Source organism: Meles meles, chromosome 7 (assembly GCF_922984935.1).
Source record: "Meles meles chromosome 7, mMelMel3.1 paternal haplotype, whole genome shotgun sequence".
NCBI classification, from domain to species: Eukaryota; Metazoa; Chordata; class Mammalia; order Carnivora; family Mustelidae; genus Meles; species Meles meles.
This window is the reverse complement of record NC_060072.1, coordinates 105157606-105279501: the sequence shown is the minus strand read 5'-3', so window position 1 is coordinate 105279501 and position 121896 is coordinate 105157606. Positions and strand designations below refer to the sequence as shown.

The following is a 121896-nucleotide window of genomic DNA, read 5'->3' as shown; positions in this document are numbered from 1 at the left end:
GAGAGTTGTAGTTTGCTAAGTCACATTGCCAAGAAGTGACAGAGCTGAAATTAATACCCCCCCAGGTTGGTTCTGAGAGCCTTTGGGTTTCCCCAAGGCCTGTGTGAGAAACTTCGCTTTTTGGTGCTATCTCTTCTGGAGAGGATATAGCATGGTGAGAGCTTCCCAGCCTCCCTCTGTCTCCAGGATCTCCTGAAAGAATGAAGAAGGCAGGTCCGTGGTATGAGGTTTAACCTCCCCTTTCCCGTTTCCTCCACAGGACCCCCAGGTGGCAACCCAGTAGGGATTTCCCTCAAGTTGGTTCAGGGCTAAGAGAGAAGCATCTTGACCCTTTGGGACCCCCTTACCTTGGCCCTGGTTCTCCTGAATTTGTTTTATTTCAAGACCAATGATTGTTACTCTTCTCCAGGCTACTCACTGTGTGGAGGGAACTACAGAGGAGAGACCTCTTCCTACAGAAGAGGCAGACTTTGAGGAGAACCAGGGGAGGTCTTCTCTTCAGCTTAGTTGGTGGACAAGCAGGAGGGCTGCCTTGGAGATGCTGGGTACCATCCCGCCTGGGTGAGCCACCACCTAGCTACTCCCTTCTAAGGCTTTGATGGGGTGTGTTTCAGGGCTCGACACAACTGGAACCGTGAGTGAGCTGCGAGGTGCTCTGTGCCCGAACCTGGGCCCATGGAGGGGGAAGGGGCAGGTGTGTCGGACGGTAAGAGGGTTAGGAGTATGGAGGAAATAGTGGAGCAGAGAGGGTGAGAGAAGTAGTTGGGAGAGGCGGCCTGGGTGAGAAGGAGACAGGAAGCCGGGGAGGGTGGAAGGGACAGAGCCAGGATGAGAAAGTGGGAAGCCCCAGGAAGGGGAGAGACGGTGGAAAGTACTGCAAAGAGTAGGAGATAGGGAGCCAAATAGCTACCTTGCCTCTTCCCGGTTGTGTGACCTTCAGATCGAAGCTTCCCTAGGGTGCTTCATTTGTAAAATAGGGATAATAATTGTCCTTAACTCAGAGGCTTATGATAATCAATCACTAAATAATACATAATCAATAGTGATAAGCACCACATGGAGATCTTAGCATAGGGAGTTATTTCCAAAACTTGTTCACGCTCTTCTCCCGCCATCTAGGATGTTCTCATTTTCCTCATTTGGATTTCCCTAAACTATAAACAGTGTCACCGCAGGACACGGGGTGAGGGCTCTGGATCCCCCCACATCTTGCACCTGTCCTACTGTGCATTCGGTGTTGGAGAATACTATGAAAATGGCAGTGGCTGGCTCCAGATGCTCTTAAACTTTCCTAGCCTGTGGCTTGTCGGGTTCTTCTGTTCATTCCCCCTCTGCCTGCCCCATCTCCTGAATCTATTCCTACATCTTTGTTCTCGTGATAGAAACTCTTTGGATGCACTGAATGCAGGGAAACAGTCCACCAGAGCTTCAACCCCAGAGATTTCACACTGGAGGTGACCCATTTCCATCCACCTCCACACACCATGGTCACACCTCTCCTTGACAATTTTAACAGCAGCCTAACCAGTCTTCCTTTCCCCATTAGACTCCCCTCCCCACTTCCCTACAGATTACCCCACACCGTCTGTCAGAGTGAGCAAAACCTCCCTCAGGAACCTTTAGGGGCTTCCCACTGCCCACGGAATTGACTGCCATTTCTGACACCATCTTCTGTCTGGAATGGTAATTGTTGACTTGTTCTGTGGTCCCCCACGAGACAGTACACTACTCCACACCAAAATTCAACAGTTCATCATTCAACAAATATTTATTAAGCACTTCTTTTGTGCCAGGAGCTGTTCTAGATGCTGAAGATACATCAGAGAACGAAGCGAACAAAAATCCCTGCCCCCAGGGACCTTACGTTCTACCTGGGGGGAAGAGGGGGAGAAACAGAAAACTATAAAAATAATAAAAATAAATAATTATATAGTATGTGAGAAGATACTTGCTCTATGAGTTTTGGAACTCATTCACATATCAGAATATAAAAATATTCAAGCAATTTTTTAAAAAACTGTTTTCAATTCAGTTTAGTTTGGATAGGGCAAAGTTCTGTCACTTTGGACTACCACCACATTTTATGCTCTCAGGACATGGGTCTTGAACCCTAAGGACGAGGGAAGATGGAGCAGGTGCTAACCATTGGGCCTCTTCAAGAACTACAGGAAGGCCTAGCCCAGGGCTCCATCTTCCCAACAGATGGTGGAAGGTTCTACTTGAAAGTGATCAGGAGGAATCTGGGTCAGTTCTCCGCTTTGGCCACCAGGGGTCATTTTACCCCTGTAAATCACCATCTGGAGCAATCCCTTGAAGACACACAAAAGGCTTACTCTAAACTAAAACACACAGAGACACACACAGGAAAACCCTGACACACACACACACACTCTCTCTCTCTCTCTCTCTGTCACACACACACACACACACACACACACACATGCACGCCACTGAGAGCTCTAGTGAGAGAAATGCATACAGGACACACGCATGGCAGCAACTTCCTCACTTACGCAGTCTCAAATCCGCAACCCCTCCCAGCCCTACTCCAGTTAGGAGGGAAGAAGGAAACAGTAGGTGTTTCCATTCACCAGTCTTCCATTTCCTTGCCCCCAGCTTGCTAAGAACAGACACCTTATTCCTGTTCTCCCTTGCACTCTTATGTCCCTGGGAACTTCTTTCCGGGCTGTAGCAACAGTTCCCTTTTCCCTTCCCAGGAAGGGAAGGTGCCCTTCCCACCCCTCCTCTGAGTGTTTGTGTGACTAGTTCACCCCCACCTCAGAGCTGCCCCACCTGCACCAGGAAGCCAAAGTAATGTTGCACTGGGTGTGCAGCTCCAATCTACCCCTGCAAACCCTCAAGCCTTTGGGACTAGAATTAGCAATTGCTTTGTGGAGCATTGCCCTGTCCCCCGCAGTAATAAAAAACAATGTATACATATGCCCTGGGAAGAAGTTACACATGAACTCTAATACTGACTCTTAGATGTCCACAAGGTCAAAGTTATTTTCAGAATACTACTCCCTCCCACCAATGTTGATTGTCCTTTGCAATCTCCTTGTTCACAGGTATACCGTGGAGTTTTCCAGAGGCTTCGTGAAGTGTGATGACATTATTGCTCTCAAAGCTAATGGAATGCGTGCTTGTGTTGTTAGGACTTAACGAGTTTTAATTTCTAATATGGTTATGTATCAAAAGGTAAGGTATAAGCAAAGGCTTTTTGGAATCCTCGATTGTTAACAGTTGTAAAAGGGTCTGAGAGCAAAGTTGGGGAGATGAAGGGCCAGAGGCAGAGAGAGAGAATTTAGGACCTAGAATGGAGGAGGTCTGGAAAGTGGGGCAGGGTGGAAGGAAAAAGGACACCTAGAAAGGCCTACAGAGACCAGCATCTGGGGGGAAAACACCCTCTAACTCACAGTTTTGTCCTGCCCCCAACCACCCCTTGCTGGGTGTCAGGTCTAAATTGTTACAAGTCACTAACCAAGAATGAAACAGATTCTGTCAGTGTCTCATGCCTCCACGCTGGGCAGGGCAAGGCCAAGTGGAAATGAGAGTGGGTAGCATCAGAGGCACTGAGACTGCTGTGGTTGGTCTAAATCCAGGACACTCATTTTCTGCTCCATCTACCGGCCCTCCATAGTGTTTCATGCCCACACACCAAGGGCATGTCATCCAGTCGTCTGCCTATGCACTGAGGAAGCTCACAGCGTCACTCCCTCCGGACTGCCCAGGGATCCGCCCCACGCTCACCATCACCACCAAAGCAAAGAAGGCATTTCCACCAGCACTCTTCTTCCTTTCCTGTGCCCCAGGCTCGCCATGCTTTGTTCTCTTGTGCATTTATGGGCAGAAGCTGCCGCCCAGAAGTCCAAGCGCCCGATCCACTTCCCTCGTGTACAACACCCTGCGAGTGTGCGCGTGTGAGCGGCGCGGGGGCCTGGGAGGTGGGGATGACTGCGCAACCGTACGCAGTGCGTTCAGAGGGCCGAGTCCTCGCGGCGCTGGGTCAAGGGCGTCCCGAAGCTGGAATGCCGGAGCAGCTCTTGGTTGGCGGTAGCCGGACCGGTGATGAGGATGGTCTCGGTGGACCGTTCGGCGTGCGCTCCCTGAGCCCCGTTGGTGGCCAAGGTCCTGGCGCGGAGCGGAGTGCCCAGGCCGCGCAGGGTGTTGCGGAAACCCTCGGCGCTGAAGTAGTACACGAGCGGGTCCAGCACGCAGTTGGAGCCGGCCAACAGCACCATGACCATGAGCGCCTGGCGCACCCGGTCGCGCACCTCGCTGCGGGCCGTCACCACGTTGCCCCGCAGCAGCCCGTAGACCGCCAGCGTGGCGTTGTAGGGCACGAAGCACAGCAGGAAGATGACGAGGTTGGCCAGCAGGAGGCGCACGGTCTTCTGCCCCCGCCGGCTCCGCGTGCTGTCCGGCCGCGCCAGGGTCCAGAAGACCCGGCCCGACGAGTAGAGCATGGCCGCCAGGGGCAGCAGGAAGCCCAGCGCCTCGGCCAGCAGCAGGAGCCACAGTAGCCTGTTCTGCCACATGTCGCCGAAGCTCTCGAAGCACAGGTGCACCTGGCTGCCGTTGTAGCTGCAGGGCGAGGGCCTGTGCACCAGGCCGGCAGGCACGCCGAACACGGCGATGAGCGCCCACACGCCCAGGCACAGCAGCCGCGCCACGCGGGGCCGCCGCAGGTGCCGCAGCCGCAGCGGGTGCACGATGGCCACGTAGCGGTCCACGTTGATGAGAGTCAAGAAGATGCAGCTGCCGTACATGTTCGTCTGGAAGATGGCGCCCGCCGTCTGGCACAGGAGGGCAGAGAAGGGCCAGTAGTGCAGGGCGTAGTAGGAGATGCGCAGGGGCAGGGAGAGGGTGAAGAGCAGGTCGCTGGCCGCCAGGTTGCACATGTATACGCTCACCACAGAGTGCATGCGCAGCACGCGCAGGAAGATCCAGAGGGCCAGCGCGTTGAGGGGAAGCCCTGCGGCCAGCACCAGGCTGTAGACCACCATGTGCAGGTAGTGGGTGTCCCGGTAATCAGGGCACTGGGAAACGAGGCTGGAGTTGTTGGCAGAGTTGTGCTGCATGGTAACACAGTATGAGAGGAGCTAGGCTGGGGACATCATTGGGTACGCTAGGGTCCTGGCCTTGTGTTCGTCCCCAGACTGGGGCCTGGAGGCTGCGCAGGGACCGTCCTGGGGCAGGCAGGACATGGGAATGTGGGCTACGGCTGCGGGGCAGATGGCTGTCTGAGGGGTTGGACACTTTTGGTCACCGCTTCATCAGCAGTGGAGACCTGGAATAGGAAGGCAAGCCAAAGTCAAGATTATGCAAGGACAGCATGCGAAGTCCCAAATGTTTATCTAGCTAACCTGGCTGGCCTCTTGAGTCTTTTCTCAGCCTCGGATCTTTCCCTCACTTTCTGTCAGGCCATAGTAGCTTTCCGCAGTAAGGCTATATAGCACAGTTTTAAAGGCCCAGGCTCTGGGGTCAGACTGCCTGGGTGTAAATCCTGGTTCTGCCAACTTGCCTAGCTGGGTCCTCCGAAAAGTGACTTAATCTCTCTGAACCTCATTTTCCTTACCTGGAGAAAAAGGTGGTGGTGGTGGTGGTGGTGGGCGGCCCCACTTCATGAGGTTATTGGATTAAATGAGATAGGTGTTAAGTACACGGGTTCTACTAATAATCTCTCTCCCTTTCTTCCTTTCTCCTACAGATGTTTACTGAGCTTTAGAAGGTTCCAGGCATGTTCACAGCCCTGAACAAAACAAAGGCCTTGCCCCCAGCTCCTTTACTTCCACCGAAGGGAGACAGATAATAAAGTTCAAGTAAAGAGGTCCTATGTCAGATAGTAAGAAATACGATGGAGCACCACCCCTGGAACTCCCCAGGTCTGCTGGCTCCCTGTTATCTAGAGAATAAAGTTCAAATTCCCCAGGACAGTACAAAATCCAAGCCTCATTCATCACATCCATGATTGCTCCTGTGTGGGCTGGATTTGTGGTCAGAACAACCCGGGTTCGGCTTGATTGTTTGACCGCTCTCTCAGTTTCGTCGTCTATAAAGTGGGAATAATAACATAATGGGCTCTCATGGGCTGATCACACACCAGCACACTCCTGCCGAGGAGGAGAAGGTGGCTGTGGGCTGAACTTTTCCAGGTGCTTCCCTGAGGATCTGACTAGGGAGCTTCCCAGCTGGGATTCTGTGACAGAGGGAGAAGGGGTTTTTTTAGTGAGGGCTCAGAGGGGACCCTAAGTCCAGAGAATGTGGCAATGAGGCAAGGAGGTACCAAGGACACTGCCAAGGCCACTGGAGAGAGAAGCCCATAGCAGCCACAGTGCTCAGGCAAACGCTGGCGGACGAAAGATATGGCTAGGAGGTAGATAAGCCAGAGTACAGGACATGGTCTCAGAATCCCACTCTCCTTAATGCCTTAATGCCACAGAAGCTACTCTTCCATCTCAACCCCCAGTTCCATCTTTTGTGTGTGGTGGGGGGTAACGGGTAATATATACACAACTTAAAATGTACTATTTTAACCATCTTTAAGTATACAATTCAGTGACGTTAAGTACACTCACAATGTTGTATGACCATCACTACTATTTCCAGAACCTTTTCATCATCCCAAACAACTCTATACGCGCTGAACACTAACTGCCCATTCCCTCCCCGCACTCCCTCCAGCTCCGGGAAAACTCTATTCTACTTTTTGTCTCCAGGAATTTGCCTATTCTATTTGAATTAGTGTTTTCATTTTCTTTGGGTAAATACCCAGTAGTGCAATTACTGGATCATATGGTAATTTTATTTTTAATTACTTGAGGAAACTCCATACTGTTTTCCACAGTGGCAACACCAATTTACATTCCCACCAATGGTCCACAAGGGTTCCCTTTTCTCCATGTTCTCACCAGTCCTTGTTATTTGTCTTTTCTTTTAGAGGGGGAGAGGGGGAAAGTGAGAGGGAGAGAGAGAACCTTGGGCAAATTCCACGCCCAGTGTGGATTCCAACATGGGGCTCCATACCACAACTCTGAGATCATGACCTGAGCCGAAATCAAGAGTCAGAGACTCAAGAGACTGAACCACCCAGGCGCCCCTCTCATCCTGGTTTTGATTTGTGTTTCCCTGATGATGAGTGACATTGAGCATCTTTGTCTGCTATCTGTATGTCTTCTTTGGAGAAATGTCTATTCAGGTCCTCTGACCATTTTTTAGATTAGATTACTTGTATTTTTTTGTATTTTTTGTATTTTTTGTAGATTACTTGTATTTTTTTGGTGTTGAGCTGTGCAAGTTGAATTTGCCTATTCCAGACACCTCATCTGAGTGGAACCATATAATATCTGTCCTTTTGTGTCTGACTTCTTTTTTTTTTTAAAGGTTTTATTTATTTATTTGACACAGAGAGAGAGAGAGAGAGATCACAAGTAGAGAGGCAGGCAGAAAGAGAGGGGGATGCAGGCTCCCCGCTGAGCAGAGAACCCAATGTGGGGCTCGATCCCAGGACCCTGAGATCATGACCCGAGCCGAAGGCAGCGGCTTAACCCACTGAGCCACCCAGGTGCCCCTTGTGTCTGACTTCTTTCACTTAGCAAAAAGTTGTCAAGGTCCATCCATGTTTTAGTATGTATCAGAATTGCAATCTTTTTTCTATAGCTGAATAATATATATATATATATATTTAAAGATTTTATTTGACAGGAAGAGAGACAACGAGAGAGAATATACAAGCAGGGGGAGTGGGAGAGGGAGAAGCAGGCGAACAGGAAGCCTGATGTGGGGCTTGATCCCAGGACCCTACCCTGGTATCACAACCTGAGCTGAAGACAGATGCTTAACTACTGAGCCACCCAGGCGACCCTGAATAATATATATATATATATATATATATATTTGTTTATCTATTCAACTGTCAATGGTTACTTGGGTTTTTCCACCTTTTGCCTATTGTGAATAATGCTATGAATATGATGTCCACATGCCATCTGAGGGAGCAAAGTTGTCCAGAGACCCTGAGCAATTATCCCAAGATACTGGATTTATTCCTCTTGAAAGGAATTTTTTAAAAATATATTTGTTTTTTAAGATTGCTTTATTTACGTGAGAGAGAGAGCATGCGTGTGCGAGCATGAGTGGGGAGTGGGGCAGAGGGAGAGGATCCCCAGCAGATTCCCACTGAGCACAGAGCTGGAAGTGGGGCTCATCGCAGGGCTTGATTCCAGGACCTGCGATATCATGACCGGAGCCAAAATCATGAGCCAGAACCAGATGCTTAACCGACTGAGCCACCCAGGGACCCCTTAAGATTTTATTTTTAAGTAATCACTACACTGAACGTGGAGCTTGAACTCATAATTCCGAGATCAAGAGTTGCACACCTCACCGACAGCCCACCAGGTGCCCAGGAACTGCTTAAATTCTTACCAAGCTGTAAACCTGATTCTAAAGTCTTCCTGTGGGTTTTTTGTTGTTGTTGTTGTTCATTTGTTCTTCCTCAAACCATGACTGCTAGCAGTTAAGCCTTGTAAGAGGTTTAGGAGAACAGTTAGAGGAAATAAACATTTCCTCTGCAAAATACCAATTTCACCAATGAAAATCATCCTAAATGGGGCTGAAACCCACTGAAAAGCAAATAAAACCAGACTCTTTCCTTGACACATGCCCCATCTCCCATGCTTCTTTGCTCCAGCCACGCTACACTAACAACAGTTTTGCACAGTCCTTAATGTTTTCAGGACTCTGTTCTTGCACGTGGAGTGCAGGCTCTTTTTTTTCCCCTAAGATTTTATTGATTTATTTGACAGAGATACAGAGAGCACAAGCAGGCACAGTGGCATGCAGAGGGAGAGAAGGGAACAGGTTCCCCACTGAGCAGGGAGTCCTATGAGGGACTTGATCCCAGGACCCCGTGATCATGACCTGAGCCAAAGGCAGCTGCTTAACCGACTGAGCCACCCAGGCGCCCCAGTGCGGGCTCTTCTGCTTGGAATGGCCTGCCTCCCCCTCTCCAACCGGCAAAGTCAATCATTTCTTAGGACTCTGTGAAGCCTCACCTGCCTCCCTCCCTCCCTCCCCGCAAGGCAGATGACATTCCCCTTTGTACACTGTTCTCCAGGGGTGTCCCACCTGTCTTGTAATTAGCTGTGCTTCGCCTGCCCTTCCCCTTAGACTGTGAGCTCCTCGAGGGTTGGTCTGTGGACCGTGACTGAGTCATCTTGGTCTCCCCAGCCACTACGTCCATAAATTTTGAGGGAAAAATATTAGTGATGATTTACTGGCCATTCATCCCATCCCAGGCTATTTTACATGCGTGGTCTTTAACCTTCCAGCAGGCCTTTGAGATAGGTGTTTAGCCTCGTTTTTATGGTAAACAGAAGCTCTAGAGCTCCATCAGCATTTACACTCAGGATTCACACCCAGATCCCAGCTGCCCCAGGGCTGTTTGCAGCAAGAGTGGCTGGTGGGATATGAGGGTGCCTGTGGCCCAGAGCACCTGGTCCCTTATAGCTGCCGGGGAGAAATCTCGGCCCACAGATAAACAGTTACTTCTTTATTTCCCAGTTGAAATAGACACTTTTTTAACAGCCCACCATTTCTCATTGGTAACACAGACTCCTCTTGCTGTCACACACACATACACACACGCACACGTACACACACACACACAGGAGTGTCCCTCCTTACGATGTCTTCTCACCTACTTAAGCACATTAGTGGTTCACAGCTTTGAACTTCTCAGGTTGTTTCCTGTGTGTTTATTTGCTTCCATCCTACCCGCCTAGATGGGAAGGTCGTGGGTTGGGAACCCCTCGTCCATGGCTTTCCTTTCAAGCTCCCACTTGGGACTCACATTTCAGTCTCTGTGCTTAGCAGGCCCATGTGACATTCACTGACTACCTGGACGGAAATCTGTCCCCTCCCCGCCGTGTTCACACATCCTGTAATCTTGCTATAATGTCTCTTGTGTCGGTCCCCCAGCCGCTTCTTATCTCACTCCTACATTGCCCAAGTGTATAACTCACCTGGTAGAAGACTCCACCTCCTAAAGGGCCTGTTTGGAAACAGCCTGCATTATAATTTCAAAAACAGTTTACACTGTCACTACAGTCACACTTGATCATTCTTAACCATTGCCTGGAGAATCAATAGCTTCTTACACACACCAGACAATGAATGAGTGAATGAATAATTGTTTACCAAGAATCCCAAGTATTTCTGACAACAAAGTTACAATGTTCGAGGGACTGAAAAGTATTAGATGAGCTGCTAGTTAAAGGGAAAGGCCTTTTGTAAAGCAGATGGCGATGCTTTCATTACTGGACTCCAAAGTGGAGAAGTCCTTTTTGTGGAAAAGTCATTGCTTTCTGACAGATACACACACAAGGGCCTGAGCCGGGCATCGAGGACTGCCAGGGCCCTGCCCTGGTCCCCGCCCCATCTGCCTGCTTCCCGGGGCTCCTGTCCGTGGAGCTGCGTGGCATGGTGCCAGGCCAGATGGCAAAGATGGGGAAAACTGCCAAAAAGGAGGCAAACAGGAAGTGGAAGGAGGGCTCTAGCGGGGGCGGGGTGGGAGGGCAGCCCAGGATCTCACCCCAATCCTGCCTTGAGAAAGAGGTCAGGTTGTAGAAGAGATGGAGGAACCAAAGAAACAACAACTGTCCCAGAAAGGATCAAACACACCGGGGCTTTGTGTCCCCAGCGAGGAGGAGGGACCTGGAGGCCCACATCATCTTAATAACCTGCAGGCGACAGATGTGGTTACAAGCACAGCACCACACGCAGATGTGCGTGTGAAGACAGATAGATGTGCACACAAGATCCCCGGTATGTGCACTCACCCGCTAACACACAAGTAGGTGCATGCACGGAGGCGCGGACAACTAGGCCAGAGGAGGAAGAGCGGACACAGCCCTTGCCTTAGGGACAGTATTCTTATCCAGAGAGACAGAGCGCATCAGGCAGCCTCCGGAGCCATCTGTTGGCACCAACAGATCCCCGTGCCAAGACGCTGAGGGGCTGAGGAAACTCCCTGGGGACTGCCCAGGGCACACCACCCACCCTCCACACCACTCACACGCCAGAGCCAGGACAGCCGCCTTCCTCCTCCCCTGGTCTCTTTCAGGTCTCTTTCAGCTTCCTAGGTGCACATCAGAGGGCCAGGTTCCTGATGGCCTCAGGCCTCTTGAACCTGTCCCATTGCCCTCTGAGCTGGGCTGGGTGCTGCTCTTTGCTGAGATAAGCCAGAGAGGCAGAGCTATTTTCTGCCAGGCAGGAAGTGAGAATTGAGTAAAAATGTGCAGGAGGCTAGGTCATGATCATCTCTCCCTCTCCTCCACACAACCTGCCTGTGCTATCCACCCTTCTGGTGCCTGAACAGCCATGCAGAGAGGGCTGAAGAGAAAGGATTAGGTGATTCCGGACAATGGGGGAGGCAGGGTGGGGAAAGAAATATCTCTTCTCTGTCCAGCTCCCTCCTGTCTACCACACTCTCCATGTGCACCACCCCCCCGCCCCTCCTTCACACCCACCAAATGCCTTGCTCTGTCTTCTCTCTTTAGTCATTCACGCCCTTCAGGAGTTTGAAAAGAAGGAACCTCAGATCTCATCCTCCTTGCCCCAGAAGATGCGTTCTAGAGTAGCCCCAAACCTCATTTTTTTTAAAGACTTTTATTTATTTGACAGAGAGAGATAGATCACAAGTAGGCGATAGGCAGGCGGCGGGGGGGGGGCGGTGGGAAGCAGGCCCCCCACTAAGCAGAGAGCCCGATGCAGGACTGGATCCCAGGACCCTGAGATCATGACCTGAGCAGAAGGCAGAGGCTCAACCCACTGAGCCACCCAGGTGCCCCCCCAAACCTCATTTTATTTTATTTTTTTATTATTTTTTAAAGATTTTATTTATTTGACAGACAGAGATCACAAGTAGGTAGAGAGGCAGGCAGAGAGAGAGGGGAGAAGCAGGCTCCCTGCTGAGCAGAGAGTCCCATGCGGGGCTCCATCCCAGGACCCTGGGACCATGACCTGAGCCGAAAGCAGAGGCTTTAACCCACTGAGCCACGCAGGCGCCCCCAAACCTCATTTTAGATTCCAGAGGCCACAGCTGAGAGTCACAGTGAGCCAATGTGTCCTACCCCTGTGCGCCCTACCCACCCCCTACCCCCTCATTAGCTAAGCCCACCTCCGCAGCTGTGAGCCGGCAACACTGGCAGGATTGTCCCCTTTACCCACAGACAGGCTTAATTCTAAATCATACTTTTTTTAAAAAAGAGATTTATTTGTGAGAGCAAGAGCGTGAGCCCACATGTATGAGCAGGGGGAGGGGCCGAAGGGGAGGGAGAAGCAGGCTCCCCGCTGAGCAGGGAGCCCCATTTGGTTCCAGGACCCTGAGATCATGACTTGAGCCAAAGGCAGACACTTAAATGAGGCACCCAGGCGCCCCTAAATTATACATCTGATATGTGTGTATGTTCAGACTCCCCAAACAGATCCAAACCAGGCTGAAGCCTCCAGCAGAAGCTTACCAAAGTTTGAAGGCTTTGTGAACAGCTCTGTCTTAGAGCTGTTCTGAGGACACAGATGAACCCCGCTCATCTGAGGGGCCTGTGGCGTGGAGATAGTACAATGACACCACGGTGAGTGGAGTGGATGGCCTCTTCCTTCCCCCGGGGATGGGTGGGAGGCTACAGTCTTCCCAAGGAGAGAAGCCTCTGGCACAGGCCCCCCAGGGCTGTTGTGCCCTTTCTCCATGGCCCCTCTTCCTGTTCTGGGCCTGCTCTGCTGTCTCCAGCCAAAATTCCTGCTCCGGCCCCTCCCCACCTGGCCCCACCTCAGCCTGTCACTTCCTGCATCATCCAGTATCCTCCTCGGCCACGTCTTCTCCCTCTGGATATTCTGACCTCACCTCTCCCATTTTTTCTGGGCCAAAGCAGAAAGCAAAGGTGGCCTACAGCTCAGGAGTTGGTTTCCCAGGTCTGTGGATGTCACCGCACCACCCGCACATCTCCCTCCACCCTGCTTTCAAGAGCTGGAAAAACAGGAAATAAAGTCACCATCCAGAGAAGTCGCTGGGACCGGATCAGCCCGCTGCCACAGCCCTGTGCCCTGAGTTGTCCCTGCGCATCTTACCCTTGTTCTGGGGCCTGACTGGGTCCTGCCCCCGCACAGAAAGCCTGAGCCTTTTGACCTCTTTGACCTTGCCCTGAACTTGGGCGGCACTTTTCCCGAGCTTCTGGCTTCGCCCTCCACCTTTCCACTGCCTCCTTCCCATGGCACATTTTGCTGGGGTGTACTCTGCAGGGAGCAAGCTGGGGAGGGCCAACAACATCAGGCAGAGACACGAGGACCTGGGCTCTAGAGTCTCTGAGTGGCCAGGAGGGGAGGCTCACAGGTGCAGGCAAGTTCTTATTTTTCTCTCAATCCTTGCCTCCATCTCCCCCTGGGGCTACAACTTTCTCACCCTAAAAGGAGCTGGAGATACAACCTGGTGGGAGTGATCCTTCTTGTCATGGGGGCTCCCCTAAATAGAGGTAACAGGTAAGCAGCTGCCCTTAGTAGTGGGATCCAAAGTTATTATAGGGCCTTGCCGACCCTCACCTGTGCTCAGTATCTGAAATTCCATCCCCTTCGTGCCACTCATGAGCCGCATTCTATCAGAGTCATAGGGACATTAGAGAGCATCTTGTCTAATCTCGTACAGAAGATGGACGCACTGGGTTGAAGTGGTGTTTCTCAAAAATCCCATTAAGATACACCTTGGTTGGGGCGCCTGGGTGGCTCAGTGGGTTAAAGCCTCTGCCTTCGGCTCAGATCATGATCCCGGGGTCCTGGGATCGGGCCCTGCATGGGGCTCTCTTCTCAACAGGGAGCCTGCTTCCCTTCCTCTCTCTCTGCCTGCCTCTCTGCCTACTTGTGATCTGTTTGTCAAATAAATAAAAATCTTTAAAAAGAAAAAAAAAGAGTTCCTTTAAGATACACCTTGACTAGCTGGGAAGGATAGCTACAAGAACACATCTGTGCCAGTAATACCATTAGTGGAGTTTAATCAGATGAGTTCGTTGTCATCTAGCAGAGGGTTTGGCCTGGGGGGAGGAGGGAAAGGGTCTGGGAGAGTGGGACAGGGCTAGACACCACCCCCAGAGAGCCCTCCTCAGTAGCTGTGGGAAGCCCAGGATTCAGCATAACAGTGGGGGCCTGGGGGGGGAGGGGAAGACACACATCTCCCCAAGATTCTCCAGTGTGGGGCCTCGGGCTTCAGAGGGGCACTCCTCGATGTGCCTAGTGTGGTGGCTGCCTCCCTGGGCTCGCTCCAGAAAAGACTGCAGGAGGCAGCCCCGTTTAGCTTTTTAGCTTTTTACTCTAATCAGAAATATTTTCCAGGTCCCACGCCCCCCATCATCTCCAGCCCCACCCATGGGCCCCATTCTAAAGGAGGGACTTGTGCCCCCTGCAAAGTTCAACCCCGCCGGTGACAGCCCCATACCTGTGTTCCCTGTGGCTTCCGCTGCCTGCTCTGGGCTGGGCTGGCAGGACCTGCTCCTGAGGTGGGTGGGGACACATTCTCCCGGCAGATCTCAGCGAGTCCCAGCTCCCTGCACTCAGTCAATCCCACACAGGGCAGGGAGAGAGAGAGGAAGCCGTGCCCTCCGTGGCCTTTGCAGCCCATCAGCGAAGAAACCCCAGCAGAGAGTGGCACTTAGTCCAGCCCCAACTCTTGCCTACTAATGGCTCCCCCCACCCATTGCTCACACACTCCCTAGCTTCCGGGAAGCCCGACTGGCACACCCACCCACGGGGATGGATGACTAACCACCCACTCCGAGGTGTACTTACACCAGTTCCCCCTGGTGCCTCTTTCTTTTTTGGGTTCCAGCAGGTGGTTTCGCTCTTGCCATTCATGGTCACCCGGGGCCATTCCTCCCTGCTTCTGTCTGGCTCCCCTAAGGAGCTCCTTCTTCTGGGGAACGGGGGACTCAGATGGCAGTCCCTTGTTCTGCACCCTCTGGCTGAGCCCCTGACCTTCTGTATCAACAAGGCTAGGCATGTTGGCCATGCCCAATACACAAAAACAGCTTAAAAGATTTTGACTGTAGGTGAAAAAGGATATTGTGGTCAAGTCAGTCTGAGAAACTCTAAGCTGAACAGGTTTCTCTATGACAGGGCTTCTCATGGTCTTTACCATGCCACGAGAAGACTGATCATGTGTTCATAACTGAAGCTGGGTGAAGGGTTCATGGGGTGCGTTATTCTATTTTTGTGCATATTTGAACTTTTCCATAAAAAAATAAGTGCTTTTTTTTTTTAAATGCTGTTCAACACCATGCAGCTGTAGGAGAGACTGTATAGTTTCCCAAACACATGTATCCTTGAACACATTTTGGGAGGTCCCAAGTTCTTAAAGGTCAACGCTGGAGTCACACCTCACGGTATGTTGTCACCTCAGCATTCAGATCATCTGGCCCATCACTGGATGTCGAATCAAGGGTTTTCTGAGCTCCAGGTCCCAGCTCTCTCCTCCCTCCTGATGAAGGGCAAGTTCTGCCTTACTTCCCTGGGCTGATTCCCGCACCCCTGGAACAGGACCCCAGGCAGGCTCTGGCCTTTATCCTCCAGAGGGACCATCTTACACTCCTCTGAGGTCATGGGCTTCAGAAATAAAGACACGTGCCCTCATGGCCCACACAATTCCTAAAACCCGGGCCATGGCCTTCAGTCTAACTTCCTGATTCCTTAGGTCTTCTCCTGGCTCCTTCCCTGAGTACCATCGCTGAGGCCCTTTCATCTTCAGAAGGACCCATAAATCTCAGGGGTTGGTGTTGGTTCCCATGGGGCAGGACCGCAGTGCTGAGGATGGGATCGGAACCAAAGTAGGCCACACAGGTTGAAAATAAACACTTTATGTAAAGACATCCTTTAAGGCGGGTGGAGTTCCCATCATGGGCCTCTCTGGGACTGCTGCCCCAACCCAAGGAAAATATGAGTAAGAGACCAGGTAAGAGACCCATAGGGTAAGAGACCCATAAGGGTAAGAGACCTGTAAGGGGCAGCCAGGAAGCAAACTGACAGATGGGGTCTAAAAGCAATGGAATGTGGAAAGGTCGGGCTGGTGTGGAGACAGGACGGACCCCAGCTCATCCGGCTTGGCCTAGAGTCAAGGTGCTAAATTCCTGGCTCCATCGCAGCACAAGGTCCTCACTTTTGGCCTGGCTCAACATACTGTAAGTCTCGTTCTGCAGACATCTCATACGGGACACCTACCCGGGGATCAGGGACACACAGTCTGTGTCACAGAGCCCAGGAGGCAGAGGCGCCGAGGTGGGGAAGTGGCATTGGTCCCACAAGAACCAGAGGCAAGTGGGGATGGGCACAGGGCAGTGGAAGCAGAGAGGAAACAGTTGTGGGTTTTTAAGGCTGCAAGAGACACTGAGTAGCCCAGCCTCTCCTTTAAGAAGCGAGGAGGCTAAGGATGGAAGAGGAAGTAACTTATTCCAGACTCTTGGTAAGAGCCAGAGGCAAGCCAGAGACCTCAATATACAATGCCCAGCCCAGCTAGGGATTTTCGCTGTGGTGCCCTCTCCTTTTATTTGCAGCATCCCTCCTGGACCACCCCCCCTCCCGCCCCCCTTGCGCTGCCACCTCTGCCTGGGAGGGCTTCACTTACTCCAAGACAGGAGGGAGTGGGAGAGAGGGCTCTGGTGGAGGCCTCAGCCCAGGGATGCAAGCAAAGAACTATTCACCTGCTGCTCAGAGCAGAGTGGGGTGTGTGTGTGTGTGTGTGTGTGTGTGTTCATGCGCTTGCGTGCTCAGAATAGACCCCCCCTATGGTGGCCGATGGAGGGACTGAGGGGAGGAGGGGGCGGGGGGAGGGACTCACCTTCCGGTCGCGGCTTCTCATCAGGCACTGTTGGCTTTTGAAGGCACAGTAGTTTGGATATTGTACATAGTCTGTGTCACAAATCTAAGCCAGGAGCCAGGAATGGAGAGGTGGGGAGACATCAGAAGCCTGCTAACACACCAGTCCTCCAGACAGAGCCCATAACGGCTGAACCAGGGCCAGGGGTAGAGCCTTTGAGAACCAGACCTTCCACACCTGGGGTGCCCCTCTCTGAGGACTAGGTCTCTGTCCCCCTTGCCTTTCCTGCCCCACCCTCAAGTCATGGTTCGGTGCTGAAAAGAAGCCAGGAGCTGGAGAATTAAGTGGCTGCCCTGCTGGTCAGCTTTCTGGGGAAGCAGCTGAGGACCAGGGCATGGGGAACGGGGCCCCATCAGGGTCCAGTCTCAGGGAGCCTTCTAGTGATGGCCAAGCGAGGGAGAGGGCGGAAGAACCTCTCATGTGTGAACTTGGGTGAATCACTTCCCTCTGTGGACCTCGCCTCCCCATCTGTAAATCCAGGGGAGGAGGAGGGATGATCTCTGAGACCCTTTCTAGATCCAGAGGCTCCTCCAGGGCCTCTCCTCAGCCCCAGGGATAAGAGCTGTGCAGGGGCCCCTCATCTCAGCTACCAACCCTTCCTTAAGCTGCCCGGCTTTTCCTGGCCTTGATTTTTCCTGCTAAACCACAGGAGAGAGGGACCTGGCTGTCAGTCAACAGTCTCCTGGAGCTACAGGGGAGGACACTCTGGGGAGAGAGGGGAGCAAAGTTGATTCTACTGAGCAGGGAAAGTGCTGGAACCTAGGTCAAGGAGCTTTCATACTGGAGCAGGGCAGCACAGGGTCACAGGTCCTTGACACCTCAGGCGTCCCCTCGTCATTGGTTGTAGAGGTAAGTCTCACTTTGGGCCAGTGTGGGAAGTGGCTTGACCCAAGGCCCTCAGCAGGGACCCTGCAGAGCTGGGATCAGAAGCTCTGTCTCCTGCCTCCCCATCCCGTGCTCTCCCACCCCTCTGATTCCTACACCTTTCACAAACACAAACCTGCTTTTTCTTTTCTTTTCTTTTCTTTTTGAGAGGAGGAAGGGGGGATGGAAGGGTGTCTACTGGAAAGAGGCAGGAGGCTCAGTGAGGACTGGTTTCCCAGAAGCCAGAGGCCTGGCCCCCCCTTGCACATCTTAGGGCTACTCGGAGCAAATCACTGGAAGGAATAGGGACAGTTGGGTAAGGTTGAGCTTTGGGGAAAGGCGCTGACCTTGGTGGGGAAATCCCCATCCTGGAAGCTAAGGAACTCAGTCTGGAGCCAGCCGGACACTCGGATATCTTCACAGCCCTTGGTGGCCAGCCGGGCGCACCAGAAGTCCATGCGGAGCCCGCCATACATATCCAGCCCATAGAAGCGGCCTGATGTTGGGGTCCCTACCTGTGGCACAGGGGACAGGGGAGAGGTGCATGCCCCCAGCTCCCCTGCAGACCTCCCTTCCTGCTGCCCAGTCCTGCCTGGAGCCCGAGGCCTCCCCCACTGCGGGCTGCCCGGCTGGGTACCTGGGTACCGATGGACATGCTCTGGGCTATGAGCAAAGGGCTGATGAAGGGTGTTTTGTGTGAGCTGTCACACAGCTGTCGCTGCAGGACCGCCTCCGAGTGGCACTGTTCCAGCTTCAGGGAGCAGAAGTCACAGAGGGCACAGGTAGCTGTGTGTCGCCGCCCAAGGCTGTCACAGACCTGGGGCAGGAATGTGGTTGACAGACTGAGGCTGAGACACTCTCAGCCCTGCGGAGCTGTCCCTGCAGAATGTCTTCGCATGAAGGCTCTTCAGAAGGCTTCTCTGGCTTTCCTCCCTGCTCCCTCCCCAAAGGTTCCTCTAGGACCTCTTCTCAGCTCTCTAACTCTTCACCCTCTTCCTGGACGATGTGTTTACTCCCAGAGAACCTTCACCTTTCTGCAGGCAACACCCAAATCTTTATCATGTTCCCATTTCTTGCCTGAGCTTCAAATCCTCATTGCCAAGTACCTGACAGATGTCTACCACCAGGTGACCTATAACTACTCTTTTTTTTTTTTTAAAGATTTTATTTATTTGAGGGGCACCTGGGTGGCTCAGTTGTTATGCGCCTGCCTTCAGCTCAGGTCATGATCTCAGGGTCCTGGGATCAAGCCCCATGTCAGACTCCCTGCTCGGCGGGAAGCCTGCTTCTCTCTCTCCCATTCCCGATGCCTGTGTTCCCTTTCTCCCTGTGTCTCTCTCTGTCAAATAAATAAATAAAATCTAAAAAAAATTTATTTATTTGAGAGAGAGAGTGGATGAGTGCGGAAGTGGGGAGGGGCAGAGGCAGAGGGAGAAGCAGACTCCCCGCTGAGCAGGGAGCCTGACAGGGGGCTTGATCCCAGGACCCTGAGATCATGACCTGAGCCAAAGACAGACACTTAACTAACTGAGCCACCCAGGTGCCCCCAATTTTTTTTTTTAATTTTATTTATTTTTTTGACGGAGAGAGAGATCACAAGTAGGCAGAGAGGCAGGCAGAGAGAGAGGAAAGGAAGCAGGCTCCCCGCGGAGCAGAGAGCCCGATGCGGGCCTCGATCCCAGGACCCTGAGATCATGACCCGAGCCGAAGGCAGCGGCTTAATCCACTGAGCCACCCAGGCACCCCGGTGCCCCCAATTTTTAAAAAAAGATTTACAATTACTCCTAACTTAGGTTCTGAAAAGGACTCATGACCTTCTCTTTCTCTCCTCTCTGCTAATGATAATGCTAATATCTAGAGTCCACACAGTGCGAGGCCCCATGGCCATAAATGCTCTCGCCTCCTTTAGCCTTCACCAGAGCCCTATACTAGCCTAGGTAGGAGAAACATCTCCCACCGCCTGATGAGGCAATGGGCTCGGTTGACGCCGAGTAACCTGCTCAGAACCATATGTCTAATAGATGGCGGAACTCTGTCCCAGCTGACTCCCAGACCTACCCTCTACCCAAGAACCTAGGTCCAAAACCTCCCAGTTCTTGGACGACATTCTTCAGAGTGGAGTTACCCATCTCCTAGCTGGGGTCTGCGCCCCTACTGGGCTTCCTCCCCATTCTTGGGCAGGGCTTGCTAACCATCATGTCCAGTCAGTGCTGTCCGCCCCCCGTCACGCATGGGTACCCATGTCACAGTGCACAGAATCTCTCATGTCACCTTGCTTACTCATACCAGCACATAAGGGAGCATCATCATGTCCCTGATTCAAAATCATTACCGAGTTAGCTTTTCCTACTAAGTTCGATACAAATGCCCCAGGACTGCAGTTTGAGATTTTTCCCCTTAGGACCCTTCCTCTCTCTCGGACTCTTGTCTCCTGCCACTCTGCTCCAGGTAAAAATGGGCTCCTGACTGGTTCTGTAATGAAATCCTGATATCTAGGGAACTCTCCTAGAACTTCCTATACTCAAAAAAAGAAAAAAAAAAAGTCTCAGGGCCACCTGGGTAGCTCAGTCGTTCAGTGTCTGCCTTCAGCTCAGGTCATGATCCCAGGGTCCCGGGATCAAGCCCCACATCAGGCTCCCTGACCTGCTTCTCCCCCTCCCACTCTTCCTGCTGTGTTCACTCTCTCTCACTGTGTCTCTCTCTGTCAAATAAACAAATAAAATCTTTAAAAATAAAAAAATAAAAAATAATTTTAAAAGAGTCTCTTTCCAACACTACTGTATACTTCTTTTATAATGCTACGGAATCCCTCATGATTCTTGGACCCCTTAAGGGTGGGAGCAGTATGCCCGTCCTTGGTGCCCTACTACTCCCTCTGGCAGGAACCTCTACCAAAGCCCCTTCTTTTGCCTGTCAAACATCTTTCATTTTCAGGTCTCTGTTTTAAACATCAGTTCCTCTAAGAATTCTCTACTCCTCCCAAACATGGACCGTGGGGACCGCCATCTGCTGCCTCCAGACTGTGCACTAATCCATGGCTGCCTTTATCCATCACACTGTTCTGCCTGTTTCCTCATCTGCCTCTCTCACTAAAGATGACTGGATCTATTTTACTCATCACCGACATCTCAAGTACTTAGTACCGAGTTGGTACTCTGTACTAAAAAATCAATTATCTAACTTGCTCATTGGCCATCCTCTGGGCTTGACACTATGCAATATTAAACAAACGGTTGAAGTAAGCAAAGACAAGTATGCTAACTTGTCTTATTTGAGAACCTACAGAATACCTTCCTGGGAATAGGACTCGCTGGGTGCTGAGGGCACACTGAGCCTGGGATCCCTCTACCGATCCTTGGAATGGGATCTATGACCCCTCTGGAAAGGAGAGCCGCATCCAAGGCGAAGCCAAGTATTGAGGATGGGTGACCTAGCTCAGGAGGGAATTCAAGCCTAACAGCTCAGAGAGATGAAGAATGAACTCTGGACAGATATGGATTCCGGACTAGGTCTTGGGCCTTCATCTTTGAAGGTGAGCTGGAGATGTCCTCCCAAAGAAGGGATTCTCATGCAGACTCTCTCTCTGAGGAGGCCTTATGCTTTCTGCATCCCTGCCTCTCCCCCACACTCTCAAAGCCCAGCATAGTGCCGGGCCCAGAGGATGGCCAATGAGCATGTATCCATCCAGCAACATTGCAGACATACCGGCTTCCCGAAACCAAGGATCTCCTCCTCTATGTACTGCCAGGCCCTGGCTGTGGGGGTTATGGTACAGGTGTTCTCCACAATTGAGTAGCACAGCACGAGCAAGGCCTCCATGTGGGGCATCTGCAGGAGGCTGCAAGAAGACGGTGCAGGCTGGTGGGGATGGTCCGGAGGGCCGAGGTTGAAAGCCACATCCATTCTTTGCCCCTCCCCTTGGTGTCTGGTCTCAGTCACACACATTCAGCATGGCCGTGAGGCTCTGGAGGCCTTCAGACCAACTGCCTCCTTTTACAAAGGAGGAACTGAGGTCCAGGAAGGGGAAGTAATCTTCCCCAAAGCTGCAGTGCTAACCAGAGGCAGAGACAAGACCAGAGCCCAGTCCCAGGCCCAGGGTCCGTAGCACTCCGTCACGTGAGAACGGGTGTCTAGGGCAGTGCTAAACGCGATGATGATGACAGAGCAGGTGAGGCAGACAGTTGCGAGGCACGCCTGAAGCCCAAGCACGTCTGAGTGGGTCTTGGAAGCTGGGAAAGGCAGTTTCTCCTCCCCCCCAAAAAAGGGCAGCAGTGGGGATAGGGCTGGTGGCTGGGGTCCGGAGGTGGGGCGGCGGGGGGGGTGGGGAGAGGCGGTCAGAACTGCCTGTACCTGTCACGGGTTGGTTTTTTCCAGATGGGTTCTTCATCATACAGATCATTCATTTCATCCATTTCCTGGGCTGATCGAATGAGCTCCTGGATGTTCTCCATCATCATGGGAGTGGACTCCACTTCCCGCACCCGGGGAGTGAAGGAGAAAGGGTTGGAAGACACAAATTCAGACTGGAACTTGAGCTCTGGGTCTGTCTGCAGCCCAGCCATTGACTCCAGTCCCTCCTCCGCCCCCTGTCCTTCCTCTTGCTTTCCCTCCTCCTCCAGCTCCTCCTCTTGCTCTTCTTGCTCCTGTCCTTCCTCTTGCTTGTGTTCTTGCCCTTGCTCCTGCTTGCGCTCCTGCCCTTGCTCCTGCTTGCGCTCCTGCCCTTGCTCCTGGCCCCCGAGGGACAGGGAGGACTGTAGCAGCTCCTCCACGTTGTTGTTAAGCCTCTCCGGCCAGGGCTGGAAGGCCTGTCGTTCTGTGGCTGCAGAAGGGTTTGGGAAGGACCAAGAAAGAAAATGGAAAGGAGCAGTCACGCTTCTGGCCCCCGAGGGTCTTTGTTACAGAGGGACACACACAGAAACACAAAGGCACAAGAAAGCAGCCTAAATGACACTTATTCACACAGTCGAGTCGAAAAGACACAGGGAAGAATACGAATATCAAAATAAAAGAAAAATTGCCATAGTGATTATGGCAATCGTGGTTTTCCTTTCCATCTTCCTGACAAGGGCTCCTCTTCCCTAACTCCCACCTCAAATCCCACCTTTTGTCCCTCTCACTTAGGAAACTCCAAAGATGCTGAATAGCTAGCAAGGAACCCTTTCTAGAGTGAAGATGGTGACTTTTAAAAGTCCTAGAGGACTTCCAGATGCAGGAATATTTTGGGGAGCTGAGAAAAGCAAATTTTTCCTAGAATTGTAAGCACTGTCAGAAGATACTCTGGGCTGGGGAGAGCCCCATCTCGTACTCATAAAAAAGCACTCTCCTGCCTTTTGTAACTGTCTGTGTGCTGCCAGCGCCCCCCAACCCCCAGCCCTGCTCAACATTCTTCCCCATTCCCTCCTGACCCCCCAACGCCTAAAGTCCTGGGCTCTAGGATTTCTGGAAGGGCTTGCAGGCAGCCTCACTGGTACTGGGAGGGTCTCACCTGTGATGTGAGATGAAAGGGGGGAAGTCATTGTGGTGGGAGGGACATCAGAGGAAGCGTCAATCTCCTTGATAGTGTTGGGAGAGAGGATCGAGACTGGCTGGGAGCAGCGGACCCTCTGTAAGGAGAAAAAGACAGTGGGCATGCCTTCCCCATAGGACAGATTTCTACTCCAGCTTCCGGCTCAGTCCTTTTCCGGCATGTCTCCTCTCTCACAGTTGCTGGGCAGGGATGAAGGGATATGTTCCCTGGTAGAACCCTCTAGACCAGAGAAAGGGTTCCCCTGTGAGATAAGACTCCATGTCTGGGCCACACCTCTGCCTTCATTCTTGTGGCTGACTTGAATGAGATCACTCAAGTGTTAGAAGCAAGGAGGGGCTTATCCCTTTGCCTCTTCCCTTCCCTCTTCCCTACTTCTCTTGCAGGAATGAGATTGTTCTGACCGTCTGAACGCCCAAGGTGAGGCTGTACTCCTACGGAATCTGAGTAAAGGATTGGCAAAGTGGCAGGGAGGAAGGATCTCAGGATGGCCCTGCTGGAGCCCTTCCTCAACGCCTCACCCCTTCCACCTCCCCATGGTCCTAGGGCGCCAAAGACAACGTTTGTCCCAGCCCTCACCTTGGAGTAGTAGACGTGGTTGGAGCAACGATATTGAGTAAATTGGCAGAAGGACTCAAACCAGGAGGCATAAGGGAGGTCAGAACAGACTGCGCCTGAGAATGGGCAGGGGTGGAGAAGGTGAACACACAGAAGTGGAGGGGAACTCCCTCCCTGAGGGGGAGGGGCGGTGAGCTCCTTGGGTCCACAGAGTGGAGAATATGGCCTCAGGGTAGGGAGCAGGCCATACCCTTCTTGACTCAGGCGAGCACAGCCCCAGCGAGCACAGGGCTGCCCCACTAGTCTGGCCCTCACCGTCGGGCACCAAGCCGTGATTTTCATATTGGTCCAGCTGGACGAGGGTGGGATTCCGGCAGCCGTGCGTTGCACGGAGACGGCAGGTGGTCTCTGCTTTCCAGGTCGGGGTCAGCAGTGCAAAGAAGCGTTCATATTCGGTGGGAGAGAGAGGGCTGCCTGGAGTGGAGGCCGAAACTGAATCCTGGGCTGGGGCAGGTGGCAGAAGCAGGAGCAGCACTGCGGGGCAGGGAAACAGACCGAACTCCAAAACCCGCTTGGGGCCCTGGACAGACTGACTGGCGAGCGGACCCCGTGGACATCAGCAACCGGGGGTGGGGGGGTGGGGAGGCGTCTGGCCAGAGATCCCAGCGGGTCAGGGTGGCGAGATTCCAAGGGCAGAGGCTAAGGTCTGACCCCAGAAGCCAGGGAGCAAAGCCAAGGCGACCACCCTGAGAAGGCGTTTCAAAACCTTAAAGCATGGGATCTTGGGAGGTGGAGGACTGAACTCTGGGAGGGAGAAACTGCTCGGGCAGACGGGAAGCTCTCACCCTCGAGGAGTGAGAGAAGGAAGCCAGCGGCTAGCTTCCTCATGGCCCCAGTCGATCCGCCCGCGTTTCCCGGACCAAAGCGGCCTCTAACGGGCCAAGCCAGAGAGAGCCGGCGGGCGCGGGCTCGCCGACGGGGGAGTAGAAGGTGCGGCGCTGACGTCACAAAGGGCCGGGGGCGGGGCCGCGGGAACTGCCGCGCGCTCGGGGTTCACCGAGCCGGCCTGCGATGTAAGGGTCCTCACGCGAGTCATATCCCGCCCCCGGGGGGAAGTGACGGCAAAAGCTATCACTGACCCAGGACCTTCGACGGAGTAGGCCCCGTGTTGTTCTTTGTTATTACCCTGCTTCATTCCCGAGGTAGTCCCAGCAAGTGGGTACGTTTCCCCTCTCTTACACATGACAAAACCGGGGTCTGGAGAACCAATCGGCCCCACGGGTGGTGAGGCCTCGACGGGAATGTAGGGGGGCTTCTGGGGCAGGCAGGGACGAAGTGTAGGGGAAAGTTAGGGTCCACCTGGGTAGGAACTAGAGGGAGCCTCCAGGTAAGAAGTGAGCCAAAAGGGGAAACAAGGGGGTTCAGGTGAGGAGGTGCTCAGGATTCCACCTGGTGGTTCAGTCTGAGGAAGTGGTTTCCCAGTGGGACACAAGCAAGACAAGCCATGGGCACAAGGGAAAAATGCTTTTCGGTGTGGTGTTTAAAGTAAGAAATCAAGCTAATAGTATAATAGTACGTGCATAAAACACAAATACACATTTATTGGAAATTAAGTGAAAGATGTTTTATGGAGAAAAGATGCATAATTTTAGAAGTCTGGGAAAGCCCGGGTCTGAGGCACCCCCCCACCCAGCTCTGTCCTTCCCAAGGTGAGATGTGGATTCTGGTGCAGAGGTACCGCTTCTGGTTCCATGTCTTGTTCTACTTCCTCCCACGTCTAATCCAACCCCGACGATGCAAACAAAATGGAGAGCACATGTACTAAAATACAGTCTCTACAATAAATACAGCAGGCCAACATGGATAGCTTTTATTCACCTACTCAAGTTCCTTTACACGTGAGTTAAGTGCACTCCGCCATGCCCCCGCTCCCATTCACAAGGCCAGGATGAATCCTCTTGGCACAGAGGAAGGGGTACCCCTTCAACTAAGGCCACAGCCCAGATGCTCTGGGGGAGCCCCCACCGTGGAAAAAGCAGGAAGAGAACAAAGAGAGTTTATCACACCAGAGCCCCCCCCTACAGGGGGAGGGAATCAGGAGGGCTGAGGAGTGCCCCCATGCTACTGCCCCAGTCCTTAAATACAAAGCAAGGGGAGTGAAGAGGACCATCCCTTGGAAATACAGCACCAACCTCAGCACGGAGGCAAAAGGACAGTGGGCAGGACCACTTCCCTCTGAGGGGCGCAGGCTGAATGAAAGCACAGACGTTTAGCGGCTGCGGCACCCCTCCCTACCAGGGTTTGGATGCAGCCTCAGCACCAGGAGTGGGGAGAGGGGAGGAGAAGGGATGACTACACTGTGCCATCCACTCTCCCTGAGCCCCCAGGCCCCAGCACAGGCTTTCCTCTCCCCACTAGCCTGGGTCCAGAGATGTGGAAGAAACCATGGGAATCCATCGCCCCTATCTATTTCTTCTTGCGTTCCTGGGAGCAGCGTGGGCAGAACCTAGAGAGGAACAATGTGACAGAGAGGCGGAGGGAGAAAGTGAGTGAGAAGGGGTGCCCTCCTCCATGCAGCTCAGGGGCAGCCCGGCGCCTGCTGCAATTCACTCACCACTTCCCCCGAGGCTTGGTCGTCAGCCCCACACAGGCAAAGTGGAACCACTCGATGGAACACTGAAAAGGAGGAAGATGGAAGAAGCAGAAGTCAGGGGCCTGGGGCAGGGGGCTGAGGAAAGAAAAGAAGTTTCCTCCACAGATTCCTCAGAAGTGTTCCCGTATTCCGTCCCTTTGGAGAAATCTTGGAGGTCCCAAGGCCAACCAACTCCACCTTCCTCTTATTCTGCAGTCCCACTATTCAACCGTTTCTTCCCCTCTTGTACCCGCTCCCTCGTGGCCCCCAGAACCCCATCTGGAGGCAAAACGGTTGGTTCTCACATCAGGGTTGTCACAGCCAATCATCTCTCCATAGGAGACCTGGTGACAAAGGCAATAGGTGGGTTCGTTGGGATCCACAGGCATATCCAACACATCAGAGGGGTGGACACTGCCAAAGGTCACTGAGGGCATCCCATACTCAGGACTTCTGCATGCCGAGAGGAAGAGAACGTGTCATCTGCAGAAAGGGAAGCTACAGAGGTGGTAGAAAGACATCCTGGTGGGACAAATGACTTGGGGCGTCTCTTCTCTATCCAGCAAATACCACAATGATGAGGAGAAGTTACTGGCACAGAAGATGGAGAGAGTGGCAAGGGGCAGTGTGGGGTGGGAGTGAGGGACAGGAGAGAAAAATATGCCTCATGGCAAAGTGCCCCCCCCGTACACTCACGTGCGCACAAGTTTCAACTTCTTCTGCGCAGCTTTGGGAGCTTCTTCATCTGAGTTTTTTCCTTTGGAACGAGCACGGGCAGCTTTCTTCTCCTTTTGAGTCCGGCCTTCTAGGAAAAAGGGGAAAAGCCAGAAGGCACGGAGACAGAAAGATGGGTTAAGTCTTCTTGCTTCCCCCTCCTTCCAAGCTGGTGCCCCTCTCTGGTAGCTCAAGGGTGGCTGCTTCTCCCTCAGAATCTTCGTCCCCCCCCCTCAGGCCCCGCCCCCCTCCTCACTCTTTTTGCCTTTGCTGGAAGAGCTGTCATAGTCGCTGGACTCAATCTGCTTCTCCTTCAAATCAGCCTCAAAACGGGCCAGGTCTGTGTCCAGTCGCCGAATGTGTTTGTCCACCTACGTGCGAGGAAGGAAAAGAGAGAGCTACAAGGTTGGTTCAGGCCAAAGAAAATAAGGCTAAGGCACAATCTATGTATCTCCCAGACCCAAAACAGATCCCGACACAGCTGAAGGAGGGGTCTAGGACCCCAAGGATTAGATGGGAGGTAGGTGGGGAGCCGTGAACAGGGCCATACCATCTCATAGGTCTGCATGGCAAGCTGCACCTTGTCGTCACCAAATTCCTTGCACTTGCCATAGGCTTCTTGGATCTGTTTGAGGAGGGCCAATTTTTCCTCGGAGCTCAGGCTGCGGGCGCTATTCATATACTCAGTGGCCAACTTGTCAATTTCAGCCTTCAGGTCTACAACAGAGACAGAGGCCTGGTCACAAAGGCCCCTGAGTGGCTACGTGAAATACACTTCTTCCTCTTGTTTCTTGGGCCTTTTCCATTGACCATCATCATAACCTTCGAACTATAATGCCCTGAAAGTTCATAGGTACTGCGCCATTTACTCAAGTAATGCAACATAGTGACAGAATTTGTTTTAAAGGTACCTTCAGGTGCGGAAAACATTGCTACCATCGTTGGAACTGAACTTATTAGTGAAAAATGAGGAGGGAGTCTTTGCACACAGTACTAATATGAAGTGTATTTTTGTTCGTGTCTGCAGATGCTGCTTTGAAAGGCTTGGTGCTTCTCGAACCATGAATCTTGCCTCACAGGCTTCCGGATTTCTTGTCTCAAAAACATTCCAGCTCGGAGTGCTGCGAAGCCGGCTGGGTCATCTGCTGCGGCCGCCTTCCAGGTCTGTACATCTGTGACTCATCGTTTAAAACTAGGCCCTAGTTCATTTATGTAACAGTTCTTCTACCCTACTTTGCTCATCGTCTGCAGCCTGCTCATATTTCCCGTCACTTTTTCTCTGTTCATCTTAGACATTGCTCCGAATGTTTTCATACTGGAAGGCTGGCGATGTCCCCAGACACTGAGACTGTAGATGTCTACTGCCTGCTCTCTGGTAGGACTCATAAAAAATGTCGATGAAAAGAGACAAAAGAGTGACTATAACGTGGTGCAATGACGGATAACGGGAAGGATCTGTGTACACACTATGTTTGTGCCCCATTTCGTGGGAAGCCTTTGGAGGAAGCTGAAAATGCATGTAGTTTGATAGTCTCCCAACTGGTCTTTCTGTGCGTGAACTTAAGAATATGGACTGTGATACAAAGGAAGCAAGCTGGTTCTCAGGATTCGGCAGGCGGTTCTTGAGGTGGGAGAGAGGGGAGCCTACCTCCAGGATTTTACATGATGTTCACCTTTTCATGAGTAAACTTACCCAGAGTAACTGAAATCACAGCTTTAGGTTTTCTAACACCAGCTTGTCACATCCTTGAGCATGGCTACGTAAGAATGGAAGGTAAGACCTATATATCCTTCAGCAGGTATGGGGCATGGCTCCAACAGATGACATCTTTGCCCTTGAAGAGACCAATCTGACCACTGCAGTGTAACCTCAAGCTCCAAGTGAATGCCTCAATACAGCCAGATTTGCTCAACATCCAAGGAAGGCCACAGATGGTATCTAGTGCTTCTGTAAGGTTGAAGAATACAGTGTAGCGATCCTGTTGTTAACTGCCGCTTTTCCTTTTCTTTCTCTCTCTCTTTTTGAGAACTTCTCTACTACCATGACTAACAATCCAGCAGAGTAGAAACATCCTAGTCTTTCTATAGATTTACTGAATACAGAGAATAGCAACGATTCTCGAGTTGACTTCTTTTTCAATTCTTCTTGCAGATATCAAGAACAGAGCACCTTTGAATTCTTTTTTTTTTTTTTTTAAAGATTTTATTTATTTATTTGACAGACAGAGATCACAAGTAGGCGAGAGGCAGGCAGAGAGAGAGGAGGAAGCAGGCTCCCTGCAGAGCAGAGACCATGCGGGGCTCGATCCCAGGACCCTGAGATCATGACCTGAGCCGAAGGCAGCGGCTTAATCCACTGAGCCACCCAGGCGCCCCAACACCTTTGAATTCTTGAGGCCTTACTGCAGTACTCTATTATGGAAATGCTGATCTAGAAATGCAGAACTTCACTGCTCTCCTTTTAAGAATTACAAGAGAGTCAAAGAGAGAGAAGCCACAGTTCTCCAGATCAGACCAGATGATATGGTAACACCACGCAGGAAAAAGAAAAGATCATACACACTCACTTGACATACAAATTCCTTACTCTGTACGTACCCTCTGTTCTTTGGTCCAGGTCCCTCATGAGCTGAAAGTTTCGCTGCAGTTCGAAGGGGAGGTTTTCGATACCTAGCGAGAAGACGAAAAACTGAGAATCACAGCCCTTTATAGGTTTATAGCTACTTTTAAAGCACAGATCCAAAAGGGGACTCAGGAAAAGAATCCCTCCTTGGAATGGCTGGATTTATCCAGAACAGTACTCATCATTCCCTTCTCAGTGGAGGCCGTGTCTGTATCTCTCCACGATCCACTTTGCATCTCTTCACAGCTTTCCCACCATTTGCCCCTTCAGTGACCTTCCTCAATCAATCAGCCCCTCCTTTTCCTTGATTCCCTCCAAATTTCTTGCCCTCAACCCAAATACCCACCTGGTATCCTCCACTCATCACACACACTTTCAATCTGCTCTCTGTATCACAGTCAGAAAAGTCTCTTAACAAATGCAAATCTCATCAAATCATCCTCCTGCTTTATAACCATCTGGTAACTTCCTATCACACAACTCCTATTCCTGCTTTATCCTTTCTGGCCCATGTTCGCCTTACTCCAGCCTTGACTCAGGTCATTCCCCATTTGTGCTCTGCTCTCATCAGACTGGCCTTCTCTGAGTGCCCCCAACTTGCCAGGGCTTGTCCTGCTGCCCAGCTTTCCACGTGCTGCTTTCTGTCCTGAATGACTGCTTATTCTTCGTCCCACCTCCACCATACCTCTTGGGCTACTAAACTCCTGTTCATTCCTCAAGTTTCAGTTCAACTCCGACTTCTCCAGACTCCAAGTGCCCTTGATGATGCCGTCAAGTTTTCTGGCTCTACCCTTTTGGGTACTTATCCAACTGCAATTAAATCATGAATTGTGCAACCAGTTATTTGGTATCTATCTCCCTAGCCCTCCAGAAGGACTGGACACATCTGTCTTGCTTATTTTGCTATGACTTGCGTACAGAGGGTCTTCCATAAATACTTGAATGCATGCATAGATAACTCAAGTCTCTCCATAAAAGAAAAATCCCTTCCCATGACTCCACTTCAAACTTCTAAAATACCTCCACTGTTTTAACCTATAACGTCAGGTCTGCCACTACCAGTTTACTGAGATTACTTTAAGTCACCAGTGACTTACCAAAACACATGATCTGTTATTAGTCCTATCTTATCAAATATGTCTGCAGCAGTTGGCACCATCTTCTTCCCTTCAGTAACTTTCTTCCTCTTAGGATTCCAAAATCTCCTCACATACTTTCTGATAATTCAAACAGTGATGTTTCTTTAGCCTGTCCTTTTAATGTTAATGTTTTCTTGAGATTATACTTTAATCCTCTCATTTTCCCACCTTCTTTAACATTCTCTGAATGATCTCCATCTCACTCACTCTCACAATTACCATGCCTATGCTTAAGTTTAAACTGAATTAGGTATATTGCTGTTACTCCTGATTCCCTATCTTGCTGATGGTATCATATCCACCTCGCTTCCCAAGCAGGAAATCAAGGAGTCACCTTAGATTCTTCCTTCTCTCTCAACCAGTCAATCAATCAATGTGGTCCTTTTAGCTCTTAAAGACTTCTGTCACTCTCTGAGACCTGAACTTATCATACATTAGTTGTTTTCCTTTATTAAAACCTGTTTTTAAAATCTGTTGGTTCTTTATGCTATCTGAAGTGCAAGCCTCTTAGCTTGACTTAGAAGACCTTGCACAATCCAGCCCCAACCTCTCTCCAGCCTCACTTCCCAATGTCCCATCTTAGAGTCCTATATATCAAGCACTCTGACTTCACTTTTCCTTGACCTGCCACAAACCCACCTTAATACCTTTGCTGATGCCTTCCCCAAATCAGAAATTTCCTTTATTTCTCCACCCTCGCAAATAAACACTCAATCTTCAAATCTGTGATAGCCTTACCTACATCCCCAGGCAATTAGCCCCTCTTTCTCCAGTGCTACCAACTGTCCTTCTGATGTATTTCTATTATTTCACTTGTCACAGTTTTATGATTATTTATTAGCAGAATCGGTTTCCTCCTAGACTATGAGCACTTGAGAGCAGGGTCTGTGTCTTATTCATTTTGGTATCTCTGCAGTACCTGCCATTATGTCTGACACAGAGCAGGGCCTCAATAAATGAATGGATGAATGGATGACTCCCAACACTAAGACAAATGTAAGCGCATAAGGGTGACAGGCTTTGTGAAGGGGTGGTTTACACAAATGGCATAAACATAACACCAGATCTCCATATGATAGGAAATGGATCTTTACTCCAAGAAGAGAAGCGTTCCAGTTTACCATCTGACAGTGGTCACTCACAACCCCCGATCCCCATGAGAAACCGCTTCTGAGAAAGAACTGAGCGGAGGAGCTGCGAGCTGGTCTTTGTCGTTGCTCCAAATGGTCGTGGGTGATATACTAAAAGGACCGATCCTGAACGATTGGGGGGGTGGGGGAGGCGGTGAATAGCCTGAGGCTGGAGACCCTGGAGACTTGGGCTCGGCAAGTATCTTCCCAGCTCTGCCCATTAGCCCTTCAAGAGACATCCCCTCAGCCCTACCGCGCAGCCCCTCCCTCGTCTACACCCAAAAGCCAGGCCTCGACCCTGCTGCCCCGCCCCCTCTTTCTTCACACCCTCCAATATTTTCTCTCACGGAACCCCTTCGTAATTCTGACTTTCTGACCACCGGGACTTCGGGGCCGTACAGTTCCTCAGCCCCGATCCCCCCCGCCAGTCTATGACCCCTGACCCCCTCCTCCAGCCTGCTCTTACTGTCCAGATAATGTTCCAAATACATCCCCGCAGCCATCTTGAAGCAAAACAAAGCAACTTCCGATCCGCCCCGGAAGTGACTGAAACGCAACAGGCGCTGAAGCTATTATCCTTGGGTTGGAGCCTTTCCGCCCTTAAAAGGAGAGCTTCCGCCCTCAGTAAATTATTCGCGGAGACACGTCCGCCCGACGTTGAAACTTTCCCTTTTGCGTAGGTAGCCGTGGAGGCCGGTGCCGAGGTACCTGAGGTGGCTTTAGCCCGCTTCCGCCCTTACTGAGAGCCCGGTACGCGACCGAAGCAGGAATGACGTCACTGCGGATCGCCATTTTGCATTCCCTAGCAAACTTTTTTTTCCCTCCAAAACCAGGATGTGCGGTAATGAGGGGCAACCCCCCCTTGTCTCCTTAGGATAGTATTCCATAAATATACCTTTTTAGCGAGTGGGGACCTTTTCTCCTTTTTGTAGAATATTAATCTAGTAACCACAGCAGGTCCTGGCTGAATCCAGACTCTTCAAGGTAGCTACTTTCTTAACGAAGTTAGGGAGGCGTAGCTGGTGTTGCGAGATTTAAACCCTCCGCATTTCTTTTCATCGCCAGGATTATTTTTTAACATGGAAGAAATTCATTATTTATAAACTCTTATAAATACAAAGACTTACACAGTAAAGCTGTAATTCTTCACACTTGTCAGGGTTCCTGTCCTTCCACACTCGAATACATTCTCACATATAGAATGACACAGTACTTACGGCCTTGCCCCTTGTTTTGGTACCCCTCCCCTTTTTGTTTTCCAGTTTTATATGATGTTAACTAGCACCATGATTCTGAAAGGACAGGAGCATGGAGCTCTGTCACAACTGGGCCAGTTGTCATCCTAGTCAGCTACAGCACGATAAGGGCTTTTTTTCAATCAAGTGCATGACAGGCTGCCCCCACACCGGGGAAACAACTCAAAGCCCATACCTTAATAGTGGTGTTAATAAGAACGTTTTAGAGACTGTTGTCTGCCCCCCTCCCCCGCAACTCACACATTTGTGGTAATTATCAACACTACAGGGCAGCGTTTTAAAGAAAGATTTTCAGTCACTTACTTTAGACCAAATATGTGAAGAAGGGTAAGATGAAACCTCAGGTTTACTACTAAGTGGTAAGATACTGCAGTTGGATCTAGAAGACTTCACTCGAAGTGCCCCTGGATAAGTAATTTAATTTCTGAGTTTATGTCCTTCTCTATCAAATGAGACCAGTAGTACCTACCTCATAGAGTTCTTCCTATGATTGAGTGTGAGTGAATCCTTAAAAAGAGTAGATTCTGGTTCTAATACCTGTGGTGAAGATAATGCGGTCAGGGCATTTTCAGCAATTGGTGAGAGCATAGGAAAAAAGTACTCAGGAAGCTAGCAGACATTGACAGACTTCATCATAGATAACACATTCATTAGTGTCACAGCTCAGACTGAGAGGTCTTGGATGCCCACCCAAGAGACTGGCTGAGCCCAAAACTTAAGTGGGCATTACTTCATGGCCTATCGACATTCTTCCAGGTCATGAGCATGGTTGCCCAGCAGTACGCAAATAGCCATGTTATTCAATGTTGGAGATTTGTCACATTTTCAGTGCTTAAAGGTTTTTAATTCTCAAAAAAGGAATCTCAGAGGCAATCTAGTCCCATTCCTTCTAATTAACAGCCGAAGAAGCCTCCCAGTAAACACTGGTTAGCGGTAGAGCCAGAGCTGAAGTCCAGGTTTCCTGACCACGTTCTACTTTTCAAGCACAACTGCCCTGCATTGTTACTCATTTCCGGTTATGGCACCCGCCACTGCCGACCTATGGATATGGATAACAGATAGATGTACACACTCTGCCAACTGGAATTAGCCCTGAGCCTAGTGATGCTCAAGCAGGAGTGCAGGCCATTTCAAGAGACTGTGCTTCCATTTCTTTCACAGGGAGCCTACTGGTTTTACTAACACATGACTGAAATCTTGCTCTCATATACTTAGGCATCGCAGGCCCCATGAGAGGATTTGTATGTAGAAACCCTCATAAACCAGTATCTCACTTTAAGTACTGAAGCTGTGGTCTTCTACGCTTGGGGATACACACACAAGATTCTCATCACACAGCACTCACTCTTCACACATACACACGCTAGTGTAAATTCTTAGTACTGTCCTTGAACGTCTCCCCAGGTAGCTTCTTCCCATGCTCGCTCATATCATCAGCAGCTCCACTGCCTCTGATCCTTTTACACGAATTTATTTCTATACAAGGTTCTAAAAACACCCCTTGGTTTGTACATAAGTTTTTTTTTTTCTTCATTTTAAATTGCTTTATAACAACTGGTTTCCTGATTTTTTTCATTTTCTCTTTTCTCTGAAATCTGCCATGATTTAAAAACAAATAAAAAGGACAAAAGGAAATAAAAATGCTGTTGGCCAGAAGACAGGGTGGGTGGAGAAAAACAAAAAGGACAAAAATAAACAAAACATCAAATATGAAAATTCTCAGAGATAATGCATTTATAAACACAGAAATGGTTACAACAAAAATGGCCGTGATGAGTGGGTATATATATATATATTTATATATATATTTATATATAAATCCGTGTCCGGCAACTGACCGTGGCACCTAGGGAGCTAAGTCCAGTCCTTGTGTTTGCCCTGAACTCTCCCTTCTCTGCAACACCCCTTGTTTTGGGCTTTTGTAAAGAACACAAAGCTCCCACAGCTCCTCTGGCTTTGGGACTGGAGACTGAGTATAGGGCCTTGGCTGGCAGAGAAGGGGAGAGGCTCCAAGGAAAACCATAACCCACACTTCTAAGCCACCCTTGACCATTTTGGGGATCTCTGGCCCCTTGGGGACCACATCTCAGCCCTTGCCCCTTTAGAAATAAAGGGGGTCTGACCCCCACCCAGATCTCCCTCTTCCAGCATTAGGTAGGAAGTGAAGTGAGACCACGAGGGGAAGACGGCTCTTGGGGATCGGGGCATGTGAGAAACCTCTGTTCTTTTGCAGGCAAGAATAGAATGGGAGGCTGGTTGCCTTTAGGGCTCCCTTCTCTCAGAGATCTGGGAGGACCAGCCTCTAGTCTTCCACCAACCCCAACTTTGAGGATTATGAGGGTAACGAGAGGGTAAGTGCCCACACTGGAAAAGTTTCTATGAGGTCATAGCAAATCCCTCCCTTGAGCACCAACCCCCAATTTTGAAAAGCTATGCTTAGAAGGGGAGGCTGCTGGATTATACTACCAGCATATTATTCCTTTGCCAATCAGGAGGGCTGATGTTCCTTTTGAAGAGGAGTTGAGAATAAGCATGGTATCCTGTGTAGGAAGGCCGTGCCTGAGGCCCAAGGAGATGGAGCCAAGGCCTGTCAAGAAGAAGACTTTTCCCACCAAGAGAAGCTGGAGAAAGAAGGGACCAGAACTTCTTTCCCCTCTTCCCAGTGGGTGGCAGCACAGGTCTCTATGAGCTGGCCAGGTGCTCCACCTGGATGGTGCTGGTGGTGACAGTGAGGCAGATGTCCTTATGATGCTCCGCCGTCTTATAAGGGGTCAGGTCAAAGGAACACTGGGGTGGAGGGTTGGGGTTGCTGTCCCCGCCACCCCCACCCTGGGGGGCTGCCCCAGGGGACTGGAAGTGTGGTGGCTGTGGCGGCTGCTGCTGCTGCTGCTGCTGCTGCTGTGATGCCTGGGAGGCCTGGGCCTGGGCTTGAGCCTGGGCTTGGGCTTGGGCCTGGGCCTGGGCCTGGGCCTGGGCCACTGCCGCCGCTGCTGCCGCCGCCTGCACTTGTTGCTGGAGATCAGGAGGGTTGTGTTTCCGCATATGTTTCATAAGGTACGTTTCCTGAAGGAGATGGTGAAAAAGAGTTGAGGGATGAAAGAGAAGGAAAGAGGTTACTTATAACCAGCATCCTGGGCTCTTATTTTACTTTATAAATAGAGCCATACTTCAACAGAGACATTCTGGAGCCGTGAGCAAGTTGTCCCCAGGAGCCTCTGCCAGTGCTCACTCTTGGGCAGGAAGGAGAGGGGGAACCTTCACGGTCACAGTAGGCATTCAACCTGCCTCAGGAAAACTGGTCATTTCCACAAAGATCTTTGAATGGAAGGACTTTGCCACCTTTTCCTGGAGTCTAAAGGAAAACATCTAACTGAAATCTTTCTTCCCAAATTGCAAGTTATTTTGCCTTACGTTTAAGTAAAATTAAGAATCATTGCTTAGCAATCTTCCTCTATAGGCTTAAGGAATCAGGCACCCCCAAAACTCCTTAGCTACAGATCTATTTAATTTCTCCTCTCTTTATTGATTTTGGTGAGCTGGTGCTAGGGAGATTCTGTATAGTCAAGGCAGCACCTCTCCCTCCGGGAAAATGGGGTAAGGCGGACTGTGGTCCTCCTGGCCTGTGGGGAAACTAAGGGCAAGCACGAGCATGAGCACTCACCGATGTGTATGCCCGACTACAGATAGTGCAGGTGTACACCTTGGCGTGTTTCACCGTGTGCGTAGACAGGTGCACCTCGAGGGAGGCTGCGTCCGTGTACGCCCGATGACAATTGTGGCACTTGAAGGGTTTATCTTTGTTGTGCTGCCGTCTGTGGGACTGGAAAAATTAGGAGAAATCAGGATAAGGGCATCAGACTCATCCTTCCTGCCTCTTTGACCCTTAATGCCAGAGTGCTGAGCTGGGTGTCAGCCTGCCAGCTTCTCTATCTGAAGGTAGTAGGAACTGCTTTCAATAAAACTTGAGGAGTTACAGGCTAAGGGAAGAGGCGTAGCTCCTGCGGCATATTCCAGGATCCTGAGAAGTGGGAAGGACACTATGCTGGCCCCACTGGCCCAATAGTTCCCAAGGCAAAGCAGGGGGGTGATGCCAGGGAATACCAAGACTTCTCCACAGAGCCTCCAAAGTCAAAACACTTTTCAAAATAATGGTAAGACCACGTTTGCCTTTTCATTCTCCTCCTCTCATGACTGTACAGAGATTCTGTGATGTTTAACGGAGCAAAGACTGAGCATGGCAGGCAGGAGCATCTAGCCAGCTTCCGGTAGGCTAAACATTCAAAACGTGCAGCCAGGGCGCCAGCGTGGTGCAGTCAGTCAAGCATCCAACTCTTTTTTTTTTTTTTTTTAAAGATTTTATTTATTTGACAGAGAGAGATCATAAGTAGGCAGAGAGGCAGGCAGAGAGAGTGAGAGGGAAGCAGGCTCCCCGCCGAGCAGAGAGCCCGATGTGGGACTCGATCCCAGGACCCTGAGATCATGACCTGAGCCGAAGGCAGCGGCTTAAACCACTGAGCCACCCAGGCGCCCCAAAGCATCCAACTCTTGATTTGGGCTCAGGTCATGATCTTAGGGTCATGAGACTGACCCCACTTTAGGCTCCACACTCAATGTGGATTAGGATTCTCTCTCTGCCCCTCCCCAACTCCGCTTGTGCACATACACGCACTCTCAAAAAAATTTTTGGGGTGTACATGTCTGAAAAGATGTTATATATGTTAACTTGCAATGGGTTTGTTATTTTTAAATGAATTACTAAATATTTTTTCAAGTTTTTCAGTTTCACATTCTCTGTGTTGGCGGGTATTACTCACATCGACAAAAACTCTTTGGGTTTCCCAACAATTATTAAGAGCGTAAAGGGGTCCTGAAAGCGTTTGAGAACCACTGCACTACTCAAATGGCGCCGTGACCCAAGTCTTAGACGCAAGGCCCCGCGTGGAGGGTGGAACATTTACCTGCAGATTGGACAGCTGTGTGAAGGCTTTCTCACAGCCCGGGTGTGCACATTTGTATGGTCTGTCACCGGTGTGGATTCTGCATGGGATGAGAAAAGGAGACAGGAAAAGGATGTCAGCAAGGCCACTCAGGGATTGGTTCCTTAACCGACCTCCTCAAGGCCACTCCTGTCCTCCTCTGGGAGTACAGGCTGGGTTTCCGGGAGGTCCCAGCCTCAGCTCCTCTCTCACACTGATCCTGCCACAGTGCCTGATCTCTGCTCACTGCCTCCGTCACTCAGCTCAAGCTCCTCTGCTGGGGGAGGAGGGACCGGTGGCTTGGCAGCCAAGAGACAGGCAGTTCGTAATTTGGCATACAGGTCAGCTCCTACAGTAGCTGTCCCTAATGAATGTTCAGAAACATAAGGTAAACACACTCGTAGGGAAAAAGAAACATAGAACACTTCTTCCTCAGCCCCCACCGTACAACCAAAACCTATTCCCTCAGCCTTGAACACTGCTCCCAGAAAAAGCTTTGGTATCAAAGAAAAGCAGAGAGTTATGCTAATTATGGAGAATAGCAATGATATTAATACGCATGGCAACTCCTTGGGGCTTTTCCCAGTCTGGCCCCCGAAGGGCAGGAAATGCCTAGTTTAGTATCAATGTGACCTCTTTCCCAAACGTTACTGGCCCCTCCACTGAGATGAGCCAAGGACTTGAGGGTCTGTGGACACCTGCTCCTCATCAGGGACTTCAGAGCCAGCTTTGTAACCAGGTGCTTTTCTGGACCTCCGAATAAAATCTTGGAAACGTCACAGGACAGGTTTCTTTGTGAGGAAAGCCCGACTCCTCCTCTTCGCAATGCCAGATGTCTGAGCACTTGGAGGGGGGTCGCCGCATCCGGAAGCAGCCAGGTGAGAGGGCTCCTGATCAGGAACTCTGGACTCCATTTCAACTTGAGATCTGCCTGAAGGACATCATCAACTCTCCCGGCTGGCAGGTTTGCTTCCTCCAAGTCACTCCAGATTCATGGGACAAACAGTGGGCATCCTTATGAAGTATGAGCTTTTTCATTTTGTTTGCCAGTTCTCTGTGACTCCGTTTCGGACAGGTTTTGTTTTGTTCTCTATTCCTGGCATCCTTGGAGCCTTGCTGGTTGCTGTAGGGCTCACGAGGCTGGTACCCAGCTAAAGTCCGATTATGTCTCCCGTTCATAATTGGTGCCCTAAGGGCTAGTGGTATGGTCTTCTCCAATCACATGCCCTTGCTCTGGCACCAAGGAGAAAATCTTGCAAGATGTGTGTATTGGTGTTTGGAGCAAGAGAAATGAAGGCAGAAGCTGTCTCTGCCCCGGATGAGTCTCTTCCTCCCATGGGTCAGGGAATGTCACAGTCACTGCATCTTCCCCACGCTGCTTGTGCCCCAGAAAGGTTCTGAGCGTCCGCTTGTGCCTCCAGGGTTGTGGCTTCTTTTTCTCCCAGACGCCGGTCGTATTCTCCTCCAGCCAGGTCTCTCCCCCGCCCCCCGCATGCGGGTTGTTGTGTGTGTCCGGGGCGGGGGGTGGGGAGGGCATGCCAGCGGGGCGGGGGCAGTAGCCCGCCACTCTCCCTTACCGTGTGTGCTGCTGGAGGTGGGAGAGCTGGCGGAAGGCCTTCTGGCAGTAGGAACAGTTGTAGGGCTTGGCCCCCGAGTGGATTCGGAGGTGCTGGGCCAGGTAGGAGGTGTTGGCGAAGGTCTTGGAGCAGTGCGGGCACTTGTGGGGCTTGATGGTCTCCGTGTGCATCTTGGAGTGGATCCTGCCGGAGAGGAGAGGAGAGGAGGGAAGGGGGGAGGAGGAAGCAGTTCGACACCATGGGCTCAGCTCTCTGCTGGGTGAAATGATGTTGCTTGACGGATGACAGCACCCCCTCCTCCCTCCTCCCAAACACACTCCGGCCTGGAGAGGCTAATGACGAGGACACCCAGAGCTAGGTTGCTGCTGATCTTACGTCGGTGGCTAGAATGGCAGTGAGATGATGAAGAGCTGCGACCCCTGGCTCCTGGTCACCTTAACGATTTCAGGCTTGTCAACCCTCTGCTTCGTTCTAAGGTTATACACTCACCACAGATACCCTGCTTCCAAATAGTAATTTGAACAAAGGCCAATAGCGCCTGCTCCCCATGGACCTGAAGTTGAATGCACACCTTGGCTCTGAACTGAAGCATATAGTATAAGCAGGGCCTGCTCTGCAGAAGATTTCCAAACACAGACACAGAGAGAAACCACAAAGACCATTCCAGACTTGGGGACTGGAGACCACCATTGCCCAGGCCCCCACAAACTGTTAAAACACAGAGTTTATTTTTCAGAATCGGTAAAGAGAGCGAACGGAGGCTCCCGAAGGGCCAAGTAGAAAGGGAAAAGAGAAACCGTGAGGACAGAAGAGTAGGCTCAGGAAACGTGGCCTCGGGGGCAGGGGTTCACAGCCGAGTGGCAGGGCAAAACCAAGAGCAGCCTTACCGGGTGTGCTGCTGGAGGTGGGAGAGCTGGCGGAAGGATTTCTCACAGAAGTTACAACTGTAGGGCTTGGCCCCTGAGTGTATACGGATGTGCTGGGCCAGGTAGGAGCTGTTGGCGAAGGTCTTGGAGCAGTGCGGGCACTTGTGGGGCTTGGTCTCGGTGTGTGACTTGGAGTGGATCTGCATCTCCGACTTTGAGTAGAATGTCAGTGAGCACATCCGGCACCTGGGCCAAGCGAGGGCAGTGGTTAGAACTGTCCCACCGGCAGCGCACTGCACCCTCCCCCCACTTTCACAGAAGCCAGCCTATCTGCTCTTTTACCGCAACTGCGCTCAAAGGCCCTTGAGAGGAGGATCTGCTCTACTTATCTTGGCAGTCTATGCTTCTAATACAGACCCACACGATACAAATATTCAGTAAATGTTCAAATGATCTGTCTCCCTAAGTATGTAGAGAAACAAAAATTCAACCAGAAAAGACAGTAAAGCTTATTATTGGCTCTAGGCGAATGTGGATTTCACTGGGCCAGGGGTATCAGCTAACTTGTTTTCCTTCTGCCTATAACTTGATTTCAGACTTTGAAAGGGCTCCCTGCCCCAACTTCTCGTGCACAAAGTTCATCCCTTGGGTACTTCTCAAGTTCCCGAGGGGCTGATGAGGACAAACTGACTACACTCCCCAGAAGGACTTCTCTCCTGTCTCCTTACATAATTGCCTTCTCTCAGATTCTCTCCTACCTCCTTTTAGCCAGTGATTCCTAGAAGGATGGGGGTGGAGGGGGATCGGAATTATCTAGAGGGGCTTTTCCAAACCATCTACGTCTGGCCTCCACCCTGGATCTAGTGTTCTACTGGCCACCTCTACCCCTGAGCAATCAAGTGAGAACCACTTTTGCAAAGAGCCAAGGAATGAGCTATCTCCCCCTCAAACATTTAGGAGGAAAAGATTTGTGAAACACTGGGCTTCCATGCTAATTAACCCTTTCCTCTTCCCTAGCGCATAGAGCCGGAGCCAGCACTCTGGGCATACATCAGCGAACAGCTGATACACTTTCACCCATCACCTGAGTGGGTAATCCTTCCTGTTCTGATGCTGCCCAACTGTATCAAATAAGGAGCCTCTGAGCAAGATAAGCCACACTCACTCAGACTTTATTGAGTAAGAGTTATCTAGGAGCTGGAATGCTCTCATTCCTCAACAACCCTGCAGTGCACAGCATGAGCTGGTAGAAGAGGGCAGCACCTGGAAGCCAGGCAAGTGGGGAAAAAGTCCCCTCTGCTCTGGTTCCTCCCCAACTTCTTTCTATCATTTGGCCTCAGGATGGTGTGGGGAGAGGTCTTCTGCTTTCTTCTGATCCCAGGAGAATTTTTAGAGAATAAATGAGATCAAGACTAAAAAGAACTCTGCGCTCCTCAAAGGAAAAAATGCGACATTATTTGGGGGTATTATTATTGTTTCTACTAATTATGATTCTTCATGTTTCTACTAAAATTCCAATCATTAAGTTCAATTTCTGTTTCTCCGGGCACCTGAAAACTCTGAAGGAAATCGGATTCCCAGTTCGCCAATCCCTGGCCGTTGTCTGGCATGGCCAAACGTTATATGGGAGGCGCAGAGGTTCTGTTTATAGTTAGTACAGGCCCAAGGACACAGCCAATGGAAGCCTGGACACTTGGGCTCTAATCAGGGTTCAGTTACAGGCTTTGCTTATCAATCTAGACCTCAATTTTCTGGTCTGTAAAATGGAGAGATAAACAGCTGCCCGTAGTAGGGCCAGCAAACCCCCAGGCCAGTCAAAGGTAAGCCAAGAGTGTTCTCGAATAATAAAACTGCGCTAATGTTAACAGTACCAATGCTGATGGATGAGCTGATGCCACTATGCGTTCCACTGAGGTTGGAAACTGGACACCTTGTCACTGGGGGGGGGGGGGGAGGTACTAATGTTACAACATAATTTCCCTTGGTTGCTACAATTTCTAGGACAGGTGGAACAACACATTCATTTTAACTCAAACAAAAGCTCATAGTTTGTGTGTGAGTGTTGAACACACAGCTGCACCCTTAGTATGAAATTAACTACAAGAGAGAAAATAACTCTCTTTATCCAAGTTTTCAACTAGAGAGGAATCTACAAAACTTAAATCTGTGGATAATGGACTGGAAACAAAATAAGGAGTCTCAAATGACGATCATAATAATGAAAATAATAGTTGCCATTTGTTGTGCCGGATATTACCAGGGCCCCATACCAGTTACAGGCACTTGAGACACATTGTTTCCACTCCTCACAACAACCTGGTAAGTATTATCCCTGTTTTACAGAACGGAACGAGAAGGCTCAGAGAGGTTAAGTAATTTGCCAAAGGGCAAACAGTTATTCACTACACAAAGCTATGATTCTAACCTATTCTGAGATGCCTCACACTAGACGTACTCAAGGACAGGCAGACTATCATCTGTCAGGAATGTTCAGAAGACTTAAACTACAGGGACGGGGGTGGTGTAGGTGACCATTAACGTATTTCCCACTCTGAAATCCTATGAAGCCAGATAAAAGAGCACAAGTCTTTTAATGCAAGGTGTTGGAGGTTGGAAAGAAATCTGATTTAGGAGCTCTGTAGCAGTGGGGAGTCAGCAGGAAACAGCAAAGCCACCACCCTATTTCACTAGGCCAGGGGGCACCAGTCACATCTAACACAAGAATTGGGCCCCTTTGGGGGCACGTAATACAACGACCCTGTTTACAGTAATAACTTTAAATCACCCCAATTTTCCCCCTAAGATATTTAAAGCCAATTTCAGATATTCAAAACATTTCCACATGATAAATGGGGGCCATGACTGCCCATTTTACAAGATGGGAACCAAAAGCGAGAAAGAAGGTGACTTGTCCAGACTAACAGAAGCCAAGTCCAACAATACCCAGTCAAATGCCACTGACCACAGGAATGGATGTGGTTGACCCACACATGCACGGAAACAGGGATTGTGTGTGTGTATGTGCGTGTGTGTGTATGTGATTAAAAAGACTCCTTGGGAACTCCAGAGTTCTGAGTTTTTGAAGAAATTCCATTCACCTAGAATATAATTAGGCACCCTTAATTTCAGAGTTCTCCTTAGTCACCTGGGTGTGGGGCCAGTCAAGAATTTCAAAAACACTGAGGGTGTAGAAAATGCTACCAGGGCTTCTTTCCAATTGTATATTCACATTCCTTCCCATAGTTTGGGAAGTCCAGAGTTAGCTTTAATGAGAGCCCAAAAAATAAACAAGCAAAAGCAAAAGCAAAAACAAAAAAAGAAACCTCTGGCAGAATGATGGGACCCTAATCCATGTGCAAAGCTCCAAAGGGTCAGAGACCTAGCCCATTATTCTCACAACAACACATTTTCTAGAGGTGTATCTCCATGTCACAATGACCTCACTTTGAGCAAATACATAAAAATCCAGATTTCTACAAAATAAAAGGGATTTCCACTATATGAAATGATATATAAAAGATGCTTTTAAATGAATCAAACTTGTCAGGTACCTTTATAAAATGATATGATGTAAACATTTTCCAGGAACACTTTTATTGTATAAAGTGGGATACACCTGTAATAATAAAGCTGCAGTGAACTTTTGGATTAGGAGCTGCAATTCTGCAGTGCTCAGTACTTTCTGCATAGGAACACTCCCCTCACTTTCACTTAAAAGAGGAATTTAAACACTCTGTAGTCGTGGCTACTCTCCATGGTAGAAGCGTACAACACAAACACAAATAAATGCTAAATGACAACTATTGCTTCTTTCTTTTGAAGTTCCCAACATTTCAAATCTTAGATGACATATACTCCCAAGAAACGGGAGGCATAAACAGAACTCTCCCCATTTTACAGATGAGGAAACTGAGGCCCAGAGAGGGGAAAAGGACTTGCCCAGGGTCACACAGCAAGTTCGTGGTGGAGCCGGGAACTGAATCCATGAGCCCAAGGCTCTGTCCATTTCCTGTGCCGCAGTTCCCTTCGCTCCTAAAATGGGAACAACATTGCCCATCTCGGTACACTAAGGACAGACCCAGTCTCCCAGCCATGCACATCTGCCCCTGTCTGCATCAAAGCTGTGACAGTGGTTATCCCACTCTGTAACCTGGGACCAGACTTCCCAAACCCACTAGGGCCCCTGACAGTTTCCAAGGGGATTAAAAGATGTCCAACTTTCAAGGGGCAGGGAGTTTCCTTCTGAAATTCTTTTTGTATATCACCACATGCAAATATAAGACTATTTGGCAATGGACAACTTAAAGGAAGCAGAGAATCCAAATGACTTTCATGAATTAGAAAGTGAGCAAACAGGCATTTTATAAGCATATAGTCCGGGGTGGGGGGGTGGCGGGAGAGAAGGGCGATATCCTGTTCCTCCCATCTTTTTATACAGATCCCTCCCATCATCCCAACCATGCAGGGTCAAGCAGTCTCAGAGCTCAGATATGGCCCAAGAACCAGTGGATGGCACGCAGGTTAAGGTTAGGGGCTTATCAGAACAGTTTCTTAGAAAAATAGAATGGAAAGTATAGAAAGCACAAAGGAGCTGGAGATGGAGTCTGAAACCCAGTCTAAAGCCTTATCATAAGGAAGAAACTCCGTTAGGTCATTCAAAAATTAGTCAATGCTGACAACCCCAAAAAGGAAGGCGTACAGTGGGTTTGCGTCCTGGGGAAGAGTCACTAGAGAAGTGCTAGTTGGAAGCTCTACGTTCCTGCCCCACAACAGAACACCTGACATGCAAGTGGATCTGAGGTGGAAAGCTGTCCGCGTGGAGCCCGATTAGGGGCAAGACACGAAGGGGGGAGGTAAGCTGAGACAGGATCCTCACCCCTTGCTGCCCTGGCTCTGATCCTTACCTATAGGTCTTGCCGTCTTTCTGATGGTCGTCATCATCCTCGGGGGAGAGGACATAAGGGTCATTCATCTCAGGCAGCCCTGATTCCAGCATCCGCTTCTTCTTCCGGCCCCGAGGGGGCTTAGGAGCCACATTGCCACCTCCACCACCACCTCCTCCTCCTTCCTCTGTTAGGGTTGCTGCTACCTTCTTGGAGAGGTCAGGGACCACCTGCAGGGCTTGTGAGCCAGGGGGAAGAGCTGAGACAATCATGGGAGCCGAAATGGGGAAGGTCTGAGCTGATGAGGCTGTGGTCACAAGGGAGCCTGAGGGGGACGTGATTACCAAACCAGGACCTAGGATTGGGAGAAAAAGGAGATGGTGTCATGTTGTCCAGTCCTGATCCTATTTACTTCCCCCAGATCATTGTCTAATCAACCCCTCACCACCACCCCCCAGCCCGGAGTATATAGGAAACCCCAAACCCTGTAGAAAAATAATGGTCTCCTAACCCCTGTCCCCACCCCACCCCCGGTAACAGTGAGATTTACCCCTTGATTGACTCCCTTCTCTTCTCCACCTCTGAGAACAGGAGACTCCTTGATTCAGAGAAGGAAAGAATGTCACCTCCTCAAAGGCAGGGACCGCATCTTCTACTTCTTTGTATCCCCCACAATGCCTAGCGCATTGCTAGGCACACAGTAGGCACTTAATAAAAATGTGATTGAGTAATCAAACACATATCCCACTCCCCATGTCCTTGGAGCCCTCCAGCCTGGGGTACTGATCATGGAAGATCAACACCTCAGATTGGAGAAGAGCAGAGTGGCTCACCAGCAGTCATCAGTCCTGTAGACGGCACAGGGACCACGGTGATATTCTGGGTAACGGATGCCTGGCTATGTGGGGTCAGCTGGTCTGACTTGGACTCTGTGTCCATATTGATGCCTGAGGGCAGGGACACTGAGGCAGGCACTGTCAGCAGGGTGGGGTAGTGGGGTGGAGCCAGCCCACAGCCCTTCTCTGGCAGCAGCTGATCCTTCATCTTGTTGATGAACATCGTGTTCTCAATCTAAAACAAAAGGAAAGGGGAGGCGAGCGGGGAGGCGAGTGGCCACCTCTGAAAGAGCCTGATTTGGTCTGCTCCCTAAGCACTTTGTATGGTCTGTCCTCCTGGGAGAGCAAGAAGTACAGTATCTTTGGGCTTCCAGAGAGAAGCCAGGACAGAAATGCTATGATTCTTGTGGCGGGGACCTGGTGAAACAGCACGTGATTTATCTTGCTTCAGTCTTCACAGTGATAGAACCTATGCTCAGAGTTGAACAAAGAAGGCAAAAGAGAAGGAGCAAAAACCAAACACCACCTACCTGTCCTGAGACTGTGGGGATAGAAGGCCAGAAGTACGGGTTAGAATTGAAGTGAGATTCTTCCATTCTACCTGAAGAGAGAAAGAGACCGCGTCACACTCACGACTAACTCTAAAGAAACGTAGTAACGGAGAAGAGCAGTTGAGGAATTCCTGGCCTCTTCTTTGGCACCTGACCACAGGGCTGCGAATTTACAGTGAGGATCTTAGAATCTACCATATTTGTCCTGGAAAGCCACTCAGCATGAAATCGAACAGAGCCTATCTTACCTACCTCAGATGCCCGTGAAAGAACTTAATACATGTCTCACTTACCCACAGAATGTCTCCCATAAGCCAAAGAAATAGACTTGGCTGTACTTTCCTTTGGTGACATAAAGAGAAACTCAAGTCATGAGCAGGGAAGGGATGTACCCATGGTCACATAAAGTAAATCACTGACCAAGTTAGAAACAGCCAGGGTACCTATTCCTACTCCTCTTTTCCTTTATCCCACAGATCTATCTTCCTTGAAATAAAACATCTTAAGACTTCCAACTGACACATCTGTAGTTCTATGCAGCTTGAAAAGGTTCTAGGCCAGAACACAAAATGCCCGAGGGAACTGAAGAGTGAAACTGGCAGGAATCCCAATCAGTACCTGATGATACCTGGGGACCATGCCCCAACAATCCCACCAAGATCTCCGTAGCCCTGCACTGGGTACCACACATGCTGAACGGAGCAGTGAGAACCTGGAATTACCAGTCTAAAAGAGGTTTCGAGGGGCACCTGGGTGGCACAGAGGGTTAAGCCTCTGCCTTCGGCTCAGGTCATGAGCCCAGGGTTCTGGGATCGAGCCCCGCATCTGGCTCTCTGCTCAACAAGGAGCCTGCTCCTCCCTCTCTCTCTCTGCCTGCTTCTCTGCCTACTTGTGATCTCTCTCTGTGTCAAATAAATAAATAAAATCTTAAAAAAAAAAAAAAAGATTTCGAGCACCAGGAGTAGCAACAGCACCCCAGATTTCTACTTACAGGATTCAGAAAAGGGACCACAGTGGGCCAGAATACATAACACAGTACTAGACACCTGCCTTGTGATTCTCAAACACGATGCTTCTGAGAGTTCAATTTCTTCTCTGTGTGTGGATGATAAATGAGTTTAAAACTTTGGGAGGGAGGAATAAGCAAAAAGAGTAATCCCTCAGAATCATGTTGCGAGTCACAGATGGATACAGAATCTAGGCATCCCACCATTTTCCCACTCCGGTCACTTCTCCTAGCAAGGTAGTATGTTAATGGCAATTATTCAAGAGTAGTTTCCCCAAATCCTGGACCCAGGAAGATCCAGTCCAACAGAAGGTAGGTGAAGAGGGAGTATGAGACTGCTGGAATGGGGAAATGACCAACAGCTGGAAATAAACATTAACATCATGCTGCTAGTCTGAACCAGAAGCAACTAAGATTCAGGTGGGAAGGAAGGACCCGTGACTTCCAGCCACGAGTGGGTCCCACTGAGGATGCGCTGGAGGCAGATACCAGAACCACTAAGTACTAGAGGGTACGGTGGGCATAGAAACCAGGTTTGAGGTAGATTAAGGAAACTAGGAAAATCTGTAACAAAGAAGGAGAAACAGAAGGGACATCACTCTAGATGTAACCCTGTTCCTTCTCCTTCTCCAGAAATCTTACCACTTTTTCTGCTCTATTAAACAGCATTCTCAATTTTCACAAAACCTATAAAGGGAAGCAGAACTGAATTGCAGCCTACTCTTTCCTAAAAAGTAGCAGAGGAGAGGAGAGGACTGCACTAAATCTGTGAATACAACTTTACACAAATAAGGCTCAGTATTAAGTGATCCCAGAATCAACCACAGGCACGTCCTGCTCCCCAACTTATAAAATACATCAGAACAGGGGTGCCTGGATGGCTTAGTGGGTTAAAGCCTCTGCCTTCAGCTCAGGTCATGATCTCAGGGTCCTGGGATCGAGCCCCGAATCGGGCTCTCTGCTCAGCAGGGAGCCTGTTTCCCCTCCCACTGCCTGCCTCTCTACCTACTTGTGATCTCTGTCAGTCAAATAAATAAATAAAATTAAAAAAAAAAAAAAAGTTTAAAAAAAATACATCAGAACAATCTCCAACACAGGTGCCAACCTTTTCCTTTCAGCACTAACTTTACAAAGGGGCCTTGGATCCTTCTTAGGCAACAGAAATCAAGAAATGATCAGATCACAGTTTAAGGAGACCCAATCCTGCCAAGCCCTTGGGCAAGCAGGGATCACATCTTGGATCTCCCCACAGTCTCGAACACAGAACTCCTCACCCAGCATGCAAGTCCACATTTAATGGACTGAATGACAATGGACTCTATACATACAGATTTTGAAAACAATACTAGGGGCTCAAATCATAACCCAGAACCCCATCTGTCTAACCGAGAAATGACACAGACAAGAGTAGTGGCGTATGATGGCAATGAAGTAGAGAATTAAGCTGGACAGTAAAGAAAGGAGGGTCTAATTTATAATCTCCCCCGAAGGAAGTAAACACATTAGGGATGTGAAAATTTAGGAGGGAGGAACTGAAAGCCTGAAAATAAGACTATCTTCAGATAGGGTTCTGAGGCATAAGGCCCCTCCCTGCTAGTAAAGATTAGATCCATTCATACTGTCCTACTAGTGGCTCAGGTGAAACACTTTATGGAAGAAACAGCCCCTGTGGGTTCTTTACCAAGGGGGCACACAAAGTGATGTGGCAGGGGTGGCTGGGTGGCTCAGTGGGTTGGGCCTCTGCCTTCAGCACAGGTCATGGACTCAGGGTCCTGGGATCAAGCCCTGCATCGGGCTCTCTGCTTAGCGGGGAGCCTGCTTCCCCCTCTCTCTACCTGCCTCTCTGCCTACCTGTGATCTCTCTCTTTCAAGTAAACAAATAAAATCTTTAAAAAACAAAACAAAACAAAAAAACCAAAATGATGTGGCAGACAGGACCATGTCACCACCACTATCACCATGAACATCTACTAAGTGCTCGTTGTGTTCAGGAACTGTTCTAAGTCCTTCCAAGTACTTCACAACGATTGCATCATTTAATCCCCACAGCAACTAGATGCAGTAGGCAGTGGGATCCCCACGTTTCAAATGAGGAAACTGGAGTCACAGAGTCAAAGAGTAAATATTAGGGCGGGGATCTGAATGCAGATACCAAAGGGCATGTTAAGAATGGGGGTTCTAGAAGAGACCCAAACCCTACAACTGAAGTACATACTCTCTGACATTGTGACTTGATGCACCAATTAAAATTTACATTTCCAGGGGCGCCTGGGTGGCTCAGTGGGTTAAGCTGCTGCCTTCAGCTCAGGTCATGATCTCAGGGTCCTGGAATTGAGTCCCACAACAGGCTCTCTGCTCAGCAGGGAGCCTGCTTCCCTTCTTCTCTCTCTGCCTGCCTCTCTGCCTACTTGTGATCTCTCTGTGTCAAATAAATAAATAAAATCTTAAAAAAAAAAAAAATTTACATTTCCAGGAAGGGACTATACATTTTTGAGAGAGTTCTCCATAAATGTTTCCAAAAACGAAATTTTGGTAATAGCTAAAAATGCAGTTAAAGAGGATATTCTCTGTCCACAACCTGGGAGACCTCACGTGGCCACCAAGGTCAATGATTTTAGAATGACAGAATCTGAGTAAAAAGGCCAGACCATCCAGAGGGATGAACCTGAATAAAAGCCCTTTCCACTTCCCTGGATATCCAGGCTATCACTCTGCTTTGGATCTTAACAGAACAAAGCGGAAGACAAGAACCACAGCTGGTCCCAGGACACAAGGATAAATGTGACTCATGGGCTGCCGATAAATATGTCTGCCCCAAAGAGGGGGGTACACGGAGGATTCTGCTCACCCAACTAGGAGCAATGTTTGCCTGCAAAATGACACCTCTATGCTACACTACTGTTCTGAAAAGGCTGACTTCTATCCCTGTATCCCTGAAAGGAGATCAAATGGAGAGCCAAGAAGGAAGGCTTTTGGGGCACCTGGGTGGTTCAGTGGGTTAAAGCCTCTGCCTTTGGCTCAGGTCATGATCCCACCGTCCTGGGACCGAGCCCCAATTCCGGCTCTCTGCTCAGCAAGAAGCCTGCTTCTCCCTCTCTCTCTCTGCCTACTTGTGATCTGTCTGTCAAATAAATAAAATATTTTAAAAAAAAAAAGAAGAAGGAAGGCTCTTGCCAGAATACAATGTAAATGGTGCCCCCCTGGAGTTGTGTAACAGGGTGCTCCTGGTGCCAGATCACTCGAGACCTTTTTACTGTCCATTAACCTCTTAACTTTCTATGTTTCATGGAACAATTCTCCTTCCCAAACCATCCCAACATTCAAGCAGGCATATACCAACAGTCTTAAAACCTGGAGAAGCCCAGTGATATTATGGGGAAGCCCCATCTACACAGAGTGCCAGTTCTGATGGTTATGCCAATATATCAATGATAATAAAAAGAACTGGTTTACCCTAGATTGGGAAGGAAGTAGATTTGTTACAGACCCAAAGAGCAGGAAAGAAAGAAAAACAGTAAGTAGAAAGAATGCTGGCAGATTAAAAATCTGGGTTCTCATTTCAACTTTACTACTGCAGCATACCCCAAGCATTCCGTTAATAAAAATGAAGGTTTACTATAGTTAAGCTGAACAGTATTTTTCTTTCAAGAGGGTCAAAGAACTATGTATTTCTTTTCCAATCTGAAAAGAAATCTTGGAAGTACTGAGGAGGTGAAGAAAAAAGACAATTATTAAGTAACACCCACAAAACATTTAGTAAGACCTAACTCTTACACCAGAGCTTTGTCTATCAGTCTGTCCTTCCCCAGTGTGACCAGCCATCCAGGAACAAAGATGCCACCGCCTGCAGCATGTGGTTTTGGTAGACATGGTAAAAGACCATAGTCTCTTTCCCGGCACTTACTGTTTTAAAAAAATTGTTGCTTTTCAAATAAACCCCGATTTTTCTTCAGGAAAGCAATATTCCCTTAACACAACAAGTCTTGAGAAAATCACGGGAAGACTGCGGCAACCAAGTGTAGTAGCTGGAAAATGAACCTAGAAATCAAGACTTCTGGAATCTAATTCTAGGTCCCACATCAGTGGTTGACTCTGAATAATTTACTATTCTACTAAGTTTCTATTTGGGTAGAGGATGGAGGAGAATAAACCCCTTAAAACAAATTCATAAGGCATATGGTGATGGGAGGCAGCTCAAAAAAGAAAAAGAAATAAAATGCTTCAAGTGCTCCCAAAAGGAAGAGAGTTAGGGAAATACTTCCATGTGCCAAGGACTACTAGTGACAATTACTGACAATTACATAAAGACCACATAATTACAAAGGCACTACCCAAGAGTATCAGGTCTATAGCCTCCAGCTCAGTAATCATCAACTAGAAGCACTAACAATAGAGATGCAAAGAACAATCAACTCAACTCACCTACAGAAAGAACTTGAACCCAGGGACCTCAGACGCTCTATGGAGAAAAGCTGCTCCAAAATGCACAATTGCAGAAATGCTGAAATATCAGCTAAAGGACTTGAAATGAAGAAACGCAGGGAGCCATTTTCTTCTCAGTAAGGAAACAAAATCTTTTTCCTCAGGTTCTAAGGGCACTCAGCAAGGGCCATCTTGATAGGATTTGGGGCCTTCCTACCATCTGTGAACTCTTCCAAGTACAAAATAACCCAGAACAGGTTTATCCCAATTCTCCTGGGAAAGACCATCACACCATGCCCAAACACACCAAGAGGACCACTATGACCACAAAGTTGGCAATCCAAGCCAGCAACTTCTACCCTGGGTACCACTGGACCATGGTACTCAGTACCCTGTGGGAAGAAGAGCACAGCCTGTCCTGCCTATTTCACTACAAATGATGATCTGGGAAATATGAGGGGGGAAAAAAAAGTGGGCAGGGAAAAAAGGGGCGGGGCAGTTGAAGAGGAAATATGCACTTACTATTTAATTATCAACTTGGCTCAGAAACCTATGGGGAATAAATTTTATAAACCAGACTGGAATTAGTCCTCAGAAGAGATCGCTAGGATTATAAGCTCTGAATTCAAATTCTTTTGGGTCTCACACTGTCATTTTCAGACTACCTAAAACTCTACCACTATCAAACCTTGTATTCTGAATTCTTCCAGACCAACTTCTGAGGTTCACTCCATACAATTTTATCTACCCACAACCAGGGTTGTTTTTTTTCCCTGAAAACTTAACTCTGACACATCAAACTGAAATAACCCTGTGTCACAGATTCTAATCACTCAACAGGTCCACTTGAAGCACCCCTCTGTGACATTAATATGAACCCCACTCTAAACTCAGCTCTGCTTGTTCCAAATACAGAAAAGCAATTCCACAAGCCATACCACAAAGACTATACTGGCGACTGGGGCTCATTTATCCCTGAAGCAGAATAAATTTCTCTTTTGGACATAATGCAGCTCTACTCGGTGATTTCACTCAGGCATTTCACAGATCATTTCTGAATACTGGTGGGAACAGAAAGTGATGGGGTAAAGTGCTAACTTTTTACACAAAACCTTCCTGGGCATCTTCAAGAGATAATTTTTCTCTCACATCAAACACCAGTATCACAATTGCTATTACTAGAAGACTTCTGTCACACTGTCCCCAAAGAGCCCATTTAATTATGACCCCTTCTCCCCCCAAACCAGAAAATCCATTAACCCAAAATTGTCTTACCCTCTCTCTCTCTTCCTCCTGTCGTCTTATTCCTTCTCCTTTCCAGGGCTCCTGAACTTTCTGTAAACAAATCGCCTGGGTTACTGGGGCCAATAAGGGTGCAGCCACCAGGGGACCTGCAGAGAACCTCAGGAATTCTTTGACACTCAGCAGTCAGTCTTGAAGGCAGGCAGACCCCCCCCCCCAAATCCAAAGATGCAATGGTATAATAAGGAGTGTAGTGCCACCCACTATGCAGATAGGAGGGAAATAAATTCAATTCCCAGGAACTAAGATGAACTCTATCGCCAGTGTTTGGGTTCCACTCATGGGCTCAGACACTGGCTCTTCCTCGTTCCCCAGGGCTACAGGTAAGCAGGGGTCATAGAACAGAGGAGTTGGAGACAGAGATGGGCCCCTGCCCCGAGAGGATTGGCTCAGAAGACAAAACTGAAGACTAGGGGGATGCACAAGCCCTTGTGTCAGGCACAGTGCCAGTTCAGGCCCAGCCACTTCCTCTGGCCTCCCCCCCACTTCTTCGAGGACTTCGCCCCTGCCTACCCAAGGCCTTGCGCCAAGAAGTACCTCCCTCAGCCTGCACAGGGGTCTATCTATTGGACACCTCAGCTGTCCCCAAAAAACCTTCGCTCCCCTGAGACAGCCCCTGGGAGCCTTCTCCTGGTGTCGCCCCCCACCCCTTCCTCAAAGACCCTTCTTTGGGACGTCCCTCCTTCCCCTCCAGGGAGCTGAACTCTGCCACCCACCAGACAGACACCCGCCCCCTAAGCCCCCCCATTCCTCCCCATCGCCCGCTCCTCCACAACCACTTCCGGTTCCGGGACGGACACACATACAGTCACACCGTGGACCCCCCCTTCCACGCCCCCCCAAGGAAAAGGGGAGGGGGGAGGAGCAGAGAGCTTGGCGCGCGCCGGCTGCAGCGGCGCGAGACTCACCCGGCGGCGACGGCTGCGGCGGCGCCAGAGCCTGAGCCAGAGCGCGGGAGGGGCGGCGTTTGCTGGGAAAGGAGGGAGCCGAGTGGGGCGGGAGGACCAGCAGGGGGCGAGGGGGGGGGGGAGAGCGCGAGGCGGAGCGCGCGGGCACGCACTTTCGGCGCGAGACAGACCCACTCACTCACACGCACGGAATGCGCGCGAGACACCCGCAGGGCGGGGGCGCGAGGCAGTGGGTGGCCCCCTACCTCCCTCCCTCCCCTAACACTCACCCGGAAGTGGTGCTGCAGCTCGTGCTCCCGAGAACCCAGATTCCTCCACGCCCCCTCCCTCCCTCCCTCCCCCCGACAGACTCGGAGTAGAGCTGCGGCGGAGAGAAGGCGGGAGCGCCGGAAACGAAAAGGGGGGAGGGAGGGAAATGGCAATGCAGGGGGGGCGGTAATGGGGAAAGGGGGGGAATGCAAAGGTCGAGTCACTTCCGGGAGCGGCAGAGCATTTCCGGCGCTGCCAGCGCTCCGGAATACTCAGGGCAGAAGTTACGACAAGTAGGGGCGGAAGTGGCTTCCGCCCAGGGACGCGCTAGAGCCCTTTGTGGATGTGACGCCACAACGGAAGCGAAGGCGGGTTCCGCTGAGGGCAGAAGCCGATCCTTCAGAATTACGGTCCGGGGCTTCCGGAAGGGACTTCTGGGGAAGTGGGAGGGTGAAAACCGACAGGTTTATGAATTATGCATCAGGTACGGGGCGGGAGTGGGGGGGCGGGGGAAGATAGGGATTCCTAAAAGACTATGGATTCGTTTCCCTTCCTTCAGCGAACAAGACTGATATAGGAGGTTACCATTATTTTTTGCTATACTCTCAAGACTGTCTCAATGCTTTGAATTGTGGGGAAGGATGAGGATGTGTCAGTCGTTTTCTGAGGTCCCCCAGAGTAACTGATAACCTCTCCCGACCACACCTCTGCACTTTTGGCTTAGGGTCTCTATGTTCTTATTGCCCCATCCACATCTTTATCTCCTCACCCTGCTCTACTTTTGAATAGAGCACTCATCACCCCCTGTACTGTATTGTATGCTGTCTACCTCTTCCTGCTGGAATACCGGCTTCAAGAGGGCAAGGGCTTTGAATCGTTCGCTGCCGTATCCTCAGAGCCTGGCATTTGTCGCAGACATGAACACGGCATGAACTCTTTGAGGAAGCCTTACAGAATTGCTCGAACGCATAACGGTTCTGTTCTCTGAATTTCCACAGCATTTAGTCTGTACCTTTTGTTGCTCTTTTTTTTTTTTTAAGATTTTATTTATTTATTTGACAGACAGAGATCACAAGTAGGCAGAGAGGCAGGCAGAGAGAGAGGAAGGAAGCAGGCTCCCTGCTGAGCAGAGAGCTCGATGTGGGGCTCGATCCAAGGACCCTGGAATCATGACCTGAGTCGAAGGCAGAGGCTTTAATCCACTGAGCCACCCAGGCGCCCCTTTTGTTGCTCTTTTAACTACTTCGTTTATCTGACTCTTCAGCAACATTGTACATGGTATTCTAACCACTGCTTTTCTGAGTACATAGTAGATGCTGAATATATGCTGTTTGAGTAATGAATGCTGCCTGCACCCGGATCTGGCAAGAATCCCTTTGGACTGAGCTCTGTTTTGGCTGAAGCAGAATTGAAGTCCTTCTTACTAACAGTATTAGCCCCTTGCTGAGAAAGCAAAATAATGCGAATAAAAATAATTGTAATTTTCTTTTTAGGGATAATGAAAATAAGATTCTGAAGATTTAAGTGATTTTTTTTTCCAAAATCACAAGGAAGTAGCAAAGGATACCTAAAAATAAACATTTAAGTTAAAGGTTTAAATACAAGATATGTATCTTAGGTTTGTAATTATAGTTTGTGTCCTTTTGAAAGTGTCTACTGTCTTGATCACATTTTTTGGGCTGTTCACCAAGTCTATGTTAACTGAGTAGCAACAGTTGGCAGGATAAGATCTTAAGGGCTCGGATGTGACCAGACCTAGTTGCTGCATGGGTTGGAAATTGCTAATTCCAGAAACATCGACTTTGGGGGCTGAGATAGAGAAGTGGGAGCAAATTGTACTAATCACTCTAATTTCCAGTTCTCCTCTTCCTTCCTAGTTCTTTTCCTGTTTTCATTAACTGGTACTCCGTGAGCCTCAGTGTCTCCAACTGTCAGCTCTGCTCCTGCCCTTGCTATAAGAAGCCAGTTTTTTAAGTGCTTTGAACTTCTTACAGAAGAGCTTTAGAGATAAATGTGGGGCGTAGGGGGAGGAGGGCTGTTAATTTTAGCCTGGGGTTTTCCAGCTGGCACACTGTTTCCATCTTGAATCACTTCCACACCCTGAGCTCTGCCTGGGAGATCCCTCCTCCTGGGGGCTTCCCCATTTCCTGGTTTGGTCTGAGCCATAATGGTAAGTATTCCAGAAAAATGCTTAAGAGAAGACTGGCTGAGTCATTTGATGCACAGCTTAGGAGGCAAAGAAAGCATAGTGATGAGAGATGCTGGTCCCAGTGGTGCTTGTGATGTGTGGCCTCCAAGAACCAAAAGGGTAGTATGGCCTTTGTTTGTGTTCTTGGTCTGTCACTAACCAGTGACTCTCTGCTCAACCACTTGCAACCTTCAAGGACCTCCTAAGGCCCCATAGTCTGTTTCATGTTTCATTTCCCCAGGGCCTCTCAACTCTTCATGGTTATCCTGACAATGTGATCTAGTTTGGGACATTTCCTTTAGGACAAATGGGAAGATGAGGATGTCTCCTTTCTCCTCTGTCTCTCCCTGCCATCTGACTTTCCATGAGGAAGAAGGACATTTAGGGAGAAGGAGCAGGTGAGGAGTTCCCAGTGTCTTGCTGGTGTATTTTAATTTATTTAAATTTAGAGAAACAGCAGGCTAATCAGGCAATAATTAATTCCCTCTTCATTAGGGGCCTTCATGCGTGCCTTTTGCATATGGATGAGCCTCGGGGTCACACTGTCCCTCAGAAGAACTACAATTGCAGAGGGTGATAGAGCCCCAGCATGCTCTCCAGGCACTTGAGCTCCTTCCCCTTCTAAGCCAGTGCTCCTCCCCCCACCCCAACCCTACAAAGACTAGATTCCTGGGGGGCGGGGAAGAAGAGAAAGGTTAGTAAGGCTTCTTCTCCCATCCACCTCTGATCCCTACCTCACGCCCTGACCCATGTCCTCAGCACTTCCTGCACCCTCAGGTTCCATCCACCCTTCTCCCTCCACCAGCTGCTACTAGGATCTCTGCAGGCCCCACTGGGTTGACTCTGAGCCCTCCTCAGCAGCTTGTTGGCTTTGCACCTCTGCTTTTAGTTGGCTCATCACTCCTTGCCCCTGCTCTGCCTTTTTCCTCTGTAGCACTCTTTTTCTTATGGGGTCTGAGACTCTAAAGGTACATACTGCTTTGGTCCTGAGAAATGGGCTCCCTTCTCCCCAACTCCCCATTGTGGGCTCTATGGATTCAGCTACTCTTCCTTAAGTGGACAGTAAAGCTCCCCAACACCTAAAACACACGCCTACCCAACCTATACCCTCCTGATGCTAACTGCACAGATAAATACATGGAGGCATTCAGAGTCCGGGGCAGCCCAGACTTGCTCACTACAGTCTCCTCTCCTCCCCGGAGCTCCCCAATTCCAGGGAGCAAGTGGGGCACAGATGGGGGTGGGGGAGAAATGGGACCTGGGTGGTTACCATGGCAACAGAGCCTAGCAACAGCTGAGAGGCTGATGTGTGGGCTTTTGCAGGGCTGTCGCTAGAGCCAAACCCAGAATGGGGGGGCTCAGAGGTGACTGATCCCAGCTGGGCAGCCTCTGTTCCCTCCTCCAAACATACCCCATGATTCCACCCCAGCACCCTAGCAGCACCTCTCTCTCAGAGAGGGCAGAGTGGGGAAAGCTAGTGAGAGTTAACTACAGGGGTTCTAATGCTGCCCAGCTTTTGGGGGGCAGCTGTAGATGGGGGCAAGTTAGGGAGTAAGGCTCAAAATAAACTAAGCAGGGCAGCATCTTTCTTGTTTTTCTCTCCCCCTTTTACTCCTTACTCTCCATCTGTCTTAGCAGCTCTCTCCTTGCTTGCTTCATTGCGTATCCCTTTTCTCTGTCTCCTTTCTCATGGTCTTTCTGGACCTTCACTGGCAAGTAAGAAGCAAGCCACTCTTTTAGGTTTTCTTGCTCTGGCTGCTCCATTCAGTTTCTCCCTTTCATTCTCTCCCAAGTTAAAGCCTGAGGTATGCCTGTGCCTCAGTTGGTTAAGTGCCTGACTCTTGATTTCGGCTCAGGTTGTGATCTCAGGGTCCTGAGATCAAGTCCCATGTTGGGCTCCCTGCAGGCTGTGAGCCTGCTTAAAATTCTCTTTCTCCCTCTCCCTCTGCTTCTACCCCCCTCCCAAGAAAAAGCCCAGGAACCCTAACTCCAGATCAGAGCAGACCAGGTCACACTGAGTCTTAAGGAGTTCCCTCCAACCCCCCATCCTTCTTTTCCTCCTTTCTTGGGTACCCTTACCTCCTCCCTCTCCTCTCTTCAGGGTTCATAAGCAGAACCAGGGGACTCTGGTATCTTGCAAAGGCTTTATTTGAAAATTTTGAAACTTACATCCCACAAGAATTCAAGATTATCACCACAAGAAGAAAGAGATAATACAAAAATATATATCACAGCATAGGAGCCAGGTAAGAGAGGAAGAAGGGAGGAAAGTGGAAAAATGGTGAGACATAGGGACAAATATGAGGGGAAGTGGGGGGACAGGCAAAAGGAAGAAGAAATGGAAAAACCAAGGAGGGCGGGGAGGGAGAAGTGTGAGGGAGCCCAGGAAGGGGAGGGATAGATTGGGAGGCAGAGCTCCCCATGGCCTTGAACCAGCTGGCTCCAGTCCCTGGCAGCCCAGGTGGGGTTAGGGAGGCCCTCAAGCTGGGAAGTGGAGGACTGGCTCAGGGACTCTGAATTCCAGAGAGTGACCCACACACGGACAGCCAGGACAGACAAGACAAAAGGGACTTAGGAGGAAGGGAAGGGCAAATGGGAGCCCCTTTCTCATGTAGTGCAGCAGGTGACTCCCCAAAACCCATCTCCCAGACAACAGAATTCAGCAGTTCAGGGGGGAGAAGTTTGGGGCCTCATTACCCCCATTTCCATGGGGGAGCCCTCAGGGTAATGAGCACGCCCTTGGAGTGGGATGGGGGACACAATGAAACAAATGACGTGGAATGAAATGAGGCCATGACAGATGGGAGCATGAGAAGCCCCCAGCTCACCTCCCACCCACCTCTGGGGCAGCATGCAGGGGCCACAGAAACGAGATCAGTGGGTGTTCATGAGGGATGGCGTGAGCACAACACACAACACCACAACATAGGGCCAGGAAATGCGAGTGAGAGGTAACTGGAGAGTCGCCCACTGACCACTGAGTGACTGAGCTGAGCCTAGAATGTGGGAGGAAGAGAGAGTGAAGAGTGTGAAACAAACGGAGAATGGGAGGGGTCGGCAGGGGTGGGGTGAGTGGAGAGAGGGTGCAGAAGACCGGCTGTACAAGAGCGCAAGTATGTGCGATGGCCCAGGAGAGTGGAGGTGAGTGTGCAAGGCTTTCATGTGAGTGTGCAAGGGAGGGCTGGGGGACCAGAAGCCACAAATATGTGAGGCCCCCCACCTAAAGGAGGGTGAGCAGGTAGGATCGCCTATGGGGCCAGTGAGGGTTCCAGGGTGGTGTGCAAGGGCAGCAGCCAGGAGCCCCTATGGCCCCCTGCTCCCAAAGCTGCCCCACCCTCAGTGGGATGGGGGCTGTGCCGGCCCCTTGGCCTCCTGCTTGGCGGCACCCCAACATTGGGGGGCATCACAGATTCACCAGGGGAATCCTGAGAGGAAGAGGGAAAGGGCACAGTCAGGAACCACTGGGTAGGCCAGAATCGAAGAGAAGTCCAAGGCAAAGAAAGGGACTCAAGGATAAGAGGGCAGAGTTGAGTTAAATGACAGTGTGAGAACAGGACAGAGATCCACAGAGAGTAGGAGAAGGAAGGGTACCCTAGTAAGGACCTGGTCCAGTCCTAGGGAGGGCCAGGGGCTGTGCGGGTGGGTAGGTCTACTTCCTCCCCACCCACCCTGGAGGGAACACCCCCAACCAAGGCTCCGGACCAAAGTTGCCTTACCTCCCAACCCTCCCAGCCTTTTGCCCCTGCCCTCACCGGTTCAACTGGAAGGCTGGAGCCCCCTTGGGCTGGGGCATCCCAGGCCGGGGTCCCCCTCGGGGCTCCTCATGGTCAGGGGTGGGGGTAGGCGAGTCCCCGAAGGCCCCCAGCACAGTGACCCCAGCTGGGGACAGGTCGGTCAGCGGCTGCTGGCTCTCTTCCTGCCTCAGGGCACCTTGCTGCCCAGAGGGCCTGCGTCGCTTCTGGCTTCGGTCCCAGCTGGTACACGGGAAGGAAAGAGGTTCTCTCACACATTTAAGAAGCCCCCATCCGGGGCCTGCAGTGCTGGCCACGCCCAACCTCCCTCAGACACCCCAACATCCTACAGGAGAGAAATTGGCCCTTTAACAGTTCCCTATATTAAATATCTGAGACTGAGAGTCCATAAAGTTACTTTCCCTATCCCCCTTGGGGGCTCAGGGAGGTAAACCATCCTCTGGACCTGGTCCAGACCTGCGGAATCAGTACTCTCCCCACCCACACGGAGTCCCTTGAGATTGCCCCTCCCCATGCATACCTAGAAGAGCCATTTCTCTCCTCAGCAGGCGACTGGAAGATTTAGTTCTAATTCAAAATCAGCTAATGACCTGGACACCTGAGTCTAATGATTCTCGCAGTAAAGTGTGAAGGACTGAGTGACCCACTATTAAACGCGTGCAAAGAAAGCTCCAGACTTAATTCCTCCTCCCCAGACAGCCCCAAGAAGGGCCTCTGCAGAATGGGTCAGTTTTCTCGGTCTTGGAGGAAATGTCCAGGCCCTCAGTGTGCGTAAATAATCCCCCTGCCTCTTCCATTATCCTTATGTTTCTCTGGGAAAAGGAATTTGTCCGATTTCTCACAATCTCCCCCACCCAAATCCTTACCAACTTTCTCCAAGGGTTTTCTTGCTTAAATCTACCACTTCCGGGACGCCTGGGTGGCTCAGTTGGTTAAGCGCCTGCCTTCGGCTCAGGTCATGATCCCAGCATCCTGGGATCGAGTCCCATATCGGGCTCCTTGCTCAGCAGGGAGCCTGCTTCTCCCTCTGCCTCTGCCTGCCTTTCTGCCTACTTGTGCTCTCTCTCTCTGTCTCTCTCTCTCTCTGACAAATAAATAAATAAAATAAATAAAATCTTTAAAAAAAAAATCTACCACTTCCTAGCCCACCTCTAGCAAAAATGCTGCCCTTGCTCCTGCCCTCCCCGAAGCTTACCAGAACTTGAAGATGATGCCAGTGGCCACGAGAACAATAATGATGGAGATGGTAATTGTGACATAGAGCTGGGGGTCCACACCTGATTGGGGTGGGAAGAAAGTTTTAGGGAGGCCGGAGGTGGTAGGAGCCAAGAGGGGGTGGGGGTGGGATTAGGCTGCGGGTTCAATAATCTTGCAGAGTGTTGCCATTTGAATCCACAGTGCCCAACTCTTTCTGCTTTCCTGAACTGCTCCCCTCCCCCACCTTCATTCTTAGCATCAGCTTTCCCAGAAGTTTTTAGTCCTTTTCCTCCACATTCCCAAATCTTCTGTATACATGTGGTGAGGAGGAAGCTCCAAGGTCAGAGAGAAACAACCCCTCTCTCTGCATGGAAACTAGGGGGTGGGGTGCCTGGGTGGCTCAGTTGGTTAAGCCACTGCCTTCAGCTCAGGTCATGATCCCAGGGTCCTGGGATCGAGTCCCGCATCAGGCTCTCTGCTCAGCAGGGAGCCTGCTTCTCCCCCTCCCCTCTCTGCCTGCCTCTGCCTACTTCTGATCTGTCTGTCAAATAAATAAATAAAATCTTTAAAAAAAAAAAAAAGGAAACTAGGGGGTGGAAATGTCCATCTCTGCACCAGCCCCGCCCCCAAACCACTGTCCCTAGCTTGGCATTCCTTGAGCAGAAATGTCACCCCGAAGGTTCCTTTCATTCCCGGTATTCTTTTGCATGGAATATTCCCACTCCATTTTCAAGGTCCATCTCCAATGTCAATTCTTAGAAGGTGTCCTGATCCCCAGGCAAAGGTAATCTCTCCCTTCCTTCTTTTCCTAAAGACATTCTGTGTGTGCTCTATTAGAGCATTTGTTTCATTGACTCGTCCCCGAGTCCCCGAGTGTTTACACATCTGTCTTCGCTGGTGAACCTGAGCTCCTCCAGGGCTCGGAGCACATTTCATCTCTGCCCCTGTGCCCGCACAGTGCCTGACACATTTGTGGGAGGAGCTAACAGACAAGATCTCTTACTGTCCTTCGAGCCTCCCACCAGCCTCTCCCACTCGCACTCACCTTCCCCATGGGTCCCAAAAAGGAATGGCCGCAGGGTGGCAGGCGCTTCTCCAAGGATGAGCCCATCTCCATCACCCCGCATGGAGTCTGAGTTGGGGTGTGGGGTTGCCAGCCCATGGGGGGCTGCAAAACCATAGTCCAGGGGCAGAAATCCAGGATTGGCCGAGTTGGGGTCCCCCCCATCCTCTCGAGACACTGTAGGGCCCCATACAATGGCCCAGGGGTACTGGGATGAGGGTGGGCCCTCCTCAAAGCCAGACGGCGTGGCAGGGGGTGCCGTGCCTGGCAGGACCTGCCGACGCGATCTTGGGACCCGAGGGGAGCGGCTTGGTGGGGGTGCCCGCTCCCACACGCACACATGGCGTGGGGCAGAGGGGCCTCCCCGGGCACAGGGGGGCCGGGCTGGGGCTGGTGGGGTTCTAGGGGAAGAGGAGGAACCTTGAGCAGGAGGTGGGAGGGGCAGCAACAGCAGTGGCCAAAGAGGGAGGAGGTGGGACAGTAGCAGCGCAGGCCTGCAAGAAGGGAGAGAAAGGGGGTGAGACACAAGCCCGTCTTGGGCTTCTGTATGCGGTGCACTGGCTTATACCGGAGATCCCAGCTGTCTTCCTCCAGCTTTCTCTGGAAAAGCAGGTGGGCCTTGGGAAGACTGGCCCCATTTCCTCCCTTCCTAGGGTCTGGCCCTCAAGAAGGAAGGCCCAGGGTGGACCTAGGAGGGAAGGGGCCCAGACCCCAGGAGAAGTGGCCTCCAGGCTCCCTCTGCTGTACCAAACTTACCACATCTTGGACTTCATGTCCGAGCTCTTCCTCGTCTGTGACCCAGATTTTCAGCCTTTACTGGGGGAGAGAAGGGGTTGTCACATCCCAACCCTGCCCTTAGCACTTCCCCAGCTCCTTCAGCCATCAGTCCTACCTGGATCTATCCCCCTAGGCTGCCAGCTGCCACTTAGCATCCTTCTGAGGGGGGGCAGGGATCTCCCAGAGTGGTTCCTGTCTAGCCCCCAGCCCCTAGCTACTAATGCCCAGAGATCCTTGCAACTTCCCCACCTCGGAGTCTGCTCTTACTTCTCTGGCTTCCTTCCTTCTCACTTCCTCTGCCCACAGCTCCAAGCTCTTGTTGGAGCTTAATTTAGAGCCAAGAACCTTGTGATTCCTTGAGCACCTACCGCTAGGGAGGGAGTCTGACAGTGGGGGAGGGAAGGGGAAGTCAATCCGAGTGAGTGTGTGTGTGTGTATATGTGAGTGTGTGTGTGTGTGTGTGTGTGTGTGTGTGTGTGGCGAGCACACAAGGGGAGCACTCCAGCCTGCCTAGCCTGTTTGGATCCCAAGCGTTTCTCTTCCGATGGGCCCCCTGGGGAATCTACATCTTCAGGAAAAGGGAAATAATGGATGGAAGGATGGAAAGAAAGAAGCAGAGAAAGACAGAGGTAGGTGGGAGAGAAAATACAGAGTGTAATTTTTGCTCAGTGTTAAATCACCCAAATCCATAGGTGATCTCTGAAGGGAGGTGGAGCTGGGGAGAGGCCACCCCTCAAATGTAGCTCTCCTGGGCAGAGTCCTGGGAGAAGCTGGATAGTTGGGTTTTGAAAGAGGAAAGACAAGTTCTCAGAGCTGGGGGTGGGGGGAGATGGCTCCAAGGGTGCCAGGTTCCCCAGAGTGAATAAGGATATGATACCTGGGTCCTCTAGATTCTGGGTCTAAACCTGCACACTAAGTGCTCTCAGAGAATAACAGGAGAATATGATGGGAAAGTCTGGGGAAGGGCAAGTGGAAGTGGGCAGTGGGGAGAAGGGTGAAGGGTAAGAGGCTGAGAGAGGGAGGGTTAATTAGGAGTGAGGAGAGGAGGAAGGTGAGGAAGTGGGCCCAGAGCATGGGAGGAGGGAGAGGAGTCAGCCTGGAAGGAGGGACTGGGAAGGACTGGAAAGGGTGTGGGTGCGAAGGTTGGAAGCTTAGAGGATGCTGAATGGAGAATAAGCTAAGAGTACAAGTGAGAGAGGGAAACAGAGAAGGCGAAGGGTTCACAGGATCAAGGGAAGAAGGGGAAAGGGCAGGAGGGGATCAAGGGAAGAAGGGGAAAGGGCAGGAGGGGATCAAGGGAAGAAGGGGAAAGGGCAGGAGGACAGGATGGAAAGGTCTAGGCAGGACGGGAAGTGGAGAGAGTGGAAGGGGAAGAGAGAAAAGGGGTGGAAAAGACCGGGGACGCAGAGAAAGGAAATGGAAAAGGAGAGAACATCACACTGAGGACAAAATGAGAAGAGGTAGGGAGGAGGGACTGAAAACAGAGCAGGAAAAATGGAGGAGTTGCTAAGTGTTTCTTCAAATGTAAAGGGATATGGAGCTTTAGAAAGATACAGGGATGGGAGCCTGGTGGGCTGAAGGGAGAGAGGGACGCGAAGAGAAGGAAGCTGGAGGGAGGGATCGAGGGAGGGAGGAAGGAGGTTAGAGCGAACCAGTGAAGCGGAGAAGGGCTCACGGGGACATCTGTGGCCAGCTGACTCCAGGACTCACTCGCCTCTCTGCCTTGTGCATCCCCCCGCCCCAAAACCTACGTCAACTCCAGTCCCCGAGCCCCGCATCCCCTTTAGCCACCCCCTCCAGGAAGCCCGCAGTCCCCAGCCTGGCACGCCACCCCCACCCTTTCCTCGCTTCTCACCGACCTGTTGTGCGCAGGAGATGAGCTGGGGGTGGGGCGGGAGCTTTAGGGTGGGGGAACCGGGTCCCATCCCCAGCGTTGCCCCAGGCCCACCCCTCCCACGGGCCCGCGCTCCCCGGACAGGCTGGAAAGCGGCGGGAGTGGGGGGGAAAGCGAGGACCAGGAGGGCAGCGAAGGACTGCGAGGGAGGCAGCGCCGAGAGCAGAAAGGGAACCCGAGGCAGGAGGATGCACGGAGCCGAGGGCTGAAGCGAAGGCGGGATAGAGGCAGCCGCGAGGACGGTGACCGCTGCGCCAGGAGGGCAGGATGGAGTCGGGACCCGCGCAGTGATGGAGAGCACCGCGGGCAAGGCGCGCCTAGGGGCCGGTGGCTCGAGCCCGGGCGAGGGACCGCGCCGGGAGGGGCGGGGGGCCGAGGGCGCGGAGTCGGGAAGGGCAGGGCCTGGCTCCCGCGGGCGGGGGCGTGGGGGTCCCTCTCACTCACCTGCATGCCTGGCACGGCGGCGCGACAGCTGCGGGCGCTCGGGGCTGTGCGGGGCTGGGGGGTCGCGGGGGCGTGTGGGGCACCGGGCATGGTCGGGGGGTTTGGCCGGCAGCCGGGGCGCTGGAGAGGGTGGGGGGGTGGGCGCCCGGGGCGCGGGGCGGCGGCGGCGGCGGCGGGAGATGCTCGGCTCGGCTCGGTTCGGCTCGGCTCGGGAGGCGCTCGGCTCGGCTGGGCTCGGCGCGGCAGCTCCCAGCGCAAGGTCTCCGCCTCTCCCCCTCCCGCGGTGGGCCGCGCACGGTTTAACCCTCCTGCTGCCGCGCCACAGGAGTTGCGCCCAGCTGGGTCCCAGGTGGAGTGTTGGAGAGGGCAGCGGAGGGTGACCGGCGGTCTGATTCCCGGGGTTCTGGGAGCGGGCTTCTGCACCCCTTTCACCCAACTCCATGGATACCCATGGTCACGCCAGACAGTTTCTGAGATTCTGAGTCACCTAAGGCTCCGCATCCCCAACTCCATTTCGCCAGTGGTGGACGATGCAGAGCGCAGGGGATCTAGGTAGGGCTGGGGGTGGGGGTAAAGATCTCGAACCGTCCTTGGATTATCCCAAAGGCTTGATCCCCCATGGCACTCTGGCCCTGCTACAGTGCATTCTCCTACTCAAATGATCTTTAACATAAGTAGATCGAGTCGCATTACTCAGCTTTTCTAGCACTCAGAATATCCGAACTCCTCACTGTGACTTACAAGGCCCTATATGACCCGTCCACTAGGTTGCTTTCTGATGTCCCCTCCTCACACTCTATGGCCCAGTCACCCTGGACATGATCCATGTTCCTAGAACTAGAAGATCTTAACCTGCCACTGGGCCTTGACACTTACTATTCCCTCTGTCTGGAATGTTTTCCCCTGGCTTTTCACAGTGACTCACTTTTGTTGTTGTTGTTGTTAAAATTTCACAGAGATCCAATGTCAGCTCCTCTGAAAGGCCTTCCCTAACCTCTCCATCAAAAGTAGTTTCCCCTATTCCCACTCTCACTGGGTCCTACTCCATCCTTCTCAATCATGTTTTATTTTATTTTATTTTTATTTATTTGTCAGAGAAAGAGATGGAGAGAGAGCACAATCAAGTGGAGTGGCTGGCAGAGGGAGAAGCAGGTTCCTTAGAGTCTGATGCGGGAACTCGATCCCAAGACCCTGGGATCATGACCTCAGCTGAAGGCAGACGCTTAACCCGCTGAGCCAACTAGGTGTCCCAATGATGTTTTATTCTGATTGCACTTCTAGAACACCACCCTCTCTTAGTTTCCCTTCAACCTCCCTGGCTTTCCCTTCTCAGTCTTCTGGTCGACCTCTAAATGTTAACACTCGCTAGGGCTCAGTCCTTGGCTCCCTTCTCTTTCCACATTCTCTGTCCAGTGATGTCATCCAGTCCCAGGGCTTAAATACTATGTAAATGTCAGTGGGTCCTAAATTTATATCCAAAGCTCCAGACTCATTTATCCAACAGCCTGCTTGACATCTCCACTTAGATGTCTAATGGCTATGTGATGCTAATGTGGCTAAAATAAATGGCTTGAATTCTTCCCCCGCCAATCCATTTTTCTCCTTGTGTCCCATCCTGGGACATGACAACTACTTGTTCAGGCTGAAAACCTAGGGAACATCTTTTTCCTTTCCATTTTCTCACAGATTCTTGCCCTGTATCTAATTCACCAGCAAGTTCTGTGAGCTCTGCATGCAAAATATATCCTGAATCTACCCACTTGTCTCCACCTTTGTTACTTCCATCCTGGTTCAAGCCATCATCTCTCACCTGGAAATAGCACAATAGATTCTTAGCTGGTTGTTTGTTTCTGCCCTTGCCCTATACAAACCAGTCTTCACAATATCCAGTAATATTTTTATAACCACATCATATCATGCTCTTCCCTGCTTAAAATATTTGAGTGGCTTTTCATTGTACTTGGAATAAACATGAGCTCATTGTTAGGTGAGGCCCTCCAACTTGTACTCCTCCTCGATGTTCCAACAATGCTCCTGCCAGATCAGATCTCTTGATGTTCTAGAACATCTGAAATGGCTCCCTTAGCACCCCGACACTTTTGACTGTCTCTTCCTGAAATCTTTTGCCCACCCTTCGCCCGCTTCTTCACTTGGTTGGTTCCCTTCTGTCATTCACTCACCCACCCTGTTTCTTCAATGTTTCATTGTTTTTCCAACTCATAACTCTCTGAAATGACCTTATATTTGTTTACTGTTTATTGCCTCCCCCTGCCCTTGTCCCACCCCCACCCCCCAGCCACCATACACTAGAGAACAAAGATCTCATTTGTCTTATTCACTCTCTTATTCACCACCGAGCCTGGCACATAGTAGATGCTCATTATTTATTGCTTGGTAAACTTCATCTGGGACCCCTGCCCATTCTCTACTCTGCTCTCCACCTGCCTTTCCTCTCTGTCTGCCTGCCCTCCCTGATCTCTGCCCTGTGCTGAATGCTGTAGGTTGAGTCTGATCACACCCACGCCCCTCCAGACTCTCGCCCTTCATGCTCTGTGTTATTACTGTCATTAGCCTAGCACTCCCGCCTGCCGGAAGGAAGCCTGCTGTTCTAACCAGCATCTGCAGCGGTTGCCCTCCTGCTCCTCTGTCCTGACAGCCTTTCATTCAGAGGTCAGAACAGCAGTGAGAATGCTGCCCTCCTAGGGTTTCCCAGTAGCCAGGGAAAGATGGTACCCATTGAACACGAAACAGGCCATGCGAAGCAGGGTGTGCAAATCACACCATACCCTGGTCCCCAGTAAGACCCATGTCCTGAGGATGTGCTCTAAGAGGACTCATTATGTGGTGCTTGTGGGTCAGACTTACCAAGTGAATATTCATTTCCCGTGGAAGTGCCTTTTACACTGAGGACTTTGGATCATTACCCATTGTTTCTAGTATTCTTTTTTCTAATAAAGATTTTACTTATGTATTGGACATGTATGTACTGGACATGTACAAAGAGCACAAGCATGGGGAGGGTCAGAGGCAGAGGGAGAACCAGTCTCCCCCACAGAGCAGGGAGCCTGATGCAGGGCTCGATCTCAGGACCCCGGGATCATGACCTGAACTGAAGGCAGATGCTTAGCCGACGGAGTCATCCAGGTGCCCCTATTTCTAGCAATCTTGTTTCATTCATTCTTCCGACGACTCTTTCTGGAACACCCACTGCAGGCTGGGCACGGTGCTACTGGCTGAAGATATAACAGAGAGCAAGAACAAAGTCATCACTGTCCTCATGGAACTTAGAATCTAGTGGAGACAAGAAATACAGAATGATAAATGTGTCTTCAGATGAATTTGAGAAACTTCCCACACTCCACAATCTATAAACTCTCTCCCTGTGTCTGGCTCTGCTGGTATCTTTATCATTACCTCTGTGTTCATTGGGCTTTCCCAGTATTTGTCAGGGTAAATTTCTGTGTTTCCTGTCCTCAAATGTCCAATGTCTTTCCGAGCTCTTCTCACTCTCAGCTGATGACCCCGCTTGGTGCTTCTCTGAGAGAAGGAGGCAGGAGAGAACTCTCCCCTACCCCCCACTGCCACTACATCGCAGCCCACCTCTCCTTCTCTGAGGGATCCCTGGGCTTCTCAACCACCCGAAGTCATCACTCCAAGGGCTGTCCTCCCTCTTCTGCAGCATCACTCTCCTCTCTACTTGATTATCCCAGCAGCATGTGAGCACGCTGTAATTTCTTCCAGCCTAAAACAAGCTTTCTTAGCTGCTCCTCCCCCTCCAGTGTCTGCCCTTCCCTGCTTCCCTTTACAGCAAAACAGCTCAAAAGATGGTGATGGTCTGTATTCATCATCTCTTCCACTTCTCCACCCATTCCTTTCTCTTTTATTAATTCAAATTAAACTATTTCATTTTTGCAACTCATTAGTGTTTTCTTCTTCTTCTTTTCTCTCTCTTTTTTAAAAGATTTTATTTATTTAACAGAGATCACAAGTAAGCAGAGAGGCAGGCAGAGAGGGAAGGGGAAGCAGGCTCCCTGCTGAGTAGAGAACCCGATGCGGGACTCGATCCCAGGACCCTGAGATCATGACCTGAGTCGAAGGCAGCAGCTTAACACACTGAACCACCCAGGCGCCCCTTCTTTTCTTTTTTTAGAGAGGAACAGAGGGAGACGGAGAGAGAGAACCTTAAGCAGGCTCTAGGCCCAGCTTGGAGCCCGACATGCCACTTGATCTCAGGACCCTGAGGTCATACCCTGAGCCAAAATCATGAGTCGGATGCTTAACTGACTGAGTCACCCAGTGTCCCTGAAATTCATTATTTTGACTTGGTAATACATTCACATGTGCAAGAAAATTTCCAATAAGGGCACCTGGGTGGCTCAGTTGGTTGGACATCTGCCTTTGGCTCAGGTCATGGTCTTGGGGTTCTGGGATTGGGCCCTGTGTCGGGCTCCCTGCTCGGTGGGGGTCTGCTTCTCCCTCTGCCCCTCACTCTGCTTGTGCTCTCTTCTCTGTTTCTCTAAGATAAATTTTTTAAAGAAATCTTTAAAAAAAGAAGTTTCCAATATATAAAAAGATATATAGTGAAAATTCTCATTTTTTGGAAAGATTTTATTTATTTGACAGAGAGAGACACAGCTAGAGAGGGAACACAAGCAGGGGAAGTGGGAGAGGGAGAAGCAGGCTCCCCACTGAGCAGGGAGCAATGCGGGGCTCGATTCCAGGACCCTGGGATCATGACCTGAGCCACCAAGGCACCCCAAAATTCTCATTCTTTCCCCTGTCCACCATCTTTCCAGTTCCCATCCCATCCAATCAGTGTGACTAATTTCTACGCATTCTTCCAGTTTATGCATGCAAAAGCAAATAGTAATATAAATTCCTTATTCCCCCCCATGTGTGTGTGTGTGTGTGTGTGTGTGTGTGTGTGTGTGTGTGTTTAAAGATTTTATTTATTTGTCAGAGAGAGTATAAGCAGAGGGAGCTGGAGACAGAGGGAGAAGCAGGCCCCCTGCTGAGCAAGAAGCCAGATTTGGAGCAGGGGTAGTGGGAAAAGGAGAAGCAGGCATCCCACTGAGCAGAGAGCCTGATGCGGGGCTCGATCCCAGGACCCTGGGATCATGACCTCAGCCAAAGGCAGACAATTAATGACTGAGCCACCCAGGTGCCCCTACATCTTTCCTTTTTGACTTAACAAAGTATCTTTACTATTTTGGTTTATCAATGAATAGGGATCTTCATCACCCTTTTTAAAAAAATGTTTTTAAAGATTTTATTTATTTATTTGAGGGTGAGAGAGAGTGAGTGTGAGAGGGGAGAAGGGCAGAGGGAGAAGCAGACTCTCCGTGGAGCTCGGAGCCCAACACAGGACTCGATCCTAGGACTCCAGGATCATGACCTGAGCCGAAGGCAGTCGCCCAACCAACTGAGCTACCCAGGCGCTCTCTTCACCCTTATTTATGCAGCCTCATCATATTCTTTTTTTTAAAGATCTTATTTTTATTTAATTTAGAGAGCGAGCGAGCATGAGCAGAGGGAGGGGCAGAGGAAGAGGGAGAAGCAGGCTCTCTGCTGAGCAGGGAACCCAATGAGGGGCTCCATTCCAGGACCCCGAGATCATGACCCAAACCGAAAGGAGACACTTAACTGACGGAGCCACCCAGGCGCCCCATAACCTCATCATATTCTGACATATAAATGTCCTCCCAATCTCTCAGCCTACTCCCTTCAGGCTTTTGCCCCAGCTACCCTGCTGAAATTCCTCTTGTCAAGGCTACCTGTGACCTTCATGTTTCCAAAGCCAAAGTCCAGTTGTCAGTGTCATTTTACTTGGTGATCAGCAGCCTTTGTTACAGTTGATCATGTCCCCTTCTAGAAACTTTCTTAACCGACTTTTTAAAAAAGATTTATTTACCTGTTTTATTTTATTAAAGGCTTTATTTATTTATTTATTTATTTAAGAGAGAGAGAGAGCACAAGCGAGGGGGGCAGGGACCGAGGGAAGACAAGGAGACTCTGTAGTGAGCAGGAAGCTGGACACAGGACTCGATCCCACGACCCTGGGATCACTGCCTGAAATGAAGGCAGATGCTCAACCGATTGAGCCACCCAGGCGTCCCTTATTTACCTGTTTTAGACAGAGAGGGAGAGAGAGTGAGCACGGGTGTGCTGAGGAGCAGAGAGAGAGGGATAAGGAGACTCCTTGCTGAGCCTACAGTCTGATGTGGGGCTCCACTCCAGGACCCTGAGATGGTGATCTGAGCCGAAATCAAGAGTCAGATTGACTATTTTGGCTGAGACTGAGACCCCCAGGTGCTCCCTCACCCGACTTTTAAGATATTACACTGTCCTAATTTTTGTCCTACCACACTGATTCCTCCTTCTCAGGCCCCTTTGCTAGTTCCTCATGTCCTGACAGCCGCAGCTTGGCCCTCTTCTCTACCAGTGGTCACACCCCAGGGGATATTCAGTGTCTGGGCTTTAAATCTCTTTTTTTTTTTCTAAAATGATAATCATTTTTTTTTCCTGATGACTCTTACATTTTTGCCTCCAATCCAGCCTCTTCCCTCTTCCAGACTCTTCAATTGCAAATCTCCCTCTCCCTTAGCACTTCCTCTCTTTTAAATGGCATCTTTATTCTTCCAGTTGGTCAGGGAAAAAACCTTGGAGTCATCCTTTTTTTTTTTAATGTTTGTATAGCTGGCTAGTATTTTCTTTTATTCAACTTTATTATCTTTAAGTATATAGGTATACAAATATAATACATATGTATGTGGCATCTGGGTGGCCCAGTCGGTTAGGTATCTGTCTTCTGCTCAGGTCATCATCCCAGGGTCCTGGGATCCAGTCCCATGTCAACCTCCATGCTCAATGGGGAGTGGACTTCTCTCTCTCTCTCTCTCTCAAATAAATAAATGAAAAATTTAAAAAATACATATTTATATTACATATAAATATAAGTTGACATACATATAAAGTTTGACACACAAGATATTTTATGTATGATAGTTATGTATGATAGATATAGGAAAATAAAATTAATATCTGTAAACCCACCACCCAACCCAAGGGCTAGAAAGTTGCCAATAACTTGTATCTGTGAGATTCCCCTATTCTCTCATTCCCCTGTCTCCTCCCTATAATCACTCTCTCCAATTTTTTATTATTCCATTGTTTTTTATTTATTTTTTTCTAAAGATTTTATTTATTTGTCAGCAGGAGAGAGAGAATGGGCACAAGCAGGGAGAGCAGCAGGCAGAGGGAGGGGAGAAGTAAGTTCCCTGCAGAGCAGGGAACCCAATGTGGGACTTGATTCCAGGACCTTGAAATAAGGACCCAAGCCAAAGGCAGGTGCTTCACCGACTGAGCCACCCAGGAATCCCTTTCCATTATTTTTTAAAATATAATTTTCTCACACATGGATGTAAGCTTAAATATACTTGCTAGTCTTGTCAATTTTCAAGCTTGATAAGGATGGTATTATATGTTGTCTTCTGGTACATGTTTGTTTTTTCATTCGATATGGTGTTTCCAAGATTTATCCATACTGTTGCATGTAGCTGGAGTTCATGAAACACTTTAAGTTCACACACTTACATTGGAATGTAATGGGCCACTGTGTGAATATGTCAAATAAATCATTGTCTATTCTCCTATTGATGGATTTATGAATTGTTTCTTTTTTTTCTCTTTTATAAACATTGTTGCTATGAGGATTCTTGTATTTGTCTCCAACATATGTGCAAGAGTTTCTCTTAAGTGTGTATCTAGCAGTGAAAGGGCTATGTTGTGAGGCCTAAGAATACTAATCTTTGAGAGAGAATGCCAAATTGTTTTTCAACTTACACTCCTACCATTGATATTTGAGTTCCCATTGATTCACATTCTAACACTTATATTTTGAGACCTCTTAAGTTTTGCCAATCCAGTAGGTGTATAATAGTATTTCATTGTGGATTTGTTTGGCATTTCTATAATTATTAATGCAGTTAAGAATCTTTTCATATTCTGATTAGCCCTTTGAATGTCCTCTTCTGGGAAATGTCTAATCATTTGGGTTGTTTGTATTTTACTTATTGATTTGTAGGGGTTCTTTATATATTCTGGATACTAATCTCTTGTCTGCTTTGTATGTTGCAAATATCTTCTCTTTTGCGAGACATTTCTGACCTATACTTTACTTTTTTCATGATGTCTTTTGATTGTCAGGAGTTCTTTATTTTATCATAGGCATATTTATCATTTGTGGTCATGCTTTTTGAATCTTGTATAAAAAATCACTCTCGAGGGGCGCCTGGGTAGCTCAGTGGGTTAAAGCCTCTGCCTTCGGCTCAGGTCATGATCCCAGGGTCCTGGGATCCAGCCCAGGGCATCTCTGCTCAACAGGGAGCCTACTTCCCTTCTTCTCTCTCTGCCTGCTTCTCTGCCTACTTGTGATCTCTGTCTGTCAAATAAATGAATAAAATCTGTTTTTTAAAAAATCACTCTCGGGACACCTGGGTTAAGTGGCTGCCGTTGGCTCAGATCATGATCCCAAGTTCCTGGGATCAAGGCCCACATTGGGCTCCCTGCTCAGCAGGAAGCCTGCTTCTCCCTCTCCTGCTCCCCCTGCTTGTGTTCCCTTTCTCTCTCTCTGTCAAATAAATAAATAAATAAATAAATAAATAAATAAATAAATAAAATGTTTAAAAAAATCATTGTCTACCCTCTTTGTCAGAAAACTCTTTTCTTACATATTCTTCAAAAGATTTTAAACTTTTGTTCTTTATATTTAAGCCCGAAGTCTACCTAGAATTGATTTTTTTGTGTATGGTGTTTTTTAACAGTCTATTTTACATTTTGTAATATGGAAAATGAATTATCCCAATGTCATTTATTAAATAGTCCCTCCTTTCTGCCTGATCTGCACTGTGAACTTGGTTATGTATCAAAGTTTTATATATACATGGATCTGTTTCTGGACACTATTCTATTCCATTAGTCAACTTTTTTAAAGGCTGTACCAATAACACATTGTCCTATGGCTTTTTAAAAATATATATATTTTTTTATTTGACAGAGAGAGAGCACACAAGCAGAGTGGCAGGAGAGGGAGAGGGAGAAGCAAAGTTCAATTTGAGTCAAATTGACATTCTTTGGTACTGAAATTTCCTATTATGGACTTGGGATATCTCTTCATTTATTTAGGTCTTTAATGCCTTTCAGTGACTTTGTATCATTTTCTGCATACAAAGTATGCACGTCTGTTTTATTTATTCCTAAGCACTTTATTGCTTTTCTATTTATGGTAAATGGTATCCTTAAGATGCCATTTCAAATTGGGTTTTGCTGGTATATAGAAACGCAATTGATTTTCAATATTAGTTTTAGAGCCGACTACTTCGATAATTTCTCTCTTCTGTATAATTTTTCAATAGACTTTTGGAATTTTCTACAATCATGTCATCTGCAACTGATGGCATTTTGCTTTTTCCTTCCCAAGACTATGCCTATAATTTCCTTTTCTTGTGCTGGCCTGAACCTTTAGTACAATGTCGAATACAAGCAGTGATAGCTGGCATGTTTCTTTTGTTCCTGATTTTAAAGGAAATGCTTCCAATGTTTTCCCAGGAAGAATAATTTTTGCTGTATTGTTTTTTGTAAAATAACTTTTATTAAGTTAAGGAAAATCCCTTTTATTCCAAGTTTGCTAAGAGGTTATCAAGTATGGGTTGTTGAATTAAATGCTCTTTAAAGCTCATTTTTATTGTGAAATACAACACACATAAAGACAAATGCAATAAAACACAAATGTAAAATATTTTGAATACTTATAAACAGAATACTCACAGAAAGATGTGACTACCAATCAAGCTAACAAAAAGAACCTTACGAGTATTTGAAAGGGACTTGTGAGTCCCTATTTCCTCATACATCATTCCTTCCTCACCATAGATAAGCAGTATTCTAACTTCTATGGAAATCATTTATTCACTTTTCTTTTCTCTTTTTTTTTAAGATTTATTTATTTATTTATTTGACAGAGATCACAAGTAGGCAGAGAGGCAGGAAGAGAGAGAGAGAGGAGGAAGCAGGCTCCCTGCTGAGTAGAGAGCCCATTGTTGGGCTCCATCCCAGGACCCTGGGATCATGACCTGAGCCTAAGGCAGAGGTTTTAACCCACTGAGCCACCCAGGTGCCCCACTTATTCACTTTTCTTAATAGTTTCCTCCTATGTGTGTGCGTTCCTTAATAGCATAGCTTTTTTGGTTTGCTTTTGAAGATATATGTATAATAATGCTGTATGTATTTGCTATGTATGTAGAAGTGGAATAAATGCATCATAAGGCATCATTCACCTTATTAGATAATGCTAATTTTCTAAATTTTCCAAAGTGGTTTAACCACTGTATTCTCATTAACTGTATATGAGAGTTGTTTTTATCCATAGTCTTGCCAACACTTGTTATTTTCAGACTCTATTTTTAGCTATTCAGGTGCATACAGTGATATTTGATTATGGCTTTAATTTGCATTGGTTTGATTACTAATGAAGTTGAGCACCTTTTCATGTTGACCTTGTGAATTTCCTCTTGTGGAGTGCTAATTGAAATCTTTAGTTCATGCTTGTAATTTCTATTGTTAGGAGTTGGTTTTTTCCTATTAATTTGTAGGAGTTCTTTACACATCCTGGATATATCTTTTGTCAGTTATATGTTATAAATACCTCCTTCTATTCTGTGGCCTGTCTTGATGAACAGATGTTCTTGATTTTAATATAGTCGAATAGATCAATTTTTTTCTTCATAGTATATTTGAGTCTTAGAAAATCCTTCTTGGGGCACCTGGGTGGCTCAGTGGGTTAAGCCTCTGCCTTCGGCTCAGGTCATGATCTCAGGGTCCTGGGATTGAGCCCCACATTGGGCTCTCTGCTCAGCGGGGAGGCTGCTTCCCCCTCTCTCTCTGCCTGCCTCTCTGCCTACTTGTGATCTCTCTCTCTATCAAATAAATAAATAAAAATCTTTAAAAAAATAAAATAAAATGCTTCTTTACACTGAATTCATGAATATAGTCTGTATTATCTTCTCCAAGGTTTTTAATCTGCCTTTTACATTTAGCTTATAGTACAGTGGGGAATAATTTTTGTGTATGGCTTAAGGTAGGGATTTGGTTTTATTTTTTCATATAGACACACAATTGTCACAGTAACGTTGAAAAGTGTCCTTTTCTTCCTGCTCAAAAGTGCAAACTATATCATAAATCAAATGTCTATATATGCATAAATCTGTTTTGGCTTCTGTGTCCTTTGGCTTCTATTGTGTCTACTCAATCTATCTATCTTGTGTCAGTACTACACTATCTTAATTATTATGGCTTTATAATTATGTCCTGGTATCTGGTAAGGCAAGTTTCTCCACCTTGTTAATCTTCAAGAGGAGGTTCTTGGGCTTTTGTTTGTCTATGTAAATTTTAGAATCAGTTTGCTATTCTATACACTTACAAAAAGCCTGCTGGGATTTTGATTAGTATTGTACTAGAATCTTGAAATCACTTTAGGGAGAACTGACGTCTTCATGATATTGGGATTTCTAATCCACGAACATGATATCTCTTCATTTATGTTAGTTTTCTTCAATGCCTCACAATATATTATAATTTGCTGTATACGGGTCTTACACATATTTTGTTATATTTATGTTGGTATTTGGTATTTCTCATACTATTACAGGTGGTAATTTAAAAAACTATCATCTAACTATTCATATATGGGTATATATTTGATTTTGTATATTTTTGGTCAAGCAAACTTGTTAAGCTTTTATGCTAATAATTTATTTGTGGATTCTTGTGAATATTCTTTTTTTTTAAAATATTTTATTTATTTATTTGACAGAGATCACAAGTAGGCAGAGAAGCAGGCAGAGAGAGGAGGAAGCAGGCTCCCCGGTGAGCAGAGAGCCCGATGCAGGGCTCGATCCCAGGACCCTGGCATCATGACCTGAGCCAAAGGCAGAGGCTTTAACCCACTGAGCCACCCAGGCGCCCCTCTTGTGAATTTTCTACACATGCTATAACATTTTAATATTTTCCATAGGTGATAACAGCTTTGTTTCCTTTTTATCTAACCCTTTTACCCTTTTTTTCCTTGTCTTAGTGCTGTGGATCCCCATTACAAGACTGAATAGAATTATTGATACCAGGCATTCCTTTATCATATTAACAAGTTCCCTTCCTTTCTAAAGGATTTGTTTTTTTTTTTTATCACAAATGGATTTTGATTTCATCACATACTTTTTCTGCATTTATTGAGATGATTTTATGATTTATTCCTTTAATCTAGCAATATGATGAATAAAATGAATGTATTTTCTAATATTAAGCTACTCTTAAATTCTTTTTTTTTTTTTTAAGATTTTTATTTATCAGAGAGAAACAGAGTGAGACGGGGAACACAAGCAGGAGAAGTAGTAGACGGAGAATCAAGCTTCCCATGGAGCAGGGAGCCCAACGCGGGGCTTGATCCCAGGACCTTCAGGTCATGACCTAAGCCAAAGGCAGACGCTTAATGACTGAGCCACCCAGGCACCCCTACCCTTAAACTCTTCACATAAATTCAAGTTAGTCTTGGTGTATTATCTTTTTACACATTGCTGGATTCAATTTCCTAGTGTTTTGTGGGGTTTTTAAAAAAAGATTTAATTTATTTATTTGACAGACAGAGATCACAAGTAGGCACGGAGGCAGGCAGAGAGAGAGGAGGAAGCAGGCTCCCCGCTGAGCAGAGAGCTCAATGCGGGGTGATCCCAAGACCCTGGGGTCATAACCTAAGCTGAAGGCAGAGGCTTAACCCACTGAGCCACCCAGGTGCCCCAATTTCCTAGTGTTTAACTGAAGATTTTTGCATCTCTGTTAGTAAGTGAGATTGGTCTATCATTTTCCTTTCTGTTATTTCCCTTTTCTGGTTTGGTTATGAGAGCAATTCTAGCCCCATATAATGAGTTGAGGACAGTCCTTTCCTTTCCTATTTTTGCAAAAGTTTATAGAAAATTAAAATGACCTGCATTTAGGCAGTTTGGTGCAACTTGCCTGTATAATGTTGTTCTTAACTCTTTTTCTTTCATACTTCACATCTAAACCATTTGCAAATTTTGTTTATTCTAGCTTTAAATTAAATTCCAGCTCCAACTACTTCTCACCTCCACTGCCACCACCCTCGTCTAAGCCACCACCATCTCTCCCTTGGAGAATTGCTGTGGCCTCCTAATTGGACTCATTTGTTTCAGTCCACGCAGTCATCATATTTAAAAAAAAATTTTTTTTAAAGTAATCTCTACACCCAATATGGGCCTCAAGCTCACAACCCTGGGATCAAGAGTCACACGCTCCACTGACTCAGCCAGCCAGGTGCCCTGCAGCCATGCTATTTTAAACATATAGGTCAGATTCTGTTACTTGTCTGCTCAAATCCTCCACTGGCTACCCATCTCACTCAGAGTAAGCAGCAGAGTCCTTACAATGGTCCAGGAGGCCTGATAGGATTTGGCCTTGTTCTCTCTCTGACCTCATCCCTTACATCTCTCCTCTTGCTCCAGCTGCTCTAGCCACACGGGTCCCCTTGATGTTCCTGAAACACCTCCAGAATGTTCTCATCTCAGAGCCTTTGCATCTGTTGTTTGCTCTGCCTGGAACACAGTCCCCACAGAAATCTATATGACTTGCTCCTTTTCTTTTTAAAAGATTTTATTTACTTATTTGAGAGAGAGAGAGAGAGAGCACGAGCTGGGGGGAAGAGCAGAGGGAGAGGGAGAAGCAGACTCCCTGCTATCAGGGAGCCCGAGGTGGGTCTGGATCCTAGGACCCTAGGATCATGACCAGAGCTGAAGGCAGATGCTTAACCCACTGAGCCACCCATTAATGTACTTATGTATGTATTACCTGAGTCTCACCACAAGAATGTAAATACCAAGAAGGCAGGTATTTTATCTATGTGCCTACTAACTAGAACAATGCTTGGCAATCAGAGGTGCTCAGTAATACCTTTTGAATCAACGGTGAATATTTTATTATGTGTCTGACTCCTTGGTGTCAGTCAGTTTCTCTAGCTTTATTTCCGTACATTCTGTTTTCTAACCTTAGCATTAAAAAATAGAGCACCTGGCACATGGCCTTATACATAACTGTCAGTTAGTAATAAGTGAATGAGTGAATGTCACATCCTGGGCTTTGCTGAAGTTTAATGAGGTCCCATCCTCCTGTTGGAGAGCTTCTTTAGTTTTCTGCACTTTCTCTCATCTCTATTCCTTTCTTTTATCACATTTCCTCCTCCCTTTCGCTGCACTTTTTCCAAGAAGAGTTATTCATTTATTTTGTGGGGGGAGGGGCAGAAGGAGAGACTCTTTAAGCAGACTCCCCACTGAGGACCCTGAGATCATGACCTGAGCTGCAACCAAGTCTGGATGCTCAAGGGACAGAGCCACTGGCTCTGTCTTTTTCTAATCTCACTTCTCTAGTCCATCCCCCTCTCCTCTCTTTCTCCAAATTTTCTTTTTCTACTTATTTATTGTTCTCTCATTTTCTCTCCTTACTCCTCTTTCTCTGTTTCATAAAACATAAAACTCAGACTTTGCCTTAGAAAATCTGTTGTCGGGCACCTGGGTGGATCAACTGGTTGAATGATTGCCTTCGGCTCAGGTCATGATCCCAGACTTCCAGGATCGAGTCCCGCATTAGGCTCCCAGCTCCTTGGGGAGTCTGCTTCTCCCTCTGACCTTCTCCTCTCTCATTCATTCTCTCTCAAATAAATAAATAAAATCTTTAAACAAATTAAAAAAAAAAAGAAAGAAAATCTGTTGTCTAGGGGCACCTGGGTGGCTCAGTTGGTTAGGCGACCAACTCTTTATTTTTTTTTTTTTAATTTTCAAAATTTATTTATTTGAGAGAGAGACAGTGAAAGAGCATGAGAGGGGAGAAGGTCAGAGGAAGAAAGAGACTCCCTGTGGAGCTGGGAGCCCGATGCAGGACTCAATCCCAGGACTCCGGGATCATGACCTGAGCTGAAGGCAGTTGCTTAACCAACTGAGCCACCCAGGTGTCCTAGACGACCGACTCTTGATTATGGCTCAAGTGATGATCTTGCAGGTTGTGGGATGGAGCCCCCTATCAGGCTCCACACTGAATATGGAACCTGCTTGGTATTCTCTCTCTCCCTCTGACCCTCCCCACCCCCTACACACTCGCTCATATGCTCTCCTCTCTCTCTTAAAAAAAAAATTCCGTTGTCTAGGGGTACCTGGCTGGCTCAGTCTGTGGAGGGTGTGACTTTTGATCTCGGGATTGTTGGTTCAAGTCCCATGTTGGGTGTAGAGATTACTTAAAAAATAATAAAATCTCGGGGTGCCTGGGTGGCGAGAAAATCCTGGGATCAAGCCCTGCGTCAGGAATCTCTGCTCAGCGGGGAGCCTGCTTCCTCCTCTCTCTCTGCCTGCCTCTCTGCCTACTTGTGATATCTCTGTATATGTCAAATAAATAAATCTTTTAAAAATAATAATAATAAAATCTAAAAAAATATTCTGTTGTCTATTCTCTCACTTTGTAGATACAGAAGAGGACAACACAATAAACTTTAAGGTCATGACTTGTTTAAGGCTGAATCAGGACTCGATCTCAGGTTATCTCTTTCTCCCTCTTATCTCTTTCCTTTCAGCTTTTTCCTCTCTTTCTTTTGTTTAAAGATTTTATTTTTTAAAATAATCTCTATATCCAACATGGGGCTCAAACCCGGAGAGCAAGTCATATGTGCCAATGGCTGAGACAGCTGACACCCCTTTTCTTCTCTTTCCTTTTTTTTTTTTTCTTAAGATTTTATTTATTTATTTGACAGAGAGAGAGATCACAGGTAGGCAGAGAGGCAGGCAGAGAGAGAAGGAGAAGCAGACTTCCCACTGAGCAGGGAGCCCGATGTAGGCTCAATCCCAGGACCCTGAGATCATGACCTGAGCCGAAGGCAGATCTTTAACCGACTGAGCCACCCAGACACCACTTTCCTTCTCTTTCTTAACACGGTATCGAAATCAGACAAACTTGCATCTGACTGTCAGCTCCAACACCTACACTGACCTGCAGTAAATTACTTAACTTCTGTGATACTCAGTGTCCTCACAGGTTAGCAAAGATATTAATAAACACCTCAAAGGGTTGTTGTAAAGACTGAATATCAATGACAACAACACCCTACAGCTAACATCACACTTAGTGGTGAGAAACTAGTAGCTTTCTCACTAAGATCAGGTACAAGGCAAGGATGTCCCTTCTCACCCCTCTTCAACACTGTACTGGAAATCCCTGCTAATGTATTAAGGTTAAAAAAAAGGGGGGCACCTGGGTGGCTCAGTGGGTTAAGCTTCTACCTTCGGCTCGGGTCATGATGCCAGGGTCCTGGTATTGAGCCCCACATTGGGCTCCCTGCTCAGTGGGGTACCTGTTTCTCCATTAAAAAAGAAAAAAAGAAAAGGTTAAAAAAAAAAGCGACTACCCTACAACCCAGCAATTGCACTACTAGGTATTTACTTCAAAGATACAAATGTATTGATCCGAAGGGGCACATGCACCACACTGTTTATTGCAGCAATGTCCACAACAGCCAAACTCTGGAAAGAGCCCAGGTGTCCATCAGCAGACGAATGGATAAAGAAGATGTGGTATAGATATATACAATGGAATATTACCCAGCCATCAAAAACAAATGAAATCTTGCCATTTGCAACAACGTGGATGGAACTAGAGGGTATTATGCTGCATGAAATAAGTCCACCAGAGAAAGACAATTAGCATATGATTTCACAGAAACAAAACAAAGGACCACAGGGGAAGGGATGGAAAAACAAAACGATGAAATCAGAGAGGAAGACAAATCATGAGACACACTTGAACACAGGAAACAAACTGAAGGGAGTGCCTAGGTGGCTCAGTTGGTTAAGTGTCTGCCTTCAGCTCAGGTTAAGATCCCAGGGTGGGGTGCCTAGGTGGCTCAGTGGGTTAAAGCCTCTGCCTTCAGCTCAGATCTCAGGGCCCTAGGATCGAGCCCTGCATCGGGCTCTCTGCTCAGTGGGGAGCCTGCTTCCCCCTCTCTCTCTGCCTGCCTCTCTGCCTACTTGTGATCTCTGCCTGTCAAATAAATAAATAAAATCTTAAAAAAAAAAAAAAAAAAGATCCCAGCGTGCTGGGATCCAGCCCCACATCAAGCTCCCTGCTCAGTAGGGAGCCTGCTTCTCTTTCTCCTTCTGCCTACCTCTCCCCCTGCTAGCACACTCTCTCTACCTCTCGAATAAACAGAGTCTTGAAAAATAAAAAAGGAAAGAAACTGAGGGTTGCTGGAGGGGAGGGGGTAACTGGGTGATGGACAGTAAGAATGGCAAGTGATACAATGAGCACTGAGTGTTATACACAACTGATGAATCACTGACCTCTATATTTGAAACTAGTAACACATTATATGTTAATTAATTGAATGTAAATAAAATAGAATTTTTAAAAAGGAAATAAAACATGTACAGATTGGGAACAAAGCCATCAAACTGTCTTTGTTTGCAGATGACAGGATCATTTATGTAGGGCATCTGAAAGAACGGACAGAAACCAAAAACTAAAAAAACCTCCTGGAATTAATAAGTATACCAAGGTTTGGGGCTCCTGGGTGGCTCATGGGGTGTAGTAAGCATTTCTTAATCTTGGGGTTTGTAAGTTCGAGCCCCAAGTTGGGTATAGTGATTGCTTAAAAATAAGATCTTAAAACAGAAAACCAAAAAAAAAAAAAAAAAGTCAACTGCTTTCTTATGTACCAACAATGAAAAAGTAGAATTTGAAATTTAAAACATAACATTTACATTAGCACACCTCAACATGAAATATTTAGGCATAAATCTAACAAAATACACATAAGATCTATATGAGAAAAACTATAAAACTCTGATGAACAATATCAAAGGAGAATTACATAAATGGAGCAATAATCCACATGCCTGGCTAGGAAGACTTACTATTATCAAGATATCAGTTCTTCCCAACCTTACCTACAGATCAATGCAATCCCAATCCCAGCAAGTTAGTTTATGGATATTAACAAACTAATTCTACATTGGATATGGAGAGGCAAAAGGCCCAGAATAGCTCAGACAGTACGGAGGGGGAAAACAAAGTTGGAAGGGTGACGCTGTCTGATTTCAAGACTTACTATAAAGCTACAGCAATCAAGGCAGTGGAGTATTGGTGAAAACAGACAAACAGATCAGTGAACCAGAATAGAGAGCTCAGAAATAGGCACCCATATATACAGTTAAGGAACTTTCGACAAAAGAGCAAAAGCAAAAAGATTGATCAAAGATAGTCTCTTCACTTTTCAGCGACTGTGAAGCTGGGGAGATCCTGGCCTGGCCTAGGATGTTGGATCTCACTGTCCTCCTAGCTCTTCGACCTTTCTCTGAAGCCCCTCAATAAAATGGTTTGATCCTCCACACCCCCCCAAAAAGATAATCTCTTCAACAAACGATGCTAGAACAACTGTACATTCACAGAAAGAAAGAAAGAAAAAGAGAAAGAATGAATGAATGAATTTAGACACAGCGTTTATACCCTTCACAAAAATTAACTCAAAATGGATCACAGACCTAAATGGAAAATGGAAAACTATAAAACTCCTGGGAGATAGCAGAGGGAAAACCTAGATGACCCTGAGCATCATAATGTCTTTCTTAGATATCACACCAAAGACATAATCTATCAAAGAAATTTGATAGCCACCTGGGTGGCTCAGTCATTAAGCATCTGCCTTCAGCTCAGGTGATGATCCCAGGGTCCTGGGATTGAGCCCCCACATTGGGCTCCCTGCTCAGCAGGAAGCCTGCTTCTCCCTCTCCCACACCCCCTGTTTGAGTTCTGCTCTCGCTGTCTCTCTTTCACATAAATAAAATCTTTAAAAAAAGAGAGAGAGAAATAATTAATAAACTGGACTTAATGAATATAAAAAATCTTCTGCTCTACAATAGAACAATTAGAAGAGAATTAGAAGACCATCCACAGACTGGTAGATAATATTTGCAAAAGACACATCTGAAAAAGGACTATTATCCAAAATACAGGAAGAAGTCTTAAAACTCAACAAATAAGAAAACAAACGACCCAATTAAAAAATGGGCCAGGAGCGCCTGGGTGGCTCAGTGGGTTAAAGCCTCTGCCTTCGGCTTGGGTCATGATCCCAGGGTCCTGGGATCGAGCCCCATATCGGGCTCTCTGCTCCGCAGGGAGCCTGCTTCCTCCTCTCTCTCTTCCTGCCTCTCTGCCTAATTGTGATTTCTCTCTGTCAAATAAATAAAATAAAAAAAATGGGCCAAAGACCTTAGCAGATACCCTACCAAAGACACAGATGGCAAGTAAGCATAAAAGATGTTCCACATCAAATGTCATCAGGGAAATGCAAATTAAAACAACAGTGAGATACCACTACACACCTAGTAGAATGGTCAAAATCTGGAACACTGACAAGAGCAAAAGCTGGCCAGGAAGTGGAGGAATAGAAGTTTTCATGGGCACCTGGGGAAGCTCAGTCAGTTAAGTATTCAACTCTTAATTTCCGCTCAGGTGGTGATCTAAGTCTCATGGGATCTGGCAGATTCTGTCTCCACACTGAGCATGGAACCTACTTGGGATTCTCTCTCTCTCCCCCTGCCCTCCCTGCACATGCTCTCTTCCTCTCTAACAAAGAAAAAAGCGAACAAACAAAAAGAAACATTCATACATTGCGGATGAGTACAGCCACTTTAGAAGACAGTTTGGTGGGTTCTTACAATAATGAAACATACTCTGGGGTGTCTGGGTGGCTTGGTAGGTCAAGTGTCTGCCTTTGGCTCAGGTTATGATCCCAGGGTCTTGGGATCGAGCCCCGCAGCCGGCTCCTTGCTCAGTGGGGACCCTGCTTCTCCCTCTTGCTTGTGCTCTTTCCTTCAATCTCTCTGATAAATAAATTTTTTAAAAAATGAAACATATTCTTACCATATGATCCAGCAACCATGCTCCTTGATGTTTACCCAAAGGAGTTGAAAATTTTGTCTACCCAAAACCTTGCACATGAATGTTTATAGCACCTTTATCCATAATTGCCAAAATCTGGAAGCAACCAAGATGTCCTTCAGTAAGTAAATAAATAAATAAACTGTGGTACATCCAGACAATGGAAGACTAATGGTGCCAAAAAGAAATGAGCTATTAAGCCATGAAAAGACATGAAGGAGTCTTAAAGTGCAAAAAGCCAATATAAGAAGGCCGCATATAGTATGATTTCCACTCTATGACAATCTGGAAAAGGCGAAACTGTGGAGACAATGAAAAAAAGATCAGTACTTACAGGGGGGTCAGGGGTGGGGAGAGATGAACAGGTAGGGCACAGAGAATTTTGGGGGCAGTGAAAATACTCTGTATGACATTACATTGATGGATATATGTCATTATTCATTATGCAAGCCCACTGAATGTACACCACCAACAATGAACCCTTAGATAAACTATGGACTTCAGGTGATTATGATGTGGTCAATACAGGTTCAACTGTGCTTAAAAAAAAAAAAAGTACCATTCTGGTAAGTGATGTTGTTGATGGGGAGATTGTGTATGTGTAGGAGCAGGAAGTATTATAAGAAATATTTGTACCTTGCTGCCAATATTATTGTAAACCTAAAACTTATCTTAAAAAAATAGTCTTAAAGTTGAACAGATAAAGACATAGCACATAATAGAACATATGTGGGCTCTTCTTCTTTCCTAATATTTTCTTTTTCCTTCCCTCTTTAAATTGGTAAGATTGTACTCATTGATTCTTTGGTTCTTTCAAACTTCAGGTGTTTTATTATGCCTTTGATTCCTTCTCTTCACGTTTGTGTCATCTCTTCCATTCTTCTTTAGTTTTTCCGCTGCCTCTTCCACTCCTTTTTCTCCTTCTCCCCCACCCATCTCCCTTCTCTGTTTCTGCTTCTCATTTGCTACCATAATCCAAGCCATGTGTACCACAAACTTTGAGTTTAAAGTCCCTTCCACTCCAACAGTCTATCAGTCCTGTAAAATATTCTCCTCGTTTATGTTCTCTTTTTTTCCTTTCTCCTCTTTCCATTGTTTTTTGAATTACTTAACTATCCTGGACCTCAGTTTTTCCATGTGGAAAACAGAAACAATAATAGACTGTTATAAGCATCAAAGGAATTAAATAAATCTCCTCCTTCAGAGCCCAACACTCTAGAAATGTTAGTTTATTATTTTCCCTAAGATATCATGGTAATGTTGAAAGTTGGCTTTGGGCTTGAAGAGACCTGAGTTCCAGGCAAATCTCTAAATTTTTATGAGCATCAATTTCCTCGTCAGTAAAGTGAAAATAACAGATGCCTTCCTTATACCTAGGGTTTTTTCGTCTTCCAGGAATAAAAAAACTCAATGCACAGAAAAGCCTCACTCTACAAGTACAGGTCATCATAAACTGTGTCCTGAAGTCACACTGGGGATGCTGTATAGTTATGAGGATTCAGTAGGATACAATTTTAAAAGATGCCTGACCAATAGGAAGCACTTAACACATGTTACCTATCATGACTTCCTTTACTTTTCCCACTTCTTTCCTCTTGCTCCTCAAAAAAAAAAAAAAAAAAAAAGGTTAAAATAGCAGGGGACCCCTGCTGCTAAACTTCTATTATTGTTTGTTGCCTCCTTCTCCTCTCTCATTTCCCTCCCTCCCTTTCTTCCCTCCTCCCTGTCTTTCCCATTACAATTTTCCTGTCGCCCCATGCTCCCTGTGCAGCCCAGACTCCAGATTCCTGACAGCTTTGGGCCGACACAAAACCACCCGATACCTGCTGGCGACCCGGGGACTCCCATCTGCATTTACCGTCCAGCGCTCATCTGACAATAAAGTTTTATTGAAACAGAGCGGGGGGGGGGGGAGAGGAGGCGCCCGTCATTCTTCCTCAACAACCAATCAGAGGAGTAGAATGACGGGCGCTTGCAGGAGCTTCAGAGGTCGGGAGGGCGGGGGAGGGGCATGGCCCGCCCGAAACCGGCCTAGTAAGAGCGGAAGTACGACGCGGAAGCCAGCCATAGAGTTTAGTGGCCAGAGCGACTCTGCAGGGAGGCGGCAGGAAAGGCTCGGAACAGCTGCCGGAGGTGACGGAGCTCCGGCCCCGCCCGGTGTGCTGGAAGACGAAGCTTCCAGGTAGCGGCCCGCAGAGTCTGACCCAGGGTACGACGGGGCAGTCGCCGTGAGCCCACGGTCCCTGGGCGGCCTCTTTAAGGGAGGGGGCGGAGCCACGTGGAAGGATCGTGGGGGCAAGGTCACGTGACTGAGGGCACTTGCGGGGCACCATGGAAATTTGAGGGAGCGTTGTCGGGGTGGACACCATGTGACACCCCTTACCCCACTACATCCTGTGCCTTGGGGTTCAATGGGGTGCACGTGGTGGGGCTTGGGATCAGGCCCGAGGATGGGGGAGGGGGCGTGGCAACCCTGTCTCAGCCAGGCTTCCATCAAAGTGGCCGATTTTAGGATTTCTAGATCCGAGTTTTAGACTGATTCATCTCTCACCCCTCATTTGCAGAAGTGACTCAATGTCTCTGCAATCCAGCCCCGGCTCCTGTGCTTCCCGTCCTCCCAGTGTTCGGGGGCCTCCAGCTTCACATTCTCTTTCCTTGCAGCTCCAGATATCCTGAGCCCAGGTCCCCCCAGCTCAGTGCAGCCATGAGTGCCGAGGTGAAGGTGACAGGGCAGAACCAGGAACAATTTCTGCTCCTGGCCAAGTCGGCCAAGGGGGCAGCGCTGGCCACACTCATCCACCAGGTGCTGGAGGCTCCTGGTGTCTACGTGTTTGGGGAACTGCTGGATATGCCTAATGTTAGAGAGGTGGGTTCATGGCCTGGGGAGCCCACAGGAAGGTTGGGGCTAAGTTTGAACTTGAGAATGGGTGGGCAGGGCTCATTTGCAACTCCATAACCATTCAGTTGAACAAGAATATGACTATTAATTAGCAGCTGGCAAAAATAAGTAGGCAAGTAAACCTCTTGCTTTCCTTTGATGATGATGAATCTGTAAAACCCATATTTTTCATTTTTAAGCAAAAGAGCATGTGATTCAGAAAAGGAGACCTGATTCCAGCCTGTCTCCGCCAACGTAGTAGCTCTCAATAAGACCATGTTGCCTTGATCAGGTCATTTTTCCTTTAGGACCTCTGTTTCTCTGTTTTCCCTTTAACATTGGAGCTGATACTGCCCTTCACTGTCAGTTACAGAAATCAGGTCAGATTATGGGAATTGTAAAGTCCAGTACAAATGAAAGGCAATAAACATGAAATTGGCATACCCTCCTTTCCCCGCTTTGTACCCTTTGTTAATTCCCTTAAGTTAGAGATGCATCTGGAAGTGTTAGAAGGTCCTTTCCCCGGAAGACGTGTGGCAAGGAACACAGCAGAGAGAACTGTTCACACAGAAGTGGCAGAGTAAACAGTTTAACGTATAGAGTGGGTGAGTCACCAAGATGTATGACCTCACCCCTCGTCTTGAGATGCTAGGGCATTGGTATGTAGGCAGACTATGTTAGGTTTTTGAGGGCCAGTGATTGACTGAGTTGATGGATTTTGCCTTTGGGGATCACTCTGGGGTATATGGAGAAACTCTAGCTGCCTTCTTCCCCTGCTTTCCTCTGCAGTGGACCTAAAGAGGGTCCATTAAGGTGAACAAAAAGAAGCATTTATGGGTGCTTGTTTATCTCTCTGCTAGTCACCTGGGAATTCCAAAAAAGTACAAGACACAGTGCCTATTACCCTTCTAAAACTTATATTCCAGTTGCAGAGATAAGATGAATGGATATGGATGTGTAAATTACCTATTTAGCAAGTATCTATTGAGAGCTGAATGCATGCTTAGTTCTGCTAGACGTAGGTGGGTGGGATACCAGGGCCTGGGTCTGTAATCTTACTGGAAAAAAAGATATTCTTGGGTAACAACCTAAGGGTTTGATCGATTAAGTGCCAGAATGAGTGATCAGTGATAGGAGATGAGTGAGTGAGCTGGCCTGGACACTGAAGCCACTTGGGTGGTAGAAGTCTGACACAGAGGCCTCAAATTCCAGCGCCTGCTGAGGCCGTGCAGCTGTCAGAGATGCATGAGGCTAAGACAGGAGTGTTTGGTGACTTGGCAAGAACAGCAGACTGCCTGATGATATGCAGATTCAGAAATACTAAACACACTCAAAGGACCAAAATGCAGTTTGCAGTGTCCGGGTGTGCATGTGCCCACACACACACTACTGAACACTCTGAATGTGTTCAATTCTGAATTTAGGGTAAGAATGAAGACATATGGAGGAAGAGGGTATGGTGGATTTCGGCTGGGGGGCGGGTGGGGTAGTGCAAATAAGGGCCTAGAGGTGGAAATGAGGCCTTCCAATGGGGAGAGTGACCAGAGAGGCAGAGAAGTCCTTTTGGTGAGCTGGAAGAGCCAGTGGGAGAGGGGAAAGGTGGGGCCAGAAAGTGGAATTCAAAACAAGCGAGGCTGGGAAACTGGAGAGAGGCCCATCCTGTCACCTCTTCCTTCGTGTTCCTGCAGCTGGCTGAGAGTGACTTCGCTTCCACATTCCGGCTGCTCACAGTGTTTGCTTACGGGACATATGCTGATTACTTAGGTAACCAGAGGGCTGGAGCTCTGGAGTAGTGGAGGTGGGAGAAGGGCAATTTTTGGAAGGACTAGAAGAAATTCCTGGGAAACCTTTCTGCGGTACACAGGGTCAGAATTAAGACCTGAATTGGCATGGAAAATGGGGTGGGGGGGGGGAGATGAAGAAGCAAGGGAAGGAGGCTACGGCTTCCCACAAAAGTGTAATAATCAGGATTTCCTGTGCTTTGTCTTTTCTTCCTAGCTGAAGCCCGGAATCTTCCCCCACTCACAGAGGCTCAGAAGAATAAGCTTCGACACCTATCAGTTGTCACCCTGGCTGCCAAAGTCAAGGTGAGTGACTATCTCTCTCCATATACCCCACCCCTCCAAAGCCTGCTAGGTCCTGAACCGAAGGGGAATGTCCCTTCAAAGGGCCTATCTGAAGGGAATTTGCACTCAGACGGCCTTTGCCCACGCTGTCGCTCTTCTGCCTTCCCTAAACCCCACGTCCCTTCAAGGACTGTATCTGAGCTCCACTTCCTGCAGCAGCCTTTTGGGCTGAATTGTATTCTCTTCGCTTTCTGTTTTGTTTTTGTTTTTCATTCAACATTTTTTGCATTTTGGGTCAAAATAGCAACCAGAGTGCCATTCACTTGTTAAGGCCATCACCTTCCTCCTCACTATGGAAAGTCCCACACAGGGGTGCCTCAGTGGCTCAGTCAGTTAAGCTTCTGCCTTCGGCTTAGGTCACGGTCCTGGGATCAAGCCCCATTCGGGGCTCCCTGCTCAGTGTGGAGTCTGCTTCTCCCTCTCCACACCGCGCCCCCAGCTGTGCTCACTCATGCTAGCGTGTGTAGGCGCTCTCTCTCCCTCTCAATTAAATAGATAGAAATCTCAAAAAAACAAAACAAAAACAAAAACAAAACAAAGTAAAGAAAGAAAGTTCCACACAAACGGCCTCAGCTTTCAGATGTGGGAACAAGGCTTTCTCTTCTGGTGAAGTGCCAGGCTTCTGTTTGCCAGTCAGAAGTGCATAACCCAGACATATCTCTGTAGTTCCAGTTGGGTTCAGTTTCTTATTAAATATCCCTCTCCCACCCACCTACATTTTCTCAGCTGTTCCTTGACTTTCCTGTGGTCCCCATGATTGGACCTAAACTAGGCTTTCTGTCGTGAGGTGCCTCTGTGGAAGGAAGTGGGGTATGAACGGTTAAGTAACTCAGACCCCAGCCCCACCCCATGCTCCTGTTATGTCAGGCTTCTCTGGACCAAGGTCTGTGCTGTCCTGAGCTGTGGCCAGAGGACTGATGCCCAGGCAGATGTCACTTTCTTCCTCTGTGGGGTGGGAGGTGAAGGGTGGTTGGGGAACGTAAATCTTAAATCTTATTTGCCGTCGTGCTTCTCGGGAGGTTATTTTTCAGGGGATGGTACTTTAACTTATTTTGCCTTAGGCCCAGCCTTTTAGAGGAATTTTTTTAAAAAAATATTATTGTTTTTAAGGATTTTATTGATTTATTTGAGAGAGAGAAATACAGCGAGAGAGGGAACACAAGCAGGGGAAGTGGGAAAGGGAGAAGCAGGTTTCCCACCGTGCCGGGAACCCAATGGTGGGACTTGATCCCAGGACCCTGGGATCATGACCTGAGCCCAAGGCAGAAGCTTAAGGACTGAGCCACCCAGGTACCCCTAGAAGAAATCCTTTAGGAGTAGGAGTGGAGGGTGCCTGGGTGGTTCAGTCCTAAACTCCTGCCTTCGGCTCAGGTCATGATCCCAGGGTCCTGGGATCAGGCTCCACCATCGGGTTCCTGGCACGGTGGGAAGCCTGCTTCTCCCTCTCCCACTGCCCTGCTTATGTTCCCTCTCTTGCTATGTCTCTCTCTCTCTGTGTGTCAAATAAATAAAATCTTTATTTCATTTTACTTTATTTTTTAAAGATTTTATTTATTTATTTATTTGACAGAGAGAGAGAGATCACAAGCAGGCAGAGTGGCAGGCAGAGAGAGAGGGGGAAGCAGGCTCCCTGCCAAGCAGACAGCCCGATGTGGGGCTTGATCCCAGGACCTTGAGATCATGACCCGACCTAAAGGCAGAGGCCCAACCCACTGGGCCCCTAAATAAAATCTTTAAAAGAAGTAAAAGGAATAGGAATGGAGCACAGGCAGGGGAGCTGAGGTGGGGACGGGGTGGTGGTATGGAGGGAAAAATCTTGGAAGCCCTTCTCTGCTGGAGAGCCTCACAAATCCCAGCCCGACCTCCCTGCGCCCCAGTGTATCCCATATGCAGTGTTGCTGGAGGCCCTCGCCCTGCGTAACGTGCGGCAGCTGGAAGACCTTGTCATCGAGGCAGTGTACGCCGACGTGCTCCGCGGCTCCCTGGACCAGCGCAACCAGCGACTGGAGGTTGACTACAGCATTGGGCGGGACATCCAGCGCCAGGACCTCAGTGCCATTGCTCGAACCCTGCAGGAGTGGTGAGACCCCTGTCCTGGCCCTGTTCCTTCTCATCTCCCTCCGGGAAAGGGGGAGGTGCTTTGTGGGGGTGGGGAGGGCTGGGCTGGGCTGCAGAGGTAGAGTCCCAGAGGATGAAGGGAGAGGCGCTCATTCCTCCAGAAGCTTCTGAGGGCAGAAGGGAGCAGAGGAGGGCCTGTGGGGCAAGAGGCTGGAAGCAGTGTCCTTGGTATGTCATTGTGGGGAGCGGGGAGCAGTACTCTTGAGAGGCTCCTCAGTGGGGTGTTGGATCCTCACTTGTCGTAAGCCGGATTCACCCCATCGGTCTGTAAGCAGCACGTCTTAGGCCCTGGGTCTCTTCTGCTTCCGTGTTTCTCTTTGTGTTCTTGTCTAACTTCAATATGCCTTTTTTTTTTCTTCTCTCCAGCATCTACCCGGGGTTGTTTTCAGTTCCTCCTCTCACATGTTGTGCGTTACTCCAGGCACTTCCCATACCTGTCTTAGGCTGCCCCCCCCCGCCCACTCCCCCAGGTGTCTTTGTGGGTCCTGGGACTATTTTTGCACGTGGTTTCCAGGTGCCCTGGTGAGGGTCCCTAACTCAGACAAGGTGTTTGCGTGCAGGGTGTTCTGAGTCTGTCATGAGTGTGTGACCCCGGCCTCCTGCTGACGCGTGTCCGCTCCTGATCCTCCCAGGTGTGTGGGCTGTGAGGTGGTGCTGTCAGGCATCGAGGAGCAGGTGAGCCGCGCCAACCAGCACAAGGAGCAGCAGCTGGGCCTGAAGCAGCAGATCGAGAGTGAGGTGAGCAGGGGAGGCATCAGGACGGACCCGAACTCCCGAGCTCACGCAGCCGAGGCCAGTTGTCCTGTGTGGAGGGGTCAGGACCGTGGCTCTAGCAAACAGACAAGGTCAGCAGGGCCTGTCGGATTCTGGGACTTCCCTTATTGTCCCCCATTTCTTTCATCTGGGTAGGTGGCCAACCTTAAAAAAACCATTAAAGTTACAACAGCAGCAGCCGCCGCAGCTACATCTCAGGACCCTGAGCAGCACCTGACTGAGCTGAGGGAACCCGCCCCTGGCACCAACCAGCGCCAGCCCAGCAAGAAAGCCTCAAAGGGCAAGGGGTGAGCCAATGTGGCAGGAACCGCTTGCTTCCGGGGTGTCCTGCTTTTACTTCAGAGACCCGGCTGTCCTCACCCCCTTTAGTTGTTTGCGTGGGAGTAGACGTGGGGGGAGGCCGCAGGGGTGAGGGGATTCCCTGCAGCCTCTCTCTCTCTCTTCCCCTTGCCAGACTCCGAGGGAGCGCCAAGATTTGGTCCAAGTCGAACTGAAGGGACTGTCGTTTCTTCTCTGGGGATGCGGGGTCCTAGCTGCCTGCCTGTCCTTTAGGAGTCCTCGGCCTCCCTGTGCCCCTGGCCAGCTGATAATCCTAGGTTCATGACCCTTAACCTCCCTCTTCTCTTCCTGACCCCCAAGCACAGATCACACCTTCTCTAGGGAGGAGGCAAGTACAAGTCATGTTTTTATTGGTACTTTTGCTTTATGTGACTTTATTATGTGTCCCATTGTCTCCCTCCCCCTCCCTGCCATGCTCTCTCCCTGTTTCTTTAAAACGGGGGTGGGGGGGCAGCATCTATCCCTGTTTGTTATCTGCCATGGAGTAGGTGGGGCTGCTCCTTCTCCAGCATAACCCACACGTGTTTCTTCTCGCACCGCCCCATCCCCGCATGCCTAATCCCCGGTTTGTACTCTTTACCGCCCCCCGCCTGTCTGGGCAGCATCTGAAGAGCCATAGGGCTTCTGCCTTTATTCCCACCCGGAGAATCCTGGGAGCCAGTCTGCCATTCTCGGAGTCACTGGACACTTTCGTCCTAGAATCCTGTTACACTACAGTTGTTTCCTTTCCTCTCTCCTCCCCTTGGGTCCTGGGAATGCTGCTGCTTCAATGACCCCAGAGCCAAAGAAGGGCACCCGTCTCTTGAGATGTTGAGAGATGGCTCTTTCATAGCCCTGGCTATCTTGGAAAGCCTGATGGCAATCCTGGAAGGATTTATACTTCCTTTTGTGAGTTTGGTGGGGAAGGGAAGGGGATATAGATTGTATTAAAAAAAAAAAGTATATATATACATATATCTATATATAACATGGAACAGAAATAAATCTATGAGAAGTCTATCTACAAACATGCCCGGAAATGGGTATCTTCTGTCTTTGATATGTGCAGATGGGAAGAAGGCTCATTGTCCATCCACTCTAAAGCAAAGTGCTGGAAAGAGAAGAGAACCAGGTACTGGGCGCCGCGTCCTGGCCTAGGAGCCAGGAGACCTAGATCTTGAGTCGTGTGACTTGGGACAGATTGCTCAGTATTCCATCACTCACTCGGAATCAGCAGATACTTGCTGAGCACCAACACGTGCAAAGCACTAGACATGCAAAATGGCCATCCTTGGCCCTCCTCTCGGAGCTGGGCTGCTGCCTGTTGCCTTCCTTCTTGCAGAATTATAAGGGAGAGGAGTTGATAATAATCTTCAGGTTTTGCATCAGAACCACACAGGACTCTGAGATCTGCAGGAAGCAGCAGCAGGCTCCTGTCCACTGTCCAAGGCAGAGCTTCCCATCCTGGAACGATTCGTCTCCTTGGTCTAGTGCACTGCTTTGCACTCTTTTTAGAACTGCGAAGCTCGGGACGTCTGGGTGGCTCAGTGGGTTAAGCCTCTGCCTTTGGCTCAGGTCATGATCTCAGGGTCCTGGGATCGAGTCCCGCATCGGGCTCTCTGCTCAGCAGGGAGCCTGCTTCCCTCTGTCTCTCTGCCTGCCTCTCTGCCTACTTGTGATCTCTCTCTGTGTGTCAAATAAATAAAGAGCAAACATTTGTGAGGGGAAAAAAAAAGAATTGTGAAGCTCTAGTGTGAGGGACAGTTGGCCGCCCCCCGACTCCCACTTGCATGTGAAGCAGTTGCCTCCTGAGGGTCCCAGTGTTGACTGAGCTGCTCTCCAGAGATTGTGTTTTTCTCTACGTGGACATCTAGCACAGACCACTCTGGTTGCTAAAGGTTTCAGTCACAGAACGAGAAAGTGAGGTGGGATCCTGAGGTTTTGATTAAAAGTGGGCGGGGCGAGCGTCTTGTTTGGAGGGGGCTGTGCAGGCCTACTTGGCCAACTGGGATGGTTTGGCTTTGCCCTCGACAAGCTTGTTGAGCCTGTTTTGTCTTGGTTCTCAGTCTCTACTGCAATAATCCCCTTCTTCCCGTACCCTTCAATGTGTAGAAGTTGTTAATTCCTGGCACTTTGAACCTGTCCCCCCCACTTCCTTCCCCAACTTTTCACTTGAACTTCGTATCTTGTTTTCTTGGAAGCTAGTTCCAGCTAGTGACTCCATAACTTCTCTCAGTTCTCTAGTTCCAGCCTTCAGTGGATGGCTCCAGAGTCTAAGTGTGAGCTGAGCTGGGACTGCCCGGCTTAACGTTCAAAGCGGGAGAGAGACCATTCACATGGCCCCAAGGACACGCAAAGTCAGTCTGTTTTTGACTTGGACAGGGCCTTGGCTACCAAGGCATGAAGAAGGGGGAGCAGATTATTTTGGGGCTCAGTTTTTGACCATGAAACTTGGTTCAGGATTTAGAGATTCCATGTACAACCAAACTCAGGGCGCCAGAATATTTCCAACCAAGAATCTTAACCACGATGGGCACGCTTTCACACACCGATTCCCTGGGGTACAGCAGTCTTAAGTGGTCTTATGGCTGGACTGCTGTGGGAAGAGGAAGAGGAAGAAGACTTGCCTTTATGAGAATTCAGAGTTCATGCCCATGAAACCGGTGACACTTAAAAGACTATGTCAACGTGTCTGAAGCTAAAATCAGCAACTAGACTGGTATAAGTCTTCATGCACTAGAGCAAAGACAATGTCTACAGTCAGTATTCATGAAATCCCATTGAAGAGAGTTTGGGAATTCTCTGTTTAGATGCGTTTTCCAACAAGAATGAATAGAAGGGAGCTCTGGGGAGTCCAGGCAATGTATTAGTTATCCAATATGGTGTAACAAATTACCCTAAAATTTAGTGGCTTAAAAATACACATTTGGGGGCACCTGGGTGGCTCATTTGGTTAAGCGACTGCCTTCAGCTCAGGTCATGATCCTGGAGTCCCGGGATCGAGTCCCACATCAGGCTCCCTGCTTGGCAGGAAGTCTGCTTCTCCCTCTGACCCTGCACCTTCTCATGCTTTCTCTCTGCCTCTCTCTCAAATAAATAAATAAAATCTTAAAAAAATATATACATTTGGGGCACCTGGGTGGCTCAGTAGGTTAAGCCTCTGCCTTCCACTCAGGTCATGATCTCAGGGTCCTGGGATTGAGGCCCACATCGGGCTCTCTGCTCAGCAGGGAGCCTGCTTTCCCCTCTCTCTGCCTGCCTTTCTGCCTACTTGTGATCTCTGTCAAATAAATAAAATCTTTAAAAATCATTTATAAAAAAATAACACATTTATTATCTCATTTTCTGTGGTTCAGGAATGTGAGCACACTGTTTTCTGCCTCAGGGTCTCTCAGAAGGCTGCAATCAAAGAGTTAGCTGGAGCCACGTCCTCTCAAGGTTCCAAGGGGAAGGATCTCCTTCCATCCACACCCAGTGTGTCAGCAGGATTCACTACCTCATAGGTGGCTGGATTGAGGAACTTGTTTCTGGGCTGGCTGTTGGTCAGAGGCAGCCCAGGTAGCCCCCTCTATCAGAGCAAGAACCAGAGACACCACATCAGGAAAGCAGAATCAGTCTTGTAACCTAATCGTGGAAGAGGGATCATCACTCTTACCAGTCACCAGGTCCAGCCTAGTGACTGTCAGAAGGCAGGGGTCATTGGAAGCCATATTGGAAGTTGCCTACCACAGACACTATTTCTGTGGGCCACCAGCATCAGAAACATCAGGGGAGCTTTTGAAAATGCATATTCCTGGATCCCGCTCGCACCCCAGTTCCTACTGAATTAGAATCTCCAGGATGTGGATCAGAAATATGCCTTCACTGTCCTCATTGACTCAGCTCTGAGCTGAGAAGTCCCATTTATATAAGCAGACTTGCCCAGATTAGTGCCAAATTGGATCAGCTGGGAAGGCTTCTACTGTAGGGCCTTGGAGGACAGGTATGGAGAAGCAGGGTCACCATCTGGAAGAGAAGGATGTGCAAAGGGGAAACTTTGAGTACAGGACAAGAGAGAGAATTTGTCCTTTGAGGTTCTTAAGTATATGGTTAAGTAATTAAAAGTGTGATAAGTGCTGAGAAGTATAGGGTGACATGAAAGCATTTAGCATAAGGATCTACATCTTACCTGGGGTCAGGAAAACCTTCAAGCCTTCTTCTACTTCCCAGTGAAAGTAGAAGCCTTAGTGGCAGTTGGCCTGACGAAGGAAGGGAGGATGAGCATTCTGGGTAGGAAGAACAGTGGGATGAACACCTGGCAGTGTAATAGAATCCTAATGTGTGTTATACCTCTTGGCATTGGAGTTGTGGGTGATTTTTGTCTTTGTGCCTATTTCTGTTGTCCAATCTTTTTATGATTGTTTAAGACTAATACTAAGTGCTTCCTGCAGTCAAACATGATGCTAAGTGCTTTGCATATATAAACTCATTTAATCCACGCAACAGCCTTGTGAAGTTGATACCACTATTATCCTCCTCTAAAGATGACAGAAGAGGTACAGGGAGGTTATGTAACTTGCTCAGGACCACACAGATGATAAACGGAGTGGGCGCACCCCTCCCCCATCACTCCCAGTGCTCCCGGACGGACTGCATGGGACAACTCTCTGAGATAGCAGAGAAGTAGATGGTAGCAGGGAGGAAGAAACCAGAATTTGAAATTCTGTGAAACCAGTGGTGAGTTTGCCATCGCCCCCCACCCCTGCCCGACCCATTATTGCCCAGAGTGGACTCAGAGGTGGCCCAAACCCAGAAATGTACATCAGGTCTGAACTGAAAGAGTTCCTCTTGGAGCCATCTACTTATTGCAGGTCTGAGGAGCCAGAAAGGGACTCCTAAGGGTCAGAGAGTAGGGGAATCTCCAGGTTTTTTCCTTCTCTCCCACCTCTAGCCCCAGACAGCACCATGGTAGTGTAGCTATAGCTGCATAATGGGGCAACAGTGGCAGGCAGGCACTGAAACCTGAGAGAGGGGAATTCCTCTAGCGCAGGCGCTGTGGTCTCAAGAGCATTGAGGCAAATTGCTCTGCTTTTTCTTTCTTTCTTTTCTGGATGCTTAGCCCAGACACATAGTGGGAAATGCGCAGCAGAGTAGAGAAGCTAAAGCACCCCCCCCCACCGCCTTTTTTTGGCCGGAGGATCAGGAAAGGAAGACCCAGAGAATCAAAGTATCAGGGAGATCAGAGAGAGGAGGGAAATCGAGAGCCCATAGAGTTGTGTGTGAATTCCTGGGCTCACCTCAAATCGGCACAAGCACGGACCCAACCTTAAACATCTTTTTTTTTTTTTAACTTTTTTTAAAGAATTTTTTTTTTTTAATTAATTTGACACACAGAGATCACAAGTAGGCAGAGAGTCAGGTGGGGCGGGGGGGAAGCAGGCTCCCTTCTGAGCAGAGAGCCCGATGCGGAGCTTGATCCCAGGACCCTGGGATCATGACCTGAGCTGAAGGCAGAGGCTTTAACCCCCTGAGCCACCCAGGCGCCCCCCGACCTTAAACATCTTACCAAAGCTTTACGAATTGAGCTACAGGGTGGGCCACTGTCCAGGTCTCATTGACCACTGGGTGGCACACATCCGGGACTGATGTGGATAGCCCCACAAACGGAAAATTAAACTGACATTGGAACCACAATACAAAGAAGACAGGTTGCTGCAGGAACAAAACCTCATCAATCACCTGCTAAAACAAACATTCCCTTTAGCGTTTTAATAAGATCCAGAGTCTCAACCGATATTCAAAATATCCAGGATACAATCTAAAATTGCCCAGCATACAAAAAACTCTCTAGGGAAAAGACAAGCACCCCCAACATGACAAATGTTGGAATTTAAAGCAAAGACTTCAAAGCAGTTAGTATAAACATACTGGAAGAAGAAAGGGAGAATGCTTTTGAAACAAATGGTAAGGTAGAAAGTTTAAGCAAAGAAAATAGAAGACCTAAGGAAAAGTCAAATGGAAATTTTAGAACTGAAAAGTAGGAGTAAAATAAAATATTCACTGGATAGCAGACTGGAGACGACAGAGGAGTGACTTTGAAGATAGTCAATATTAATTATGCAATCTAAACAAAAAAGATAAACAAAAGAAAACAGGATCTCAGGGACCTGTGGAACAAGACCAAAAAATTAACATTTGTGTCAACAGAGTCCCAGAAGGTGAGGAGAAAAAGTATGAAATAGAAAAATTACTGGAAGTAATCATGGTTAAATGGTCCCAACTTTGGCAAAAGACATACACAGATTCAAGAAGCTTGGTGAAGAGCAAACAGAATACACACGAGTCTGTGACCAGACATTATAAACAAATTGCTGAAAATAAAAGACATAGAAAAATATCCACAGAACATCTATAGAAGAACAACCGATTTCACATAAGAGAACAATGACTCAGATTACTGCAGATTCCTCATCAAAACTAGGAAGCTGGAGGAACTAGAATCACACTTAAAGTGCAGAAAGAGGGACGCCTGGGTGGCTCAGTTTTTTAAACAGCTGCCTTTGGCTCAGGTCCTGATCCCAGAGTTCTGGGATCGAGCCCCATATCAGGCTCCTGGCTCAGCAGGGAGTCTGCTTCTCCCTCCCACTCTGCCTGCTGGTATCCCTGCTTGTACTCTCCCTCTCTGTTAAATGAATAAATAAAATCTTTTTTTTAAAAAGTGCTGAAAGAAAGGTGTCAATTCAAAATTCTATACCCAATGGGGGCACCTGGCTGGTTCAGCCAGTTGAGCATCTGCCTTCAACTTAGGTCATGATCTTGGAATCCAGCAGAGAGCTGCCCCTCCCCCTGTTTGTGTGAGATCTTCTCTCAAACAAGTAAAATCTTAAAAAAAAAATCCATGTCCAATAAAAATGTCACTCAGAAGTTAATGTAAAATAAAGATATTCCTCTGTGAAGGAAAGTATAACAATTTGTCAGTAGCAGGACCACTCTAAATGAAAGGCAAAGGGGGCGCCTGGGTGGCTGTTGGTTAAGCGCCCAACTCTTTTTTTTAAAAAATATTGAATATTTATTTATTATTATTTAAAAAAAAATTTTATTTGTTTATAAACATATAATGTATTATTAGCCCTAGGGGTACAGGTCTGTGAATTGCCAGGTTACACACTTCACAGCACTTAACCATAGCACATACCCTCCCCAATGTCCATAACCCCACCACCCTCTCCCTACCCCCCTCCCCCTGGCCACCCTCAGTTTGTTTTGTGACATTAAGAGTCTCTTATGGTTTGTTTCCCTCCCGATCCCATCTTGTTTCATTTATTCTTTTCCTACCCCCCAAGCCCTCCACGTTGCATCTCTACTTCCTCATGTCAGGGAGATCATATGATAGTTGTCTTTCTCAGATTGACTTATTTCGCTAAGCATAATACCCTCTAGTTCCATCCACATCGTCGCAAATGGCAAGATTTCATTTCTTTTGGTGGCTGCATAATATTCCATTGTATATATACCGCATCTTTTTTTAAAATATCTTATTTATTTATTTGACAGAGATCACAAGTAGGCAGAGAGGCAGGCAGAGAAAGAGGAGGAAGCAGGCTCCCCGCTGAGTAGAGAGCCTGATGAGGGGCTCGATCCCAGGACCCTGAGATCATGACCTGAGCAGAAGGCAGAGGCCTAACCCACTGAGCCACCCAGGCACCCCATACCACATCTTTATCCATTCATCTGTTGATGGACATCTAGGTGCTTTCCATACTTTGGCTATTGTGGACATTGCTGCTATAAACATTCAGGTACATGTGCCCCTTCAGATCACTATGTTCATATCTTTAGGGTAAATACCCAGTAGTGCAATTGCTGGGTTGTAGGGTATCTCTATTTTCATCTTTTTGAGGAACCTCCATGCTGTTTTCTAGAGTGGTTGCACCAGCTTGCATTCCCACCAACAGTGTAGGAGGGTTCCCCTTTCTCTGCATCCTCACCAGCATCTGTTATTTCCTGACTTGTTAATTTTAGCCATTCTGACTGGTGTGAGGTGGTATCTCATTGTGGTTTTGATGTGTATTTCCCTGATGCCGAGTGATGTGGAGCACTTTTTCATGTGTCTGTTGGCCATCTGGATGTCTTCTTTGCAGAAATGTCTGTTCATGTCTTCTGCCCATTTCTTGATTGGATTATTATTTGTTCTTTGGGTGTTGAGTTTGCTAAGCTCATTATAAATTTTGGATACTAGCCTTTATCTGATATGTCTTTGCAAATATCTTCTTCCATTCTGTCAGTTGTCTTTTGGTTTTGTTAACTGTTTCCTTTGCTGTGCAAAAGCTTTTGATCTTGATGAAGTCCCAATAGTTCACTTTTGCCCTTGCTTCCTTTGCCTTTAGCGATGTTCCTAGGAAGAAGTTGCTGCAACTGAGGTTGAATAGGTTGCTGCCTGAGTTCTCCTCAAGGATTTTGATGGATTCCTTTCTCACATTGAGGTCCTTCTATTTTCATGCATGGTATAAGGAAACGGTCCAATTTCATTTTTCTGCATGTGGCTGTCTAATTTTCCCAACACCATTTGTTGAAGAGGCTGTCTTTTTTCCATTGGACATTCTTTCCTGCTTTGTCGAAGATTAGTTGACCATAGAGTTGAGGGTCTATTTCTGGGCTCTCTATTTTGTCCCATTGATCTATGTATCTGTTTTTGTGCCAGTACCATACTGTCTTGATGATGAGAGCTTTGTAATAGAGCTTAAAGTCTGGAATTATGATGCCACCAACTTTGGCTTTCTTTTTCAATATTCCTTTGGCTATTCGAGGTCTTTTCTGGTTCCATACAAATTTTAGGATTATTTGTTCCATTTCTTTGAAGAAAATGGACGGGATTTTGATAGGGATTGCATTAAATGTGTAGATTGCTTTAGGTAGCATAGGCATTTTCACAATATTTGTAAGTGCCCAACTCTTGATTTTTGGCTCAGGTCAAGATCTCAGGGTCAAGCAATGGACCTGCATGTCGGGCTCCGTGCTCAGCAGGGAGTCTGCTTCAGGATTCTCTGTCCCTCTCCCTCTGCCCCTCTCTTTGCTTGCTCGCTCTCTCTCAAATAGATCAATCTTTTTTTAAAAATAAAAGAAATGCTAAAGAAAGTTCTTCAGACAGAAGAAAAACGGTGACTGAGGAAACAGGACATCAAGAAGGAAGAGAAACATGGGCGCCTGGGTGGCTCAGTGGTTTGAGCCGCTGCCTTCGGCTCAGGTCATGATCTCAGGGTCCTGGGATCGAGTCCCGCATCAGGCTCTCTGCTTGGCAGGGAGCCTGCTTCCTCTCACTCTCTCTGCCTGCCTCTCTGCCTACTTGTGATCTCTCTCTGTCAAATAAATAAATAAAATCTTTAAAAAAAAAAGAAGGAAGAGTAACAGATCTGATAAGTATAGATTGTTCTCTTGTTCTTTAAAATGTCTCTAACAATTGAAAGTAAAAGTTATAAAACTCTGATGGGGTTTTCAGCATTTTCAGATTTAATACTTATGACAACTACAACACAAAGGAGAGACAATAAAGGGGCCTAACATGGTGGTAAAATCTGTAGTGAAGTACAGATTCTAAGTGGACTCTGGTAAGTGTGGATTTTATAATCCCTGGAGCAAGGGTTAGTAAGCCACACTCCACAGGCCAGAACCAGCCCACTACCTGTTTTTGTAAATAAAATTTTATTGGAACATCTAGTATAATACTGTCTAGCTCCATCCTTGTCATTGCAAATGGCCAGATTTCATTCCTTTTTATGGCTGAATAATATTCCATTGTGAATCTGTACCACATTGTCTTATCCATTCATCTATTGATGGACATGTGCACGGATTCCATAGTTCAGCTACTATAAATAATGCTGCTATCAACATTTTTGAATTAGTGTTTTTGGTTTTTTGGGTAAATACCCAGTAGTGTGATTACTGGGTCATAGGGTAGCTCTATTTTTAACTGTTTGAGGAACCTGCATACTGTTTTCCACAGTGGTGGCACCAGTTTACATCACCAGTCAAGTGTTGCAACAGACATTGTATGACCTGCAAAGCCTAACATATTATCTGGCCCTTTACAGAAAAAGCTTGCCATTCCTGCCCCAGGGCTATCACTTAAAAAAAAAAAAAAAAAAAAAAAAAAGATGGGTGGCTCAGGTCATGATCCCAGGGCCCTGGGATCCAGCCCGACATGGGCTGCATGCTTGGTGGGAAGCCTGATTTCTCTCCCAGTCCTCCTGCTTCTGTTACTTCTCTTGCTGTGTCTTTCTCTGTCAAATAAATAAATACAATCTTTTTTTTTTAAAGTTAAAAAAAAAGAAAAATTTAGTAAGAAAAAAAAGGTAGAATACTTTCTATCTAATAATACCCAAATAGGGGCACCTGACTAGCTTCTTGGTTAAGTGTCTGCCTTCCACTCGGGTCGTGATCTCGGGATCCTGGGTTCAAGCCCTATCTGGGGAGTCTGCTTCCCCCTCTCCTTCTGCCCCTTCTCCCTGCTTGTGCAAGCATGCTTTGTCTCTTAAGTAAATAAACAAACAAACAAATAAATAAAATACAAATAAACAACAACAATAAAAAAATGGGGCGCCTGGGTGGCTCAGTGTGTTAAGCCTCTGCCTTTGGCTTGGGTCGTGGTCTTGGGGTCCTGGGATCGAGCCCCACATTGGGCTCTCTGCTAGGTGGGGAGCCTGCTTCCCCCCCCCCGCCTGCCTCTTTGGCTACTTGTGATCTCTCTCTGTCAAATAAATAAAATTAAAAAAAAAATCATTAAAAAATGGCTTGAAAGTGGAGGTAGCTGAATTATAAATGGGACCAAACAGAATAATAAAATAATAGAAGTAAATTGAACCACATTAACACTTATATTAAATATAAGTAGCATAAATACACCAATTAAAAGACTATCAAAATGCTCTTTAAAAACCACAAAAGATCCAACTATATGCTGTCTTCAAAAAACCCATTTTAAGTATAAAATAGGTGAATTAAAAGTAAAAGAATAGAAGGACATATACATGAAAACACTAATCAGAAGAAAGCTGTACTGGCTATAGTAAGGCAAATTAACTTCAGAGCAAAGAAAATTACCAGGGATAAAGAAGAACAGTACATAATGATAAAAAGTTTTTATCAAAAAAAAAAACTTTTTAAAAAAGTTCTGGTTTTTCCCAGAGGGCATAATTCTAAATGTCTCTGCATCTAACTACGAGGTTCAAAATACAAAAAGCAAAAACTCACAGATATTAAAGAGAAAAAAAAGGACAGATCCACAATTGTAGTTGAAAATGTCAAAACTCAGCAGTATCCAGCAGAACAAGTAAACAAAATTAGATGTATAGAAGTATGTAGAACTGAAAATTGTCATCAACCAATAGGATCTAACTGAAATTCATAGAACACTTCCTCGACACAACAGAATCACAATTTCTTTTTAAATACACATGGCAGGGCACCTGGGTGGCTTAGTGGGTTGAGTCTCTGCCTTCAGCTCGGGTTGTGGTCTCGGGGTCCTGGGATCGAGTCCCGCATCGGGTTTTTTGTTCAGCCTGCTTTCTCCCCTGCCCCCCACCCCCGCCTGCCTCTCTGCCTACTTGTGATTTCTCTCTGTGTGTGTCAAATGAATAAATAAAATCTTTAAATACATACATACATACATATGACACACTTACCAAGATAGGTCATGTCCTGAGTCATAAAACAAACCACAACAAATTTAAAAAGATTGAAGTCATACAAAGTATGCTTTCTGGCCATAAAGGAATTAGAACTAGAAATCAATAAGAGAAAGAAAACAGGGAAATCTCCAAACACATGGAAACTAAACAACATACTTTTAAATAGCCAAATCATCAAAAGTGAAGTGCTAAGAGAGATTAGACGGTATTGCAAACTTAACAAAAGGAAAATACAGGGGCACCTGGGCAGCTCAGTTGGTTAAGTGTCTAACTTTGGCTTAGGTCATGATCCCAGTGTCCTGGGATCCAGCCCTGTGTTGAGCACTGCACTCAGTGAGGAGTCTGCTGTCCCTCTCCCTCTGCCCCTCCCTTCTGCTCATGCTCCCTCTGCTTCTCTCTCAAATGAATAAATAAAATCTTAAAAAAAAAAAAAAAGAGGGACACCTGGGTGGCTCAGTTGGTTGGGCATCTGCCTTCAGCTCAGGTCATGACCTAAGGGTCCTGGGATCGAGTCCCACATTGGGCTTCTTGCTCAGTGGAGAGCCTGCTTCTCCCTCTCCCTGCCACTTCCCCTGTTTGTGCTTTCTCTCTCTCTCTCTCCAGTAAGTAAATAAAATCGTTTTTTAAAAAATGAAAAAATAAAATATCAAAATATGTGAGACGCAGATAAAGCAGTGATTTAAGGAAAAATTATAGCATCAAATGCTTATATTAGGAAAGAAGAAAGGTCTCCAGTCAATAATCTATACTTTTACCTTAAGAAGTTATGTGAATAGCAAAAATAAACACGAAGCAAGAAGAAGGAAAACATGGGGCACCTGAGTGGCTCAGTGGGTTAAGCCTCTGCCTTCGGCTCAGGTCATATTCTTAGGGTCCTAGGATCAAGCCCCGCATCAGGCTCTCTGCTCAGCTCTCTCTCTCTCTCTCTCTCTGCCCACCTCTCTGCCTACTTGTGATCTCTCTCTCTCAAATAAATAAATAAAATCTTTAAAAAAAAAAAGAAAGGAAAACATAATAAGAGCAGAACAATGAAACTTAGAGGTGCCTAGCTGGCTCAGTCTGTAGGCCATAGAACTCTTGATCTCAGGGTGAGATTGAGCCACACATTAGGTATAGAAATTACTTAAAATAAAAAATATTTGGGGCGCCTGGGTGGCTCAGTGGGTTAGGCCTCTGCCTTTGGCTCAGGTCGTGGTCCCGGGGTCCTGGGATCGAGCACCGCATCGGGCTCTCAATTTATTTGACAGAGAGAGAGCACAAGTACACAGAGAGGCAGGCGGCGGGGGGGGGGGGGGGGGAATCAAGTTTGCCTGCCAAACAGAGAGCCCAACGCAGGACTCCATCCCAGGACCTTGAGATCATGACCTGAGCCGAAGGCAGAGGCTTAACCCACTGAGACACCCAGGCGCCCCTCAACAATTTATTTTTTTAAGATTTTATTTATTTATTTGACAGAAAGAGAGCACAAGTAGGCAGAGTGGCAGACAAAGGGAGAGGGAGAAGCAGGCTCTCCACTGAGCAGGAAGCCTGACATGGGGCTCAATCCCAGGATCATGAGCTGAGCTGAAGGCAGCCGCTAAACCGACTGAGCGACCCAGGCACCCCTAAATTCAATAATTTAGATGAAATGGACCAACTTCTTGAAAGCCACATGCTACCAAAACTCACCCAAGAAAAAAGAAAGATCTAAATATCAAATGCACAACCACAAAGCTTTTAGGAGATAACATAGGAGAAAATCTCAGATATCCAGAGTTAGGCAAAGTGTTCTTAGATATGACACCCAAAAATGATATAAGAGAAAGTAGCGGTAATTTGGACTTCATCTTAATTACAACTTTTGCTTTGAAAAAGATGTCAAAAAAAAAAAAAAAAAAAAAAGAGGGGCGCCTGGGTGGCTCAGTGGGTTAAAGCCTCTGCCTTCGGCTCAGGTAATGATCCCAGGGTCCTGGGATTGAGCCCCGCATCAGATCAGGCCTCTCTGCTCAGCGGGGATCCTGCTTCCCTTCCTCTCTCTCTGCCTGCCTCTCTGCCTACTTGTGACCTCTGTCTGTCAAATAAATAAATAAAAATTAAAAAAAAAAAAGAAAGAAAGAGAAAAGAAAAAGAAGATGTGGAGAGGAAGAAAGGACAAACTACAGAATGGGAAAGAATTGTTTGCAAATGCCATTTAACAAAGGACTTCTTACCAGAATATATAAAGAACTCTCAGAACTCAACAGGAAGGAAATAAACAATCCAATTTTGAAAAATGGCAGGAAGACTTAAGCAGACACTTCATCAAAGAGGTTGTAATGATGGCAAATAAGCAATGACGAAACGCTCAACATCATTAGTCACTGGGGAAATACAAATTAAAACCATGACAAGATACCTATTAGAATAAATAGAAGAACACCTACGCACTTAATGGAATGGGTAAAATAAAATAAAAACTGACATACTAACCGCTGGCAAGGACGCAAAGCAACCAGGACTCTCTTACCTTGCCAGTGGGAATGCAAAATGGTGCAGCCACCCCGGAAAAGCTTGGCATTTTCTTTTCTTTTCTTTTTCTCTTCTTTTCTTTTCTTTTCCTTTTTTTCTCTTTCTGTTTTAAAAAGATTTTATTTATTTATTTGACAGAGAGGGAGAGATCACAAGTAGGCAGAGAGGCAGGCAGAGAGGGGGGGGGAAGCAGGCTCCCCGCTGAGCAGAGAGCCTGATGTGGGGCTTGATCCCAGGACCCTGAGATCATGACCTGAGCTGAAGGCAGAGGCTTTAACCCACTGAGTCACCCAGGCGCCCCTTGGCATTTTCTTATAAAGATAAATACGCACTTACCATATGGCCTAGCAATTCCACTCCATTCCTAAAACAATTAAGATACATACACACAAAAACATGTGCACAAGTGTTTATAGCGGCTCTGTTCCTATGCCCCCAAACTGGAAACTGGAATATCCTCAGACAGGTGAATGGATACCGATTATAAACACACAGACTACTACTCAGCAATAAAAAGGAGTAAACTATTAATACATGCCACAACACGACTGAATCTCAAAGGCATTATGCTGAGTCAAAGAGCTACTCTCATCTATGATTTCATTCTATGATATTCTGGAAATGGCAGAATTATAACAACAGAGAACATATCGGTGGTTGTTAAGGTTAAGATTCGAGGAAGGGTGTGACTACAGAGAAGCTGCAGGAAGGTGTTCAGGGTGATAGAACTGTTTGGATCCTGACTATGGGGGTGCTTACACAAATGCACATGTGTTAAAACTCACCCAAAAGTACACACACACACAGAACAATTTTTTAAGATTTTTTTTATTTGGCAAAGAAAGCGAGAGAGGGAACACAAGCAGGGGAGTGGGAAAGGGAGAAGCATGCTTCCCGCCGAGCAGGGAGCCCAATGTGGGGCTCGATTCCAGGACCCTGGGATCACAACCTGAGCCGAAGGCAGACACTTAACGACTGAGCCACCCAGCCTCCCCACACACATAGCAATTTTATTAAATGCTTTAAAAAAATACAAGATTTAAAAAACAGACATACTGGGCTACTGGCATTCATCATTTGAAATACGGTGTTATTACTTGAGTAAATTTTAATGTAAATTAAACGTTTTTACAAATCACCAAGGAGCAGTTTGAAGGACCACCCCCTGCCCCATGGTGAATCATTCTTGATAGCATGTTGGTATCATTTGTGTCAATCTGGATTTTGAGTCCTGGCTCTTGCAGCGCTGCTAGGTAGTTAGCTGCATGGCGTGCAAGCAAGTCACCTCTGTTTCTTAAGCAGTGACATAGGAGCGGGGGTTTGGAGGATCTCTGTAACTGTTGCTAAGCTGCATTGGAATCCTCTCCAACCTGGACATTCTGCTTTAGTAGGTCTGCGGTGAGAAGGTCACCTGTAAGGTCTCTAACTCTAAATGTGTTATTTATTTATATCATATACTGGGTTTGTTTAAATTAAGATGTGGGGGGGGGTGCCTGGGTGGCTCAAGGGGTTAAAGCCTCTGCCTTCAGCTCCGGTCATGATCCTAGGGTCCTGGCATCGCCCCGCATCGGGCTCTCTGCTCATCAGGTAGCCTGCTTCCTCCTCTCTCTCTGCCTGCTTGTGATCTCTATCTGTCAAGTAAATAAATAAAATCTTAAAAAAAAAAAAGATTTGGGGGCACCTGGGTGGCTCAGTGGGGTTAAGCCTCTGCCTTCGGCTCAGGGCGTGTTCTCAGGGTCCCGGGATAGAGCCCCACATCGGGCTCTCTGCTTAGCTGGGAGCCTGCTTCCCTCCCATCCCCACCTGCCTCTCTGTAAAATAAATAAATAAATAATATTTTTAAATCAATTAATTAATTAATAAATATTTGAATTGGGAATCAGCCTCTGTCCTTCCCTGCCATGTTCCCTGTATATTGGGAACTCCACCCACCCCCCAACACACACAAATCCGGGATATCTCGACTAAATTCACCGGTAGATTTCTAAGAACCTTCCCATCAAACCATTTCCCACCTCAGGGTGACCTTTACCTTGCCTGAGGTATTTCTGCTACAACTTTTAGAGACTCAATGCCACCTCCATGACCCTTTCCCACGCCTCCTCTCCTATGCTCCAGCTTCATGTGTCCAAACGGCCTAGCCTCAGATGGCTCAGACACTGGGTTGGCCTCTTGACTGGAGAACACTGACATCTTGGAGAGAATTGTCCAGAACCTGCAAGCTCCCCAGGTGGCAGGTGACAGCAGATGAAGAGGATGGGGTGGATGCTGAGGTTAAGGGCCGTGGGGATCAGGGGCGGGGGCGGGTAGCATCTTATTCCTATGCAAAAGATAAGGACCTCAGAGAAGAAAAGAATCATAAAGGCAGAGAAAGGGCAAGGAACTCTGAGTACTAACTTAGTTCATCTCATCCCAGGGATAGTCCAGAGTGGGGATGGTGGGGAAGCAGGGGGAGAAGTAGTACTGAGCCCAGAGGGAGAAGTACTACATGCTTGTCCTAGTCTCCCTAGAGGTACCATTTCAGGGTGGACATTGAGGATGGGAGGGCTCAGCGCTGTCAGCCCTCTCTGCCCACCTTCCATGGCAGCTCTGCTGGCCTTTGGCATCCGGGGCCTCTTGAGTGCACTCCCCTCCCGCCATGCCAGTTGTGGCCCTACAGGCTCTCCCCAGGGACAGAGGCTAGTTGGGACACTGCTTAGGAGAATCAGCTACCCAACTTCCCTCCCCATGCCCCAGTGCTTCATCTCTCCAGCTCCTAGCAGCCTCGCCTAGATCCCACCTCTCCTATCTGAAGACCCCAGTGATGTCTAAGAAGGGAGAGAAGTAAAGGCTACTTTTTTCTTTTTCTTTTTTTTTAAAGATTTTATTTATTTATTTGATAGAGATTACAAGTAGTCAGAAAGGCAGGCAGAGAGAGAGGAGGAAGCAGGTTCTCCACTGAGCAGAGAGCCCGATGTGGGACTCGATCCCAGGACCCTGAGACCATAACCTAAGCCGAAGGCAGAGGCTTTAACCCACTGAGCCACCCAGGCGCCCCAAGGCTACTTTTTTCTTAACCCCATCCCAACTGGAATGGCCTGGGAGAAGGAGAGCTTGGCTCTTGCGGCTCTCTCAGCCTTTGGGAGGACTCAGGCCCAGGCTGGGGAGCATCAGGGCGGGGCAGGTGCGTGGAGTATTTAAGTGGACTTGGACTACGTGGGCTGGGAGACTGAAATACTGCGTTCTTCTTGTGGATCAGCTCCTGGTTCTCTGGGTAACCGGTTTGTGACTTGGGCTTTGGATTGCAGGACAGAGGAAGGGGGCATGAGGTAGAGGGTATTAGTAGGACCCAAGGCTCTTTGTTAGCTAAGGACAGAAAACAACCCAAACCGCAAGCAGGGCTGGGTCAGAGTGGCCAAACCTTTGTTTCTACTTGTTAGTCTGTAAAGTTGAGGGACGATGGGTGGCTCAGTCATTAAGCATCTGCCTTCTGCTCAGGTCTTGATCCCAGGGTCCCGGGATGGAGTCCCCATCAGGCTCCCTGCTCTCTCTGCCTGGCACTCCCCCTTCCTGTGCTCTCTCTTTCTGTCAAACGAATAAATAAAACCTTGAAAGAAAAAAAAAAGGAGCAAGACAGAATAATCTGGGAGAAATCAGTCATTTATATCCCTTATACTGTGTCAAATGCTTTTTCTGTACTAATTTACAGATTTCTCACTGTACTATGGTATGGACCCATGTCCCCAGCGCCATCAGCACCTAGAAAGGCCCATTTTATAAAGTGGGAAACTGATGTTGAGAGATTAAGAATCTCTTCCGTCAGAGCTACGTGGTAGAGCCGGGTCTCGCTCATGCCAGGCTGTATTCATCATTTCACTCCTCTGGATAATTCATTTCCCCAAACCATGCAGGAAAATAATGAGTCTGACCATATCCCCCGGATGAGTGGATGGCTGTTGTGAATGAGGCCAGGGCCCAGTTGGAAAGCTGACCAGAAATAAAATGTCAACTTCCTTCCCGAGAGTTCCTTCCCTCTCTGTCCCCTGGGCCTCACCCCACAATGGCAGACAGGTCAGGAAGTGCCAGGGTGCTGGTTCTTGAGCCCTCACTTGGTGGCTGCTGCTGATTCCCCACAACCTATTCCTCCCTACTCACTAGTCACAGGCCCGAGGAATGAGTGCTGGGCTGAAGGGTGGTCCTCATCCAAGAGCAGGGAGTAGAGGTGAAAACAAGTTCATGTGTCTGAAAGCTAGGACCTCCTCGGCAGAGCTTGGGAAACACTAGGTTGCCTTACCTAGATTGAGATCAGGGCAACCCTTGCCCTGCTCTGGCCCCCACTCAGAACCGTGCCTGTGAGTGTGGGCACTGTGACTGAAATCCTGGTTGGCAGGTCGGGCATGAACTATAGCCTGAGGTTTTCTAGGTAGGAGGGAACTTCGGAGCAGAGGCCCAGGGAAGTGGAGGACCTGCCCAAGACCACTCGGCTGGGTTGGCGGCGCAGGTAAGGACTCAGCCTCTGGGCACCCTTTAGAGGGCTTGCGCTCTTTCAACGGTGGGCCCCTCAGGAGACTGAGGAGAGCGCTCTCACTCCCAGAGGAAGTAAATCTGTCTATTCAGACAGAGCCCAGGGGACCCCTCAGACTGAGGGCTGTGCTGAGTCCCATTATCTATAATTCAGCAACCCAGGTGGAGACGAACTCTCTCTACAGGCACCCCCCCCCCCCCACACACACACATTTCCAAAGTTCACACCACTCCACTTCGCTTTTACAAAAGACCAGCATTAATACCAGTTTTGGCTAACACAAAGAAATATGGATTTTTGCTTTTATGAGACAAAGTGTAAACAGAATTCAGCGTTTCTTCTGCAGCAATTTAAGTCCCACCGAGCTCCTGCCCCCAGAGCTCTGCTCAGCTCCCTGCCTCTGGCCTAGCTTTGAACTGCCTGGGAGCTCTATTTTGTGTGTCCCTTAGCGAGATAGTTTCAGCAAAATTCAAGAGGTTGTTATTTCGGGTCTGGGAATGCTCAAGAGCTTTTCCATGTCAGTTAATGGTAATCCGTTCGCTTTGTGCCATTTCAGCTTACAAAAGTTTTCGCAGGAACGCTCTGCTTTTGGATAGTGGGGGCGGGGTACCTGTACCTGCTTGACTTCTGAGATTGCTGGGTTCTCTTAGCTGCCCCTTAACCCTGCTCATGCCTCTTCACCAGCCCTATTTAATGAGATTTGGCACCTGCCCTGAGATATGAAGTCAGTGCCTGGTTGTTGCACTCAGCTTCATCTCTCTGCAGTCAGCAACCAGACAGGTCTCTGGAGTCTGTTTCTTCACAGAGGACACGGAAAGATCCTCCCTTCCTTGAGAAGAGCCAAAGTCTTGGGTTGTGTATGAGCGTGTGTGTGTTTGTTTTCTATGTAAGCTCTTTGGCCAGCGTGGGGCCTGAACTCACGACCCGGAGATTGAAAGTTGCATGCTCTACTGAGCCAGCCAGGCACCCCGTTGTCCCGTTTTTTTTTTCACTTTACAATAGACTGAAAAGAACCGAAGATTTTTATAAAGAAGAAACCATCATCAGTCCCTTACAAGCACTGACCATCCTTAAGTAAGTTCCCAAGAACAGGGTGACCCATTTGGCCATGCCAGGTCGAGCGAGAGCGAACATCTTGAGAAATTTGAGCACCTCATGCCCTTTTAGCACCGCTCAGGTTCCAGATTAGTTTTCTTCTCTGGTCTCCTTCCCTGGGCTCAAATTCTCAACAACTGAGAGTGAGAGAACACTGCTGACTCCTAGGTGCCTCCCCATTGCAGGCCTGTGCCTTCCTGCTACTTACGACAAGCGTTCCCACCCACAGCCCAGGGGCCAAACTCGGCCTGAGGGTCAAGGGGCAGCAAAATCCTCAGGCACCTAAGAGACTGGCCCTATGCTCCCCTGGACATGTGAAGAGACAGCAAAAGCAAGGGAGACAGCCAGCAAGGCCACTGCTAGTGTCTTCACCCACCCGCCCTAGGCCAGCTGACTTCCACAGCTGGTTCCTATCTGCCAGGCTCTGCCAGGCCCACGGTCATTACCACTGAGGTACTGGGCTTGAACTCAAGAAGGCCACATGTGGAGACAAAGGGAAGGCCAGAAGGGAACTGGGAGACAGGAGGGTTGAAATTGAACTGGGACCAGATCAAAAAGTAAAGCCAGAATTCTACTTGGTCTTTTTTTTTTTCCCATTCTCCTTTATTCCATAAACACCTAGTTCCAAGTTGCACAAATCAAAAAATAAAGGTAGAGAAAGGTGTAGGGAAGATTTCTGTGATGTGCAGGGGGTGAGAAGGGAGGAAAGGTTGGGAGCCAGTCCTCTCCCTCCACACACAGCCCCGAATGAGGGTTATGGCCCCTGCAGGGGGGCATCGGAGGAGGAGGTGGCAAAGACCCAGGGTAGCTGAGGGATGGAGGAAGCCCCTAAACCCAGAGCTCACCCCAAAAGCCCCTTCAATGCATAACAAGGGTAGAATGGGAAAGGTGAGGAGGTTCAAAGATGGAGCAGCAAAATGAAAAATCAAGTTAGCAGACAGAGGAGAAGTAGAGTCATCATGGTAGGGGATTAAAGAAGGAAAAAGTAGGTAAAGGGGGTAGTGAAAGGTTCTCCCTGAGACCCCCAGGGAGAGGTGGGGGCCAGCTTGCCTGTTAATTTAATATTAAATTGGGAGTGGGAGTTGGAGAGGAAAATGTTATTCCAGGGGACGATTTCTCAGCCTCTCAGCCTGTACCTGGAAGGGGAAGAGAGAACAGCACAGGTCAAAAGAAAGACAAATATAAAAGTGGGGAGTTGCATTTAATCCCCTCTTCCAGGGACAGCATTCTTCTCTTTCCAAACCAAAGAAAACTTATACCACCAAAAGGCAGCATCTGCTGGGCACATGGACTGCTGCCGCCTCGTGGCAGAGGCCTGGGCACAGGTCCACTCTTCAACCCCCCTCCGTGCTCCACACCTCACCTACTCCTCCCCCTCAGTACTTACAAGAGAGGCTGAGGGCCTAGGGCCCTCACCAGTCATAGCGGCGGGACTGTCGGGAGGGGGAGTCGTCAGGTCCCTGTATAGCCAGGCGGGGAGGCCCCTCAGCCCTTCGTCCCCCACCCCCTGAAGCCTCATGCCGCCGGAATTCCAGAGGGCGCTGCTGCCGGAACCGGGACGTCTCCCGCCGCCATTCATCGTCAAACGCTGCGGCCTCACCTGAGGAGCACAGAGACCAGACGTGACCACTTAAGTATATAGGCTGGCTTCAGGAAGCAGTTGAGAGAGTGAGCAACAACCTTCTAAGATGAAGAAACAGGGCAAAGCCTGGAAAGTATTATGTGTGGGGATGTGTTGAGGAAGAGCAGCAATTTCTTTCCTTAGTACTTGGTTCCACTAGCTAACAGCCAACAGTGATTCCAATATGGAAGCCACCAGCAGCCCAGAGGTGTGACTACTGAAGAAAGAAATTAGGAAAGGCACACTTAGGGGCGCCTGGGTGGCTCAGTGGGTTAAAGCCTCTCCCTTTAGCTCAGGTCATGATCTCAGGGTCCTGGGATCGAGCCCCACATCGGGCTCTCTGCTCAGCAGGGAGCCTGCTTCCCTTCCTCTCTCTCTGCCTGCCTCTCTGCCTACTTATGATCTCTGTCTGTCAAATAAATAAATAAAATCTTAAAAAAAAAAAAAAAGGAAAGGCACACTTATTAAGCTAAGGAATATCATCCCAAGCACATGGTAAGTATTTAATAAATATCTGTTGACTTGAAAAAAAAGGGGGGGAGGGAAAAAAAAAACGATCCAGACAGATGGTCCCTTCTTGGTGAGGACACTGCCGGCACCTGACTTAGCCTCTGAAGCCAACAAGGCTCAAGTGAGGTAAAACCAGAGGCCCAACCCTAACTTTGCCAAGAAATATCTACAGAGGTAGAGAGAGAAAGTTTCTATCTCCTAGCTCCTAGGAACCGGACCAGGGGCTACTGGGCCAGGAGTCAGAAGGGTGATGGAGCGGGGAGGAAGGCTCACTCTCATCCAGGTTGATATAATCCTGCCGCTCCTCCTGGTCCCCCGTGCGGTGGTTTCGGGAGCGCTGGAGGATGTGAGCCCGGTCTCGGATGTGGTGCCCAATGGACATCTGCTCTAGCCCACTGTCTGAGTCCCGTACAGTCCTCCGAGTCTCCCGGATCTGGGATGAGGCAGAACACGGCACACTGAGCCACCCCTTCCGAAGCCCTGGCTACACCAAGCCAGGACAGACAAACCACCCACAACCCAATCCTGAAAAAGGAAGCCAGGCTTTCTGTGTGTCATTCCGTTCTGTCCACTATGGGAAAGGAGAGGCCCTCCAACTCACCCCGCCTGGAGCCGAGCGCATCTCTGATGTCTCCTGGTAGACCTTCGGGGCCCCATCCCCCGTATTGGAGTAGGAGATGACAGTGGAGGATGAAAAGGTCTGGCAATTGCCTCCAGCTGTCATGTGTTCCTGAGGAGGAAAAGGTACTACAGGACTGAGAACCAAGATCCCTTCCCTCTGAGGAAGGGATCCCACACTTCAGCTGCCTGTTCTTGTCCCCAGCTTTCTCATGACACGTGGGACTTGAGAAAACCTCAGGGCTCATCAGCACCCCCCAAATTCTTCGGAGTCCAACAATAAACAAGAGGGACCTGAAGACACGGAGCCCTAATTGCACACTTAAAAGACTGCTGTCGCTGCTTCCTACTCAGGCGTGAGGGCAGGTAAGGGAATCCAGTGGCCTCCGGGTTCAGTGACTTCAGCCAGCTTGAGCCTGTCATCATACTTTTCCCCGCCCCTGCCTCCGAGGACTCAAGGGTGCCGCCAGTCATTACTGAGAACAAGACTGCAAAAACGTATGGGGCCAGAGTCTCACCATGTTCCCAATCATGTCGTTCATCATCCCAAACATGTCCATGAAGCCACCCGACTGCAGCAAAGAGATGGAAAACAGAGTCAGGAAAGCACAGTCAGTGCTCAGATGGTCTCCTTTAGGTCCCCGCTAGACAGACACACAGTTACTCTTTCTCTGTCTCTTCTTCCTCCACACGGAGCAACTGCTCTGTCTCTTCATTAGCATGACCAGAATATAGAATGTTCTCTTTGTGTTTCCCTTCCTGTATTATGGCTGGCTTCCTCTTCAGTCTCTACGGCTGCTCTGATCCAATTTTCTTTCTCCCGACTGTCCTATTTCCTCCTATCTTTAGGAAGCACACCAAAGTAAATGGACTCCAACCTATAAAAGGATTGGCCGTAAAACTAAAAACGACAACAAAAGCCATCTTTGTTGGCCCTTCAACTGCATCTCCATCCTCAGAAAGACAAACTTTGCAAGGCAATTACATTCTCCTAATAGGTATGGCTCCTAGAATGCAGGGATCAGTAAGTTAGCATCTTTAACCCACAGGACTCCTAGCACACAACAGGCCCAGAGCTTTGTAAACACTCTAAAAAGATTCTAGCGTTACTATCCCAGGGAGCCACATTTGGAAATAACATCTAAGGGTATACAGCTTGTCTGAGAATGGAAGGACACGAGGACATCAGGACTCACCATTCCCAGCATCCCAAAGGGGGAGACAGCCCCAGTCTACAGAAAAAGATAAAGAACAAATTAGAGACTACGTCCTCCTCTCTCCCTACAATCCCAAACCGAGCTCATGGCCTCAGCTTTTTTTCCATCCTCCTCTCAAAATGGGTTCACGAAGCCCTTTTGCCAGACCCCCTCCCCCTCTCCTAAAAAAGATCACTGCACTTGCTAAGTTGGCTGAAGTGCAAGAAAAATCAAGACCTTATTAACCATCCCCAGCATTTCCTTGGGTCTCAGGCATGTCACAGCACCATTACCTGCATCCTACGGCTGGCAGGTCTGGTCCCAGGCATGTTGCCATCTGTGATGCTGAGGAAGGGGCTATATCCAAAGCCACCTGACAACATTCGGTTCATATGCTGACGGTGAATAGCAAAGGGGTCCCTGTGGAGTGAGTATACCGTGTGGATGGCGGAGGGGCCAAGCAGTCAACACCTTCCTCCCCCACAAAACGGAAAAGTCCTAGGAAAACAGTGGCACAGATGCCTGTTTCCTCTCTGAGTCTGTGCTGGAGCTGAGTATCCAGCTGGTTCCAGCCAATGCCAGCCATGGGAACCCAGATGTCTGTCTGAACTACTTAGAGCCCTGAAGTGGAGTAGGATGAGTGCTCTAGAACAGGAGGGGGAGGGAATACTCACATCAGGAACATGGGATCCTCGGGCTCCACGTCCCTCATGAAGCGGAACATCCTGACTTTAGCTCCAGGGGGCTCCACACTGTAAAGATGCAGAGGCTCAGCTACGCGGACGAGCCGGGCTTTTTGCACAGCCGGCTCAGTGTAGAGACTCTCAGAATACAGTCCCTTCCAAATGCTGTAAGCGAGCCGCGCAAACTCCAGTGAGACCCTCTCCAGGTGGTGTTCGACACCACCCTCAAGGAAGAGAAGAGCTCTTCAAACCTCTCAAGGAGGGCCGTGGAAAATTTTTCCAAGCCTCGCAGTTTTCTGCCTCCCCCCGCTCACAGCCATCCTCTCCCCAAAGCCCTGGCCAGAAGCATGCCCCCCCCCCCGGCCTCCCCCTACGCCACGGTTCCGGATGCGAATCCCGAAGGCTGTCCCTCGCTCCAGCAATGACCCCAGCCACCTCGCCCCCTTCTTCCCCGGCCGCCCGCCGGGCCTCCCCCGGGGCTGGCCTCACTATCCCCACTGCCCCAGTCCGCCGATCCCCGGGCCCCCGCCTCCCCGCCGGGCGAGCAGAAGCGGAGGGCCTGGCCTTCTCCCCTCCCCGCATCGCAGGTTTCCAGATCCCGCAGCCCCGCGGGCCCGCTCCCGCCCCGGCCCCGGCAGCCCGCTCTGCTCGAGCCTCACCGGTCCCCGATTCGGGCTCAGCGGCCCATCCGGCCGGTCTAGCCTCTCGGTGCGCTGCAGGATCGGGGGTTGCGGCCCGAGACGCGGGATTGGTCCGGGCTTGCTCTTCTCGGCCTCCCGCGCCGCCTCCTCCCACGGCTGCCACCTCCGTACCCCCCCTCGGCCCACAGAGCCCGAACCGCGGCCAGGCCCGGACGGAAGTGACGTCACGATGGGACCGCCCGCCCCGGGGCCGGGCCCGCGGAGCTCCGCCCACTGGCGGATGAGGGGCGAGGGCTGGGACCCGCTCCCGGGGCGGTGGAGTGTGGTTCTGCGGGGTCCTCCGGGGACCAGGGGAGGGGAAGCCTCATAATCAACCGGGATTTGGGCTCTGGACAGGAAGGGGCTCCCTGTGAGGGTGCGGGGCAAGAGCAGGGGCGCTCGTTCCTCGGCAGGGACGGGGTGAGGGAGGGCGGTGCGGCACATTCCATTAGGGAAAGGAAGGGGGGGGCAGATTCCCATGAGGGGAGGGGCGGGCTCCCTGTGGGCGACGAGGTGGGGCGGATCCTGGGGGGAACATTAAGCAGATTTTCTACCCGAGCTGCTTGCAGCGGGAGAGGAAGGGCGGCCTTTCTGCGGGGGAGGTGCTAAGGGCCAGTCCCATCGGGAGGAGGCGCGTCCCAAGCAGGGGCGGGGTGCTCGGAATGACGTAGAGGGGGAGGTGACAGTTCTGTCCCAGTCTAGCTCTGCCTTCGAGAACTCCGGCGGGGCCAAAGAGAATCCAGGTTGGGAGGGCAGGCCGCCAGGTGGCGCTCTTCAGCCGGGCTGGAACTACAGGTCTGCGGGACCGGCGTTGGCGAGGTTCCTGGACCCTTCAGTTAGCCTGTGTGAAGGGTCGGTCTGGGCAAAGGTTGTCGTTCTGAAATCGTTTAGTTTAGTGCCAGTCTCTCCCCTTTCTTTTCTCTAACTGCTGTCTCCTTAAGAGCTCCCAGTCCCGCACCGATCTTTCTTGCCTCTAGTCAGGTAGGTAGGTCAAGGGTCTAAAGTTTGGGAGAAGAAAGGGGTGGAGAGGTTTCTTAACCAGGATCACCCGGGGCGGAGCTGAAATCAGACCCAGAAGACCCGACTCCAAGGCCAAAGATTGAAACTTTGACATACTAAATGTCTTGCATAAAATCTGGCCCAACTGGAGACAAGGGCCCTCCCCCAGGGTGTCAGGGGAATTTGGACTGTCTACGATGGACTTTAAACCAGACTCATCCAAACTCTAGCTCTCCCTGGTTCTTTACTCTGGCTGCTAGCCATATTAGTGCTATGTGGAGCCTGACAATGCCAAAGACTTGTTCCCAATACTTCCCTAGGGGTGGGGGGTCCCTGGTGACTCAGGAAAAGATACTGGGAGCAGGGCTTCTCAAGTTTCTTTGGACTTGATCATTATTAAAGAGGGAAAAACAATAGTGGAGACAGAGGGGGAAAGATAATTTAGAAGCTGTCAGACTGGTAAAACCAAACAAAGATAAAGACAGAATAAAAGCAAATTTGCTTTTCATTGATATTTCTGGGGAAGAGACTTAGTAAAATCTTGTCAATTTATTCTCCAGATCCTCTATCTCTGGACATCCCACCTGGCAACTGCCCCTTTTCCTCTTGCCTCAAAGGCAGTATGACACATGACCAGGTATTCTCTCAGAGTTCTGTGGCCCAGACTTAACTATTGTGGTCCCTCATCTTCCAGCTTTTCCCTTCTCATTCCATTATGTCCAGCCTTCACAGAATTGGATAGGAGATAGAACTTAACTTCCGGCCTCCTCCTTTTTTCTTTTTCCATTACCTGGTACTGTCTACCTACTGCCTTTAAATGCCTAGAAACCTTTCTCCTCTTCCTTATAAAACTTAAGAATCAGGTATCGGTCATATTTACCTTTGCCTGATTTTATTTTTTTTTAATTTTTAAAAAGATTTTATTTATTTGACAGAGATCACAAGTAGGCAGAGAGGCAGGCAGAGAGAGAGGAGAAAGCAGGCTCCCTGCGGAGCAGAGAGCCTGATGCGGGGCTCCATCCCAGGACCCTGGTATCATGACCTGAGCTGAAGGCAGAGGCTTTAATCCACTGAGCCACTCCGGTGCCCCCTTTGCCTGATTTTAAATCAGTGTATTACCTCTCCTGGGAGTATTTACAAATTAAAATTTAGCTTCTAACTATGAGAGAAAGCTCCAAACTTGGATTTTGTCTGAGATTAAAAAGAAATTCTTGAATAGGTAGGGAAGAAGAAAGACATGGAAGAGCTCATTTTCAGAGTCCCCAGAGACATGCCACATAGGCAACTATCTACTCCAAAAATGGAAGGAATGTAATTTTATGTAAGTAATGTTTATGTCCCCC

The 121896-nt window shown here is 48.6% G+C and overlaps 7 protein-coding genes and 1 long non-coding RNA gene across 25 annotated transcripts; 1 reads left to right on the top strand and 7 right to left on the bottom strand.

The window, feature by feature from the left end:
- Positions 1 to 1749: 1749 nt before the first annotated feature.
- Positions 1750 to 14981, bottom strand: LPAR5 (lysophosphatidic acid receptor 5). 4 transcript variants are annotated; one of them, XM_046013465.1, is made up of 2 exons: positions 14833 to 14981; positions 1750 to 5290 (listed from the first exon to the last, which is right to left on the bottom strand). In XM_046013465.1, exon 2 carries the CDS (start codon positions 5079 to 5081, stop codon positions 3978 to 3980), a length of 1104 nt encoding a protein of 367 aa, XP_045869421.1. In that variant the 5' UTR covers positions 5082 to 5290; positions 14833 to 14981; the 3' UTR covers positions 1750 to 3977. The 4 variants fall into 4 exon arrangements, with proteins under 4 accessions (XP_045869421.1, XP_045869419.1, XP_045869418.1 ...); XM_046013463.1 differs by lacking the exon at positions 14833 to 14981 and adding an exon at positions 14483 to 14709; XM_046013462.1 differs by lacking the exon at positions 14833 to 14981 and adding an exon at positions 11078 to 11532.
- Positions 14982 to 15945: 964 nt separating this feature from the next.
- Positions 15946 to 24753, bottom strand: LOC123947323 (acrosin binding protein). The gene is made up of 10 exons (XM_046013461.1): positions 24704 to 24753; positions 24174 to 24392; positions 23880 to 23974; positions 23262 to 23379; positions 22127 to 22595; positions 21482 to 21614; positions 18414 to 18593; positions 18124 to 18291; positions 16874 to 16957; positions 15946 to 16253 (listed from the first exon to the last, which is right to left on the bottom strand). Exons 1-10 carry the CDS (start codon positions 24744 to 24746, stop codon positions 16131 to 16133), a joined length of 1632 nt encoding a protein of 543 aa, XP_045869417.1. The 5' UTR covers positions 24747 to 24753; the 3' UTR covers positions 15946 to 16130.
- Positions 24754 to 25712: 959 nt separating this feature from the next.
- ING4 (inhibitor of growth family member 4) lies at positions 25713 to 32647 on the bottom strand. Of its 5 annotated transcripts, none has more exons than XM_046013714.1 (8): positions 32563 to 32647; positions 29803 to 29874; positions 27755 to 27921; positions 27461 to 27575; positions 27187 to 27295; positions 26796 to 26943; positions 26473 to 26534; positions 25713 to 26364 (listed from the first exon to the last, which is right to left on the bottom strand). In XM_046013714.1, the coding sequence occupies exons 1-8, from the start codon at positions 32597 to 32599 to the stop codon at positions 26325 to 26327; spliced, it is 750 nt and encodes a 249-aa protein (XP_045869670.1). In that variant the 5' UTR covers positions 32600 to 32647; the 3' UTR covers positions 25713 to 26324. The 5 variants fall into 5 exon arrangements, with proteins under 5 accessions (XP_045869670.1, XP_045869671.1, XP_045869672.1 ...); XM_046013715.1 differs by having other exon boundaries at positions 27187 to 27292; XM_046013716.1 differs by having other exon boundaries at positions 27187 to 27292; positions 27470 to 27575.
- Positions 32648 to 34807: 2160 nt separating this feature from the next.
- On the bottom strand, positions 34808 to 55159 carry ZNF384 (zinc finger protein 384). 9 transcript variants are annotated; one of them, XM_046012929.1, is made up of 13 exons: positions 54949 to 55159; positions 54680 to 54741; positions 53745 to 53804; positions 47021 to 47091; positions 46488 to 46725; positions 46205 to 46252; positions 45676 to 46009; positions 44711 to 44803; positions 40793 to 41017; positions 39906 to 40088; positions 38311 to 38389; positions 37014 to 37172; positions 34808 to 36415 (listed from the first exon to the last, which is right to left on the bottom strand). In XM_046012929.1, the coding sequence occupies exons 4-13, from the start codon at positions 47084 to 47086 to the stop codon at positions 36035 to 36037; spliced, it is 1806 nt and encodes a 601-aa protein (XP_045868885.1). In that variant the 5' UTR covers positions 47087 to 47091; positions 53745 to 53804; positions 54680 to 54741; positions 54949 to 55159; the 3' UTR covers positions 34808 to 36034. The 9 variants fall into 9 exon arrangements, with proteins under 9 accessions (XP_045868885.1, XP_045868884.1, XP_045868889.1 ...); XM_046012928.1 differs by lacking the exon at positions 54680 to 54741; XM_046012933.1 differs by lacking the exons at positions 39906 to 40088; positions 54680 to 54741 and having other exon boundaries at positions 54949 to 55158.
- A 4087-nt stretch (positions 55160 to 59246) lies between these two features.
- Positions 59247 to 66404, bottom strand: LOC123945846 (PILR alpha associated neural protein). 2 transcript variants are annotated; one of them, XM_046010790.1, is made up of 6 exons: positions 66244 to 66404; positions 63885 to 63944; positions 63111 to 63622; positions 62064 to 62145; positions 60869 to 61090; positions 59247 to 60541 (listed from the first exon to the last, which is right to left on the bottom strand). In XM_046010790.1, exons 2-6 carry the CDS (start codon positions 63899 to 63901, stop codon positions 60520 to 60522), a joined length of 855 nt encoding a protein of 284 aa, XP_045866746.1. In that variant the 5' UTR covers positions 63902 to 63944; positions 66244 to 66404; the 3' UTR covers positions 59247 to 60519. The 2 variants fall into 2 exon arrangements, with proteins under 2 accessions (XP_045866746.1, XP_045866747.1); XM_046010791.1 differs by lacking the exon at positions 66244 to 66404 and adding an exon at positions 65765 to 65786.
- Positions 66405 to 69364: 2960 nt separating this feature from the next.
- LOC123946999 lies at positions 69365 to 88140 on the bottom strand. Its single transcript, XR_006819688.1, has 3 exons — positions 88104 to 88140; positions 87838 to 87881; positions 69365 to 69476 (listed from the first exon to the last, which is right to left on the bottom strand). It is a non-coding gene; the product is annotated as an uncharacterized LOC123946999 (long non-coding RNA).
- A 186-nt stretch (positions 88141 to 88326) lies between these two features.
- On the top strand, positions 88327 to 95522 carry COPS7A (COP9 signalosome subunit 7A). Of its 2 annotated transcripts, none has more exons than XM_046013403.1 (8): positions 88327 to 88462; positions 88942 to 89146; positions 90847 to 90922; positions 91157 to 91245; positions 93162 to 93364; positions 94035 to 94140; positions 94312 to 94463; positions 94631 to 95522. In XM_046013403.1, exons 2-8 carry the CDS (start codon positions 88985 to 88987, stop codon positions 94668 to 94670), a joined length of 828 nt encoding a protein of 275 aa, XP_045869359.1. In that variant the 5' UTR covers positions 88327 to 88462; positions 88942 to 88984; the 3' UTR covers positions 94671 to 95522. The 2 variants fall into 2 exon arrangements, with proteins under 2 accessions (XP_045869359.1, XP_045869358.1); XM_046013402.1 differs by having other exon boundaries at positions 88334 to 88489.
- A 19317-nt stretch (positions 95523 to 114839) lies between these two features.
- Positions 114840 to 119728, bottom strand: MLF2 (myeloid leukemia factor 2). Its single transcript, XM_046013896.1, has 9 exons — positions 119534 to 119728; positions 118866 to 118943; positions 118485 to 118611; positions 118192 to 118227; positions 117514 to 117567; positions 116979 to 117107; positions 116651 to 116810; positions 115634 to 115846; positions 114840 to 115382 (listed from the first exon to the last, which is right to left on the bottom strand). The coding sequence occupies exons 2-8, from the start codon at positions 118913 to 118915 to the stop codon at positions 115659 to 115661; spliced, it is 744 nt and encodes a 247-aa protein (XP_045869852.1). The 5' UTR covers positions 118916 to 118943; positions 119534 to 119728; the 3' UTR covers positions 114840 to 115382; positions 115634 to 115658.
- Positions 119729 to 121896: the final 2168 nt, after the last annotated feature.

What these genes read in the sequence shown, in the direction of transcription:
- LPAR5 (XM_046013465.1), bottom strand. Translation starts at nt 5,081, where the DNA reads ATGCAGCACAACTCTGCCAACAACTCCAGCCTCGTTTCCCAGTGCCCT.
- LOC123947323 (XM_046013461.1), bottom strand. Translation starts at nt 24,746, where the DNA reads ATGAGGAAGCTAGCCGCTGGCTTCCTTCTCTCACTCCTCGAGG. An exon ending in CCTTCTCTCACTCCTCGAGG is followed by an intron (nt 24,393 to 24,703) that starts GTGAGAGCTTCC and finishes CCTGCCCCGCAG; the next exon opens with TGCTGCTCCTGCTTCTGCCA. An exon ending in GCATGTCCATCGGTACCCAG is followed by an intron (nt 18,292 to 18,413) that starts GTACCCAGCCGG and finishes CCTGTGCCACAG; the next exon opens with GTAGGGACCCCAACATCAGG.
- ING4 (XM_046013714.1), bottom strand. Translation starts at nt 32,599, where the DNA reads ATGGCTGCGGGGATGTATTTGGAACATTATCTGGACA. An exon ending in CCTGGACCAAAGAACAGAGG is followed by an intron (nt 27,922 to 29,802) that starts GTACGTACAGAG and finishes TCTCTGTTGTAG; the next exon opens with ACCTGAAGGCTGAAATTGAC. An exon ending in TTGGCTGTGACAACCCTGAT is followed by an intron (nt 26,535 to 26,795) that starts GTGAGAACCAAC and finishes CCTCCTTTTCAG; the next exon opens with TGTTCCATCGAGTGGTTCCA.
- ZNF384 (XM_046012929.1), bottom strand. Translation starts at nt 47,086, where the DNA reads ATGGAAGAATCTCACTTCAATTCTAACCCGTACTTCTGGCCTTCTATC. An exon ending in AGAAGGGAGTCAATCAAGGG is followed by an intron (nt 46,010 to 46,204) that starts GTAAATCTCACT and finishes TCCCAATCCTAG; the next exon opens with GTCCTGGTTTGGTAATCACG. An exon ending in GTAGTCGGGCATACACATCG is followed by an intron (nt 36,416 to 37,013) that starts GTGAGTGCTCAT and finishes CATCTCCTTCAG; the next exon opens with GAAACGTACCTTATGAAACA.
- LOC123945846 (XM_046010790.1), bottom strand. An exon ending in GGCATCATCTTCAAGTTCTG is followed by an intron (nt 61,091 to 62,063) that starts GTAAGCTTCGGG and finishes CCCGTGTACCAG; the next exon opens with CTGGGACCGAAGCCAGAAGC. An exon ending in CCAGCCTTCCAGTTGAACCG is followed by an intron (nt 60,542 to 60,868) that starts GTGAGGGCAGGG and finishes TCTTCCTCTCAG; the next exon opens with GATTCCCCTGGTGAATCTGT.
- COPS7A (XM_046013403.1), top strand. Translation starts at nt 88,985, where the DNA reads ATGAGTGCCGAGGTGAAGGTGACAGGGCAGAACCAGGAACAATTTCTG. An exon ending in GACATATGCTGATTACTTAG is followed by an intron (nt 90,923 to 91,156) that starts GTAACCAGAGGG and finishes TTTTCTTCCTAG; the next exon opens with CTGAAGCCCGGAATCTTCCC. An exon ending in AGCAGCAGATCGAGAGTGAG is followed by an intron (nt 94,141 to 94,311) that starts GTGAGCAGGGGA and finishes TCATCTGGGTAG; the next exon opens with GTGGCCAACCTTAAAAAAAC.
- MLF2 (XM_046013896.1), bottom strand. Translation starts at nt 118,915, where the DNA reads ATGTTCCGCTTCATGAGGGACGTGGAGCCCGAGGATCCCATGTTCCTG. An exon ending in CCTTTGGGATGCTGGGAATG is followed by an intron (nt 117,568 to 118,191) that starts GTGAGTCCTGAT and finishes TCTTTGCTGCAG; the next exon opens with TCGGGTGGCTTCATGGACAT. An exon ending in TGCGCTCGGCTCCAGGCGGG is followed by an intron (nt 116,811 to 116,978) that starts GTGAGTTGGAGG and finishes GCCTCATCCCAG; the next exon opens with ATCCGGGAGACTCGGAGGAC.